The 144,179-nt window shown below is 34.4% G+C and overlaps 7 protein-coding genes and 1 pseudogene across 10 annotated transcripts; 5 read left to right on the top strand and 3 right to left on the bottom strand.

The window, feature by feature from the left end:
* The first annotated feature begins 19,418 nt into the window (after positions 1–19,418).
* LOC117908843 (purple acid phosphatase-like) lies at positions 19,419–23,524 on the top strand. Its single transcript, XM_034822641.1, has 8 exons — positions 19,419–19,757; positions 20,005–20,205; positions 20,330–20,441; positions 20,875–21,104; positions 21,717–21,855; positions 22,359–22,579; positions 22,894–23,015; positions 23,113–23,524. Exons 1-8 carry the CDS (start codon positions 19,563–19,565, stop codon positions 23,309–23,311), a joined length of 1,419 nt encoding a protein of 472 aa, XP_034678532.1. The 5' UTR covers positions 19,419–19,562; the 3' UTR covers positions 23,312–23,524.
* A 24,784-nt stretch (positions 23,525–48,308) lies between these two features.
* Positions 48,309–52,528, top strand: LOC117909005 (purple acid phosphatase-like). Its single transcript, XM_034822908.1, has 8 exons — positions 48,309–48,649; positions 48,897–49,097; positions 49,222–49,333; positions 49,766–49,995; positions 50,606–50,744; positions 51,248–51,468; positions 51,784–51,905; positions 52,003–52,528. The coding sequence occupies exons 1-8, from the start codon at positions 48,455–48,457 to the stop codon at positions 52,199–52,201; spliced, it is 1,419 nt and encodes a 472-aa protein (XP_034678799.1). The 5' UTR covers positions 48,309–48,454; the 3' UTR covers positions 52,202–52,528.
* Positions 52,529–65,571: 13,043 nt separating this feature from the next.
* LOC117910816 (purple acid phosphatase-like) lies at positions 65,572–68,825 on the top strand. Of its 2 annotated transcripts, XM_034824971.1 has the most exons (8): positions 65,573–66,110; positions 66,315–66,515; positions 66,611–66,722; positions 66,996–67,225; positions 67,366–67,504; positions 67,686–67,906; positions 68,270–68,391; positions 68,510–68,825. In XM_034824971.1, the coding sequence occupies exons 1-8, from the start codon at positions 65,913–65,915 to the stop codon at positions 68,700–68,702; spliced, it is 1,416 nt and encodes a 471-aa protein (XP_034680862.1). In that variant the 5' UTR covers positions 65,573–65,912; the 3' UTR covers positions 68,703–68,825. The 2 variants fall into 2 exon arrangements, with proteins under 2 accessions (XP_034680863.1, XP_034680862.1); XM_034824972.1 differs by lacking the exon at positions 68,510–68,825 and having other exon boundaries at positions 65,572–66,110; positions 68,243–68,308.
* A 667-nt stretch (positions 68,826–69,492) lies between these two features.
* On the top strand, positions 69,493–80,752 carry LOC117911363 (WD repeat-containing protein 13). Its single transcript, XM_034825709.1, has 12 exons — positions 69,493–69,901; positions 70,722–70,831; positions 71,599–71,668; positions 73,521–73,665; positions 73,749–73,886; positions 77,014–77,153; positions 78,637–78,684; positions 78,836–78,946; positions 79,028–79,209; positions 79,290–79,411; positions 80,137–80,213; positions 80,310–80,752. The coding sequence occupies exons 1-12, from the start codon at positions 69,722–69,724 to the stop codon at positions 80,418–80,420; spliced, it is 1,434 nt and encodes a 477-aa protein (XP_034681600.1). The 5' UTR covers positions 69,493–69,721; the 3' UTR covers positions 80,421–80,752.
* Positions 80,753–81,742: 990 nt separating this feature from the next.
* LOC117911705 (chromatin remodeling protein EBS-like) lies at positions 81,743–86,782 on the bottom strand. Of its 2 annotated transcripts, XM_034826103.1 has the most exons (5): positions 86,652–86,779; positions 86,179–86,521; positions 85,471–85,539; positions 84,335–84,470; positions 81,743–82,140 (listed from the first exon to the last, which is right to left on the bottom strand). In XM_034826103.1, exons 1-5 carry the CDS (start codon positions 86,749–86,751, stop codon positions 82,114–82,116), a joined length of 675 nt encoding a protein of 224 aa, XP_034681994.1. In that variant the 5' UTR covers positions 86,752–86,779; the 3' UTR covers positions 81,743–82,113. The 2 variants fall into 2 exon arrangements, with proteins under 2 accessions (XP_034681994.1, XP_034681995.1); XM_034826104.1 differs by lacking the exon at positions 81,743–82,140 and having other exon boundaries at positions 84,367–84,450; positions 86,652–86,782.
* A 2,967-nt stretch (positions 86,783–89,749) lies between these two features.
* LOC117911830 (beta-galactosidase 3-like) lies at positions 89,750–96,168 on the bottom strand. The gene is made up of 19 exons (XM_034826252.1): positions 95,733–96,168; positions 95,560–95,655; positions 95,315–95,427; positions 95,129–95,195; positions 94,926–95,018; positions 94,569–94,712; positions 94,146–94,234; positions 93,965–94,070; positions 93,500–93,587; positions 93,270–93,388; positions 92,812–92,976; positions 92,339–92,517; positions 92,153–92,262; positions 91,941–92,050; positions 91,468–91,578; positions 91,282–91,395; positions 90,750–90,952; positions 90,332–90,668; positions 89,750–90,175 (listed from the first exon to the last, which is right to left on the bottom strand). Exons 1-19 carry the CDS (start codon positions 95,898–95,900, stop codon positions 90,047–90,049), a joined length of 2,541 nt encoding a protein of 846 aa, XP_034682143.1. The 5' UTR covers positions 95,901–96,168; the 3' UTR covers positions 89,750–90,046.
* Positions 96,169–111,472: 15,304 nt separating this feature from the next.
* On the bottom strand, positions 111,473–127,368 carry LOC117911208 (RNA-binding protein 28). Of its 2 annotated transcripts, none has more exons than XM_034825469.1 (18): positions 127,230–127,368; positions 126,858–126,918; positions 126,070–126,106; positions 123,820–123,950; positions 123,617–123,712; positions 123,435–123,513; positions 122,879–123,012; positions 121,346–121,485; positions 118,314–118,364; positions 118,143–118,225; positions 118,007–118,061; positions 117,786–117,900; positions 115,609–116,125; positions 115,311–115,524; positions 115,120–115,190; positions 112,848–113,016; positions 112,553–112,682; positions 111,473–112,333 (listed from the first exon to the last, which is right to left on the bottom strand). In XM_034825469.1, the coding sequence occupies exons 1-18, from the start codon at positions 127,329–127,331 to the stop codon at positions 111,654–111,656; spliced, it is 2,865 nt and encodes a 954-aa protein (XP_034681360.1). In that variant the 5' UTR covers positions 127,332–127,368; the 3' UTR covers positions 111,473–111,653. The 2 variants fall into 2 exon arrangements, with proteins under 2 accessions (XP_034681360.1, XP_034681361.1); XM_034825470.1 differs by having other exon boundaries at positions 123,617–123,700.
* A 1,957-nt stretch (positions 127,369–129,325) lies between these two features.
* On the top strand, positions 129,326–139,485 carry LOC117911535 (annotated as a pseudogene).
* Positions 139,486–144,179: the final 4,694 nt, after the last annotated feature.

The raw sequence follows: 144,179 nt of genomic DNA, 5'->3' as shown, positions 1-144,179 counted from the left end.
TTTTATGACTTTCAATTGTTTCCAAGTTTGTAATTTGATGTGACTCAAACTATATAAAGATGTTTGATTTCATTAAAAACTAATTGAGATAAAAAAATCATTATGCATAACAAATTATACCGAAATAAAAAAAAATAATGATAGGAGAAGTATGACTCAAGATTATCTATGTTTGGGATTTGGTATTGAATCGAGAAATTTATCTAATATTGTATTGGCTCAAGATTTAGTATTGTTTAAATAGTAAACCTAAAATTACACGTATTTGAGATTTAGTGCTAGTTTAGGAAATATGTATAAAATTGTTGCCTTGGGATTTGGTGTGACTCAAATGATATAAAGAGAGTTTGCTTGACCTTATTAAAAAGCAATTGGTTTTCAGATGGGATGATTAAATTCTTATGTATAACAAGTGTTGATGGAGTTATACTTCATGTTAATAAATTATTTGTTTTGAACTCTATACAACTCGTTGAAGATCAATGTAGATTTTGTAGGATTGACCTTTATTAAAATGCAATTCCCTCCTATTGAGGCCTCGCGTCATTGGGGCTACTGCAGATGCTAGATGGACGCGTCTCCTCAATTGAAGATGGTACCCGCTTCAATCAATCTGCAAAAGATGTCCGAACAGGGGGTCCGGACACATCCTTCGATGATTTTGTTAGCTTTTACCTCTAACATTTTTCTATTCTCTCTTGGGTCCTCTCTTGGGCAAGAATGATTACCTTCTTTTACTGTGTGATGGTCTTTTATAGTGCCAGAAGCTTTGTCCTCTTTAATGGTGGGAAGACTTTTTGGCTTGTCATGATGGTGCTAAGATGGTGGTAGAACCATCATTGTCCTGCAGGCGACTGTTAGAAATTATGGGAGAGATGACTTGCCGTCATCTCTGTCTTTTCGCTCTATAGGCGATGGGGTGCAGGTCGTGACAGGTTGCCTGAAGTGACTCAGGAGGGTCCCGTCGAACATGCTTTTAGTAGTATAAATAATGATGGCCCGCGAAACACGGCCAAGACTTTTGTCTAAGACGCTAGCACTGGGTTCGGACAAGATGTTCGGACAAGAGAGTGGGGGTCATCCAGATGAAGAGTTTGAGAGTGTCACGTGCCTCCCTGAGGGAATCCGGACAGAAAGTTGGACGTACCATGTGCCCAATGGAGGAGTGCTCTGTGAGGCTGTCACGTGTGCGTTTAGAGGTGGTCCCTGCACCTCCTATTTAATTCATATGGTGTCAATAGTGATTCATAATATTCACCATCCTCTCCAACTTCTTCCTCATTCTAATAAAAATTGAATTACGAAATTATTTATGCCTCATTGGAAGTACAATTATTTGCTAATAAAGTAATGGAATCGTGAGAATAATAGTGATGTATTGCAATCTAATTTGTGATTTAGATCATCAAATTTATCATAAATATTAACAAATCCATATTACAAACAATTAACTTATTAATTTCTATTAAAATGGGTAACTAATTAGGCTTTACTCAAAATAATGTAGCATACATTTTTTTTTGAGTCAATGTGGAGTATGCAGGTGAAAAGAAAGCTGTGTCTTTTAAGCAAGCTTCCAAAATTAAGTCATATTGAAGAGTTATTGTCGGGTTTACTTCATGTTAACTCAAATTTTCCATCAACTTAAAGCATTTGTTAAGGTTTCCAATAAATATTGTAAAAAGAAATTAATATTGAAAAATTATAAAAATAAACATAAAGAAAATGATTCAAAGTTATGATAAGAGTATCAAATGTTTTAAAAATGGAAATAACGATGTTAGAAAAACACTACTACAATCAAAGTCATGAGTTGAAAATGAATTTTATTAATAAATATGATACCACAACTTTCAAAAGAAGTTACATTATTTATATTGTTATAAATCTTTTTTGTCTTTTGTAAGACTTTTGATCAAATAATTATTTGGAAAAATAAGGTGGACATGGTTATCTTATTATTTGTAAATTATTATAAATACTAAAAATTAAGTTTTTGTAGCAAAAATGTAACCAATAAATGATGAAAACGAAAATAATTCATGATTTTTTATCCAGCCTTATCTTTGATTAGGACAAAAAATAAAATCTTTAGAAGGGGAATCGGAATCAACTGACTCGAGTTAGGGAGCTTGGGTCTTGGTCAATCCTCTCAGATTTGGCACAGAAAAAGGTACCTCCGCCCCTTCTATTAGTAGGGCTGCATATCCGGGTTTGTTATTGGTCGAACATAGAACAATTTTATAAAATTTAAAGTTAGTTAAGGGGGATAATTTGAAAAACAATTACAAAATGTCATAAATAAAATACAATAACACATTCAAACTAACTTGTAGAGATTTTAGGAGAGCTCAGTCTAGATGTTATAATGAGAGCTTACCAAAGAAGATGAAAAGGGAAAACACCCATTACAATTTTATAAAGAAGGAATCCAATTCATGTACATTTTTTTTCATTTTCTTGATATATCAGTACTTGCATTTTATTGGATATATCATAAATATTAGAGAAGTATTAATGGATATTTTGACAAAAATATTGATGAGAATGCTTGAAAAAACTCTAAAAAAAATGATAAAATAAGAATATATATATATATATATATATATATATATATATTAAAGTTATTTTATAAGTATAATCGATATAAATACAATTAAAGATAAAATTTTATAAAAAATTAGCTTAAATTCCTTTAATATATTTATATTCATTTACTTTAAAATTTTAAAAATACTTTTATTAAAACATGTTTTATTACACTTGAAATAAAAAATTAAATTAATTTACATAAAATATTTTATTTATGATTTAATTTCTAAAAATTTATTACAAATATATGGTGACAATTTTTCTATTAACATTAATTTATTTAAATAATTAAAATTATCAATAATTTATCTTATCAAATCAATTTTAATTTATAAAATATTAGGATTCCATTATTTTTTTTTATATTATAGCAATTTTTGAGTGAAATAATATTTTTAATATTTTAAAATAAAAATATTTAAAATTAAATAAAATTAAACGGATAAAAAAGAATTAAGAATGAAGTGATAATAATTTTTAAAAATAACATTAATGAGATAAATATAAAAAATAAAATGATAATATAGATTTAAGATAAAAATAAATAAATTAAAAATGAATAATTAAAAAAAAACATAAATATTTTTTTTTAAAAAAACTTTCAAAAAAATCTCCCATTTTTCTTGAAATATTCCCTATTTTTCTCAAAAAATGGCCGATACACCACCAATATTTGATATATTGACGATATTTCACCAAAAAATTTTAATCCTTGGTTACACTTGATGAGAAAATGAAAGAACTTACATGACCATGTCTTTCTTGTTTATTTCAACTAATGAATTGTTTTTGAGAGACTAAAAATGCTACATAGTTATATAACAATGCAAGGTACCATGCAGAGAAGAAGCCTTCATCAATCTAACTTGTAGCTTGAGTTGCTCATGAGGAAGAAGGAAAATCTCAACAGTACCAGCCTCAAGGATATACCAAATCTCTAACACCATTGACCACAAAAAACCAATGCCAGCAATTTTGGATTATGAGAAGCGTGTTTTCTTTTGTAGTGAAACCAATGTAAATTTCTTTTATTTTTCTGTAAAGCAAATTGACGGCCTTATCTCATCATCTCAATTGAGTAGCTCTACTTTTGCCCTAAGTTTTTTCCTCCTCTTGCAACCATTTAGTGAAGGTTATTGCCTTGGATTTTCAAAATGCATTTGCAGCAGATCAAGCCAGCCAAATCTAAAGGGTTACTCCATTAGCCTTCCAAAATCTACTCTGGCCTGTAGAATATTTCAGATTCAATCATTCAGGTAAAATATTTCATAAACCCACTGAATAAAAGTTCTAAAAAAATATATTCTTATGTTTGGTTAGGGGAAAGTACCAAATAAAGAAAAAAACTGTTAAAAAAATGATTTTTTTTTCTCATGTTTGATTTCATTATGAAAAGATATGAAAGAAAATAAAGTGTAATTAAATTTAGAGTGCATTTTTTTAAGTATTAGAAATGCTAAAAACGCTTCTCATAACCACTGCCAAATGCACTTTTAATCTTTATATAATTGAGCAAAATAAATTAAATGAATTTAAAGAAACATATAAAAATAATTTATCAACTTTAAATATATATTTTATTTTTTTTACTTTTTCTTTTCTTTCACTTTTCCTCTATTAAAAAAGGTGAAGGGTTAAATTTATAAATAAATAACTATTTCATTTTTTTAATCAAATAACCCAAATTAAAATGTGTTTTTCCACCCTAATATCAAAAGTTGAAATTATAAAAAATCAACAAACACCCATCAAAATTAAACAAATATGAAAAAAAAAAAAAAAACCTCACTGAAAAAATAAAAATAAATATACAAGATGAAATTAGATATGAAGTGTTCAAGACTTAGCCACTGTCATGGCAATAGCGGAATCTTTGACGAATTATAAGAAGAAAAACTCCTCCAAGATGAGTCAAGACAAGGATAGCTACGCTAATGGTGGGGGAGACAAGGTTTCAAGAGACCATGGTGCTTCTAGAATGGGATCAAGTAAGACACCTAACGTGTGAGAAGGAAAAGGTAGGGCATAAATGAGTTTATGTCCAAGACCAAGTGCTAATTGTATGATAGTCCACATTGGGCATGAGATTGTCCAAAAAAGAAGATGCTCAATGCCATGATCGATGAAAGAAAACAAGAGGTTGAGGCACATGTGGGCTTGATGCAACTGCTAAATGCCTTCCAAGTCGACCCTATGCCTAGTATGCCTAAGGTGGAACATTGTGGAGAAACTTAGAGATATCCACACATCTCTACATTAAGATGGAAGATAAGGAAAGAGTATGAAGCTATCTAGAGAGTTCCAAAGGTTTCTTGGAAATACTTGTAAATATCCTTTGTATAGAGAATAAAATTTTAGGACAGTGGGGAACCTTTGTGGTTTCCAAAGAGTTCCTAAGGTGCTTATAAAAAAGTGAGGGTCTCATTTGGCCAAAACACTAAGCAAGTAAGTTTCCAAAGCATTATATACATTTTTTGAGCAATAAAACTTCCTTTCCTTGAAGTGTTGCATACGTGTGCCTTCTAGGCTTCCAAGTCATGTGCATGTTTAGCTTAATGTGATCCCACATTTTCACATGTGTTTTTACTTGATGGAAAAACTCGTTTTTTGTTTGTGAAAAACCATTTTTTTAAAATCATAGATCGTCACTTACTTTCATTTTATTTTTTAAAAGGGAAAAAAAATAAGAAAGAAAAACCTTATATGTGACTCTTGAAATAAAAGATAGGTCTTTGAAAACCAATTTGAGTTTGTGGGTCAAGTTACTTATCTGGAAGGTATAGTGAAAAATTTTATCACCCCTTTAAGTCCTAAAAACTAGCTCTCTACTAAGTAAGTTGAGATACTTGTGAGGACTAACTAATTAATTCATGGACACTATGAACTAAATAAAAACATCAACACAATTCATTAATTTAATAAAGAAAGGCATACTTGATTTGCATTCCTAGCGCTTCCAGAAAATACAAAAGTTAAATAACAAGCAATAACATTACATTACATTCTAAGCAATCACATATTCCATAACAAGTCAAATTTAATGTCATATAATCTCAACACAACAAGTAAACACTAATTGACAATATTCAATCACAAGCTTTAATTTAAATAAATGGTGAAGAAAAGGTTTGCATACCTGGTTTAGCATCTTAAAGCGTTCTCATAGAAATGAGATTAATTCATAAATAATAGTAATGAATTCAAGAAGGAATAAAAAACTAAACTTATATATGAGGATAATGGACTGCTAGTGCAAGGTGTCTTTGGCATGGCTAGTTGCATGGGTTAAAGTATGTTTTGGACAATTGGGATATGAGCTATAGTAAGGGAGAATGGTTGATGGGTGAGAAAATGGGGAAAGTAGGCTAATGACCTATGGAGAGTTGATACATGGGTTAGTTTAAGGTATGTTTGGCATGTTTTAAATTATATGAAAGTTAAGTATAAATATTTTATAAAAACATACACGTTGCATATTTGTTTTTTATTTGGAAAATTAATTTATTTCGTGTTTTAAAGTGTGACTTTTAATAACATATAAACTTTATTTATGATTCATGATATACTAGAAATAATAATTATTTTGGCTTGTTCGTTACTTAAAAGGAACAACTTATTTCATCTCATATTTTTAAGACATGGTTTGAATATTTTAAAGAATTCTAAGTTTCGCTTCAATTTACGGTTGATAATAATTTTAAACAATCAAAGAATCCTAAACTACAAAATTATAAGTTCATGTGATCACATCAAATTCTATAATTTATCCTCCAATAAGCTCCAAATGAAGAATTGAAGACTACAAGTCAATAAATTACGATAACTTACTTGGATAGTAACTTATATGTGTTAAGGGCAAAATGAGGGGTCTACACTTAACTAATTAAGTGGGTAAGACTAACTTAGCAACATCAAGTATGTTGGCATGTCTAAGCGTCGTTCATGAGCTTAGGAAAAGTGTAAGTTTGCGACACTTCTCTGGAATATATGTAATAATAAGGGTGGTCACTCAAGTACACACCATCGAACATGTAGAGAAAATTTCCACACTTCAATAAATCCATCTCTAATGGCAATCCACTCTCCACAAAATCGAGAATTCGCTTCAATAGTGACGGTTTTGGTGATGTTCCTCCTTTATAATTCTCATCGTACAACATTACGTCCATATTCATGATGAAGACATGACAATAGCGGAAGATATACAACACATCTACCATCTTTCTTTTTAGGTTAGGATTAGGCTTTTGTGTGTTAAATAATAAATAAGAATAATTAATTGATTCTAAGGAAGATCCAAATTTCTAAATCTAATCTTTCTCATCATTGAATTTAAAGAGTAACCTTCAACATTTTAATTATTTGTAACTAAACAAAAAAATGGGTTATTTTTATAATAAAGAAATGATAATATTTTTATTAAATATATATTATTTTATGTTAAAAAAAAGTGAAGGGTTAGATTAATAAATAGGAGATTATTTCATCATTTTTAATCAAATATCTAAATTAGAATGTGTTTTTCTAGCCCGATTTCAAAAGTTGAAATTATAAGAAAAAACAACCAACGCCCATCAATATGAAACAAAGATCGAATAAATCCTCGAATGGAAGGTAAAAATAAAGAAACAAGATCAAATTATGGATTCAAATACAAAAGATCCACGAATTAAGCAAGTAGTCTTAATCTTCAAATACAAAAGATCCATGAGGTTGGGATTGGACACACTCCACGCAAGTTTTGGTTTGGAACTCCTCCTAAAGTTGGCCCAGATGTTCCATACACTTTGGGTCTTATAGGTCACCGTTCAATATCAAACCTGTGTAATTGAGATTGTTTGAAGGTTAATAACAGTTAATTATTCAGATTTGATTTAGCTGTTGGAGTTGTGGATCAGGGCACCTTGCGTTTCCTTACTATTAGGGAGGCTGTAGGTTCCAATGCCACGGGCTTTTTCACCTAGCGTAGTAGTGATTTGTGGGGATGCTGGTTGGGTTGCTAGGGATAAATTTTCAAACTAAACTTAATTAGGATTGGGCTTGGACAGAGATTGGGAGGACATGAACCCAATTTCGTATTTTTTTTAATATTATTTATAATTTATATCATCATGTATAATAATACTTATTTCATTTTATTTTATTTTTCAATATTAAACTATAATTATATATTTTTTTCAATATATTAGAAAGTTACATAAATTTATTTTTACTTTTTTTTAGATCCTAAAGTATTAACTTATTTATTATTTAAATTTTGATATAAATATATTTCTTGGAAATTGGTAAAACAATGTAATTTGCCCTTTTCATTCCTTGGAAAGTGGTTGGCATTTCAAGGAAAAAGGTTGAATGATGGAAATCTAGTCTTCATTTTTTTTGTTTTGGACCTTTCCACTTTTCGTATCTCCCCGCTAGTGGAACGAGATGGACCAAACCACTTTGCCTTTTCGTATCTTCTAACTTTCACACTATTTTATTTGTTTCGCCCATCTCTTTATAAAGAAAAATAATATTATATCAATGAATTATATATAATTTGTTTGATAAAAAATAAAATAAAATAAAGTAACGCATTTTAACCAAATTCCATACTAACGGTTTGGTTTTACCATAAATAAATATATTTGTTATTTATTTTTAAAATTTTAACTATAAAATATAGAATACTTATTTTAAGATAAATTTCATATCAAATATATGGATAATTGTGATATTAAAAAAAAATTAATTAAATAAAATTCCATTTCTTCTATTGAAAAAAAAAATGAATTTTCTTATTTTCAATGGGATATGAAAATTTTAGGGACAATTTGTCTTTTGGATTCAGTTGGGTCCAAAAATTAAGTTTTGACCCATAAAAGTTACATAATTAATGAAAATGATATAATATATGAAGATACCAATATACCCTTCAAAACTATTTTCTACCATAATGTTTTAGAAACTTTTTTATCTTAATTTTTTTAATAATTATTCTAAAAATTTATTATTTTTAAAAAACTAATTTTTTTTTAAATACTTAAAAAATACATCATTTAAAAAGAAATTTGATATATTTTCAATTATTTTTATATACACAATTTTAAATATATATATTTTCCAAAATGTTTGTTTTTTCAATAATAATAATAATAATTTATTATTATTATTTTTAAATGATGTATTTTTTTTTTCCAAATCACTAAATTATATTAAATTTTATTGAGGTTTACAAAAGAAATAAAATTTAAATTAATATTTTTCTACTTTTTTTTTCATAGTAAATAAAGATTTAAAAAGATAAAAATTTCATATCATTTTTCTCAATTTTCATATTTTCTCTAAATTTTAGGCTTAAATAGTGAACTTATATAGACCAAATCTTAATTTTTGGACATAACTAGATCCAAAACATAATTTTTCCAAAATTTTATGTAATTACTTTTATAAAGACACTTCTAATTTACAAATTACAACTTTTATAGATTGAAAAGCTCTTCCAAACAAGGTTTTTATTTTATCAAAGGACATTTCATTAGGGTTGGCAGGACGATAGTTATCCAATCTCTAGATATTTTTCAACAAATGTTGTCGTTTAGGGATATGGAGGATAAGACTGAGGGTGGCAAACCACTCCTCTCCTTATCTGCCCATGTGAAACTTACGGAACTGTTTACAACTCATTCCATCCACGCTCTCACGTCCCTCCACCCCCTTTCCCTCTCATCCACACCTTTTTCTCTTTTTTTTTTTTTTTTTTTGGGAGAATTACCCAAAAAGGTAGGTGGGACAGAACAATTACTATAAAGGATGATATCTTTTAATAATTATTGGGAAGGACTTTAATAGGCTTAATATACCAAAATTGCCTGTAGACCCCCACGTAGGGTCATTTTTTATGATACTTATTTGGCCAGGTGGAGCAGCTTCAGGAGGCCATGTGTTGCCTCTTCATTGGCTGCTGAAGAATCAGGTTAGTGGGATTAGGAAGCCAATGAGAAGATGACACGTGTCCAAGAAATCTGCAAAAGCTGCAGACCGTTTTGCCAGCTGCAGGGATCCTTCTTCTGGTCGTTGAGGAGATATTTTGAGGTGAGGTGCTTTTAGAGAGGGGGCCAGCTGCAGGAGGGAGGGGAGAGGAAGGAAACTAAGAAAAAAGATGAGGGTTTCTAGAGAGAAAAACAATATTGTGAGTATTAGTAGAGGGTTCTGGGGAGAGGGGATTTCTTGGAGCTTGAAGGTCAGCAAACTGTGAGAGGTAGTGGTGCTATTGGCTGCCGTTTGGAGGGATTTTTGAGATAGCTAGCTTTGAGCAGAGAAGGTTGGCTTGAAGCCAGTCAAACTTCTATTTGAGGGGAGCACGGCTAGGTAAGATTTTGTGGGTTCATAGGCTATTAATAATCATCATGCTTCTCTATTTTCTGGTTCATGTGATCATCTTGCATTGTTTGTGAGGTTGTTTTGATCTGGTTATTGTGGTTCCATTCTTTATTTCTCGGGTTTCATTCAAGAATAACCTGACTGTGCTTGGTTTGGTGGTTAGATATTTGAAAACTTTCTTGTATCTTGGATTTATTTTTTCTCTTAAGATGTTTTCCTAGTTTAATACATCGACCTTCAAACCCACGGATAAAGAAAAATGAAATGGGTTTTTTCATATGTGTTGGGTGTTTGGTTTTAGTTTATCTTCTTTAAAAGCTTCATTCCATTGTATTCTCTGCTTCCTTCTCCCTATTATGTGCGTGGGTGTTTCCGTCTGAATCTCTGTTTCTGGCTCCCACGCTTGAGGTTCCCTTCTACGAGTGAAGGTCCCAGAAATGGAGTTTGGCTTCTTGTAATTGATAAAATAGCTGGAGCCATGCATTGGTTCAAATGAAGCAAGGTTTGTTAACCGGACTGTGTTCATGGATGCTCTATTTTGGACCTCAATGAGAATGAAACTGGTTTGGTTCTATCCTTGTGGATCTAAAGGCGATTAAAAGGATCCAAGGAGGAGGATGCAGGTGGTGAGTAGGATTTAAGATGAAAGACATGGGGTGAGGTGCCTTGTAAGACCCAGATTTGTTCCTACTGGCTTCCTTTACGATCAGGTTTGTTCCTATTGTCGATGCCGGTCTAAGCGAGCCAGAGATCAAAGTTACAGGCTGAAAAAGGCCTGATGTTGAAGGCATTCAAATAAAACATAGTTCAAAGCACATATGGATTGATCGTTACAGCCTCCGTGATTTTATTGATGAACTGATTGATATCACTCGGGCAAGCATGGATATTACCATTTCCAGATGTCACTTCTCACAGCATGATAGGAAGATGCTCATTGGAGGATGACCCTATCTGTGGCCCGATCATTGATGACGTCGTCTTCCACCCAGGTTGTATTGATTTCACTGCCGAACTCAGCTGTTAGACCATAAATATCCGAAGTTTAAGGTTGCAAGCACAAGTAGCTGGAGTTCCTCATTCACATCCACTAAGTAATGTTATGAGTCGGATGGCATATTTTGGACCAAATGCGTCGTTTGCTGATTTGAGGTGTTCGCCATCATGCCCCCGTGAAGGATTTGCATGGCTATGGGGAGGCATAAATGCAGGTCTAGCACTGGTTGTGACAACGGTGGGAATCTACCTACCTTGCTCTGACATTTTCCGCAACTGGCTAAAGGAATTCATGGCTCAAAATGCTCCCAGCTTGACAGTATATGTTCCATTAGTTGCGGGTTCACTGGCTCGCTCATTAGCCTATGCTACTTGTTATCCTATTGAACTTGGAAGAACTCGGGTGCAGGGCGGTTCCTTAAGGAGAAAGACCCCGAGATTAAGGCTTATGGTGCAGAACCAGCTAAGAGTGCAATTCTTAATGGAGGAAGGCCCGGTTCACATCAGATCCAAGGAATTGGTGCAGAGGAACGCGAAGAATCCAAGAGCAATGTTTGCTTTTTCTTCAGAGTTGTAAATCACATACTCACAACTTCTTCTCTCGTTTTCTCCATGCATTTCGGTTCAGTGATCTTGTTCCAAGTTAAAAAAACATCTAGAGAGAAAGTAGAAGAGAAATGGAGACTAGCTCAGTCTCCAAGCTGTTCATCTTCTTCTTCATGCCATTGATGTTTCTGCGTTCTCAGCTGATTCAATGTAGCGTTACCTACGATAAGAAGGTCGTTGTTATCAAGGGGCAAAGGAGAATCCTCATCTCCGGCCCTGTCAGCTTCTAATTATCATGCTGTCGTTGTATACGGTCCGATAGGATCATTGAAGACTAGCAAAGATCCGATCAGCACGTTTGCAACTAGCGGCGCAGGGAAGTAAGATCTGACGGGAGCCATGTGATGGCATGTGGACCACCGTTTTTCCCACTCGCATTCAGTGGCAGCAGCGGAAGCAACCTTCTCCGAGTCTACACCGATGACGCTCCGGGCTTGAAGATTACACTAGATGAATTTTGTGGCAGTGAGGAAAGAACTTCTGAAAGTTATTCAGTTGCTCATTCTGAAAACCAGCAACCCAGCCTGCTAAATCTCCACCCGAAATTCTTGGGAGACTCTTAGAATGGATTGAAATCTCTAGAGGCACGTGTTCATGGCTCAGAACTCGCATTGGACGAGATCTCATTCGACTCGGCTGTGTCAAACAAAAGGATTTCCAGCGCAGACTCTGTGGGAGCCACGTGTTGCATGTTCACCTAGTGCTGATTTTCTGAGCTCCATGTTTTGAAGGAAAACAACAGGTCAAGGGTCAACATCGAGGTTTCCTCCTTCGCACGCCACTCAATCAGACATTACCATGTGCCACATAGCTGGAAATAATGACAACGCTGGAGCATTCAAGTCGGAGAGTCAAAGGTTTCAGCTTCAGAGTGGTGACAGATTTGTTGTAAACCCATTGGTCGAGATTCCCAATGATTCAAGGAGGATTTCAGAAGTCTCCTCAGATAAAATCCCAAGGGAATGGCAGCTGTTATTACTCACCTCACAGGGTTGTATGAGTAGCATATCAAGTCTACGTGCAGAGCTTCATTATGCATGGCCATCTTGGGCATGTAATTGATGTCCACTTGTCGTTGCTCATTTCCTTCTTAGATTTCAAAAGTGATCTCCTCAAAAATCCAATTTTCAAGCAGTTTTCCAAATTTTGGTTTTCAAATACTTTCGAATCTCTACAGTTTTCCATCTTTAGATTTATTAGGTACCAACATCTCATTTTTAATAAAATTTAGTCGCCATTTTCTTTTTGGCGAGCCACTTTCGAATTTTCTTTGATTTTCAAAATGTTTTAAAATAAGTGTGAATTTATTTTTCGTAATTCTTGGTGATAGAATTTACGAAATTAATTCATACAAAAATAAACGGGCTTTGGTGGGAGCCCCACATTAAATAAATTTTCATCAAAATAAAAGTGAATTTGAATGAAGTGTTATGCGAGCCTTTGATGATTTTGTACTCGATTTAGTAACATGTGAGCTATGTTTATGCTCTTTATTTTGCACTAACCCTCTCTCTTGATAGCGCATAGTGGTTCGCTGCTCAGGTACACACTCATTCCTACTCTGTTTAGTCTATGTGCATTTTCTGACTCTCGCATGTGCATGTTTCGCTCTGAGTATTCATTGATTTATTCATCCATTGTCATGTCAGCTTCATTTTATTAGTAGAGACCCGACTTTAGGGACTTAGAAGGGTGCTACGGTCTTTACCATACCTTCCTGATAAGTTACTTGACCCCCGAACCCGATCCGTTTTTTCACAGACCACCTTTTCCAAAACAAGGAGTCACACTTAGAGTTTTTCTTTCTTATTTTGTTTACCCTTTTAAAAATAAAACAAAAATAAGTGGCGACTCCAAGTCATTTTCAAATAATAAATAAAATCAATTTTTCAAATAAAAATCGAGCTCGCCATCGAGTGGGAAACACATGAGCCGAAATGCGGGGTCCACATTGCCATTTAATTAAAACTTTTAAAATTCAAAACATTTAAAGCAATTCACTTGATTTGTCAATATATTTATGGTACATGGGTTCCACATTTATTGTAATTATTGATATTTAAATTGGAAATCAAAATTTTGGGTTTAACCCTTACAATTATATATAAATTGTTATTTAAATTTACTATTTAAAACAAAAATACTTAAAAAAAATATTTTCAAAATATTATTTGTTGCTTTTTTACCTTTTCATTTTTATTCTAATTTTTAATTTTATGAAGAAAAAAAAATAAGTTTTATAATTATACAATAAAAATGATGATTTTTTCATATATATATATATATATATATATATATATATATATATATATATATATATATATATATATATATATATTATAATTTTAAATTGATAAATTATGTTTTTGTATTAAATTTAAGGAAGATAAAATGTTTAATTTTTCATTCAGATTATCTAAAAAGAATAAGAAAATGATAGAGAATGTTTAATCATTTTTTATTTTTATAATAAAATAATTTTAAAAAATTTATATGATTTTTTTTCCTTTGCATAGTGTTTTTTTTTTCATATAATTTTTTTTTTCTCAATGCATCGATTGGATGATGTTAATATATTTGATATGTTGAATATTAATAAGGTATAAAATGTGATCCTCAAGATTATTACTTTTATTATAAAATACAGGTATAACAAAAATATGTTATAATTACAATATAAATACACTTACATTACAATACATTACAATAAAACCTAATTAAGAAATATATATATATACACACACAAAAATTATTAAATAATTTCAAAATACTAAATAAATGTTGTTAACATATTAATACAACGTGTTAATACCGATATAGTATGAATAAACATTTTTAGAATTATTACTTTTGTAATGAAATATAGGTACGACATAAATGTATTATATTTACAATATAAATACACTATCATTACAATATATTACAACATAATTTAATTTATTTTTATTTAATTTTTTCACGTGCTATGTTACCCAATGAATAATTGTGAGTTATTTCATTTAATAGGTGTGTGTTAGTCAATTAAATATTTATATATTATTCAATTGATGAGTGCTCGTAAAAAATAATTATTCATTATATTATGATAACAAAGTTTTTAATTGTATGTTTTATATATAAAACGATATAATAACTTTAGGATATAGTTTTTATTTATGAGATATTAAAAATTATTTTTTTTACAAGGTTCTTTAAAAAGTCTCAATTCAAAAAAAAAAAAAAAAAATAGCAAATTTTTAAACAGTGAATTGTTCAAAAGTGATAACAATTTTTTTAAGTTGAGAAATATACTTTGATTGCCTATCAACTTGTACTTATCATCATGTATGAGCCCCACATCATTTATCAACCTATATTTATCATTATGTATAGACCTCATATCATTGACAATCTCAATTTATTTATAAATAATATAGAAAACATATTAAAGGGTAAAATTGTCCTCCAAAAGAGTGAGCCTTCATAGTCATTATTTTTTTCAGCCCACCCTTTTGGGTAATTCTCCCTTTTTTTTCCCCCTCTTCTAACGAGGATTTTCTCTCTACATTGTGCTCTATTTTAATTTCTAGACATGAAAATAAGTTTTGAAAATTTTAGATTTCTATTGCCAAAGAAGTCCCATAAGTCATGTATAATTTTTGTGCTTTCTTTCCATCTCTATTAATTCTAATATTTTTAAATTGGTATAATATTATTGTATAATTTATTCAAACTTTATACATGTCAATGTAAACATCGAATCAAGTTCGGGTTGAAGTCGCCAGACTTTATTTTTTAAGATAAGTATGGAGATCAAAAGGCAACAAAGGAATTACATTTTATGTCAAAGATGGAAGTGGATTGATCACAAGGCTCCAAAAGGTTCAAATCAACATGAAGGTAGGCAAAACATGGATTTTTCTGAATAGTACGGTAAATTAAAAAAGTTATGCTTAAATTACTGTAGTAGAAGAAGTTATTACAAATATACGGTAGTTTTTGCCACATAGGAGAGAGGATTTGCCACTTAGGAGAGAGGAGAGAGGAGAGAGGAGAGAAGGTTAATGGATAAATTTTTTTTAAAACCAAAATCATCTTTTCAAAAGTCAAAAGGGAAATCGTCTCTTCAAAAGACGAGTTCCATGAAAAAAAAAATTTAGTATTTAAAAAAATTCCCCATTTACAAGGGAACTCGTCTCTTCAAGAGACGAGTTCCATGAAAAAAAAAAATATATTTTTTTAAAAAAATTCTCAAATTATTATTTAAAAAAAAAAAAAAATTCCTCAAGAGAACTCGTCTCTTGAAGAAACGAGTTCCCTTGGGAAAAAAAAAAATATTTTTTTAAAAATATTTAAAAAAAAATTCCCAAATTACAAAAAAAAAAAAAAAAAAAAAAAAAAAACAATTCCTCAATGGGAACTCCCATGGGAAAAATTTTTTTTTTTTTTTAAATATTTTTTTTAATAAAAAATTCCCAAAAAAAAAAAAAAAAAAAAAAATTATTCCACAAGGGAACTCGTCTCTTGAAGAGACGAGTTCCCATGGGAATTTTTTTTTTTTTTTTTAATTTTTAATTTTTTTAAATACCCAAATATAAAAAAAAAAAAAAAAAATTCCTTAAGGGAACTCGTCTCTTGAAAAGACGAGTTCCCATGGGAAATTTTTTTTTTAAATATTTTTTTATAAAAAATTCCCGAATATAAAAAAAAAAAAAAAAAAAAAAAAAAAAAAAAAAAAAAAACAAATTCCACAAGGGAACTCGTCTCTTAAAGAGACGAGTTCCTATGGGAAATTTCTTTTTTTTTTTTTTTAATTTTTTTTTTTATAAAAAAATACTCAAATAAAAAAAAAAAAAAAAAAAAAAAAAAAAAAAAAACAATTCCTGAAGAAACGAGTTCCCATGGGAAATTTTTATTTTTATTTTTTTTAATATTTTTTTATAAAAAATTTCCAAATTAAAAAAAAAAAAAAAATTCCACAAGGGAACTCGTGAGACGAGTTCCCATGGGAAATTTTTTTTTTAAAAAAATACCCAAATTAAAAAAAAAAAAAAAAAAAAAAAAAAAAACAATTCCTCAAGGGAACTCGTCTCTTGAAGAGATGAGTTCCCATGGGAAAATTTTTTTAAAAAAATATATATATATATTTTTTTATAAAAAATTCCCAAATTAAAAAAAAAAAAAACAATTCCTTAAGGGAACTCGTCTCTTCAAGAGACGAGTTCCCATGGGAAAATTTTTTTTTTAAATATTTTTTTTATAAAAAATTCCCAAATTAAAAAAAAAAAAAAAAACAATTCCTCAAAAGAACTCGTCTCTTCAAGAGACGAGTTCCCATGGGAATTTTTTTTTTCTTTTAAATATTTTTTTTTATAAAAAATTCCCAAATTATAAAAAAAAAAAAAAAAAAAAAAAACAATTCCTCAAGGGAACTCGTCTCTTCAAGAGACGAGTTCCCATGGGAAAATATTTTTTTTATAAAAAAATTCCCAAATTAAAAAAAAAAAAAAAAACAATTCTTCAAGGGAACTCGTCTCTTCAAGAGACGAGTTCCCATGGGAAATTTTTTTTTTTTTTTAAATATTTTTTTTTATAAAAAATTCCCAAATTAAAAAAAAAAAAACAATTCCTCAAAGGAACTCGTCTCTTCAAGAGACGAGTTCCCATGGGAAATTTTTTTTTTTTTTTTTTATAAAAAATTCCCAAATTTAAAAAAAACAAACAATTCCACAAGGGAACTCGTCTCTTGAAGAGACTTCAAGAGAAGAGTTCCCTTGAGGAATTTTTTTTTTTTTTTTTTTTTTAATTTGGGTATTTAAAAAAAAAAAAAAAAATTTCCCCTGGGAACTCGTCTCTTCTTCAGGAATTATTTATTTATTTAATTTGGGTATTTAAAAAAAAAAAAAAAATTCCTATAGGAACTCGTCTCCTCAAGAGATGAGTTCCCTTGTGGAATTGTTTTTTTTTTTTTTTTTTTTTTAATTTGGGAATTTTTTTATAAAAAAAAAATTTTCCCATGGGAACTCGTCTCTTCAAGAGACGAGTTCCCTTAAGGAATTGTTTTTTTTTTTTTTTTTTTTTTTTTTTTTTTTTTTTTTTAAATTTGAGTATTTAAAAAAAAAAAAATTTATTTTTTTTTCCCATGGGAACTCGTCTCTTGAAGAGAGGAGTTCCCTTGTGGAATAATTTTTTTTTTTTTTGGGAATTTTTTAATAAAAAAAAATATTTAAAAAAAAAAATTTTTCCCATGGCATTGAGGAATTGTTTTTTTTTTTTTTTTTTTTTTTTTTGGGTAAATTTTTTTTTCCATGGGAACTCGTCTCTTCAAGAGACGAGTTCCGTTGGGGAATTGTTTTTTTTTTTTTTTTTTGTAATTTGGGAATTTTTTTTTTCCCAAGGGAACTCGTCTCTTCCCTTGAGAAATTGTTTTTTTTTTTCTTTTTTTAAATAATAATTTGGGAATTTTTTTAAAAAAATATATATTTTTTTTTCATAGAACTCGTCTCTTCAAGAGACGAGTTCCCTTGTAAATGGGGAATTTTTTTAAATACTAAATTTTTTTTTTCATGGAACTCGTCTTTTGAAGAGACGATTTCCCTTTTGACTTTTGAAAAGATGATTTTGGTTTTAAAAAAAATTTATCCGTTAACCCTCTCTCCTCTCTCCTCTCTCCTCTCTCCTAAGTGGCAAATCCTCTCTCCTATGTGGCAAAAACTACCGTATATTTGTAATAACTTCTTCTACTACAGTAATTTAAGCATAACTTTTTTAATTTACCGTACTATTGAGAAAAATCCGGCAAAACATGTGCACACTAAAAAAGACCATCTTCTATTCACAATAGTTTGATTCCAAGTTCACATCTAGGATCCTTGATTGATGCTTTGAGTCTTGTGGTCAAAACAAGTGGGCTGATGTTCCTGTCCCTCGTAAATGCATGTTCCAATTAGTCATTCTCAAACCTAACTCAGCCTTTGAATCATAGGCTAGCTAGACAACCCAAAAGGTAGGTTGGTAGGGGGGCATATCTTTGAATTTGGATCTTTCTTCCAATATCCACTTGGTTAATATCTCATTGATATTAGGTTGTATTTGTTTTTTAATGTCAAAGTTTAATCATTTAAACATGTGTGAATTTTTTAGTCACTTAAATTTGGCGGTGACAGCACATATTGTTTGGTTTTAGCATAAATAAATATATTTATTTATTTATTTTTAAAATTTTAACTATAACATATAGAATATGCTCAAATAATTCATATCAAATATATGGATAATTGTAATATTTAAAAAAATTAATTAAATAAAATTCCATTTTTTCTACTTAAAAAAAAAGGAATTTTCTTATTTTCAGTGGGACGTGAAAATTTTATGTAACTACTCTTATAAAGACACTTCTAATCTATAAAATACAACTTTTATGGATTTAAAAGCTCTTCCAAACAAGGTTTTTATTTTATCAAAGGACTTTTCATTAGGATGGGCAGGACGATACTTATCCAATCTCTAGATATTTTTCCCGGAAAAATAGTTGTAACAATCTCTGTATCTTGATCAATGTCTAGTTCATCACTAGTATAACGAAGGGAAAGAACACAGGATATTGATTCTTACGGTACCGTAATCAAATTTCTGATATCATGAATCTCAGTGGAAAGTGTAGTTTCATCGTATTTTAACCAAAAGTAGAACTGGGTATTCCCACTCTTCTTCCAATTATCCCTGTTAAATATTCCAGCTTTTCAGCTCAAACCAAAAATTAAACTAAATGTCAACCTCCGAGTCAACTCCGAATTTTTTTATTATTTTTTTCCAAAAGGGAATTTCTCGGTTACCCTCATCGTTGAACGTGGCTTCCCTAGGCTTCCTCAGTCCCGTTGACTTCACGATGCATATCTGCATTACATTTCTGAACATTCCCCGGGTTTTTCTCAGAAAATGCTATAAATGGGGATGGGTGAGAGAGGTGGATGAAGAAGATCGGCTTGAGAGAGTAGGTTGAGTGGTTTGTGGAGGTGTGGGATAAGATGGGGGTGATGGGGCTATCTTCTCCTTCTGCAGTTGCAACTGTGGTTATTGTTTTGGGTTTGGTGTTGAATGCGGCAGTGGTGTGTCATGGAGGAATCACAAGTAGTTTTGTGAGGAAGGTTGAAAAAACCATTGATATGCCTCTTGACAGTGATGTATTTCGTGTGCCTCTTGGTTATAATGCCCCTCAGCAGGTGTGTGGCTTTTTCTTCCTCCATTTGCTTTGCTTTTCACTGGGATTTGTTAATTGATTTAGATTCATATGCTTTTTCGTTTAGGTGGGGTTTAAGAATTTCAAAACCCATTTAAAAAAAAGGGGTTTTATTTTTTATTTATTTTAAATTACTTCATAATTTTGGTTTTATTTTGGAGCAGATTTAGTGGGTTTGATCTCAATTTTTATTGTTGTTCTTGTTTGACTTGTGGGTGGTCCGTGTTAAGGTTCATATAACACAAGGAGATCATGAGGGGAGAGGAGTGATTGTCTCATGGGTCACTGTGGATGAACCAGGCTCAAACACAGTGCTCTACTGGAGTGAAAAGTCCAAGCGCAAGAACAGAGCTGAGGGAATCATGGTTACCTATAAATTCTACAATTACACTTCTGGTTACATTCATCATTGCACTATCAAGAATTTGGAGGTGGGATGTCACCCAATTCATTCATCATTTCTTTGTTTTGGGATTTCTTCTGGATACAGAGCTTGAAGCTTTTCTACACTGTAATTCAAGGTTTTTAAGGTCTGCTTCGTTTATTTATTTGCAGTTCAACACCAAGTATTACTATGTGGTCGGGATTGAACACACTCCACGCAAGTTTTGGTTTGTAACTCCTCCTAAAGTTGGCCCAGATGTTCCATACACTTTTGGTCTTATAGGTAACCGTTCAATATCAAACCTGTGTAATTGAGATTGTTTGAAGGTTAATAACAGTTAATTATTCAGATTTGGTTTAGCTGTTGGAGTTGTGGATCAGGGCACCTTGCGTTTCCTTACTATTAGGGAGGCTGTAGGTTCCAGTGCCACGGGAGCGTAGTAGTGATTTTGTGGGGATGCTGGTTGGGTTGCTAGGAATTGTTACTGGAAGTTAGTTTACTGAAAAGTTATCTAGATAAGTTGATTCCAAATAGATCTTAGATTTGATGAAATTTATTGTTTAACTTACCAGTGCATCATTAAGGCACACATGTATTCTGGAAGATGCTCACATGCATTATGCATTTAGTGTGTCCATATGTTTTCATAAATGCTTGTTTAGCGTTGGTTTTTGATTCCTTTGGGTCGATTCACTCTACTGAGCATTGCTTGCAGGGGATCTTGGGCAGAGTTATGATTCAAATATGACACTTACGCACTATGAATTGAACCCTGCGAAGGGAAAAACCGTGTTGTTTGTTGGAGACCTTTCATATGCTGATAGGTACCCGAACTCTGATAACGTTAGGTGGGATACATGGGGAAGGTTCACTGAGAGAAGTACTGCTTATCAACCTTGGATATGGACTGCAGGAAACCATGAGATTGATTTTGCTCCTGAAATTGTAAGCATTTCTAACATATTTTCAATGATGGAAAGTAGTATCTTTATGTTTATTTTTTATTGATGTAATGTTTTGACATGGTAATTTGTTCCATCAATCTGCTTAGCTGAAAATTTTTCAATTACAACTTTTGATCAATCCTTTTATTCTTCCAAAGGCACTATAGCTTTTCTGCTATGGTTCTACAATCATATCGTTTTCCTTGTTTGTTTTTGGCACATGATAACCCATTTTTCCTTCTATTATTTGCCGTACAAGGGGGCTTTAGCCCATAGGCTAGGCCCTTGCATGAGGTAGAATTCTGGACCTTCCCTTATGAGGAGCTAGGAGATACTACTACAGTACAGTAACCGGTGGCTTTGTTTTCCTTATAGAACAGTAATCTTAGTTTTCAAATTTGATAAAATTCTTTTCTCTGATATATTTTCTGGGTATAATTCTATATTGATACTTCTTTTGGCTGGTGAGATCAATATATCAACTCCTAATCATAAGAATGATCAGATTTCCATAGGAAGAGTGTGAGAAAGAAAAAGATCTTAACCCATTTCTAGACCTCCCAATATTACCATACAAAGTGAAATTATAATGGAAGTCTGGTGTTTTTTGCAGGGTGAGTTTATACCCTTTAAGCCTTATAGTCATCGATATCATGTCCCCTACAGAGCATCAGATAGTACCGCTCCCTTCTGGTACTCTATCAAGAGGGCTTCAGCATATATCATTGTCTTATCATCATACTCAGCATATGGTAAGCACACTCATACTGTGGTGCACTAAACATATGTGCCCATATGCAGCAGAATGTCAGTTATGAATTACCACATACAAATATAAAAAGTATGAAGCATTTGTAATCCATATCAGAGGATGGGGATTTGGATAATTGTGCTTTTCCTTACTGTGAAAAGAAAGTAAACCCTGGAGTAGGGGGGAATATCCGATGGATTTAGATGGCAGCTGGGATGGTTCCATCATCCTCTAGATTTTTCTATGATATATTGAATTAGTAAAATTCTGAACTTGTGCTGCATTTCACATGAATAGTTTCCGTCCTCTGTAGGATCATGTTTTGTCATTTTAGTCATGATCCAACTCTATCCTGTTACTTGAACTTTTATTTGATAATGCTTACATTCTAAGTCAATTCAAACACTATTATATGCAGGAAGGAACGAGTTCATTTCAGCTTGTCCTCCAAATGCTTATATTGGTAATTAAAATGAATGTTTTTATATGTCTTATGCTTTTCAGGAAAATATACTCCTCAGTTTATGTGGCTTGAAAAGGAGCTACCAAAAGTTAACAGGAGTGAGACACCATGGCTAATTGTTCTTATGCATTCCCCATGGTATAACAGTTACAACTATCATTATATGGAAGGGGAAACCATGAGAGTAATGTACGAGCCATGGTTTGTGCAGTACAAAGTTGATGTTGTGTTTGCTGGTCATGTTCATGCCTACGAACGATCTGTAAGTTCACTTTATCCTCTGCACTGTAAGGCTCCAAAGTAGGAGTTTTTGCTGTTTTCCTGAAACCCCTTTTTGTAGGTTTAAGATCTTAAGCGTTGCTTTTTATTTGGCCTTTAATTTTTTCTGAATGAAATCAAAGAATGCCCGAAAATTGTTAGCATGTTTATAATTGTTTTTCTGACCCTGGAATTATAAAAAATAAAATATTATTTCACTGAAGAAAACTACCAAAAAGAGCATTATTTCAAGAATTCTCTGTTTTTTACCTTCTCTTCCAACCTGACAGCTAATGCTAGTAACTTAATTTATCACAGGAACGTGTGTCCAACATTGCTTATAACGTCATAAACGGCATTTGCACTCCTGTAAATGACCAGTCTGCACCAGTATACATCACCATTGGAGATGGGGGAAATCTCGAAGGCCTGGCAACCAAGTAAGATTAGCACATATCTTGTATAATTCTGTCTTCTATGTTGTAAATGTCTCCTATTTGAAACGACACTGGAGCTAAATTATGTTCTACAATTCAGCATGACAGAGCCACAGCCGAAGTACTCTGCTTATCGTGAAGCCAGTTTTGGACACGCCATTTTTGACATCAAGAACCGAACCCATGCTCAGTATAGTTGGCACCGCAACCAAGATGGATATGCCGTGAAAGCTGATTCCATATGGTTTTTCAACAGGTTCTGGCATCCAGAAGACGATTCCACAAGCACCCAGTCATGATGTTATCAACCTTATTTTGTTCTACTCTGTTTCAATGAGCAGCTCAACTGCAGGAATATTTAGCTTGTTTTTCCTTCTTTCCTCTATTGGTCTGCATCTTCCCTTCCACTTCTTCTGCATGCCCGCTTATGTTCTCTGAATCTGAAAGGCATTCTCCTCTTTCAAGTGCTTGTTTCACTTAATTGCAACTTTAAAGCCGATTTTTTCTTTAAATCACACACTATATTGATCCTACATAAAAAATGAAAGGAGATGTTAAGAGTTTTATATAAAAGCCTCTTCCATTCATCTAAAAGTAGATGCTTATTAGGCATGAGGCTTGGTGCATGAGCCATGTGTCACGAACTTAAGTTTTTCCTAAGCTCACATGTGACACTTAGACATAAACATGTTTGATGTTGCTAAGTTAGCCTTCCCCTTGCATTTTATTAGTTAGATTTAGTTAGACACACAACTTAGAAGCTAAGAGAACAGTAGGTAACATGTGTAGACATCTCTAAGTCTCTTACTAGTATAGATGACTCCAAGAGTTTCTAAAAGCTTCCTACTCCCCTATATAATCCAAGTGAGGGAACTCGATGAGAAAAAGTGGAAATGTTGTTCATGATGACTCATATACAAAAGCTTTTCTATAGTTGTGAGGACTTCCGTAGGCAACTGTGGAAGAAAGCTTACGGATATGGCGCCTATTGTAACTCCTCTATAAAATGATTGTAGGTGTGTTGTAACAATGATAAGTCAAACCGTAAAGCATTTTGGAAGGGTAAATGAGGTACAATGCGTATAGATGGAGTACCACGAATATGCCTTTAATCAACAACTACTCATAAAAAGATTTCTTAGAAAGATTAGAATGTTTAGGAAAAAAGAAATATGAAAATTAAAGCTTTGGATTAAGTTTAGGCTAGGCCAGGCACAGGCTTAGTATAAAAAAAATTATTAAAACAATTTTCTGTTGTAAAACCAAGATTAATTGTTTTGTTGAGTAAGCAACTTCCCACTTAAAGTTTTGCCCTTTAAAGGGATTGTAAGCATCGGTCACCGAGGTTGAGAATTAAGAGCTTTTTAAATCCAAGAAAAACAAAGAATTCGATTAGCTACACAAAAAGGAGAAAAAATAAGGGAAAAAGAAGACTAGGTTAAAAGGTACATGTATCTTTTTTGTTGTAAGAATGCATACATGGATTAAGGCATATTTTTTTCATTTATAAAGAAGGAATCCAATCCCATGTACAATTTTTTTTTCATTTTCTTGATATATCAATACTTGGATTTTATTGGATATATCATAAATATCGGAGAAATATTAATGGATATTTTGACAAAAATATTGATGAGGAAAATGATTCAAAATTGATGAGAATGCTTGAAAAAACTCTAAAAAAAAATGATAAAATAAGAATATATATATTAAAGTTATTTTATAAGTATAATTGATATAAATACAATTAAAGATAAAATTGTATAAAAAATTAGCTTAAATTCCTTTAATATATTTATATTCATTTACTTTAAAATTTTAAAAATACTTTTATTAAAACATGTTTTATTACATTTGAAATAAAAAATTAAATTGATTTACATAAAATATTTTATTTACGATTTAATTTCTAAAAATTTATTACAAATATATGGTGACAATTTTTCTATTAACATTAATTTATTTAAATAATTAAAATTATTAATAATTTATCTTATCAAATCAATTTTAATTTATAAATATTAGGACTCCATTATTTTTTTTATATTATAGCAATTTTTGAGTGAAATAATCTTTTTAATATTTTAAAATAAAAATATTTAAAATTAAATAAAATTAAACGGATAAAAAATTAATAATGAAGTGATAGTAATTTTTAAAAATAACATTAATGAGATAAATATAAAAAATAAAATGATAATATAGATTTAAGATAAAAATAAATAAATTAAAAATGAATAATTAAAAAAAAACTTAAATATTTTTTTAAAAAAAACTTTCAAAAAAATCTCCCATTTTTCTCGAAATATTCCCAATTTTTCTCAAAAAATGGCCGATGCATTGCTCCACCTCCAAGATTGCTCCACCTCCAAGATATTTTAAGATATTTTGGCCAAAATTCTCGCGATACCACCAATATTTGATATATCGACGATATTTTACCAAAATTTTTTAATCCTTGGTTACACTTCATGAGAAAATGAAAGAACTTACATGACCATGTCTTTCTTGTTTATTTCAACTAATGAATTGTTTTTGAGAGACTAAAAATGCTACATAGTTATATAACAATGCAAGGTACCATGCAGAGAAGAAGCCTTCATCAATCTAACTTGTAGCTTGAGTTGCTCATGAGGAAGAAGGAAAAGCTCAACAGTACCAGCCTCAAGGATATACCAAATCTCTAACACCATTGACCACAAAAAACCAATGCCAGCAATTTTGGATTATGAGAAGCGTGTTTTCTTTTGTAGCGAGAACAATGTAAATTACTTTTATTTTTCTGTAAAGCAAATTGACAGCCATATCTCATCATCTCAATTGAGTAGCTCCACTTTTGCCCTAAGTTTTTCCTCCTTTTGCAACCATTTAGTGAAGGCTATTGCCTTGGATTTTCAAAATGCATTTGCAGCAGATCATGCCAGCCAAATCTAAAGGGTTACTCCATTAGCCTTCCAAAATCTACTCTGGCCTGTAGAATATTTCAGATTCAATCATTCAGGTAAAATATTTCATAAACCAACTGAATAAAAGTTATAAAAAAATATATTCTTATGTTTGATTTGGGGAAAGTACCAAGAAAGAAAAAAACTGTTAAAAAAAATGTTTTTTTTTTTCTCATGTTTGGTTTCATTATAAAAAGATATGAAAGAAAATAAAGTGTAATTAAATTTAGAGTGTATTTGACAGTGATTCTAAAAAGTGTTTTTAACATTTCTAATATTTAAAATTTTTTTATTTTTTAAGTATTAAAAATACTAGAAACACTTCTCATATCCACTGCCAAATGCATTTTTAATCTTTATATAATGGAACAAAATAAGTTAAATGAATTTAAAGAAACGTAGATGAAAAATGGTAGCAGTTTAGCTACAAGAGATACTTAGTTTTAGTACAACTGTTCATGGCAGCTTAGTGTTAGTGTGCAGTGAATTGATTTCAGCTGGTTGAAAAAAAAATAAAAAATAAAAACACTCACACGACAGCTTTGGAGAAGACATCCGCAGTGAATTCTTCATTTCTGCATTGTCATAAACTTGACGCCTCAAATATCTAACTGATAATGGTGCTTGTGATAGGGGTCCCTTCCCTGATTCAAGTTTTTCTACTTGAAAAACAAAGACAGAGAGAAGGAAACCTTTGTTGCCTAGACACGGCGTCAACCCACACATATAGTCCCTCTGCTCACTAGTTGCATCATCCCCTCGAATACAGCCTGGAAGATGCGGTCGAGTTTTGACAGAGTCAAGTAGCGGTCCTCAGGCCCATCGATCATAGCCCACAAATTATCATCGGATCTATCCCATGCAACTTCTCTACACCATCCAAAGTAGACATCGTCATATCGCACGTCAAAGCTCCATTCCATAGCCTTCTCCTCGCGATGATAATTCTTCTATGGACTCCCAAATACAAATACAAATACACTAAACAATCATTGATTTTAAACACACCATCTTTCATATCAATTAAATTTTATAAATTTTTTTTTAAATGATCAACACCCTATTATTCATCCCTCTTCAATGAATTATTTTATCTTTATTTTAATAATTAAGCATATGTAAATATATTTTATATTTTTTTGTTTTTAAAAATAAAGAAAATATCAGTAATTTGTATATAAGATGTATAACTCTTACATAAGAACATGGATACTCTCTTTTCTCAATTTTTTTTTTTAAAAAGTAAAAGAAAAAGTTATGAACTTTTGTTTTTGTATTATAATTATGGATGCAAGCACGGATAACTTTTTCTCTTTTTTTTTTTTTTTATGGAAAAAACAAAAAAAAAAAAATTATATAAGAAATACATCAATAAAGTTATAACTCACATAATTATTATTTTTATTTAATCAAAAACTTCAAAATAAACCCCACCCGTGATTTGTTTTCTAAAAACAACGTGTGTTTGCCACGCGATGCAGGAGAGAGTCGAAGTCAGCATTTACAGTGCCAAAAATATTGAGGGATGGATGATAGGGACATTTGCTTTGGAGGTCAGTCCTGGACTTCTCACGTAACCCCCTATTCTACGGCTCTATGTGGTACTCCCCCTCCTCCCACCGTACTTCCTTGCATCCGCACAATCCACACCATTAGATCCTCAAACATTTGAATCTTAACCAATCAAATATTTCAGATCATGGATACAGATTGAATTGCATTTTAAGTAAATTAGAACTGGGAGCACACTATAACCTCTACCAAACACAAAAATCAGTTCATTCTTACTCCAAAAACAATTTAAAACTTAAATACAAAAAACAATTCTTTTTAAAAATTTGTTTAATATAAAGGTATTATATATTTATGTGTAATATAAATTATTTAATATATCTTTATATTTTAAATTATTATTCAAAATATTTTAAATTTATTTTAAAATAAGCAAAATAAATTCTCAAAAAAAATTTACTTATCTAAGTTTAAAATTTGTTGTAAAAAGTGGTTAGAAGTTTGTGGGCCATTCTTAATTTCATATATTAAATCTTAAATAAAGGATTCAAATTCTACTAACAACACAAAGGAATTATTTCCAATTTTTTTGTGAATTTCAATTGTTTCCCGTTTGTAATTTGATGTGAGTCAAATTATTAGCTTGGTTTCAATAAAAACTAATTGACATAAAAGAAATCATTATGTATAATAAATGGTATTGAAATAAATAATAATAATGATTTGAGAAGTATAATTCAAGATTGTCCACGTTTAGGATTTGGTGTTGACTCAAGAAATTTACCTAATATTACATTAGCTCAAGATATAACATTGTTTAAATAGTAAACCAAAAATCACATGTGCTTCGGATTTGGTACTAGCTTAAAAAGTATGTACAAGACTGTTAGCTTGGAATTTGGTGTGACTCGAATAATTAAAAGAGAGTGAGCTTGACATTATAAAAAATCAATTGGTTTTTAGATGAAATGATTAAATTCTTATGTATAATAAGTGTTGGTTGAGTTATAGTTTGTATTGCAATAATTTAATTTGCAATTTAGATAATCAAATTTACTATAAATATCAACAAATCCATATCAAGAAACAATTAACTTATTAATTTTAATTTAGATAGGTAGCTAATTAGGTTTACTCACATAAAATTATGTAGCATACATGTTTTTTAAAAGTCAACGTGGAGTGTGCAAGTGAAAAGAAAGCCATGTCTTTCAAGCACGCTTCCAAAATTAAGTCATATTGAAGAATTATTGTTGGGTCTACTTCATTTTAACTCAATTTTTCCATCAATCTGAATCATTTATTAAGGTTTTCGATCAATATTGTAAAAAGAAATTAACATAAAAAATTACAAAAATAGACATAAAGAAAATGATTCAAAGTTATGATAAGTATCAAATGTTTTGAAAATGGAAGTCACAAGTGTTAGAAAAACACTACTAAAATAAAGTCATAAGTTGAAAATGACATTTATTAAAAAAAAATTAATAAATGACATATTTTTAATAAACAACTTTCAAAAGACTCTACACTATTTATGTTATTATAATTTTTTTTTATCAAGACTTTTGATAAAAAAAAAAAAAAAAAAAAAGGTGGGCATGGTTATCTTATTGGTTGAAAATTATTATAAATACTAAAAATAAAATTGTTGTAGCAAAAATGTAACCAATAAATGATGAAAATGAAAAAAATTCATGATTTTTTTATCCAACCTTATCTTTGATCAGGAATAACAATAATAATAATAATAATAACTGTCATATTTTTAATACACAACTTTCAAAAGATGCTACACTATTTATGTTATTATAATTTTTTTTTATCAAGACTTTTTATCAAATAATTATGTTGAAAAAAAAAGTGGATATAGTTATCTTATTAGTTGAAAATTATTATAAATACTAAAAATAAAACTGTTGTAGGAAAAATGTAACCAATAAATGATGAAAATGAAAAAAATTCATGATTTTTTCATCCAACCTTATCTTTGATTAAGAATAATAATAATAATAATAATAATAATAATAATAATAATAATAATAATAATAATAATTATAAATGTCAAAATTTTAATACACAACTTCATTAAAATAAAAGTCATAAGTTTATAATGACATTTATTAAAAAAATTTAATAAATGTCATATTTTTAATACACAACTTTCAAAAGGCGCTATACTATTTATGTTATTATAAAATTTTTTTTATCAAGACTTTTGATTAAAAAAAAAAAGAAAAAGTGGGCATGGTTATCTTATTAGTTGAAAATTATTATAATACTAAAAATAAAATTGTTGTAGCAAAAATGTAACTGTGGACCCCGCATTTTCGGCTCAATGCGTTTCCCACTCGATGGCGAGCTCGACTTTAATTTGAAAAATGATTTTTATTTATTAGAAAATGACTTGGAGTCGCCACTTATTTTTGTTTTATTTTAAAAGGGTAAACAAAATAAGAAAGAAAACCCTAAGTGCGACTCCTTATTTTGGAAAAGGTGATCTACGAAAAAACCGGATCGGGTTCGGGGGTTAGGTTACTTATTGGGAAGGTACGGTAATGACTGTAGCACCCCTCTAAGTCCCTAAAGTCGGGTCTCTACTAATAAAATGAAGCTGACATGACAATCAATGAGAAAATCAATGAATACTCGAAGCGATCATGCACATATGAGAATCAAAACACCCAATAAAGAACGATCAAAGTGGGAGTGGGGCGTACCTGGGCATCAAACGATCAATGCGCTATCAAGAGAGCGGGTTAGTACACAATTAAGAAACAATCTCATGCATGTCAGAGAGCAAGATGTATGATAATCCAATCAAACTATCAACCAATCAATTGTAAAGTCACCCAAGTGGGGCCCCTACCAAAGCCCGTTTATTTAGCATGACTTAATGTCACAGATCCCATTGTTCTGGAATTATGGAAAATTCGTTCACGCTTATTAAAATCAAGAGGAGCAAAGAATCATTTGAAAACCAGAGCGGAATTAAAGCTATTTGAGAGAAAATTAGATTTTAGAAATTTAATTTTAAAATTGGAATCTCGAAGATCACTAGAAAATTGGAGTTTTAGAGTTTATTTGAATATCAGACTTTCAGAGGTTGAATGTGAGAATGAGATTTTTAGAAATTGAATTTGAAAGAGGTTGGAATTTTGAAAACGATTTGAGGGTTCGGGATCTTAAAGAAAGATTAAGTTGAGAAAAGTGGGACTTTGGGAGTTAAATTTTGAAAGAAAACAGAATTGTAAGTTATTTGAGAAGTAGAGATTATGAAAGTCGATTTATAAAAAAGTTGGCAATCTTGGAAATCATTCGAAGGCAGAATTTATAGAAATAATGCATAAAATAATAGTGATAACGATAACAATAAGTAGCGGGATAAATACGGGGATTGGGGCATGGGAAATTGAAAATTAAGTTCAGAGATAGGACAATTGGAATTTCAGATAGCTAAATTTAGAAATCGGAATTTTGAAGAGTTAGACTTTAATGATTGAGATTTTTAGGAGAAATAAATAGGTAAGTATGAAATAATGCTACTAATTAATCGAAACGATATTGGAACGGATGAAAGCGAATAGTGAGATTTGTGAGACTAAAAATTAAATTTGAAATATTGAGATTTTTAAAAGAAACAAATAGATAAATATAGAATAATGTTACTAATTAATCACAATGACATTTGGGCGGATGAAAATGAACAGTGAGGTTTGTGAGATTAAAAATTAAATTAGGAAGTCAGGTTTTTGAAGAATTGGACTTTGAATAAGTAAATAAATATAGGATGACAATTCTGCTCAAGGAAAATAACATTTAAACGAATAAAGAAGAATAGTGGAATTTTTAGGGTTGAAAATTAAGTTAGGACATCGGATTTTTGAAGGTTTAGACTTTAAACAACTAGATAAAAACGGGATTTATAATTCTAATTAATGAAAATAAGATTTAAGCGAATTATTGAAAAATTAAATTTAGGTATGGGATTTTCGGAGGAGTAGATTTTAAATAAATAGATAAATAAGAGAGGATAATTTTAATTGATGAAGATAAGATTTAAACGAATTGTGGAATTTTTAGAACTGAAAAATTAAATTACGATATGGAATTTTTGAAAGATTGGACTTTAAATAACTAGATGAAAACGGGATTATAATTCTAATTGATGAAAATAAGATTTGAACAAATAGTAGTATTTTTTTGGGATTGAAAAATTAAATTATGACATTGGATTTTTGAAGAAAGGAAATTTTAATGATTGGAGTTTTTAAATGAGATAAATAAAGATATATGAGATAAAAATAATAATTGAAAAACATAATATCTAAACGTATGAAATTGAATAGTCGAATATTTGAGATTGAAAATTAATTTGTGAAGATGTTTGAGTTCCGAAAATTAGATTAAAATCTTGAATCTTGAAAATTGACCCTGGAAATGGGGAGCTAAAAAAAAGAACATTCTAAAATAGAAACTCTTAAAAATTAGAAAAGGATTTTGGGAAATGAAACTTTGAAAATGAAGATTTTGACAATTAAATTTGAAAGTTAAAAGGGTGAGGATTGAAGCTTGATATTGAGAATGAAGAGGTTGTACGAATAAACAAATATATATGCATGAGTGACACTCTCTACTGCATGCATGCATGAAAGTAAGTGGAGCAAGTGGGCTTTGGAAGTGGGCTTAGGATGGTGGTCATGCGAAATGAGGCCATGCGGTTGGATGTACGCATGAGTGGGCCTAGGGTGGAATGGCGCTGATAGGAACAAAAAACGGAACTGATTGGAACGCTCTTTATGACCCTCGAGCATGCATGTCGAGCTAAATTATTGGGCCAATGCGGACTTGGGCTGATATGGCATGCTCGGATTAACTAATGAATGATTTCTCGAGGATCCATGTAATCCAGGTTGTGGCCCAGACCCGGACCCGGACCCGGACCCGGACCCAGCCATTCCCCCTTACATATAATGAGAAGCTGACCCAAGCATCGCCATAATATCTCCTTGACCCATGCATTTTTTTGGAATAAATTATGCTTAAATCTTCCTCTGAAGCTCTGACCCGAGCCCTCAATTCATTCAAAAACGCCAATTCCATAAGCAAAAGCCGAACTCTCTCACTCTGACTTTTGTTGTTCTTTGTTATTCCAAACCCAACAACAAGTATTTTGAACACTCAAATCAATACCGTTTGTCGCCGCCACCCCAAAGAACACCACTTGCATCACCACACCAGGAGCAGTAGCATTGACAAAAAAAAAAAAAAAAAAAGAACCTCTCTCCGAGAACAAAAGGGCATGCGGGGTAGTTTGATGAGTGTATGTATGAGAAGGAAGGCTAAGCGAGGTGGTTGGGTAATGGGTGTGAGGATGAGTGTGAGAAAACGGGCAGTGGGTGTTGAGAGTGTAGAGAGAGAAAAGGTGGTGGCATGCATGGGTATCCTGCTATTGTGAGAGGTGGACATGGATGGATAGAGAAAGGAGGGTGGCTGTGACGTAGGTATTCATGCATGTCGGGATGAAGCTAAATGGGTAAGGACCGAAGGATTGATGAGGGGTATGGGCGTGAAAGGCTGGATGGGTGTAAAAGGATGTGATCGAAGGGAAATAGGTTCAGTGGGTGGTTTAAGGGAGATAAAAAGTTGAGTATGATCACGGGTATGGGTTGAGGCGTGTCATGTAGCAGAGCTCAGAAGAGTGGTGACGGTGAAAAATTCTGGATAGTGGCACCCCATTCTGGTCTTCATGGCTGTACTGGTCCGGGTCCGTTGGATTAGAGGGCATGTCGGGTTCCCTGCTTTTAGCCATTTCTGAATGATATTCTGTGGTCTCCTTCAGCAAACGTTCTTTTAGTGCATCTAGGTCATGGCATTTGCCTGAGAGAACGCCGTTGTTATCCATAGATAGGCAAGAGGATGGCCTCATTTTTCTGATCAATCTGGGTTCAAATTTGAGGAAGGAGGCCCAGGAGTGGCAATGGCAACAGAGAGTTGAGATTGTAGAGGATTATAAAAAAAACTAAATTATCAAAGCTATCCTTGGTGACACCAAACAGTTGGGTCAGACCAAGAGCTGAGCCAAAAAAAAAAAAAAAAAATTATAGTTACAAAAAAAAATCTTCCGCAATGGAACATCTTTTAAAAAAAAAAAAAAACTCATTATACAGTCCAACACCAATTAGTGATGCCACCGAAGTAACAAGCTTGACACGTCCTAAAAATTCTGGGGTGAAACCAAGTCTATTTGCGGTAAAGTAAAACGTGGCAAAGTCTGAGTGTGGTGTTGCCTGCCGGAGGAAAATGAATAAGGTGGGAAGAAATATATTACGCTACCTAACAGCATCCCACGATGTTTTATTGATTTGGAAAATGAAGAAAATAGTTTCTCGCGATTTAGAGATACTTGTATTGTCGGTCGCCACAGGACTACTTGAAAACTTGCTCGCAGTTAGCGCCATTGGAAGGGTCAATACAAGAAGGAAATAATACTAGCCAGCATTTCCTTTACAACACAAAGCTTGATAGTGAAAGAGCCAAAATGGCAGAGTCCAGTGAATACTTAGAAATCAGCAAAAGTAGCCACATGATATTCACACACAAATAGCTAAATAATACCCAACACTAAACTGAGGAGAGCAAAATAGCAAGAGAATAATAGAGATAGATAAGAAACATACCTGGAAATACTCCACTCTAGCAAAATAAAGTTGAGCTGCTAAACCACTCGAAATAATTCTCTCCAACTAGGTGGGCAAGAAATCAGACAGCTCTCCTTCCACTTCTTCTCTCCCTGGCTGTGACCCGTCTCTGAAGCTCCCTCGACCCCCTCCAAATCTCTCGCTTTTCTTTCTTATCCCCCTATTTGTGTCTTCCTCAGCAAGCCATTACCGGCTCTCCTATTCACCCGTCAGCGAGCACGTCGTCTGCCAACCACCAGCATGGCCCCCTGCCATCTCCATGCAGCTCCTCTCATGTGTCGGGAAGGGGTCCCCCCACTTGCCTAGGGTGTTGCCAGCTCCTCCGGGTGGTGAAATAGCATTCCTCCAATGCTATAAAAATTTTAAAAAAACTAAAATCCTTTGGTTTCCTGAGAGGGGGTCTACAGTAACCAATAAATGATGAAAATAAAAAAAAATCATGATTTTTTTATCCAACCTTATCTTTGATTAGGAATAATAATAATAATAATAATAAATAAATGTCATATTTTTAATACACAACTTTATTAAAATAAAAGTCACAAGTTGAAAATGACATTTATTAAAAAAACTTAATAAATGTCATATTTTTAATACACAACTTTCAAAAGACGCTACACTATTTATATTATTATAATTTTTTTTATCAAGACTTTTGATCAAATAATTATGTTGAAAAAAAAAGTGGTCATGGTTATCTTATTAGTTGAAAATGATTATAAATACTAAAAATAAAATTGTTGTAGCAAAAATGTAACCAATAAATGATGAAAATGAAAAAAAATCATGATTTTTTTATTCAACCTTATCTTTGATTAGGAATAACAATAATAATAATAATAATAATAATAATAAATGTCATATTTTTAATACACAACTTTTGTTGAGATATTAGGAATGCTTTCCTTATATCATTCTTTCCTTATATCATTTAGTGTTGAGATATTATGAATGTTTAGATATTAGGAATATTGAGATATTAGGAAAGTTGAGATATTAGGATATTAGTTGTTATTTCCTTGTATCATTCCTTCCCATTCTTAGAATGGTGATTACCTTCTATATATACTTTGTACATGAACGAATGAAAATATGAATGAAAAAAACTACCATTTATCAATTTTAAGATGGTATCAGAGCCATGGAACTGAAATCCTGGATATTTTGTCGCTATGGTAGTTCGACAGCAATCATCCATCCTAAGACAAGCCCTAATATTGATAAGTCAACCTTCAAATGCACTCACTGCAATAAGATTGATCCCACCAATTTGGATATCCCACAATTTCAAAGTAACGACTCTTGGTATGACCAGGAAAACAATGAGGAACTGAGGGTTTGAACCATGGACCTTTAGATCATGTTTAGGTTATCAACACTTTGTTATTAATGATAATAATCGTGATCAACGGAAGAAGGATTCCAAGAAAACCTCGATTGCAACTGTTGCCGAAATAAAAATAGAAGCTAATGTTGCTGAAAAAGCCTCTGCATTGGTAACCGCTACAGATCATGATGGTAAGTTTTTAAATACTTTTACACCTGTTATTAATAGTGCATGGATAATTGATTCTGGTGCTACAGATCATATGACTTTTGATTCTAGACAGGTTTCACCCCTTAGACTTTCCTCACAAAAAATTGTTTCCACAGCCAATGGTAACACAACCCCAATCATTGGGGAATGATCCTTAACTCTTACTGATACTTTGAATTTGGATTCTGTTTTAGTTGTTCCATCTTTATATTACAATCTTTTGTCAGTTTCTCAAATCACCGTAGCCTTATCTTGTATTGTCATTTTTTGGCCTGAATTTTGTGTGATTAAAGACATCCAAACAAGACAGACGATTGGTTGTGGTATTAAGCGAGGAAAACTCTATTACTTGGACTTGCAGTCAAAGGATTCAAATAAGTTGCAACAAGCCTTGATGGCAGATGGATCTGAGGGGGAGAAGAAAAAGTCTGAAATTTGGTTGTGGCATCGACGTTTGGGACATGCTTCCTTTGGTTATTTAAAAAAATTGTTTCCTAGTTTATTTTCAAAGAGTGATATTTTTGGTTTCCATTGTGATATTTGTGAATTGGCTAAAAGCCATCGTGTTTCGTTTCCGTTAATTTTGAACAAAAGTCTGTTTCCTTTTATGGTTATACATTCTGATGTTTGGGGCCCATCCAAAGTCCCAACTTTGAGTGGCTCACGTTGGTTTGTTACTTTTATTGATGATTGTACCAGAATGACATGGTTATGCTTGATGAAGACCAAAGATGAAGTGAACTTGTTGTTTCAAAATTTTCATAAAATGATTGAAACTCAATACAATGCAAAGGTTCGGGTTCTGCGTAGTGATAATGGTGGAGAATATCAAAGTTCTGATCTTCAAAAGTATTTGGAAGGACATGGCATCATTCATCAAACTACTTGTTCCAATACACCCCAACAAAATGGAGTCGCTGAACGGAAAAATCGGCACTTGTTAGAGGTTGTTCGTGCTTCCTTGATAGCAGCAAAAACACCAATATCTTATTGGGGAGAAGCAATCACATCTACCGCATACTTGATCAATCGGGTACCTTCCAGCTCAATTAACTTCCAAACACCTCTCCAAGCTCTTACTAATGTCATAGTTGCCCCAACTGTCCCAAATCTACCTTCTCGTGTTTTTGGTTGTGTGGCATTTGTGCATCTACACAAACACCAACGCACCAAGTTAACTTCTCATGCATTGCAATGTGTGTTTGTTGGATATGCATTACACAAAAAGGGATATTGATGTTACCATCCTCCAACTCGACAAATGTATATTACAATGGATGTGGTGTTTCATGAAGATTCGATGTATTTTTCATTTGAGTCTGAACTTCAGGAGGAGTATCATAAGGAAATTCAGACTCTCGATTATGATTATCATATCTCTGAGGAAAATGAATTTGGACAATCTGAACTAGTGAACCAAGAAGCGGGTGAGTTGGATATGAGTGGTCAACAATTTGGGTCCGAAGATGTCTTCACTGAAATACCAAACCAATCGTCGTCTGTTGAAGGTGTTTTTAATTTGGAACCTGATCCATTCATGAAACGGTTACCACACCGTCATAATAGAGGTATTCCTAAACCCACATATGAACCTGAATTGTCTACCAAAGTCAAATATCCCATGAGCAACTATGTGTCTAACCATCGTTTGTCTGAATCAAATAAGTCATTTGTAAATCAATTATCTACTGTAGCTATTCCTAACAGTGTGCAGGAAGCCTTAGCTGATCCAAGGTGGAAAGCAGCCATGAATGAAGAGATGAAATCATTGTAGAAGAATGAAACATGGGAACTCGTAGAATGTCCACCAGGAAAGAAGCCAGTTGGGTGTCGTTGGATCTATATTGTGAAGCACAAGGCAGATGGTAGTATTGAACGATTTAAAGCAAGACTGGTAGCAAAAGGGTACACTCAAACGTATGGAATTGACTACACAGAGACATTTGCACTTGTAACTAAGATCAACACAGTTCGAGTATTACTGTCTTTAGCTGCAAACCTAGATTGGCCATTACAACAATTCGATGTGAAAAATGCCTTTCTGCATGGCGAGTTATCTGAAGAAGTATATATGGATCTTCCACCAGGATGCATGGTGTCAGAAAAACAATGTCAGAAGGTGTGCAAATTGAAGAAGTCATTGTATGGGTTGAAGCAATCCCCAAGAGCATGGTTTGGAAGGTTCACAAAGTCAATGAGAGCTTTTGGCTATCGTCAAAGTAATTTAGATCATACTTTGTTCGTGAAAAAGCAACATGGTAAGATTACCGCACTCATTGTATATGTGGATGACATGGTAGTTACAGGAAATGATCCTGAAGAAAGAAAAGCTTTGCAAAATTATCTATCTAGAGAATTCGAAATGAAAGATCTAGGTTCTCTGAAATACTTTCTTGGGATTGAAGTTTCTCGATCAAGTGAAGGAATTTTTCTGTCTCAAAGAAAGTATGCCTTAGATCTTTTACAGGAGAATGGAATGTCGGGATGTCAACCTGTTAATACACCAATAGAAGAAGGTCTGAAATTGTGTGTTGAGCCTAATCAAGTATCAACCGATAAGGGAAGATACCAGAGACTTGTGGGGAGATTAATGTACTTAGCTCATACAAGACCAGATCTTGCTTATGCATTGAGTGTAGTGAGTCAATACATGCATAATCCTAGAGAGCAACATATGAATGCAGTTATGCGTATTTTGAGGTATTTGAAGAATGCTCCTGGGAAGGGAATTTTGTTTGCTAAAAATGTTAATCATCAGAGTATAGAAGTATATACTGATGCTGATTGGGCCGGTGCAGTGGATGACAGGCGATCTACATCTGGTTACTTTACCTTTGTAGGTGGTAATCTTGTGACATGGAAAAGTAAGAAGCAGAATGTTGTCGCTCGTTCAAGTGCAGAAGTAGAATTTAGAGATATGACTCTAGGATTTTGTGAGGCATTATGGCGAAGACTTCTCTTACAGGATTTAGGTTACCTATCTAGGCAACCAATCCGATTGTTTTGTGACAATAAAGCCGCATGTGACATTGCTCATAATCCAGTACAACATGATCGTACAAAGCATGTCGAGGTGGATAGATTCTTCATTAAGGAAAAGTTGGATGATAAGATTGTGGAATTGCCTAAGATTCTATCAGAAGATCAATTGGCTGATATCCTCACCAAAGCTGTCTCAAGTCAAGTGTTCTCAAAATTTTTAGACAAGTTGGGCATGTGTGACATCTATGCACCAACTTGAGGGGGAGTGTTGAGATATTAGGAATGCTTTCCTTATATCATTCTTTCCTTATATCATTTAGTGTTGAGATATTAGGAATGTTTAGATATTAGGAAAGTTGAAATATTAGGAATATTGAGATATTATGAATATTGAGATATTATGAAAGTTGAGATATTAGGATATTAGTTGTTATTTCCTTATATCATTCTTTCCTTGTATCATTCCTTCCCATTCTTAGAATGGTAATTACCCTCTATATATACTTTGTACATGAACGAATGAAAATATGAATGAAAAAAACTACCATTTATCCATTTGAAGAACTTTATTAAAATAAAAGTCACAAGTTGAAAACGACATATATTAAATTTTTTTAATAAATGTCATATTTTTAATACACAACTTTCAAAGACGCTACACTATTATGTTATTATAAATTTTTTTTATCAAGACTTTTGATAAAAAAGAAAAAAAAGGTGGGCATGGTTATCTTATTAGTTGAAAATTATTATAAATACTAAAAATAAAATCGTTGTAGCAAAAATGTAACCAATAAATGATGAAAATGAAAAAAATTCATGATTTTTTTATCCAACCTTATCTTTGATTAGGAATAATAATAATAATAATAATAATAATAATAATAAATGTCATATTTTTAATACACAACTTGATTAAAATAAAAGTCACAAGTTGAAAATGACATTTATTAAAAAAATTTAATAAATGTCATATTTTTAATACACAACTTTCAAAAGACGCTACACTATTTATGTTATTATAAAAAAAATTTATCAAGACTTTTGATCAAATAATTATGTTGAAAAAAAAAGTGGTCATTGTTATCTTATTAGTTGAAAATTATTATAAATACTAAAAGAAAAATTGTTGTAGCAAAAATGTAACCAATAAATGATGACAATGAAAAAAATTCATGATTTTTTTATCCAACCTTATGTTTGATTAAGTATAATAATAATAATATTAATAATAATAATAATAATAAATGTCATATTTTTAATACACAACTTCATTAAAATAAAAGTCATAAGTTTAAAAATGACATTTATTAAAAAAAATTTAATAAATATCATATTTTTAATACACAACTTTCAAAAGTCGCTACACTATTATGTTATTATAATTTTTTTTTTTATCAAGACTTTTGATAAAAAAAAAAAAAGAAAAGAAAAAAAAGGTGGGCATGGTTATCTTATTAGTTGAAAATTATTAAAAATAAAATTGTTGTAGCAAAAATGTAACCAATAAATGATGAAAATGAAAAAAATTCAGGATTTTTTTATCCAACCTTATCTTTGATTAGGAAGAATAATAATAATAATAATAATAATAAATGTCATATTTTTAATACACAACTTTCAAAAGATGCTACACTATTTATGTTATTATAATTTTTTTTTTATCAAGACTTTTGATCAAATAATTATGTTGAAAAAAAAAAAGTGGGCATGGTTATCTTATTAGTTGAAAATTATTATAAATACTAAAAATAAAACTATTGTAGCAAAAATGTAACCAATAAATGATGAAAATGAAAAAAATTCATGATTTTTTTATCCAACCTTATCTTTGATTAATAATAATAATAATAATAATAATAATAATAAATGTCAAATTTTTAGTACACAACTTCATTAAAATAAAAGTCATAAGTTTATAATGACATTTATTAAAATTTTTTAATAAATGTCATATTTTTAATACACAACTTTCAAAAGGCGTTATACTATTTATGTTATTATAAATTTTTTTTATCAAGACTTTTGATAAAAAAAAAAAAAATAAAATAAAATAAAAAAGTGGGCATGGTTATCTTATTAGTTGAAAATTATTATAATACTAAAAATAAAATTGTTGTAGCAAAAATGTAACCAATAAATGATGAAAATGAAAAAAAATTCATTATTTTTTTATCCAACCTTATCTTTGATTAGGAATAATAATAATAATAATAATAATAATAATAATAATAATAATAATAATAAATGTCATATTTTTAATACACAACTTTATTAAAATAAAAGTCACAAGTTGAAAATGACATTTATTAAAAAAAACTTAATAAATGTCATATTTTTAATACGCATCTTTCAAAATACGCTACACTATTTATATTAGTATAAATTTTTTTTTATCAAGACTTTTGATCAAATAATTATGTTGAAAAAAAAAGTGGTCATGGTTATCTTATTAGTTGAAAATGATTATAAATACTAAAAATAAAATTGTTGTAGCAAAAATGTAACCAATAAATGATGAAAATGAAAAAAAATCATGATTTTTTTATTCAACCTTATCTTTGATTAGGAATAACAATAATAATAATAATAATAATAAATGTCATATTTTTAATACACAACTTTATTAAAATAAAAGTCACAAGTTGAAAACGACATATATTAAAATTTTGAATAAATGTCATATTTTTAATACACAACTTTCAAAGACGATACACTATTATGTTATTATAAATTTTTTTTATCAAGACTTTTGATAAAAAAGAAAAAAAAAAAAAGGTGGGCATGGTTATCTTATTAGTTGAAAATTATTATAAATACTAAAAATAAAATCGTTGTAGCAAAAATGTAACCAATAAATGATGAAAATGAAAAAAATTCATGATTTTTTTATCCAACCTTATCTTTGATTAGGAATAATAATAATAATAATAATAATAATAATAATAAATGTCATATTTTTAATACACAACTTTATTAAAATAAAAGTCACAAGTTGAAAATGACATTTATTAAAAAAATTTAATAAATGTCATATTTTTAATACACAACTTTCAAAAGACGCTACACTATTTATGTTATTATAATTTTTTTATCAAGACTTTTGATTAAATAATTATGTTGAAAAAAAAAAGTGGGCATGGTTATCTTATTAGTTGAAAATTATTATAAATACTAAAAATAAAACTGTTGTAGCAAAAATGTAACCAATAAATGATGAAAATGAAAAAAATTCATGATTTTTTTATTCAACCTTATCTTTGATTAAGAATAATAATAAATGTCATATTTTTAATACACAACTTTATTAAAATAAAAGTCATAAGTTAAAATGACATTTATTAAAAAAATTTAATAAATATGAACTTTCAAAAGACGCTACACTATTTATGTTATTATAATTTTTTTTATCAAGACTTTTGATCAAATAATTATGTTGAAAAAAAAAAGTGGGCATGGTTATCTTATTAGTTGAAAATTATTATAAATACTAAAAATAAAATTGTTGTAGCAAAAATGTAACCAATAAATGATGAAAATGAAAAAAATTCATGATTTTTTTATCCAACCTTATCTTTGATTAAGAATAATAATAATAATAATAATAATAAATAATAATAATACTAATCTTTAGAAGGAGAATTAGAATAGCTGACCCAAGCTTGGGAGCTTCGATCTTGGTCAATCCTCTTGGACTTGACACTTTATAAAATTTAAAGTTAGTTAAGAACTTATATGATCACGTCTTTCTTGTTTATTTCACCCGATGAATGGTCTTTGAGAGACCAAGGGTGGAGGTGCCAAAACCACACATGTTCGGTGGCAAGAGAGATGTTAAGGAGTTGGATAACTTTTTGTGGCACATGGAGCGATATTTTGAGGCTATTAGGCCAATGGATGAGGCGGCTAAGGTGAGGACTACAACTCTCTACCTTACTGACACGACTACTCTATGGTGGCGCCTGATGTTCGCCGATATAGAGAAAGACATTTGCACCATAGAGATAAGGGAGGACTTTAAGAAAGAAATCAAGAGGCAGTTCTACCCCCAATGACGTGGCTTATCTAATTAGGAAGAACATGAGGAGTCTCGAACACACGAGCTCAATTCGCGACTATGTTAAAGGGTTTGCTTCGCTCATGCTTGATATTCTAAACATGACTGAGGAGAAATTACTATTTAACTCCATGGATAAACTGCAAGGGTTGACCAAGCAGGAAATAAGACGCCTAAGTGTTCAAGACTTAGCCACTGCCATGGCAATAGTGGAATCTTTGACGAATTATAAGAGGAAAAACTCCTCTAAGATGAGTCAGAAGAGGATAGCTACGCTAATGGTAGGGGAGACAAGGTTTCGAGAGACCATGGTGCTTCTAAAATGGGATCAAGTAAGACACCTAACATCCGAGAAGGAAAAGGTAGGGCAGAAATGAGTTTATGCCTAAGACCAAATGCTAATTGTATGATAGTCCACATTGGGCATGAGATTTTCCAAAAAAGAAGACGCTCAATGCCATGATCGATGAAAGAAAACAAGAGGTTGAGGCACATATAGGCTTGATGCAGCTGCTAAATGCCTTCCAAGTCGACCCTATGCCTAGTATGCCTAAGGTGGGACATTGTGGAGAAACCTAGAGATATCCACACATCTCTACATTAAGATGGAAGATAAGGAAAGAGTATGAAGCTATCTAGAGAGTTCCAGAGGTCTCTTGGAAATACTAGTAAATATCATTTGTATAGAGAATAAAGTTTTAGGACAGTGGGGAACCTTTGTGGGTTCCAAAGAGTTCCTAAGGCGCCTATAACAAAGTGAGGGTCTCATTTGGCTAAGACACTAAGCAAGTAAGTTTCCAAAGCATTATATGCATTTTTTGAGAAATAAAGCTTCCTTTCCTTGAAGTGTTGCTTACGTGTGCCTTCTAGGCTTCCAAGTCATGTGCATGTTTAGCTTAATGTGATCCCACATTTTCACATGTGTTTTTACTCGATGGAAAAACTCGCTTTTTGTTTGTGAAAAACCATTTTTTTTATATCATAGATCATCACTTACTTTTGTTTTATTTTTTAAAAGGGAAAACAAAATAAGAAAGAAAAACCTTAAAAATGTGACTCTTGAAAGAAAAGGCAGGTCTGTGAAAACCAATTTGGGCATGTGGGTTAGGTTACTTATCTGGAAGGTATAGTGAAAAATCGTATCACCCCTTTAACTCCTAAAAACTAGGTCTCTACTAAGTAAGTTGAGATAATTGTGAGGACTAACTAATTAATTCATGGATACTATGAACTAAATAAACACATCAACACAATTCATCCATTTAATAAAGAAAGGCATACCTAATTTGCATTCCTAGCTCTTCCAGAAAATACAAAAGTTAAATAACAAGCAATAACATTACATTACATTCTAAGCAATCACATATTCCATAACAAGTCAAATTTAATGTCATACAATCTCAACACAACAAGCAAACACTAATAGACAATATTCAATCACAAGCTTTAATTTAAATAAATGGTGAAGAAAAGGTTTGCGTACCTAGTTTAGCGTCTTAAAGTGCTCTCATAGAAATGAGATTAATTCATAAATAATAGTAATGAATTCAAAAAGGAATCAAAAACTAAACTTATATACGAGGATAATGGACGGCTAGTGCAAGGTGTCTTTGGCATGGCTAGTTGCATGGGTTAAAGTATGTTTTGGACAACTGGGATATGAGCTGTAGTAAGGGAGAATGGTTGATGGGTGAGAAGAATGGGGAAACTAGGCTAACAACCTACGGAGAGTTGATACATGGGTTAGTTTAAGGTGTGTTTGGCATGTTTTAAATTATATGAAAGCTAAGTATAAATATTTTATAAAAACATACACGTTGCATATTTGTTTTTTATTTGGAAAATTAATTTATTTCTTGTTTTGAAGTGTGACTTTTAATAACATATAAACTTTATTTATGATTCATGATATATTAGAAATAATAATTATTTTTGGCGTGTTCATTACTTAAAAGGAACAACTTATTTCATCTCATATTTTTAAGACATGGATTTAATATTTTAAAGAATTCTAAGTTTCGCTTCAATTTACGATTGATAATAATTTTAAACAATCAAAGAATCCTAAACTACAAAATTATAAATTCATGTGATCACATCAAATTCTATAATTTATCCTCCAATAACCTCCTGATGAAGAATTAAAGACTACAAGTCGATAAATTATGATAACTTACTTGGATAGGAACTTATATGTGTCAAGGGCAAAACGAGGGGTCTACACTTAGCTAGTTAAGTGGGAAAGACTGGCTTAGCAACATCAAGTATCTTGGCTTGTCTAAGTATCGTTCATGAGCTTAGGAAAAGTGTAAGTTTGCGACACTTCTCTGGAGTATATGTAATAATAAGGGTGGTCACTCGGGTACAGACCATCGAACATGTAGAGAACATTTCCACACTTCAATAAATCCATCCCTAATGGCAATCCACTCCCCACAAAATCGAGAATTCGCTTCAACAGTGACGGTTTTGGTGATGTTCCTCCTTTATAATCCTCATCACACAACATTACGTCCATATTCATGATGAAGACACAACAATAGCAGAAGATGTACAACATATCTACCATCTTTCTTTCTAGGTTAGGATTAGGCTTTTGTGTGTTAAATAATAAATAAGAATAATTAATTGATTCTAAGGAAGATCCAAATTTCTAAATCTAATCTTTCTCATCATTGAATTTAAAGAGTAACCTTCAACATTTTAATTATTTGTAACTAAACAAAAAAAATGGGTTATTTTTATAATAAAGAAATGATAATATTTTTATTAAATATATATTATTTTATGTTAAAAAAAAAAGTGAAGGGTTAGATTAATAAATAGGAGATTATTTCATCATTTTTAATCAAATAATCTAAACCAATTTCAAAAGTTGAAATTATAAGAAAAAACAACCAACACCCATCAATATGAAACAAAGATCGAATAAATCCTCGAATGGAAGGTAAAAATAAAGAAACAAGATCAAATTATGGATTCAAATACAAAAGATCCACGAATTAAGCAAGTAGTCTTAATCTTCAAATACAAAAGATCCATGAGGTTGGGATTGGACACACTCACGCAAGTTTTGGTTTGTAACTCCTTCGGAAGTTGGCCCAGATGTTCCATACACTTTGGGTCACCGTTCAATATCAAACCTGTGTAATTGAGATTGTTTGAAGGTTAATAACAGTTAATTATTCAGATTTGATTTAGCTGTTGGAGTTGTGGATCAGAGCACCTTGCGTTTCCTTACTATTAGGGAGGCTGTAGGTTCCAATGCCACGGGCTTTTTCACCTAGCGTAGTAATGATTTTGTGGGGATGCTGGTTGGGTTGCTAGGGATAAATTTTCAATCTAAACTTAATTAGGATTGGGCTTGGACAGAGGTTGGGAGGACATGAACCCACTTTAGTATTTTTTTTTTAATATTATTTATAATTTATATCATCATGTATAATAATACTTATTTCATTTTTTTTTCAATATTAAATTATAATTATATATTTTTTTCAATATATTAGAAAGTTACATAAATTTATTTTTACTTTTTTTTATTATCCTAAAGTATTAACTTATTTATTATTTAAATTTTGGTATAAATATATTTTAAAAAATATTATAAGAGAATTTTGAATCATACAATTTGAGTCAAATCTAATTAACCAAAATTCAACGAAGTTTAAAAAATAAAATTGAATCGCTATTAGATTGAATACCTCGAATTGATATTGAATTAAATTGCACTTATATTAAACATCAACCCACTGCAATGAGTTGATTTTTTAATTTGAATTAGACTTGATATTAATGATCAAACCGACCTAATTCAGGAACCAGTATGGGATAGAAATTATAATTATTTTTATTTTAAAAAATAAAAGTTAATTTTGGTAAAACAATGTAATTTGCCCTTTTCATTCCTTGGAAAGTGGTTGACATTTCAAGGAAAAAGGTTGAATGATTGAAAGAAGACATGCATGATTGAAATCTAGTCTTCATTTTTTTGTTTTGGACCTTTCCACTTTTCGTATCTCCCCCCGCTAGTGGAACGGGATGGACCAAACCACTTTGCCTTTTCGTATCTTCTAACTTTCACACTATTTTATTTGTTTCGCCCATCTCTTTATAAAGAAAAATAATATTATATCAATGAATTATATATAATTTGTTTGATAAAAAATAAAATAAAATAAAGTAACACATTTTAACCAAATTTCATACTAACGGTTTGGTTTTACCATAAATAAATATATTTGTTATTTATTTTTAAAATTTTAACTATAAAATATAGAATACGCCCGAATAATTTGACGGAAAATTATTTTAAGATAAATTTCATATCAAATATATGGATAATTGTGATATTTAAAAAAAATTAATTAAATAAAATTCCATTTCTTCTATTGAAAAAAAATGAATTTTCTTATTTTCAATGGGATATGAAAATTTTAGGGACAATTTGTCTTTTGGATCCAGTTGGGTCAAAAATTAAGATTTGACCCATAAAAGTTGCATAATTGATGAAAATTATATAAAATATAAAAATACCAATATACCTTTCAAAATTATTTTCTACCATAATATTTGAGAAACTTTTTTATCTTAATTTTTTTTTAATAATTATTCTAAAAATTTATTATTTTCAGAAAACTATTTTTTTTTTAAAAAAATATACTTTAAAAATACATCATTTAAAAAAAAATTGACATATTTTCAGTTATTTTTATATACACAATTTTAAATATATATATTTTCCAAGATGTTTGATTTTTAAATAATAATAATTTATTTTTATTTTTTTGGAAAATGATGTATTTTTTTCCAAATCACTAAATTATATTAAATTTTATTGAGGTTTGCAAAAGAAATAAAATTTAAATTAATGTTTTTCTACTATTTTTTTTTTTTTATAGTCAATAAAGATTGGGAAAGATAAAAATTTCATATCATTCTTCTCAATTTTCACATTTCCTCTAGGTTTTAGGCTTAAATAGTGAACTTATATAGACCAAGTCTTAATTGTTGGATCCAACTAGATCCAAAACACAATTTTCCCGAAATCTTATGTAACTACACTTATAAAGACACTTTTAATTTATAAATTACAACTTTTATGGATTGAAAAGCTCTTCCAAACAAGGTTTTTATTTAACAAAGGACTTTTCATTAGGGTTGGCAGGACGATACTTATCCAATCTCTAGATATTTTTCCCGGAAAAATAGTTGTAACAATCTCTATATTTTGATCAATGTCTAGCTCATCACTAGTATAACGAAGGGAAAGAACACAGGATACTGATTCTTACGGTACCGTAACCAAATTTCTGAGATCATGAATCTCAGTGGAAAGTGTAGTTTCATCGTATGTTAACCAAAAGTAGAACAGGGTATTCCCACTCTTCTTCCAATTATCCCTGTAAAAAATTCCAGCTTTTCAGCTCAAACCAAAAATTAAACTAAATGTCAACCTCCGAGTCAACTCCGAATTTTTTTTTATTATTATTTTCCAAAAGGGAATTTCTCGGTTTCTCTCATCGTTGAACGTGGCTTCCCTAGGCTTCCTCAGTCCGTTGACTTCACGATGCATATCCGCATTACATTTCTGAATATTCCCCGGGTTTTTCTCAGAAAATGCTATAAATGGGGATGGGTGAGAGAGGTGGATGAAGAAGATCGGCTTGAGAGCGTAGGTTGAGTGGTTTGTGAAGGTGTGGGATAAGATGGGGGTGATGGGGCTATCTTCTCCTTCTGCAGTTGCTACTGTGGTTATTGTTTTGGGTTTGGTGTTGAATGCAGCAGTGGTGTGTCATGGAGGAATCACAAGTAGTTTTGTGAGGAAGGTTGAAAAAACCATTGATATGCCTCTTGACAGTGATGTCTTTCGTGTGCCTCTTGGTTATAATGCCCCTCAGCAGGTGTGTGGCTTTTTCTTCCTCCATTTGCTTTGCTTTTCACTGGGATTTGTTAATTGATTTAGATTCATATCCTTTTTCGTTTAGGTGGGGTTTAAGAATTTCAAAACCCATTTAAAAAAAAGGGGTTTTATTTTTTATTTATTTTAAATTGCTTCATAATTTTGGTTTTATTTTGGAGCAGATTTAGTGGGTTTGATCTCAATTTTTATTGTTGTTCTTGTTTGACTTGTGGGTGGTCCGTGTTAAGGTTCATATAACACAAGGAGATCATGAGGGGAGAGGAGTGATTGTCTCATGGGTCACTGTGGATGAACCAGGCTCAAACACAGTGCTCTACTGGAGTGAAAAGTCCAAGCGCAAGAACAGAGCTGAGGGAATCATGGTTACCTATAAATTCTACAATTACACTTCTGGTTACATTCATCATTGCACTATCAAGAATTTGGAGGTGGGATGTCACCCAATTCATTCATCATTTCTTTGTTTTGGGATTTCTTCTGGATACAGAGCTTGAAGCTTTTCTACACTGTAATTCAAGGTTTTTAAGGTCTGCTTCGTTTATTTATTTGCAGTTCAACACCAAGTATTACTATGTGGTCGGGATTGAACACACTCCACGCAAGTTTTGGTTTGTAACTCCTCCTAAAGTTGGCCCCGATGTTCCATACACTTTTGGTCTTATAGGTAACCGTTCAATATCAAACATGTGTAATTGAGATTGTTTGAAGGTTAATAACAGTTAATTATTCAGATTTGGTGTAGCTGTTGGAGTTGTGGATCAGGGCACCTTGCGTTTCCTTACTATTAGGGAGGCTGTAGGTTCCAGTGCCACGGGCTTTTTCACCTAGCGTAGTAGTGATTTTGTGGGGATGCTGGTTGGGTTGCTAGGAATTGTTACTGGAAGTTAGTTTACTGAAAAGTTATCTAGATAAGTTGATTCCAAATAGATCTTAGATTTGATGAAATTTATTGTTTAACTTACCAGTGCATCATGTATTCTGGAAGATGCTCACATGCATTATGCATTTAGTGTGTCCATATGTTTTCATAAATGCTTGTTTAGCGTTGGTTTTTGATTCCTTTGGGTCGATTCACTCTACTGAGCATTGCTTGCAGGGGATCTTGGGCAGAGTTATGATTCAAATATGACACTTACGCACTATGAATTGAACCCTGCAAAGGGAAAAACCGTGTTGTTTGTTGGAGACCTTTCATATGCTGACAACTACCCGAACCATGATAACGTTAGGTGGGATACATGGGGAAGGTTCACTGAGAGAAGTACTGCTTATCAACCTTGGATATGGACTGCAGGAAACCATGAGATTGATTTTGTTCCTGAAATTGTAAGCATTTCTAACATATTTTCAATGATGGAAACTAGTATCTTTATGCTTTTTTTATTGATATAATGTTTTGACATGGTAATTTGTTCCATCAATCTGTTTAGCTGAAAATTTTTCAATTACAACTTTTGACCAATCCTTTTATTCTTCCAAAGGCACTATAGCTTTTCTGCTATGGTTCTACAATCATATCGTTTTCCTTGTTTGTTTTTGGCACATGATAACCCATTTTTCCTTCTATTATTTGCCGTACAAGGGGGCTTTAGCCCATAGGCTAGGCCCTCGCATGAGGTAGAATTCTGGACCTTCCCTTATGAGGAGCTAGGAGATACTACTATAGTACAGTAACCGGTGGCTTTATTTTCCTTATAGAACAGTAATCTTAGTTTTCAAATTTGATAAAATTCTTTTCTCTGATATATTTTCCAGGTATAATTCTATATTGATACTTCTTTTGGCTGGTGAGATCAATATATCAACTCCTAATCATAAGAATGATCGGATTTCCATAGGAAGAGTGTGAGAAAGAAAAAGATCTTAACCCATTTCTAGACCTCCCAATATTACCATACAAAGTGAAATTATAATGGAAGTCTGGTGTTTTTTGCAGGGTGAGTTTATACCCTTTAAGCCTTATAGTCATCGATATCATGTTCCCTACAGAGCATCAGATAGTACCGCTCCCTTCTGGTACTCTATCAAGAGGGCTTCTGCATATATCATTGTCTTGGCATCATACTCAGCATATGGTAAGCATACGCATACTGTGGTGCACTAAACATATGTGCCCATATGCAGCAGAATGTCAATTACGAATTACCACATAAAAATATAAAAAGTATGAAGCATTTGTAATCCATATCAGAGGATGGGGATTTGGATAATTGTGCTTTTCCTTACTGTGAAAAGAAAGTCAACCCTGGAGTAGGGGGGAATATCAGATGGATTTAGATGGCAGCTGGGATGGTTCCATCACCCTCTAGATTTTTCTATGATATTTTGAATTAGTAAAATTCTGAACTTGTACTGCATTTGACATGAATAGTTTCCATCCTCTTTAGGATCATGTTTTGTCATTTTAGTCATGATCCAACTCTATCCTGTTACTTGAACTTTTATTTGATAATGCTTACATTCTAAGTCAATTCAAACACTATTATATGCAGGAAGGAACGAGTTCATTTCAGCTTGTCCTCCAAATGCTTATATTGGTAAAAAAATTGAATGTTTTTATACGTCTTATGCTTTTCAGGAAAATATACTCCTCAGTTTATGTGGCTTGAAAAGGAGCTACCAAAAGTTAACAGGAGTGAGACACCATGGCTAATTGTTCTTATGCATTCCCCATGGTATAACAGTTACAACTATCATTATATGGAAGGGGAAACCATGAGAGTAATGTACGAGCCATGGTTTGTGCAGTACAAAGTTGATGTTGTGTTTGCTGGTCATGTTCATGCCTACGAACGATCTGTAAGTTCACTTTATCCTCTGCACTGTAAGGCTCCAAAGTAGGAGTTTTTGCTGTTTTCCTGAAACCCCTTTTTGTAGGTATAAGATCTTAAGCGTTGCTTTTTATTTGGCCTTTAATTTTTTTCTGAATGAAATCAAAGAATGCCCGAAAATTGTTAGAATGTTTATAATTGTTTTTCTGACCCTGGAATTATAAAAAATGAAATATTATTTCACTGAAGAAAACTACCAAAAAGAGCATTATTTCAAGAATTCTCTGTTTTTTGCCTTCTCTTCCAACCCGACAGCTAATGCTAATAACTTAATTTATCACAGGAACGTGTGTCCAACATTGCTTATAACGTCATAAATGGCATTTGCACTCCTGTAAATGACCAGTCTGCACCAGTATACATCACCATTGGAGATGGGGGAAATCTCGAAGGCCTGGCAACCAAGTAAGATTAGCACATATCTTGTATAATTCTGTCTTCTATGTTGTAAATGTCTCCTATTTGAAACGACACTCGAGCTAAATTATGTTCTACAATTCAGCATGACAGAGCCACAGCCGAAGTACTCTGCTTATCGTGAAGCCAGTTTTGGACACGCCATTTTTGACATCAAGAACCGAACCCATGCTCACTATAGTTGGCACCGCAACCAAGATGGATATGCCGTGAAAGCTGATTCCATATGGTTTTTCAACAGGTTCTGGCATCCAGAAGACGATTCCACAAGCACCCAGTCATGATGTTATCAACCTTATTTTGTTCTACTCTGTTTCAATAAGCAGCTCAACTGCAGGAATATTTAGCTTGTTTTTCCTTCTTTCCTCTATTGGTCTGCATCTTCCCTTCCACTTCTTCTGCATGGCTGCTGATGTTCTCTGTATCTGGAAGGCATTCTCCTCTTTCAAGTGCTTGTTTCACTTAATTGTAACTTTAAGTTCCTGGAATCTGCAAGCATTTGGGAGGAGGAATTTGGAAACTAATCATCTTCCAAGCCCTTTAAAACTAGACAGTTAAGTATTATAAGACAAAATGTGAAATAAGGAGAATAAGGAAAATGATTTAAGATATATTATATTTTTTTGGATATTGTTTGGAACCCTAATAAAGAGGATGGAAATGATTTAAGATATATTATTTTTTAATAAAGAGGATGGAAATTAACTAGGGTTTTCTACCGTATTAATCATAAATATTCATTTTATGGTATTGGTTAATATCATTCTCAGAAGCAGTTGGTGGAAATGACACTACTTCAAAATATAAGATTTTGGACATCATGATGACACAGATTCAATGTGTGGAATATGAGAGAGAAAATGTATGTGTGGTAGATGATGGAGAATATGATTATGATGCAGATTCTGTTAGTGGTGGAAATGAGATAAAAAAATGATTGTTTAGTAGATGACATGCACAGATTCAATCTGCTGATTATGAGACAAAACTCAATTTATTCTGTATAAAAAACTTGATGAAGATTACAATAAATTAAGAAGACAAATGTTAATAACCATCATAATGAAGTTCTACTTTGATTGAACAACTTCATTCAATAGTATGACTTTAAGCCAAATTGTTGCTAAAAGTATTGCATCACATAAATGAAAATATTGATAAAGAGTCTAGGAGAAATTATCAATGTTTTTAAAATCCAACTAGCCGTTGAATTGAAAAAATTACTGATTTACAATTTAATGGTTGAACCAATGGTTGAATCGTAGTCAAATCGATGGGTTCATAAATATATAATTTATATTTTACTAAAATTAAAAATAAATTTTAAAATTTTAAAATATTTATAATTAAAAATTAATAATATTTATAATATTATTTATTCCTTTTTATATAAATTTATTATTATTTTAAATTTTATTAAACAAACTATGTATAATATCTAAATATGAAAAGATATTGAATATGGAAGAAAAATGTAATTTTTTTTAATAACATACACATCATAATTAACTTTTAATACAAACAAAGGAGTAGTAGAGAGTGCAACTATTTTACTATGAACTTTCCTCCTCTTGCAACTTTAAAGCCAATTTTTTCTTTAAATCACACACTATATTGATCCTACATAAAAAATGAAAGGAGACGTTAAGAGTTTTATAAGCCTCTTCCATTCATCTAAAAGTAGATGCTTATTAGGTCATGAGGCTTGGTGCATGAGCCATGTGTCACAAACTTAAGTTTTTCCTAAGCTCACATGCGACACTTAGACAACTCAACATGTTTGATGTTGCTAAGTTAGCCTTTCCCTCGTATTTAGTTAGTTAGATTTAGTTAGACACACAACTTAGAAGCTAAGAGAACAATAGGTAACATGTGTTGACATCTCTAAGTCTCTTACTAGTATAGATGACTCCAAGAGTTTTCAAAAGCTTCATGCTCCCCTATTTAATCCAAGTGAAGGAACTCGATGAGAAAAAGTGGAAATGTTGTTCATGATGACTCATGTACAAAAGCTTTTCTATAGTTGTGATGACTTTCGTAGGCAATTGTAGAAGAAAGCTTACGGATATGACGCCTATTGTAACTCTATAAAATGATTGTAGGTGTGTTGTAACGATGATAAGTCAAATTGTAAAGCATTTTGGAAGGGTAAATGAGGTACAATGCGTATAGATGGAGTACCACAAATATGCCTTTAATCATCTACTCATAGAAAGATTAGAATGTTTAGAAAAAAAGAAATATGAAAATTAAAGCTTTGGATTAAGTTTAGGCCAGGGCCAATCACAGGCTTGGTATAAAAAAAATTATTAAAACAATTTTCTGTTGTAAAATCAAGATTAATTGTTTCGTTGAGTAAGCAACTTCCCACTTAAAGTTTTGCCCTTTATAAAGGGATTGTAAGCATCGGTCACCGAGGTTGAGACTTGAGAGCTTTTTCAATCCAAGAAAAACAAAGAATTCGATTAGCTGCACAAAAAGGGGAAAAAATAAGAGAAAAAGAAGACTAGGTTAAAAGGAACATATATTTTTTTTTTGTTGCAAGAATGCATACATGGATTAAGGCTAGCTTTAACTTTACGTTACAGGAGGACTATTGTCCTCACTTCATTTTTCTTTTATTATGATATGATCCACTGTCACTGTGAACATCAAGATGTTGTTTGCAATTAACACACACCCACAATCATCATTAGTTTGGATATTGATCTTTGATGGTTTTAGGCGACCTAGCCAGTTGCTCTTTAAACTCATTTCTTGTTGAAATTATAATCTAACTTAAAGTCAAATAAGAAGAATTTGGGGAATTTGATAAATATTAGGAATTGTTATTTATTTAGATTTCCTATGTTAATTAGAACTTTTAGTTTAATAGGAATTGAAACAGGTATGATTAGTTTATTATAAATAGGTTTGTTATTATGTTGAAAAATAAAATACAATAAATTTTTATTTTAACAAAAATATTATGAATACCCAATTGTGTGGGTTCCAACAATTGGTATCAAAGCCAAAAAATCAAGAAAAGTGAAATGTCAGGTCAGAACTAGAATACCAAGGAATGTGCAAAATCACAAGCAAGTTGCAATCTTATTGATGAAATTATGGCTGCAAACAATAACTTAAAAGAATTTTGATAACTAGTGTATTCAAATGCGTGTCTTGTTTAGATCTCAAGATTTGTGGGATCTAGTGAATATTGGTTACAATGAAGTGACTAATTTGAAAAAAGTTGAGGCACTATCAAAGGAGGAGAAAGATTCATTGAAAAATTCTTGAAAGAAAGATATATATAAACACTCTATGCAATATTCCAAGCAATGGATGAATCCATATATGAGAAAATCTCAGAGGCGAAAACAAAAAAAGAGGCTTGGGTTACTGTACAAATGTTATACAAAGATGATTAATGTGTCAAACAAATGAAGCTGCAAACATTAAAAGGTGAATTTGAGTTTCTTCACATGAATGACTTCGAATCTATCTCAGATTATTTTGATCAGGTACAAACTATTCTTAACTAGATGTGGGTTAATGGTGAGAAACTTGATGATCAACGAATAGTAGAGAAAATTATGTGCTATTTAAGTGCAAGATTCGACTATGTTGTTGCAATAATTGAAAAAAAAAAAAGAGGAAATTTTCACTCTTACAGTTGAAGAGTTAATAAGTTCGTTGTGTTCGCATGAACAACGAATGAATCAGATAATCAATTCTACAAATTTGGAGCAAGCCCTACAGAGTAGAGCATCTACTGGAGGTCATAGTGGCTAATAAGGTGGTAGAGGTTGTGGTTGTGGCAAAGATAAAGGAGGACACAACAACTTCAATAACAAATGTGGAAATAGTAACACAAATTCTTCTAAAAGAAGGGACGACACTTCTAGACCTAAAGATAAGTCACATATACAATGTTTCAGATGAAAAAAAAATATGAACATTATAAGTCAGAATGTCGAACAAAATTGCAGAATGAATAAGATGAGCAGACAAACATTGTTGAGGTATAACATAATTTGATATTGGCATGTAATGTAGCAACATCAAATGTAGATCACCAAGATATTTGGTATATTGATACAAGATGCAATAATCATATGTGTGGTAAGAAAGAATTGTTTTCACAATTAGATGAATAAGTCTAAGACCAAGTTAATTTTGGAAACAAATCCATTTTGATCATAGGCAAAATTAATGTTAAAATACGTTTTAAAAATGGTACTGATGTTACTATAACAAATGTATTTTTTGTTTCTGATCTTTTTTGGAATTTGTTGAGTATGAGACAATTAACAGGAAAAAAAAACCTCACTAATATCTCTAATGGAGTTTGCACCATTGATGATAAAAATAAGATAATGATTGCAAAAGTGTAGATGACAAAAAATAGGGTATTTCCTATATTTCTTCAAGTAGAAACTTTATTTAGTTTGAAGGCAATAGTAGAAAATAACAATTGGTTTTGACATCTTTGGTTTAGTCATCTCAATTTTCGTAGGTTGAAGTTGTTAGTGCAGAAGCTCATGGTAACAGGATTACCTATGATTGATATTTCAGATCGTGCATGTGAAGGATACCTCATAGGGAAACAACATAGGAATTCTTTTCCAATCAAAAGATCCAAAAAAGTTAAACAAACTTTGGAGTTAGTACATACATATATATGTGATCCCGGTGAGATAGGATCTTTTGGTCATAACAATATGTTTTGACCTTCATAAATGATTTTACAAGAAAAAACTTAGATTGGCTTGTTAAAAGAAAAAACTGAAGCTTTTAACAAGTTTAAAGAATTCAAAGTTCTTGTTGAAAGACAAAGTGGTTGCAATATTAAGATATTGAGATCTTATAGATAAGGAGAATTTACTTCCAATGAATTTTATAATTATTGCAAAAGTCATGGTATTCGACAACAATTGACAACTAGTTATACCCCTTAACAAAATGGTATAATTGAAAAGAAGAACAAAACTATTGTTGAAATGACAAGAAGCATGTTGAAGGCTAAGTCTCTTCCAAAAACTTTTTGGGCAAAAACCATTACATGTGCATTGTTCTTATTGAATAGGTGTCCTACTGAAGCAGTCTTTGGAAGAACACATGAGGAAGCTTGGAGTGGTCATAAGCCGAAAGTTTCATTTTTGCGAATTTTTAGGTGTATTGCATATTCTCATATACCAAAGGAGCATAGAAAAAAGTTTGATGATAAAAGTGAGAAATGTATTTTCACTGGTCATAGTGATATAACTAAAGATTACAAACTACATAATCCAAAAACAGGGAAGTTGATTATGAGTAAAGATGTTCAATTCTTGGAGAATGAGAGTTGGACATGGACTCAAACACAAAGTGAGGAAAAAAGAGTTGTCCTTGAAAAGACTTTGAGAACAAAAAGAATTCTACAACATATATTTCTACTTCAAAAACACCTTCTCTTATTAGAAGTTCTCCTATGCAAACAAAAACAATATAGGAGTCTGAATCACAAGATCGCCCAAAACGTTCTCATATTATGCCTGCACATGTAAAGGATTATGAAGTCATGAAAGATACTGAAATTACAGATGAAGGTTTAGTTAACTTTTCTATATTTGCAAATTGTGATCCTATTTCATATGAAGAAGCAACAAGTGATGAGAAGTGGATTCAAGCAATGAATGAAGAAATTCAATCCATAGAGAAGAACAATACATGAAAGCTAACTACTCTTCCAGTTGAAAAAAAAGCCTATAGGTGTAAAATGGGTTTATAAGATAAAATATAAATCTGGTGGTAATGTTGATCAGATTAAGGCAAGATTGGTTGCAAAAGACTATAAATAGAAGTCGAGTATTGATTATTTTGAAGTTTTTACACCAATAGCTAGATTAGATACTGTTCATGTGATAATTGCACTTGCAACTCAGAAAAGGTGGAAAATTCACCAAATTGATGAGAAGTCAACTTTTCTTAATGGTGTACTTGAAGAAGAAGTTTTTGTTGAACAACCATTAGGGTATATTAAGAAAGAGAAAGATAAACAGATTTACAAACTCAATAAGACATTATATGGGTTAAAGCAGACACCACGTGCTTGCTACACGTAGATTGATACTTATCTATTATGACATAGATTTCAAAAGAGTCATTTTGAGCATACACAAATCAAATTCTAATAGTGATCTAATTGTTGTATGTCTTTATTTGAATGATTTAATCTTTATAGGAAACATCAATAGATGTTTAAAGATTTCAGAGAGGCAATGAAACAACAATTTGAAATGACAAATTTAGGATTAATATCCTATTTTCTTGAATTGAAGTCCTACAAACAAATGATGGTATCTTTATCACAAAAAAATATGCTTTAAACATTCAAAAGCAATTCATACTTTTATTACAGATAGACTAGAGTGAAAAAGGAAGGCACTAGAGAATTAGTAAATCCCACATATTTCAAGAGCATAGTAGGAAGTCTTCGTTATTTAACTTCTACTAGACCAAATATTGTTTATGGAGTGAGAATTATTAGTCGATTTATGGAAAACCCATATCAATCACACTTGCAAGAAGCAAAGCGAATTTTGAGGTATGTAAGAGGTACTCGTGATCATGGAATTTTCTACTTCTACTTAAACAACTTCACTTTAGTGGGTTACACAAATAGTAACTCGAGAGGTGATGTAGAGACTAAAAAAAGTATTGTTGGGTATGCTTTTTTATCTTGGAATAGGAACATTCTCATGGTCATCAAAGAAGCAATAAGTTGTAATATTATCAACTACAAAAGTTGAATACATGATAGTTGTTTCTGCAGCATGTCAAGTAATTTGGCTTCATAGGATGCTTAGTGAATTGAAGTATGAACAAAAAGATCCTACAAAGATTTTGTATGATAATAAGTTTGTTATTGCATTAACAAAGAATCCGATATTTTATGGTAGAAGCAAATATATAAGCATCAAATTTCATTATATTAAGGAACTCGTGAAAAATAAAGAAATTGAACTTAAGTATTGTAGATCAAAAGATCAAGTTGCAGATATTTTTACAAAGCCACTAAAAATAGACGTGTTTGAGAAGTTGAAGATAATGCTTGGTGTATTTAACTTTAGAACTCAGATTAAGGAAAGTTGTTGAAATTATAATCCAACTTTAAGTCATATTAAAAGAATTTTAAGAATTTGATAAATATTAGGAATTTTATTTATTAATGTTTCCTATGTTAATGAGGACTTTTGGTCTAATAGGAATTGGAAGCCTAATACAAGTATAATTAATTTATTATAAATAAGTTTCTTATTATGTTGAAAAATAGAATGTAATATATTTTCTGAGGCGGGTTTCTTGGTGATCTTCTCGAGGCAAGAAACGTTTTGGAAGTAATGCAATATTGGCTTATGTTGTTCCAAGTTTTATATGTTCTTTCTCGCGTTTGTGTTTTCTGCTGTATGAAGTTCTACTTTCTTATTGGAATATTTGACCGAAAAAACCAGAGCCACTAGTTTCTGTTTATTTTCTTGCCTCTAGTTTGTAAGTGGGGCTTTAGAATTTTGAATATGCCGGGGAGTTGTGTTTGAATCATTTGTTTTTTTTTTCTTTTTTCTTTTGTTGTCAGCATTTTCTACGCTCTGTTTGGTTCTCAATCTTACCGAGAACTATGCAAAATCTGGAGAGAAAGAGATAACACAAAAAATACCGGGCAAGAAATTAAATAGTGTTGTCTACTGGAGTAATTATTATATTAAGTGGCCACGCAATCATAAATATTCATTAATTTTATGGTATTGGTTATATCATTCTCAGAATCAGTTAGTGGAAATGACACTACTTCAGAATATGGTATGGGTGAAATTGAGACATAATAAGATTTTGGACATGATGACAAAGAGAAAATGTATGTGTGGTAGATGATGGAGAATATGATTATGATGCAGATTCTTTTAGTGGTGGAAATAGATAAAAAAAAAAAAAAATTGATTGTTTAGTAGATATCATGCATAGATTCAATCTACTGATTATGAGACAAAACTCAACTTATTCTGTACAAAAGACTTGATGAAGATTATTAATAACCATCATAATGAAGTTCTGAGTATGTTAAACAATAGTAAATCAAATATTAACTATTAGGAAAGTCTGAAAAATAGTAGTCTTAGGACTGATAGTGTGTTGTATTCTTTACAAATGGATATTGAAAATATTTCTTACTATGAAATTTGATGAGAGTAGTGTTTTTAAAAGTTGTATGGAATTGTTCAATATATTAATTCATCCCAAATTGATTACATTTAATGATTATCTAAAGATGATTCTTATTTTTTGGATCTGAATGTGTTTGGATAGTATACATTTGAGACTATAATTATTCAACAATGTAAAGGATTTACTTGCTATTAGGGCATATCGAGCAACTTCATTCAACTGTATAACTTTAAGTCAGATTGTTGCTAAAAGTATTATTAAATATAAATGAAAGTATTAATAAAGAGTTTAGTAGAAATTATCAATGTTTTCATAATCAGGTTGGTCATTAAACTAGAAAAGTTATCAATTAACTGTTTAATAATCAGATTAATGGTTGAACTATGATCAAACCGATAACGTCATAAATATATAATTTATATTTTGCTAAAATTAAAAATAAAATTTAAAATTAATAATATTTATAATATAATTTATTCATTTTTATATAAAATGTATTAATATTTTAAATTTTATTAAACAAAATATATATAATATTTCAATATGAAAAGATATTGAAAATGGAAGAAAATGTATTTTTAAAAAAAATAAGATATATATCTTAATTAACTTTTAATACAAACAAAGGAATAGTAGAGTGGTACAACTATTTTACAGTGAACTTTGCTTCTCTTACAACTTTAAAGTCGATTTTTTCTTTAAATCACGCATTATATTAATTCCACATGAAACTCTATAGAATATCTCACATATTTCCCTTGTCTTCCACTCTTGTAAAGAGATGTATGGACATATTTAAGCCTCTCCAAAATCTCCCAGACTCCTTTACTAGTGTATATGACTCCAAGATTTTTCAAAAACTTCCTACTCCCCTACTTCCAAGTAAGAGAACTAGATGAGAAAAATTGAAAATATTGTTCATGACTACTCATACACAAAGTGTAAATGATGGTTTTCATTGTCTTATTCTTAAGAATTACTAAATTTTGTGTTTTGACAAGGATGCTTTTTGGGAATGAATTATCTATTCTCTTCATATAGATACCACGATAATTTTGAGCTATCATTTATAGTTATGGTAACTTCCATAGGCAATTGCAGAGGAAAACTTATGGATATATGGCGTCTACTATAGCTTCATAAAATGATCGTAGGAGTGTTGGAATGATGATAAGTCAAATTGTAAAGCATTTTGGAAGGGTAAATGAGATACAATGCATAGAGATGAAGTGCCTCGAATGTGCCTTTAATCACGTTGTAACAACTTTTACTACCATCAATAGACTAGGCCTTTTGGTCTATTATAGGCCATTATCCCATGTTCTTGGATGGCAATATGAGAAATATAACAAGGATGACACTAGACTTGACTATTTCTTGGACAAGACACTTCAATGCTCCCATATGTTTTTCATCGAATATAAAAATACAAAGAACTGAATTTCATTAAAGATGGATAGTGATTTCAAGCTCGTATTGAATAATAATCCATAATATCAAAATCCTATATGTTTTTCATCAAATATAAAGATACAAAGAACTGGATTTCATTAAAGATGGATAGTAATTTCAAGCTCCTATTGAATAATAATCCATAATATCAAAATCCTTATGATTTTATTAGGTTTTGACATTTTTATTTTAATTTATTAGTTATATATATACATTTTTTTGTAACTAATTAAAAAATTTTGTAATGTTGCCAAAAAAAAATCCATAATATCAAAATCCTTATGATTTTATTAGGTTTTGTCATTTTTATCTTAATTTATTAGTTATATATATATATATATATACACTTTTTGTAACTAATTAAAAAATTTTGTAATGTTGCAAAAAAAAAAAAAAAAAAACAAAGATCAAGAGCATAGATAAAGTTCTTAACAACTTTTGACCAGGTTTTGTCGTAGTACTATTCAACGATATGATTTGTCCAGTATAAAAAATATTAATTAATTAAATTTATTTTAAGATAAATTACATATCATATATAAAGATAATTATGATATTTTAAAATTTTTAATTAAATAAAATTCCATTTCTCCTACTTAAAAAAATGAATTTCCTTATTTTTCAAAATAATAAAATATATATAGTGGGATATGAAAATTTAATGTAAATACTCTTAAAAAGATACGTTGAGGCAATAAAATAAAACTTTTATGGATCAAGAAACTCTTCCAAACAAGGCTTTTACTTTATCAAAGGACTTTTCATTAGGCATGGCAAATCCTTATCCCCTCTAGATATTTTCGCCCTAATAATAAGGAAAAACAGTGTAGCAATCTCTATATCTCGATCTATGATCAGTTCATCAGGGAAAGACCCAATTAACAATAATGCAGATCAGTTGAAGTCTAATTTTTAAGCAAATCTATGAGTGTAAAATACAAATTGAAGAAGAACAAAAAAAAAGACAGAGGGTTTATCCTAATCACCTCAATGTGACTTCTTAACCACCGAAAGAACCTTGACAGCAACAACAAATATGAGGAGGAGCTTTAAAACCTGTGAGTAAAGTTAAGTGTTGAATGAAATTGATCTAAAAAAACAATCACCGACTCTTGCCAACCCAATTCGCACATTCAGTGGTGCAAATCCGGTCTTCCGCCAATCAATCAGTCACAAAAAAGGCTACAAAAGAATGGACGGATACAATGCGATATTAAATAATTTTTATATATTATTTCAAAATATACATTTTTTTAATTAATTTTACTGTTTTTATTTTATAGTAAAACAAGGAAAATTATTTTTCCTAATATTATTTTTCTTTTAATATTTTACTGGAATCAAATAGTGGGAATATTGTAAAAATGTTCTCTTGTTGGGATGGTAATTCATCGATATAAACTCTCTTTGCATTTGTTTCATTTTAGAATATTTTAAAAATGCAAAAAACCAAAAAAATATTTGGATGGTTTGATTTCAGGAATATATTGATATTATATCAATAAAAATTGCAACGTTTGTATAATGATGAGATAATACCTAGATTTGAAAAAATAGACCTCATTTTGGCATTTTTATTTTTGAAATTTTATCTAACAAATGACAGGAATTAAATAATTATTAATAGGTTGTATTTTATATTTTCAAAATAGAGAGGTTAGGTGGTGTTTTTTTTTTAACTTAATTTTAAATAGAACCTTAATTTTTAATAGTATTAAATATTAAGTTGTTTGTTTTTATAGTATTTTATTTCTATTAAATATTAGAAAGTACAAAAGACCAATATATTATTTTTTCTATTTAGAAAAAACTACATATTTCGGTTTTTTCTATTTAGTACAAAATTTATAATAAGTCATGAAAAAGTAAAAAAACAAACAACCTAAATTCTGAAAACAAATTACTTTTAGCAAAAAGTAAAAAATAAAATAAAATAACAAACACCACCTTATTATTTGAAATTTAGAGTTTAACTTTGATAAAATAACCCATAAAATCTATGTAAAAAATAAAATACAATCACGAAAATTTGCAAGAAACTTTGATAAATGAAAATGCAATAATACCATGAGGATTAAAAAAATGTTTGACACTAATTTTGTGAAGTGTTTTTAATCTTTCTAATATTTGAAAATTTTTATTTTTTAAGTATTAAAAATACTATAAACACTTTGTAGACATAAAAAAAATTAGTGAATTAAATTACCATTAATTTGGTCTTCTAAAAAAAAAGGATAAGCCTCTCATCTTATGGATAAGTCTCTCTCATTTCCAACTATAAAAAAGATAATAATAAGAAAATTGTTATTATTATTATTATTATTATCTTGTTGGTAAAACCTCCCGGAAAGGAAAATTTGCTAAAATTAAGAAACTAAATCCCTTGAATTAAGAAATCCTAAGGAGAAATCCAAAAGCAACTTCGTACATACTTATCAAAATTATTGCCAAACACACTCTAAATTATGTTTTTTTTTTTAAATTAATATCGGTATGTTATTAAACAATGAAGCATCGAGAGAAATAACTTAATTTGATTTAATAACTTAATTTAAGTAATTAAATATATTAAATATATTTGATAAAATAATTTAACATTACAACTTAAAGTTAAAAAATAATTTAAATTATTATATCAAAATAATTAACTTATTCTTACTCTTAATTTTAAATCATTTTTACCTCATTTACTTATGAGAATATATTTAAAAGTTATGATTCTACTTCCATGACTTATTTTTTTATAATAAATATTTTATTGTTATCTTATATATTTAAAAATTTATTGTTTAAAATTAATGAAAATAAAAATAATTGAGTAAAATTAGGAGTTATTTGATTAAAAGGGTAATTGAAAACTCAATTTTTGAAATTTAACCCTTTATTATTTTTTTTGACAATATATTGATAAAAATGTTCTCATTCTGGTTTTTTTTTTTTTTTTAATAATATTTTCTTTTAAAATTTGGATGTAAATACTTGAAATAATTAAGGGCATTTATGTAAAAAAAAAGGTTACTCTTCAAATGAAAACATGAAAGAGATTAAATTCACAAATATAAAGATTATATTTAACCCATTTAACCAATTAATTCTAAAATTAGTAAGGATAAATGTATTAATTTGATGATTTATAATGAATTTTAAGTTAATATAAATATTTAGTTAAATTATAATATTTTAAATTAGCATAAAGATTAGATTTTACGTTTATATGTTATATAATTTTTTTTTAAAATTATGATATTTAAAATAGTCCACATTATATCACATTATATTTAAGTATTTTGATTTTTTTAATTGTGAATTAGATTTTTTAATTTATTTTATTATATTGAAAATAATATATGTCATTTTGTGGAGAATTGATGGTTATATCAATGGGCTCTTTCCAGATCAGGGGCTGCACATTGATTCATGTGGTCTTTTTTTTTTTTTTTTTTTTCAGTTTTTCAATCATTTTTCTTTTTGTTTCCTCCCCATTCCTTCCTTGAATCCAGTTTTTAATTAAAATTTTTAATAAATTTTTTTTTTTTTAAAAAAAAAAAGAGTAGGGGGAAGGAAAATCTAAGTTTACTACATAAAGAAAAGAAAGAAAGAGAAACATGGTTAGAAAGTATCATACGGCTTCTCAACAAACACCTTTTTCAATATTTTTATACCATACTAAAATTAATTTAAAAAAAATTTAATTTAGAGAATATTTTGTATTGAGGCATTGTACATTATACAACATATAAATTCATTTTATATCATTTTTATGTCCTTTGGACATTTTTAACATTACCATAAAATTACATTCTTCAACTCAATTACAAATATTTATTAATATTTGAACTGAATTTTACACCATTTGGTGTTAATATATTATCTGCTTTAACCAGCCCAAAAGCATAATTTTCTCCGACTAAAATACAAAGTGTTCTGGCAACTACCGATTTTTCCCATCATAGCATTGACCAGTCTCACCATTTATCTCAAAGCCCGCTTCCCAAAGAGTCCACTTTTCGGCTCCTAAAAGGAATCATCCACTCGTGACTTGCGAGGCGGATTCTCATTCAATATTATTTTTCAAAAACTCTCCTCTTCCGTCCAGCCAAGTTTCAATTCCAGCCAAACTCAATCCTCTCAGGCCTTCAAAATTGAAACTTTATTTATTTTTTTCTTTCTAAATTTGTATATTCTTATTCCTAAAAGGAATTTTGTTTCTTTCTTCAACTCATATTCCCCGAATTTTTCTCACCAAAAAAAAGAAATTCTATATCAAGATGATGAGCCAGAGGGACTGGTGAAGAAGAGAAGAGCCGAGTCAGACCGCGGGTTAGTGGGTTTCTGACGTTGTAGGATCAGATTGCAGTGATGATGAGGCCGTCTTCTTCTTCTTCCTCCTCTTCTGTTGGGATTGTTTTTGCTGTTTTGGGTTTGGCGTTGAATGCCGCAGTGTTATGTAATGGAGGAATCACTAGTAGTTTTGTGAGGAAGGCGGAGAAAAGCGTTGATATGCCTCTTGACAGCGATGTCTTTGCTGAGCCTCCCGGCTATAATGCCCCTCAACAGGTGACTTTCTCTGTTTTTTTCAGTCTCTAATTTGTTTATCAGTTCATTGATTTGGTGGGGTTTGTGGATTATACTTGTAATCGATTGAACCCCTCTGATACCCTTCTCTTCACAATTTTGCCTTTCTTTTGAGTAGAATTTAGTGGGTCTGATCTCAGTTTTTGTTGTTACTGTTATTTAATTTTTGGGTTATCTTTGTTCAAGGTTCATATAACACAAGGAGACCATTCGGGGAAGGCAGTGATTGTGTCATGGGTCACCATGGCTGAACCAGGTTCAAATACAGTGCTCTACTGGAGTGAAAAATCCAAGGTCAAAATGCAAGCAGAGGCATCCGTAGTAACCTATAAATATTACAATTACGCTTCTGGTTACATTCATCACTGCACCATCCGGAATTTGGAGGTGGGTTTTCGACCAATTTGATCTATTTTGTTTGCTTGCCCCATTAACAATTTCCCCTGTTTTTCTATACTGTAATGCTCTGTATTTGTTGGCAGTTCGACACTAAATATTACTATGAGGTTGGATCTGGACACGTTAGGAGGAAATTTTGGTTTGTGACTCCCCCTGAAGTTGGCCCGGATGTTCCATATACTTTTGGTCTTATAGGTAAACTATTCTTCATCAATGAATTCAATGGAGATTGCTAATGATGGGTAAAAGTTTTATACCATTCGGATTTGATTCAACTATTGGGTATGTGAATCAGGGAGATTGCAGGGTCCATTACTTCAAGCTGTTTAATACATTATAATTGTTTTGCTACTCGAATTGATTGATTTTGAATACTGGGTAGCTTTAGAACATATTCATGTGGTTATGTGTTTGGCATATTTTCAAAGGAACTTAAGGTTGATTCAATGTATTGGGCATTGTTTTCAGGTGATCTTGGTCAGACTTATGATTCAAATATGACGCTTACCCATTATGAATTAAACCCAGCAAAAGGAAAAACAGTGCTGTATGTTGGGGACCTCTCTTACGCTGACAACTACCCAAACCACGATAATGTTAGGTGGGATACATGGGGAAGGTTTGTTGAAAGAAGCGCTGCTTATCAACCTTGGATATGGACGACAGGAAACCACGAGATTGATTTTGCCCCTGAGATTGTAAGCATCCTCAACATATTCCATTTTTTTTAATGCAAAGTTATCATTTGATCGACAACTGAACTCTGACGTATGCGTGCTAGACATCAAAACATTACCACTAAGTGAGATTATAATGAAAGAGGAATTCTTTTTTGCAGGGTGAATTTGAACCCTTTAAGCCTTTTACTCACCGGTATCCAGTCCCTTTCAGAGCATCAGATAGCACCTCTCCCTCTTGGTACTCCGTTAAGAGGGCTTCAGCATATATCATTGTATTGGCTTCTTACTCAGCATACGGTAAGTGTATTCACGTCTTTCTTGTTTAATTTTATTTTATTTTTTCCATATATTTCACTACTGTGGTGCACTAAACATTTGAGCATACGGTGAGGTTTGACACGAACCGTTGAATTGACCAAAAATGCTACCGGTCAATGTGAAGGATTTTTGATATCTCGTAGCTGATTAATTGTTTCAGGGAAGTACACTCCTCAATATGAATGGCTCCAACAGGAGCTACCCAAAGTTAACAGGACAGAGACACCATGGTTGATTGTTCTTGTGCATTCCCCATGGTATAACAGTTACAACTATCATTATATGGAAGGGGAAACCATGAGAGTCATGTTTGAGTCATGGTTTGTAGAGTACAAAGTTGATGTTGTGTTTGCTGGTCATGTTCACGCATACGAAAGATCTGTAAGTGCACTTCATCCTATCTATTGTAAGGTTTCATCGGTTCTCTGTTTAGCAAGGTTTTTGAAAACATTTCTTAAAAATCACCTTCTCGATTGTTTTTAGAAACAAAATTCTGTTTGGGACTCAAAAATGAAAAACGGTTTTCTCAACTGCTTCGCCGTACTATACTTGTATATAATATAAAAGCTCCCAAAATATTCTTCATATTTTTAATTGTTTTTCAACAAATTATTGAAAAAACAGTTTTAATTCAGTTAGAAAGCTTATAATGGAATGGAATGAAATGAAATGAAGAAGAATCCTTGATTTCTTAAATTTTGTCCATTATTCTTGTAGTGTTCCTTGACAACTACTAACTAACAGGAACGTGTATCCAACATTGCATACAATATCATCAATGGCATGTGCACTCCTGTAAAGGACCAGTCTGCACCCGTATACATAACCATTGGTGATGGAGGAAACATCGAAGGCTTGGCAAACAAGTAAAGCTTACTCTTTTATATCTTACCGACATTGGTCTTTTATGATATCATTCAGTTCCTACCAATTGGAAAAACAACATCCTAAGTTAATTAAAACCGTTACTGGATATTAATGCAGCATGACAGAGCCACAGCCAAACTACTCTGCATACCGAGAAGCCAGTTTTGGACACGCTAGTTTTGATATCAAGAACCGAACCCATGCTTATTACAGTTGGCACCGGAATGAAGATGGATATGCTGTGGAAGCTGATTCTATGTGGTTTTTCAACAGATACTGGCACCCGGTTGATGAATCCTCAAGCTCATGAGCCTTTTTTATTTATTTATTTTTCTTCCTTTTTTGTCATCTGAATGGAATAAACAGGTGTGAGTCCGTACTCTGTAGTACATTATTCCCTCTTAATCCTTCCATAATCTGCATTTTCCCGTTATATTCTGATTTCAAGGCATGTGGCTTTTATGACAGTGAAAGAAAAAAAGGTCCCACTGTCAAATTTGAACCAAGGAAAAGGACAAATAATATAAATGGTAGAAGCATTTATTTTTCTACCCAATTTTATTAATCTAATTATTTATATTTACTCATGAACCCTTTAAATTTAATGAAATTGAAGAGATTTGTGAATATATCATATAAATTTTATATGACATGGTAAATGATATTACCATATTAAAATAAATAAATAAATTTTAAAATTTGAAATATTTGATATAATTTTTATGTTCACTACTATTATTATAAACAAAATATAAATCCGTATCATTTCATTTACTTGTATATTAAAAGACTAAAAAGATCACCCTTCAAATTCAAATTCCATTACAACAAATTGGAGAGAAAACTAAAAAAAAAGTAAATAGAGAAAATAAATTTAAAAATTATATATTATTTTAAACTTATTTTAAATAAAACTTTTTATATTTCACTTAATTTTTATTATTTTATGATAAATAATAAACATAAAAATATTATTTTTCTTAATATATTCTTGAAAAATGAAATTCATTCTGCGAAATTAAAAAGGATAAAACAGTAACCGAAAGAACTGTAAAGGACTGAACTGCACGTCATTCAAATCTACCGAGTCACCGAACAACGCTATAACGCATGTCCAGACACAAAACTGAATCTCACCGAAATTCACCAGTAGCACGAAACTTCTGTGCACCCAAATCCCCATATCCAGAACGCACGTCGAATCCGGTGGTGCCGCCGATCATATCTCTAGGCCGGTGCCATCGTCCACCTCACGCGTTCACCGTCGGATTCGCCGGCACTGACTGAATCAACGATTTCTGATGAAAGATTCGCCGGAAGCTTCGTAGCATGGCGGAGGAGACGATCGAGAAGAGCAGTTCATCAGAAGAGGAGAAGAACAAGGCAGTGGATCCAACGTTTTTCAGCTGTTTGCTTCAGCCTTCGAGTGCTGATTTGGATCCACAGTACATTGGAATTCGTCGTCTTCTTCTCTGCCGGAAGGCCGAGTCCGGTGTTCATCGCCGGAAGGTATGCTTCGGATTCGTCATATTGTTATATTTTTGAGAGATCTGCTTTGAAAGGGAAAGTTGGAAAGTTAAGAGTGACTTGAGCAAATTTTGGGAGAGAATTGGTTATTATGATCAAATACGAAGTTTTTCTTATGCTGAATTTATTTGGATTCTTGCATTTTGATGGAGATGTTTAGGGATCATAAACAAGCTGTAATGCATCTGATGTGAAGTGCCTCTAGTTGTAACTTTGAAAATACGTTTTCTGTTTTTGAAAGCCAAAAACCAGAACCGCAGAATAGATGTTTTAATGCGTTCGGCAGTTTGGACTTTGGAGAAAAGAATGAAGTTAAGGCCAAAAAGAATTGAATTTTTAAACAGAAAGAAAAGTGGCTTTTTAGGAATAGGGACCGAAAACAGGAAATGCAATCAAATAAGTGTTATTTTCTAAATGAATGTGATTTTAAAAACAGTTATTGAGATAATTGTCCTAATTTTATATGATTTGTTTACACACTGATCAAAATTTAGAATTTAGGTTACTTTTTTGTAAACCATTTGGATTCATAGTGGGGCAAAAGTTGTACTTCAATTTCTTGGCAAAAGTTGTACTTCAATTTCTTATAATTAAGAATTTTGTATGACAAATTTTTGAATGGTTGGTTCACTCTGTGAATTGTTGTTCTTTTATTTTATTTTTTTATAGGCAAAATAGAAGTACACTTTAATAGGCACCTATAGAAAGATGGGATGCTGGAAGTATACAAAGATTTTTTGGACTTTGATGTTTGTAATTTTACTTTTCACAAACAATGGCTTATAGCACTGGTTTATTGAAGGATTGGAGATGCAATGGAAAAGGCTATGTCGCATACCGGAATTACATTCGCAGGCCGAGGAATTGGGAAAGTTTGCATGCACCAAGCCACTCAAGCACTCCTGGTCAAAGGTTATTGAAATTTTACTTGATGAGTTCTGTGAAATGCTTGTTGTTGACTTTTCTCAAATTCATAATGCAAAGTGAATTTGTTTTTGTTCTCATTTTCACAATGAAGATCGTAGTTACAGTATGATTATGTTGACCTCAAATACATGAATAATGGGGATGTCATCGCACCTAGCTATGTAAAAGGATCTCTACTGATTAGGATTTTTGTATAATGAGCACTTTTCCCAATCTAATTAACGCTATTGGCATGGGTACCAGTATGAAGATTTAATTACAACAGGTGCCTAAGGTTAAATGCGACATACCCTGTTTCTGTTGGCTGACTTGTGTGAAACTTAGGATGAGGTCATCCAATAAGAAAGCCAAGCTCTTGCTTATATGTTTGATAATTTCTTCTTTGGAAGTTATACGGCTTCCATTGAAAGAAGGAACCAATTTAATGACTGGATAGGGGCTCATACTGAAATGAAAGTTCCAATTTAATTTTCTTTGTTTGGAATTTAGTGCCATTGAAGAAATTTTCTTTTCTTTGTGGAATTTTTCTATTTCTCTAAATGTGTTACGAGATCTACTAATTCAGCATTTGTTTCTTTGATTTTCTGTATTCTTTTACCAAGTTCGTAATCTTTAACATAATATTTTTTGCCTTTTATTTTAAAATAGCAAAGAAATTTTCTGACTATGCAACTTCCTGATTTAGAGTGCTATTTAAATTCGTGTTTCCATACAATTCTGACATCAGGGTAATTTACTGGTTGATGCATCAGTGGGCGATGGATTCCGTCTCCAGCTCCACTCTCCCTTTTGTTTGAGGTGGACAGCTGGAGTTCCAGCAGGGTATGTGGAACATTTTATGAAGTTTTTGTTTTAATCTTTCAGAGATATATGTCTTCACCTTGAATGCATCATATATTGCTAAGAAATCATCACACCCCCTTTGAATTAATTATGTTTTATGGATCACATTCTGTTGAAATGACATCTAAATACGGCACTTAAAAGGAAATGCATAGCATGGGAACAAAATGTATATTATTATATATTCTGTAGTGCAAGTAATTTTTGGAAGGGCTGATTCTGCTGTAGTGTTGCTCTATACTATTAAAAAAATTATTTTTGAGGTACCAAATATCTCTTGTGTGAATGATTTGGGTGTCATTTCTTGGTATGTGGTTCCCAAATATTGTATCCTCGTAACAACCTTAATTTTAACCTATGAACCATTTCTTAATGGTCCAAAAGAAAGTGGTACTTGGTTAACACCTTAATCAAACTGGAGTCATTGAGACATTTTGGACCTTGGTCTTAATCATGTTGCAACTCACAGAATTGGTTGTGGCCTTGAATTGTGATGTAGAATTCAGGATAATAAATCTCATGTATTAGAAATTGCAAATTGCAGTTAACTATTTTGTAGTAACAAACCTTCAGTAGTCAGATCCTTGTTCTGACCTGAAGCTTCCACATATAAGCATTGTTTTAATTATTTTTTTAATGAATTATATTTGATATACATATTCAAATGTGTATTGTTGAATTTTGACTGCTTTGTCAGCTATGAAAGTACAAATGCAATCTAAAGTGAGAAAAATATAATAAAGAAAATCAATTATTGTGATATAATGAAAACTAATTAAATATCTGAAATTTTCTTCACTCTAAATCAAAGCCTACTCAAAGGTCATTCCTCAGCAAGTTTTCCACTTTTCTGGGTTCTGGGAGGAGTGGATCAATAAGAAACTTAATATTCAGCATTGTTGCGTGAAGTGGCAATAAACAGATTTCTGCTTCATTTTCATGTATGACAAACCAAGAAGTTTCCAATGTATGAATCCTGCTTTTTTTGGCATTCAAGGTAGGAGCTAATCAAATTAAAGGATTAAAAAAATATTAAATAAAGCTAAAAACTACTAAAATTATTCTAGCATATTAAGACAACCCATGACAAAAAGTGCACAACATGACTGCATCAATGTTTTGTCTCAATTTTAAATATCTGAGAGTTGGAATTGAAGACTTCACCCGCAAATCTTGTGTTTAGCCTTCAAAAATTGTGGTTTTTGTCTCAGACTCTTCCTTCTTCAGATCTTTCAACAAGGCTCTCTCTTCTTTCTTTGGTCATCTGTCCGCAAATTTGTTGGAAAGGCTCTTGCTCTTTGCTGTCTAAATCGGTCTGCGAGTACCCTTTTTTGCTTACTTGTTTACAAATAAAATCAAGATTTTCTAAAGTTTTTGAAATTAAGTTTTTAACCTTCATCAAACAAAAAATGGAAAAAGAACCATAAAAAAGGTGTACAAATTTTAGCCCTAACTAAAAAATTAGATTGTCTTAGTGCTGAAATTACAATACATAATTATAATCTTAATTTTATTTGTTTAGACTCAAAATTTGTAGATCTGCCTTAGAAAATAATGTTGCCCACCCTAAAGAACGAAAGCTAGAGGGTTAGGAGGGTTGTTAATGCTATGAGTATAGTAACCACATTGTATCTGTTTGTAGTGGTTAGTATGGTCATTATTCTAAAAAAGTCAAGCTATTATGTTGGGAATCATAATTTCAGTACCTGTACCATAGTCTTGACCTAGTATATGTGGGACAATTCATAGCCATATTAACCAACAATTGATCTTTTTTCATATAATTTTGATTGTTTCTTCAGTATAAGTTTGATAAAACACTTACTTGCAGGACCTACGAAGTGGCTATCAAGCTTCAAGTCACAGGACCAGTTTCAGCTCAAGTGCAAGTGACAACGATCCCCCAGTTCGAAAGGTTGAACCTGCATATTCCTTTGTAGGAATGCATTGCATCTTTGACCAATGCAAAGCTTCAGGTAATATTTAGAGTAGTCTCAACCTTTTTTTGCAATAAATGGTGAACTTTGTTTTCAAGAGGATTCCTTTGTGTTGTTTCCAGTTACAGTTTTGAAGTTTGGGAACAAGAGTTCTGATCTACTAGCATATGGAGCAGCAGATGGAACCTTGACAGTCTGCACTGTCTCTCAGCCTCCTTCAATCATCAAAGAATTGAGAGGGCATTCTAAAGATGTGACAGGTTGGACTAAATGGTATTGGTTCTGTAGTCTTTCATGCTTAATCCTATAGTCATACTTCTCTACTAACTAAGTTTTAAAGCTTGCCTAAACCATCTAAATATGATGGCGATGATGGTCAAAGACCTCTAACCAGACATGCTATTGAAATGTTGATGAAACACATTCTGCCATTCTGGATAGGGGTGCTCAGATAAGCACTGTTCTGAAAATCATACTCTAATAGTCTAGTGCTAGGAATGACCAACAATTTTGGAAGACTAAACAGGAACTTTTTAAGGCAATAGAGTTTTTTGATTGGTTTCTTTAAGAAATGAACTTTCATCTCTACATGTCGTTATGCGTATGCGTAGATCGGTTAGATTGAGACTTGAGCAAATTCAAAGGGATTTCCTTTAGGGGGGTGGGGGGGGCTTTGGAGCAGAAGACTCATCTTGTCAAGTGGGTGGTTGTATGCTCAGATAAAAGTAAGGGTGGATTCGGTTTTAGATACCTTTCTACACTTAATAGAGCCCTTTTGTGTAAATGGAGTTGACGTTTCATGGAAGAAAGGGAAACTCTTTGGAAACAAGTTATAAGTAGGAAGTATGGAGCAGAAGAAGGGGGGTAGTATACCCGTGAGGGAAGAGAGGGATTTGGAGTGGGGTTGTGGAAGGAGATTAGGAAGGAAGGATCATTGTTGAGGAACAACATTGTGTTTTCCGTGGGAAATGGTAGAAAAGTTAGATTTTGGAAGGATATATGGTGTGGTGATGAGGCTTTATGTGACTCTTTCCCCTCTTTGTTTGATTTGGTTGTTTCAAAAGAGGAGTGGGTGGTGGAGGTTTGGGACCCTTCAGTTGAGGAGGGGGGGGTGGGAATCCTCATTGTTCTTGGGCTTTCAATGATTGGGAAGTGGTCTTGGTGGAACAGTTTCTCATGACAATTCTAGGAAAGAGGGGAGCGCATATTTGGAGGATAGGGTGTTACGGAAAAAAGACAAAAAATGAGATTTTTTTCAGTTAAGTCCCTTTACAGTGCAGTAGAGTCGGGAAATACAGTCCAGTATCCGAGGAACATCATTTGGAGTCCTTATGTTTCCCCCAAAGTGAGTTTTTTTTGCATGGGAAGCCTCATGGGGGAAAGCTTTAACATTGAATCAGCTAAAGAGGAGGGGTTGGACCCTAGCTAATAGATGTTTCTTTTGTCTCACCGAAGAGGAGTCTACTAATCACTGCATGAAGACTAGGGTTTTGTGAGAGTTAATATTTGCTTTTTTTTGGTGTGACTTGGGTTCTCCTTTGCTCGGTAAGGGAGACTCTCCTTGGTTGGTATGGGTCCTTTGTTGTCAAGAAGCGCAAAAAAACTTGGAAGCTGGCTCCTTTATGCCTTTTCTAGGCAGTGTGAAAGGAAAAAAACAGGATAGCATTCGACAATGAAGAGTTTTCAGTTCATAGGTTGAAGAATTCTTTTGTGTGTAGTTTTTGGTCCTGGACAAAGTTGTATATAGACATTGACCCTTTACCTTTAATCAACTTTTTTTTATTGGTTGGGTTCTAGGTGAGGGTGAGTAAGGTTTTTTGTGTCCCCTCTTTTTTGTTCTTCTTTGCCTTATGGCGCCTATTGTATACTTCCTGTATGCCTTGGGTTATCCACTGGGCTTCATTTTTCTACATTTATATATTTTCTTTTGATTCTACCTATCAAAAAAAAAAAATCTCTACTAAACCAAAAGATTTAAATAAATTATGATATATGAAATGGAAATTGAAAGAGGATTAGAAGTATTCACACAATACATATTAAACTAATGTAGTTAAATCTACTTATGTAGGTTGAGTTAACATAGTGCACAGACCACCTGACTGAATTTCAGACATGAATATTTAGCCCTGTTTTATTTTGTGCTTTTTCTTTTTGGTCTCAACCAAGGAAAAACTATAAATTTCTGGCTGGGGAAGAATAACCTGTTTTCATTGCAATTGTTTCCTATGTCAACAACTTGATCACAGTTGGTTGTATCCTACACAAACTTAAAATTTTTAGGCTGGATGGGCTTCAAGGAATTGCTACCATTAACTGGAATTTAAATTGTTTATGAAAGATATTTAGCTGAATAAGTGGGTCCTTGTATCACACTCCTAATTTTGGGCTAAGATTCTGGAATGATTAGGTTCCAATCCCCAAATTTAAGGATTGGAAGTGGGATCAACATCTGTAGTAGGAACCTGTTAGGCAGCTGTACTCTTAGTTGGACAGACCAGTGTTTTGGAATGTCAAATTTTGGATGCAATGTGGGTTTCTATTGAATGTAAAGGAAACCTAAAACCAGTATAGAATTTTTTTTTTAATTGATTAAAAAGTGAAAATTATTAATCTTTCTAGGAGGGAGGGAAAGACTGCAGTGATGGGCTATATTTTTTCTCTTAAACTTCTATAGAGGGAGGGAGGGAGGGAGACTGTTGACTGGCTACATTTTTACTTCTTAACAGAATTTCTGGTCCCTTCTGTATCTTTAATGATTCTTTTGTTCCTCTCCTTTTAGATGATAAGAGTCTAACAAAGTGCACTGCCCACTGAGCCCTTGACATTGAAACAAGGAAGGAAAAAAAGGATATTGTCATAGCGAGCATTAGGAGACCAAAGGATACTAATATGTCAAAAAAGGACCTGGAAGAAGAATGTCTCAGTAGATTTACTGGCATAGAGATACGAGAAGAGATTGCCCCATACTTCTCCTTGATGTGTGTTGTCAATGTTATCTTTCTGGTTTCTCAGTCTAATGCTTTCATTTGGGGGGCAATCTTATGACTGAATGGCCTGGGTAAAAGGTGGAATTGGAAAATTAGTTTTCTCCTAAATGCATTTTGCATGGACCTAATGTTCCTTGAAGTTTTTGCTTAAGGGGAATAATTTAGGAGCCTTTTTTAGATCACTTTTCACTCTTAGCACTCGTCACACCTTTCCTACAATTCATGGCAAAGGGAAAAAAATAACACAGCACAGTTGGGAGCATTCAGGCAGTTGCATGATCCTTTCTCTGTCGGTAGGAAGGGAACACTCAAGTTGATTCTGTTGCAATTTCTGGAGAATAACAGATACAATACTTCCATTTTATGTAATCTTCTTTCAAATGTTCATAATTTTCAGATTTTGACTTCTCATCCAACAATCAGTACATTGCATCCTCATCAATGGATAAAAGTGTCAGAGTATGGGAGATATCAAAAGGCCTTTGTATTCGAGTAATATATGGAATCTCTTCACAATTGTGTATTCGTTTTCATCCTGTAAGTACAAACTTTTGAAATGCTCATATATGCTATATATGCTATATATACCCTATTTATTTGTCTTTTAGACATTAAATGTATATTCTATTCATATCCTTCTTAGATGAGTGATTTAACTTTGAGATTAAGTTAGCCTAGCCCATGGGCTAGGCTTAAGTTTTCCATTTTTTTGTAGGAAACAAAAATATTTTGTTAAGAAATAATGCCGGACAAGAAATAGAGCATGAGATGTTTGTGAGAATGCCCTAACCATGAAACCAACAACAAAGAGAAGAGAACAAAGAAAACAAAAGACTACAACCTGTAACCCCCATCTAATTCCTCCTGTGAAGTTCAAAGCAAAAATATTGACATTTATGGAGACAATCCTAAACCTGCCCCAAACAAAGAATTAAGAAAAACTGTTTTAGAAATTGATCAGAGCACTCATCCTTTTCAAAGAATCTGTGATCATGCTCAGTCCAAATACATGAAAGCAAGCAAAGAGACCCTGACTGCCAAGCCTTCCTATGCCAACAAAAAATCTGTGATCATCCTTTTCAAAAAAATCATTAAGGAAAAATTGTCTTAGATGAGTGACAATTTTAAAATGACTTGTCTTAAAGCAACTTGCTTTAAGGCTCAAGTAAAAAATAAATAAATAAATAAATAAAAATAAAAAAGAAGAAGAAAAGAAGAAGAAGAAGAAGAAGAAGAAGAAGAAAACAATCAACTTAATGCTTCATACTATTAAATACAATTTAGACTTAAATTAAGACCTATTTAGATTAGAGACCGACCCCCCCCCCAAAAAAAAAAACCCTTAGCGTATACTTTAGGTGCTTTTAATACAATTGCTTTACCTATAAAAAAAAGGACCAAAAAAAAGAAAAGAAAAACACCTTAGTGTCTTAGCCAAATGAGGGTTGCACCTATTTCTAGGTGCCTAAAGAATGATCAAGCCTAAGGATTTTAAAGACTCTCCAGAACCTTCCTACATCTGCTAAGTTATACAGATGTATTTACACTATACATGGAATGGTTTAATATTCCCAACACAGGTCCAGGACTTCTACAAATCTGGATACCTCTGGAATGTCCCGACCTTCTGCATGAATGTTGTGCGGAGCTTGCCACTGAACCTCCTTACCAGGAAGCTGAATGGAACTCCAATACTCAGTTCAGAGTGGTTTTATCTAAATCATATTGACAGTATTGATCCTGGATTAAAGTGCAGAACATAAAATTATCAGTAATAATTGTCATTAATTTTACTTATTGCCATTTGTTGACTCAACTCATTTTTAAAAAGTATTTTACTCTTCAATAACTTTTTATTTTCAATTTTTTTAATTAATTTTAGGTATCTTATTAACTTTTGTACTAAACCATCTTTAATTGTTAATTAATAATTAAAATTTTCTTTGTTCTATATATTTTATATTTTTTACTAAATTGGCCAATGAATTATTTATTTCCTCTTTCACCTTCTTTGATGCAGGTGAATAACAACTTCCTGTCAGCTGGCAATGCAAACAGAGAAATCACTGTAATAATTGAAACTTTTGCTTGCTATATCTTTCAAAAAATGCCACACATAGAATTGAATGATTATGAAGTAACTGAGATGGACTGTGTCATTTTTTCCCCAATATCTGTTGAATCTTATTAATCCCAACTAATCAGTATTAGAATTTCAGGTTTTCAATTTCAGCACTGGAAGAGTTATTAATAAAGCAGTTTTTGATGATGCGGTCACGGCTGTGGACCATGATCACACTGGTCAACTTATTTTTTGTGGGGACGCACAGGTGTGCTCTTGTATATATCTATTCGTCTTCATTATCTGATCAACTAATAATAATAGTTGTCCAATGTGGTGATTTGTGCAGGGATGTATATACACAGTAAATATGAACTCTCACACAGGATCATTATCCCGTTCTCATCGCAATCGGAGTAGCAACAATCGTAAATCTCCGGTCACAACTGTTCAGTACCGAAGTTTCTCTCTGCTGGCTCGGGGCCCTGTATTGCTGACATGTACTCAAGATGGAAGTTTGTCCTTTTTCAGGTCCTGATTGGTAGAATATTCCTCTAGCTTTTAGGTTTTTATTATGAAGTGCTGATAAGGTTTGCTTCTTGTTCTGTCAGTGTTGCTCTGGAAATACAGGGTTATTTGACTCCTCGTTGCTCTCTCAAATTGACACCACGAGTGCACAGCATCCGCGCTTCCTTCTGCCCTCTGCTTTCCCTTGAAAAGGGAGAATACATTGGTTTGTCAATCTCACTGCTATTTTTACTGTGTTTAATCTTAAGGGTAATTGTTAAATGTAGATTTTTCTGGATATACCTAGAACTAGGTCACTGATAAAGAAAAAAATCTTTATTGGTGCCTAGCAAGTGGTAGTTTCATATGTTCTCCTGATTTTTTCATCCTTCTGGTTGTCGAGCTCTTCCCAAGGTGGTTGGAAACATAGAACCTTACCTTCCCACCACCCCCCCTTGATACTAGCTGAGCTACGGCTTGTTGCTTGACTTGATCCCTAAATATACTTGAAAAGCTCTACTTTAGAAACTTAAAGATTTCTGCTTAAAAATTTTGGTAGAAACACTGATCTAAATTGCAAATCAAGTTACAAAATACATATTTACTGAAAAATGCTAATGAGAAAACATCACTTGCATTTTCACTTTCAGACGGATGGTAGGTTTTAGTTTCTGCATGCATTTTTGCATGGCAAATTGAAACAAACATTATAAACTTAGAAATCTCTCAAAAAATTTGTTAAATGAAGATTGAGTATACAAAAGCAGACTATTTTAATAAGTTGAATACTAAAATTCTGAAACTGTTATAATTAAATGTAAAATTAATCAAATTATAAAATTACAAAAATTTTGCCACAATTTGGAAGCCTGCAGTACAACTTCCACAAGAATCAAACTTCCTTTCCTCTTTTGCTTTTCTTGCTGACATGTGGTTGTTGTAAATATGAAGTTGCTGGAAGTGAAGATTCAAATGTCTACTTCTATGATCTGACTCGGCCAAGGCATACATGTGTAAACAAGTTACAGGTCCATCTCATGTGCTTACCATATTATAGTGATTGATTAGAGTCTCCAATTTCCACCCCCTCGGTTTGAAAAAAACAAAAACATTTGCAACTGCAGGGTCATGGTTCTCCGGTCATTGGTGTTGCTTGGAACCATGGAGAGAACTTGCTGGCTTCATCCGATTCTGATGGTACTGTCATTGTATGGAAGAGAGCAAAGACAAGTTGAGACCACCGCCAACGCATTGGGAGGTAAATTTCAGAATACAGACTGAAGGACCATGGCAAGTTATTATTGGCTTTATTTGTGTGAGTCTGCCATTCTTTTATGAGACTGAGTGTGGCTTTTGCTGCATCTCACACACACACACTCCCACATTCAAATGTTTCAGGCAGATGAGAAAACCAAGTCGTCATTCTTGAATTAATTCTTTTGTACCATTCAATTGATTACCATTTCACTCTTATCTAGTGAAAGCTTCAAAGGCGGCCTTTGAGGTGATGATGTACAACATTCTCTTTCTTTCTTTTTTTTTCTTAAAAAGAAAAAGTCATCTCATACATGAGAGCTCTTGAATTTGTTTGGACTACACAACTGAATGCTGGTTGTGAGAGGTGTTTAGAGAAGATTTTGGAAAGAAGCACACCGGTTATTTTTGGTTGAAATTCAGTCCACTATGTCAAATAGATAGGAGCTTATTGGTAAAGATTTGTAAGTGTAGACAGAAACTCGGTCCTGTTATTTGTGGTCTTGTTTTCACGGTGTTCAATACTTGCTTTTGGCTCAGATTTGCTATGATATCATAAAATCTACGAATCAAAAGTCTCACCCTTTTTTAATTGAAGAGAGTCATGGGAAAATTAAGTTCGTATTTAATAATTGATCCTGAAAATAATTTTTTATATTTTAAAATGGATTGCATGTTTGACAATTTTTTTTCGAAAACAGATTGATTTTTAAAGACAATACGAAGAATGCTTTGAATTTTTTTTGTATTGCATGTAGACGTGTACTTTTTCATGGGGAATAAATCAAAATAATTGTTTTTCATCTTTGAACTTGTAGAGAGAATTTTGCACCTGAGTGATTGAGAATGACCTAAAAATTATTTTTAGAATATGATTTTTTAATACCGTTTTTGAAAACATTTTCAAGCAAGCCCTACTTTGTAGATGATGAGCTTGGATGCAAATACAGCCTAGACGATTCATGGACGTAATCCAAATGTCTGTTACAGGCACCTCTATCTAGAGTGATGATTCGAAGGGGGCAACCCTTTTAGCTTGAAGACGATAACCCTTTAAATCAAGACGATCAATGGAGAAATTAGAACAAAGAAAAAAAAAAAAAAGGTGAAAACTCTATAAATTAATCCAATGTTGCGATTCTCCTTGGCAGGCATCAAGGAGTTTTGGAACTTCCTTTCTGAGGTACCACAAAGATGAAGATGATGAAAATTTATCCACCCAAAATGCCAAAAAATGGTGAAATATATGTGATGGGAGGTAGGACGGAGAATCCAGAACAATTCGTAGAAATAGAAAAGAAGATGCATGAAAGAAACCCTTTAATCTATTGCTCTTAAAATAAGTTAAAAGAGAAGAGTTTGGACGACACACAAAACCCCTAAAAGGAAGAAGAAAAAAGAAAAGAACCTATATTTTACATAATTACAGGTGACCAAACACATCCTCGACCTTCAAAACGGAAACAAGGTTTTAGTGTCACTCAAAATCAAAACGATAAAGACAGAAGAGTTTCAAACCAGTTTCCCTTTGCCTATCATCAGCACACAAACACTGTTGCTTGCGATGCAGATACCTTTCGGCTCCGTGTTTGCTTCAACACTACTCTTGAGATTTAATGGGCTCCAACTCCAACATTAACTTCTACCTCACCATTTTGTGTTTGTATGATACAGTTACCTCCGCCGCCGTTTTGTATCCACCTGAAATATCCCCCCATCACACATCACACATCACACATCACACATTGATGTTATATGACAAGAAGGATGACAATAATGATAACATGGAAAGGAAACAGATTTACCTTCCTGAGCATCTAAGTGATCTAATTAGGAAATATGTTAACTTGAAATGATCTCTAGTTATAGTAATAGATGTTGTTTTAGGTCTCAAACAAGATCTTGGATATTGAGAGTGACTGATCCAATTCAGCTATCTGACATTTCTCAAAACAAAATTTTAGCTTTTCTGGTCACATTTGCTATTTTCTGCAAAATAAAAAATAGCATTTCTGTGTGGCGTTGCCACTATCTTGCAATGGCCAATAACTATGATCGTTTGACCAATAAAAAACAATAAAAATTGTAAAGCCCAAAATTTTGATTTTTTTTTTCTCCATCTCATTAGCAAACCAAGCTTTTAAAAAATATTAGCAACATCCAAATCAATTTTCAACATAAAGTGAAGTTACTTAATGCAGGCAGACAAATATGAAAGTATAATTTCCCTCCTGAAAACTTCTACAATGCGCAAAACAATGCCATTTTGCAACTTCAAAAACCTACCAATTGCAAAATTATCAGTCTCCACATCACATGATCATCCTTTTTTTAATTTTAAAAAAAAATACAATAAGCCCCTCTCTAGATCATAGAGAATTGGTGAGAGCAAGCTTCGGTGTATTAGAATTTGAGTTTTCTCTTATTATGAAAACAGAGAAGAGTCGGTTGTAATCTTTAATCGAGAAAAAAATGATTCAAAAACTAGACAGAAAGAGTTGGGAATATAGAATCATTAGAAAGTGGCATCAATTTAGAGAATGAATCTAGACAGAACACAGAATAAATGGAAAGAGTAAGCAACACGGGAGAATAGACGGAAAAAATTAGCAATATGGAGAATGAATGGAACACCATCTCTCTGCGTCAACACCTTCAGGCAGATATGACCAACTGCCTGGATAGAGACAGGGCTCCCTATACACCCTCTTTTGGCCTTTTCTTCTGCTAGCAACCCTCTTGGCAGACTATCACCGATTGCATGGTTAGAGAACAGGGATCCTCATCAAACTTCCTTTTGGCCTTTCTTCCACCAGCAATGAGAATCTCTCAGCACTATTAACATTTTCTCAGTGTCAAGCATGATGTGGGGGGTTGGCATCTACAGCTCGGGCCAAACCAGTTTCCATCTTTTTCTGGGTTTGTATCCAACAGTGCAAATATCCCCTCTTTTAGACAAGGTGGGTTTGGCATCATTAGGGATTATGATAGGGCACTTGGTGGTATTCCCTAATAGAAAACCATCAGGTGCTTCACCCTCTCTTGGCAGACTATTACCAATTGGATGGTTAGAGAACAGAGCTTCCCATCAAACCTTTTTTTAGCCTTTCTTTCAATATCAATTGGATTGTGTTTCGGCAGGCACAAAGACACTACATTTGAGACTAAGGCAAGTTTGGAACTCTCTGAGGTCATTCTAGGAAAGTCAGTGGTATTCAGAGTCAGTTCTAATACTAATTTTTGTCATTTCTTCTAAATCAAAATCAAGATTTAAGAAATTGGTGACTTGGTTAGTACTACTTGTAGAAACAAGGGTTTTCAGATAGCTATTGAAAATTGGAAAGGTTGTCAACTAATTTATTTAAAGAATTAATTTATTGTTGAAGAGATCCACTTGGGTGTAGACCATATAAATGGTTAAAAGTTTTTCTTCGTGGTTGCGTGTTAGACATGGTTTTTTTTCAAAAAAAAATATTTTCTTAAGAATGTTCTTTTTCTCGGGGATAAGAGTCTGAGTTTATTTAAATTCATCCCACCTATCAAAAAAAAAAAAAAGATTACTTAAATTCATCCCATTTTCACACTATTTTCTCATATATTATAAATGATAACTTTCTTTGCAATTTTTGTAAAATGCAGTTCTCTACAACCTTTAACCACTAGCCAGCTTTCTGCTCTGCTTAAGAATTTCCCAGGCCAATGATGATTTAATGGATGACAGGGATTACTACTTCAGTTTATTCTACAGGCAGATTAATAATTGACATATCAGATGAAACCTCATTTTCCAAATGGCATGAATGTCACCTTCAATTTAAAAACAGCTACACTAGATCAAAAAAACCAAAAAAAAAAAAAAAAACAAATTTGTTCATCATTTCAGTGAATGAAGTACCTTTGCGTCAGAGTGTCTTGATGCATTATGAGAATTCAGCAACTTCTTTTGATCTTCAGAAGAACAATTTTGGCAGAAAAAGTGCTCGAGTCTTTTAGCTTCCTCTGGAGTCATGTCTATACAAGCAGGATGAAACCTGAATCAAAAGTAGCATGCTGAAGATTGCTTTGGTCTAAGTGCATAATTCACAATTTACCCCAGAAATGGAAGTTTTTTTTATAGGATACTTGTTGGCTATTGGACCCTTTAAAATTAGACATAAATGCAATCACACTTACAAAAGGCATGTGAATCTTATGCCTTGACACTCATCCCAAAATTTGGCTCAAGGAGAACAGCTTGAGGCTCAACCAAAAAGACTTCTTAAATTTAAGGTATACATGGGCTTAACATCCAAGGCATTGCAAAAGCCCTAATATTAAGACCATACATCTTTTAAATAGACCAAAAAGTAAGGTCATACTAGAGAATTTACACTTAAGCTTATTCTTCTTATCTTTTTTCTTTTATCTTTTATCTTTAAATTTTTTCAAATTAACAGGTTGGTATCTCATGACTAACTACTTTGAAGTAATTGAACTGCTCTTTGAATCTCTAAACTAAAGGTTTAGCAACTTATGGCGAACTATTTAGAAATGAAATCTTTTCTGAAACTCCATTTCACAATAAAAAGGTAATAGCAGTGTATTTAGAAGTCCCAGTGAAAAATTCTCTTTGTAATAGTGTAGTAATAGGCATTTGAATCACTAGTGAACTATTTTTTAGTGCACTAAACTTATAGGCAACCACTTAGTATAAATTGTTAGAACTTAGAAATATGAAGCTAGTTGGTGATTAATATGAACCATCTTCATCTTTTTAATTAATGTTCAATGTCCACTTCAACTAGCAAGTTTCATGACATTGCCACTGAGTGACAAATTGTCACTATCTTGTCAATAAGTTTATGTCCACCAATACAAGTACAAAAATAATCACATACCAGCTTAGCACAATACATATCCTCATTGAAACTCTAATATTCACCCTATTATTCAAAAGTATATTCTGAGGAACAATCCAAATCAAGTTACAAAGAATCTGTCCACCAAACCTGAGACAAAAAATCTTAAACAGGTCCAAAGCAAATAACTCACCAATCAGTGCACCCCTCACACTGCACCATTAGGTCATCGGGGTTGTAAGGCATCTCGCATTTACAATACCTGCCACGGAAAATCGAGTGATAAACCAGAAAAGCTCAAATAAAATGGAATGAAATAAATTCAAAATCACAACCCTCAACTACCCATTGGAACTGAAATCTTAAATATAACCCATTTTCTTCAGTTAAAATATCAAATCACAGAACTAACCCCTCCAGAAAAGGAGAAAAACAGGCTTGAAGTAGGGAGTTCATCCTAATTCATGACAACATGGAAATTAAAGCCCCAGCTTCCTCATTATCTTAAATTCTCAACTTAATTGCATCAAACTCACATAACAAGCCTGATAAAGATACAAATATGGATTCTTAAGGAGAAAATATTAATCATATCCTTGTGATTGAACAAATAGTAACACTAAAAGTACTAAGAACTAATATATTTTCCATATTCACTACATACAGAGAATTCATCATAGATTGCATAGCATCAATACAGAAAAATCAAATTTTCTGGAAACACTGATGAGATCATACAGAATGAATCTGAAATTCCCCCAAACCCAGGCGTAAAAACCAACAAATCTATTGGACACACAAATAATTAGCATGCCTAAATTTGTTATATATATATAAAAGAAACTAGATCATATTAATTGAACCAAAAATTGATCAAAATACCGGAAAATTCGAAACGTACACAGCCACTCTATCGGGATTGAATGCTCCTGTAGACGAATTGTACTCAAAACGACAGAAGAAATCGTCGTTCCCAACAGCATCAAGCTTAGTGTAGCTCTTGAAAGTATGAACCGTACACTTCCCCTCGATCGTATCGGCGCTCTGCACATCGTAGTGATCAGACAGAAACACCTCCTTGGATCCGTGAAATTGCCGCCTGCCGCCGATCGACTCCTCCGGACGGTAGTACCATCGCACGTGCACCTTCACGCTTCCTCTGCCGTCCGATTCGATCTTCTCCACTTTTGCCACGTACGACGGCTTCGACGAGTCCGACGGCCGCATCAGAACGCAGTCGCCGGCTGCAAAACGGGAACGGCGCATGTTAGCAAGAGTCGGCTCCTTGGGCGGCGTAAGATAGAGGAAAATTTCCGAGAAAATAAAACAATTTTCCAGCAAATGAAAAAAATTTCCGAGAAAATTTTGGCTCACCTCGAATTGTTTTATTGATAGATTTGATTGTGTAAGAGTCTAGGGTTCGTCTGGGAGCCCGGGCTTTGGCCATGAACTGTTGAACAATACAAACACACATGCACACGCTCGAAGACAAATCAAGAGAGAGAAAAAATAGAGAGAGATTGGCTTTTTATTTTTATTTTTTATTTTCTATATATTATTTTAGAGGAAATTTATTATCCGCTGCTTCGCGGGACATGGTTGGGGATTCATTCAGCGTTGATAGTGCGTAAAATGGAATTGACTTGGGCCACGTGAGGAGGCATGATCGAAATTAAAGTGAAAGAGAGGGTGGTTTGTTTGGAGGATGGGTGTGGATCCACGTCGACCAGTGATCTGATCAAAGGCTAAGACAGCGTCGTACAACGTTGTTTACACGTTATGGCGGTGGAGTTGGGTTTGGGTTCTACCCAGTTCCAGTCGCTTGGGTTACTTCCAGTAAGCCAGCAAAAGAAATGGACAGAAATAAATATTAATTTTTTTTATATAAAAAGTGTATTTGTTACAAATCAAAGTATTTTGAATTATGTAAAATTATTTTTTCCAATTTTACGTGTGAGGGAAATAAAAAAAATTATACTTATTTAAGAATTATATTCAAGCAATCGAGCTTAAATCCTAGTATTTTGAGAAAAAAAATCACACCTAAGTCTAATTTCCACTTTAAATATAAGAATGTAAAATTAAATATATTTTTTAACAAGCTTGGATGGAAAATATTCTTTTTAAGAAATTGATGTGTCTTAGTTTTTTTGTTTTTATGGAGTATCAAAAGAAATAATTAAAAATATAAAATGCATTTTGAAAACTTTTGTATTATAAAAAATTATATTTAAAAATAATTAAGAATCATTTTGGGAGGAATGAAGAGGTCTCTGATTTGGTAAATGGACGGATAGGATGGCATGTGTCATCCACAAATATCAAGGGCAGCTAATTAAAAGCTACCGTATCTAGTGGGGCTGTATGTTGACTTAAAAAGGGGAAGTAGCATTTGTTGTTGACTAACGAACCATAGAATCTTTATTTCCCTTCTTCTATGCACTTTTTACAACATTCTTTCCTCCAGACCGAGAAAAAGAGGAAGAGATAAAAAAGAATAATTTTTTAAAAAAATGTCAAATTAAAAGGCTTAAAACTATTAGCAGAGAAGTCAATAATATTCATCATGAGGTTTTTAAGGCTTCAACTTAAGCTTAATTGCAACGTTAGAAAAGGAGTGGTAATCAAGTAAAAAAGCACTTGTAATTTTTATCATTAAAACATAGAAATAATCGAATTAAAGTACGGAAAATGAGATCTGATGCAGGGTAATGACCATCTTGTAAATTGGAATCACAACCCCCCTAACCATACATCTAAAACAAAACCTATATACCAGATGACAATATCTGAATGGTTGACAATGCCAACTGGGTCATCACCCAACATAGTGTTGTGGCGATGGCAAGGAAATGGGGCAACGGCCACAATCAACCTAACCTTTCAAACTTCTATGAACTAAGCTCTTTTAGGGCTATGTCTCTTTCTCTCTAACAAGTTAATGTCTGAAATGAAGCATGTGAATGTCTCTTAAAAAAGGCTACTTGACCTTTCAAACGGGCATATGTCTATTTGAGAGATGCCATATGCCGTTTAGGAAGATGACTGGGCAATGGGCATCGCTGTTGAAGCAACAATTTTTCAACATGCTTCTCCATTAATCTTCATGTTATGTAATTTTGATGACTGAGTATAATAGCTCCATCCCCTATCGAGTTTCTTGCAAACAAAGGGAAATACTGGACATGATTAGATGGATGGACAATTAATTCGATGGGAAAAAAAAATGAAGAAGAAAGAGGAAGAAGTTCAGACTGATTCCTCTCTTGCGTTGCGTTAACCTCAAACTAATTATCCATATATATATATATATATATATATATATATATATATATCTGAGGACCAAGTAATAAGTCATTGACTCATGGATTTATTCCCTTTGGAATATGGAAACCATTAGTAGATACCTGTACATGACTTCATGTGATGATAGCATCTCAACTTTTGCAGGCGCCACATAAGATGAGGCAGAGGCAAAATGTGCATTCTTTTTGTACTAGAAAAGGACAAAGGATGGTTTCCAAATCATCCTTCACTCCAAAAAGATGGGCATTGAAGCAATGAGAACTAGGATACCTCCAATCACCATTTGCATCCCTTTTAATGCAATAATTCTTTGGTTGTGTTGTTGGCTTGGATACTTTGTGCTCAAGTAATTTCCCGAACACTACTGCTAACATTTTTTTCTGCACGACATGGAGTTACTAGAAAGGAATTCCATCAGTTATTGTCTTGATATCACTTACTGGGGAAGGATCTACCTTCAGAACTAGATAAATTTTCTTCATTTTCCAGTGTTGTATTATTAGAATAACTGATAGATCTCAATGTTGGTTAGTTTTCAGATGATCAGCTACCAGCCAGTATGTTACTGCAACAAAGAAAGATGAGCTGAAGCAGACCCTTGTGACGTGCAAGGCTACTAATGGAAAATATCCAGATTCCAGTGGTTGGTAATGTGTTCTTTTGGATTTCTCATTTCTATCATCAAATTATTCTACCTCTGAATTGCAGAAACCTGCCAAAACCAAAGTAGAAGATGATCGAGTGGTCCTAATAGCAAAATGTTGTGCTCTAAATGAAGCCTGTGTTGAAAAAATAGGCCTTTCCCACATCTTTCTGTGCTCAAAGGACCATTAATATTGGATTCCTTGGTTGTTTCTGGAGATCCAGGATCAGGGCAACTTGCACCAATGTATTTTCCAAAAACAAGTGGGTCATTGTTAAACTAGTTCTTGCATTCCAACGTCATTTTTTTAGGCAGTGCTTAGGTAGAGAAAATAATGGGGACCCCCCAAAGTGTCCCTTTGCCTCACAAAAAAGGCTAAAACTTTATGCATATTTTATGTGACTTCAGCCCCACCTAAGAATCCGATTCGTTAACCCCATCAGTTACTTCAAATGGGAAGTGTTCTATATGTGAAATTCTTTTATGATAATGATGAAAGGAGAATAAGGCAGGGACCAGGACATTTCCACAAAAACTTGTTAACTGAACCTCACAAACACCACTATTCCATGAAAGCCACCCTCTGAATTAAAGATAAATGCTTACAGCAACAAGTAGCTGTCAAAGTACAATTCTTTGCCTACACAAATGAATGTGACATGCCACAAAACTAACTAAAGTAGCCATTTTTTCCTACACTTGTATTCATTTCACATTGTTTGCTTCTTTAGTTGCTGCTATGCACAGTTAAAACAAATGCAGCAGGCAATGGATATGTGGAGTTTGATTTCCTGACCTTATGTCAAACCCTTGAATTTGGTCAGGCATTAGTCGTAGTGCTAGGGGCACAAACAGCTTCCACAGACAATTTCTTGAACATGTTTGGACATGGGTCTGCAAAGTTACTGCTTGATACTGCTACCGAGCACTTCTGCTGTCCTATGCATTTCTGGCAACAAGGAAAAGAGGGAGGAAATGAGGATCCAATCTATATATGAATTTTAAGATTTAGTTTTTAACTCAGTTCAGAATTTGACATTGAAATGGAAATTTTAGAAGCTTAGTGAAAGTGGACTATAAAAACAGAGAGGAGCATTTTGAGTACCTTCTCTAAGACAGCTTGTGACGTTGAAGCATGACAAGTTCCTTTCTGGAAATTCCCACAAGTCCCAGATGGAGTTCCAAAGCTGGCAAATTTAATAGCAGAAATGGATTGCCCAGATGCACAATGCAGGTGAACCTTGGGCTTGCTCATCTCCTCGGGTCTTTCTTGACTTTCAATATGCCAATTCTTAATGTTTGGGTGATGCTCAGAGACTTCAGCACATACAGTTGTGACAGATCTCTTCATGAAAGAAATCTTTGATGCATCCCCACCAAGTTCCTCAAAAAGTACCAATAGATTTTGGGTTGGCTTCAACCAAGACCGAGGAACATGGTACCTGGAAACACAAGATTCTTTTCCTTTAGGTACTCTTCCATCCTGCTTCATACCTGAATGAAAAGGCTGAGGATGTCCTTACCATCTTTGAGTTGGTTGACCACAACCAAATTGGCATTTTGTAGTTCGGAACGTCCCAGAGTAACTGCACCCACTGCAATTACCTTTGGCATAAGCAGTCCAATATCTTCCAATGCTTTGCCCGTTTATCCATACTTGACCTTTCCCCATGCTACCCATATCTAAAGCCAAAGGTTCGTCTCCATCTGGTGCATCAAAATAAGCCTGCACATTTCTACAATTTAATTTCCTTTTGGAAGATATTTCTACATGCCCAAGCACTATTTCTCACTTTCATTTTTATTGCTTAACAAAGAATCCTAAATTTGGATAGTAGAATCCATTACAGCTGACATTAGAAATCATTTATCATTTTTGTTGAAGCTGCTTTTTAATTTCAACCAGTCTCACAGTTGAAAATTGACTTTGGCAAGAAGATAATACAGGTATACAACCTACCATCAGAGTAAAACAAAAATTGGCTGTTTTGGATGTGATAGATTTTAGTGGTCGTTAGATACAACTCTAATACCATATGTCCATTGTTTCCATACCTTATACCATGTAAGTGGCTGTTGTTTCTGAGCAAATAATGATCCTTTCATCCAATCAATGTTTGAAATTACATTTGGAGAAACCAGATTCATGGCTTCTCCCTTGAGCCCAACCTGGAAAATGACAAGCTTATTTAGCAAAAACCGTCTCCTGATAAACAATGCATCATAAACAAATTCATTCACCTGGTATGACCATTTCTGCCAGGATAAATCCTTCTTTCCCTCATCTAGCCCATGGAGAACAACTGGTCCTAGGACTCCTGTGCTCCATGTTTCAAAATGTGGCCCATTGTTCTTCAACCATGACAAACAGAAACCCTTTTAAGTTTAAATTGGCCAAACAAATGAAAGACAGAAGGGAAGAAATTTTGGTTTTTGACAGAAAGATTGAAAGATGTTGAAGTATCATAGTGTTGAAAATCTGAAAATAGACTTAACTGAATTGCCAAAACTCTATCATTCGTTTCAAAATTATATTTAAATTTCAAACCTTCTTCAGCAGCTCATAATAAACATTGGGTCTACTAAGCCAAGCAGTACTTTCTTGATTTGAGTGCAGTTTTACCATGGTTGCATTCAGGTGTTAGGAAACTAGCTCTAATATAAACTGCGATTTAGATCTATCAAAAAACATAAACTGCGATTTAGATACTAACTGGCAGTCCAACAGCTATACTGAGTACTGAGATTATATTTGACCCAGTCTGCAGGTTGACATCTCCTGTAAAAGTAAATCTCCTGTCTTCCCGAGTCCCAAAGGCAGAGCCTGCAATAGGAGCACAATGATACAAACTATCAAGTAATTGTTTACTATCTCAAAGAGATTATACATCATATTTGAAACTAATTGGTCAGCAAAGCTGTGTACCTGAAAGATGTCCATTGATAAATACGTGCATAGCATGGCCTGTGGACTGGACAATGAGAGTAGGATGCTGGCCTCCATGCAGAAATGACTCAGACGAACTTATATCAATCCTGGATGGATGTGAATAGAAAGGTAAAATTGCAATATTTATATATTCAACATACTAGAAAATTTGATTCATCGCACCTGGTTGAATACCAGAGATAGTCACTGGTATCTCTGGTAACATTTAACTGTTCCAAGAGACCAACAACTGTGATAGTTGAATCATCATCAGCTGAAGATATATCTTCATTGAAAGTCTCCCATGAGAGCAACTCAGAATTTGTTGGCAACATTTGCATTTGGGATGTTTGAACTCCAACCTGCAACAGACAGATGCCTACATAACCTCGGCATGTATAAAAAAAATTAATAGTACACTACAAAGACTCATGCTAATTCATCTAGACTGCATTTGTCCGTACAGAAAATAATTTCTGGATAAAGGCGCAATCAACATTTTGGCAAGGTCTGGTAATGACAATGTCTCTTATAAAGCCTGACATAAGATTAGGTCAAACTTTCTTGAAAATGGCTTGCCACAGAAAATAGATGAAGCCGTTTACTTTATGCATAATCAAAAGCATCCCCTTACTACTATCTTCTGTTTCACTCACTGTGGCAGTGTTAAAGACAACATTTTTGCAGTCAGGAAGGATGCTGATGGACCATGGTGCCAAGTTGTAGTGCATGCTGTTAAATGTCACCCTTGCAGCTGATGTTGGATTGTAGTTTGAGAGGAAAGCTGCACAGCCTCCAGACTCAGAAGAGAATACTTGTGCCTGAAAATGTTAACATTGAGTTAAATCTCAATTCTGAATGATTTTAGGATATTTTCAAAGCCATTTAAGGAAGATAATTTTTTCGATTTCCAACGGCATAGTTCAAGCGTACTGCTTAACAGGGCTGAAAAAGGAATGGTATAGCTTGCCACCAACAGTGTTCTTCTCTTCCTACCTCAAAAATGAGCACTTGGAATATCTCCACTTCTGATTCATGACTTACTAAACTTAAACCATACAAAGACTGAGTCGGAAGCCATTGAAGTTGCTTCAGAATAAAAATGATGACAAACCTTTGCATAAGTTCCTAAGGAAGTCTCAGCAGGATCAGCAGATAACAATGCTCGTTCACATAATTTAATAGCCTTATGGAGCTCCTTCAAATGACCATACTTAGGTTGTCTTATCAACCCTATCAAATCAGAATCAGGCACTAGTGAGTTAGAAGTGCAACAATTATATGTTGTGTCTACAAAACCAAAGGATGGGCCTTTCAGGTACTAAAACAGGCGAGTGTTCTCACCATATTCATCAATTGGAGCATCATAGTCATAGCTAGTGGTAATGAAAGGACCTCCAGCTGTTCTTCCAAAATTGGTTCCTCCATGATACTGTCAGAAACGATACATAAATAAGCTCCATTTAGCAAAATGAAGCTCCCATGTCTATAATGTTGCTATCATTGGAGAGATGAAAAGGCTTGAAGCAAGCATATGCTCCAGAGAGCAATGTCAGTAAAAATGATTTTCGGTTGATTGCTCAAAAGTAAAGAAAGCTTGGAATTGAACAACTGCCATGCCTTCCTTGATATGCCAAGTTTTCATACATGTCCTTCTGTTTTCTAGGCAGCCAACAAGAAGTACGAGGAAGTTTTTTTCTACATTCCACACAATTATCTTCTGAAACTATTCATAGGTCTACTTTTCCATATTACCAAATGCATCAATATCAAATTATCAAAGAACTAAGAAATTGAATTGCAACTGACCATGTAGTAATTAACAAAGGAGCCCCCTTTTTGAATGAACCGGGTGACTGCAAATGACAAATCTTCAACCGGCCGTTGTTGAATTGGGCCAGCAAATTCAGTAAACCTTTAAAAGAGAGAGACAGTAAATTTGCATTTCATGGTGTGTATCTTTGAGAGGGATATAGATGTCAAAATTTACCAGCCAGACCAAGCCTCGGTCCATAGTGTGGGCTTATTTGGTTTGTTTGGAGAGAAATAGTCGCAATAAAAACCATTGCACGTGTTAATCTGTCATCAAGATTTACAGAAAAATGGATTCAAAATTTTGCATCTTTGAAACTGACCGGGAGTTCAAGCCAAAAACCACCAAACTTGCTCCTAACATACTTCTTCATTATTCTTCTTTCTCACAAACTTGTAAAAAGAGCTCACCAGATGACAGGGAGGTAATGCAATAAATATAATACAAAATCCCACAAGTAAAATGGTTATACTAATAGTGATGAAGTTCAAGAAAACAAAAAAATAGGAAGATCGTTAAAGGTAGCTTCTTAATTTGTTCAAGGTTATGTAGCAAACGGGAGCGCTAGGTTTCATGTGCAAAAAGTATGAAATTGCTCACCACTGGATCAGGGGCATCATCTTCCTTGCACATAACCCATGGCACCCCTGTATCCATTGCAACGGCCATCTTTGCAGCCCAAGTCAGGTATGCATACCCAGGAGCTCCAAATGCCCTGCTTTCATGGCCATATTCATTCTCAATCTGCATAAAGAATTGGTTGAAACACTGTTAAGTTTTACCACATAGTGGGACTCTCATCGCCATGACTAAATTAATCCTTGTTCTGCATTTTCTCCCCAAAATCTGAACTCAAAGTTTCTGACATATATAGAAACACCTAAAAAATTTGCAGTATTGAAATGCTTAATGTGCCATGGCAGACAAGAATAGGAAGGCAGAACCCAAAAACCAAACCTGAGAGATGATGATAGGGCCACCTTGGGACTCAAACAACTTCTCATTTTTCATCATTTGGACAATTTTCTGGGTGAACCTTTGCATTGCCATCTACATTATGGAAAACATAAACAACAAATATATCAGTAATTATCTAAAAGACTGATGATTTAAGACACAAAATCAATATATGCTTGTGCAGAATCCATATATAGAAAGACCTTGAAAGGCTCATTATCTGTTCTGAAGCTAACGCCTGGAACAAACTTCAACCAAACAGGAAAACCCCTGGAAAAAAAGCGGGTAAAAAATCAAACACCGAAAGGAAAGAAGAAAAAGGTGAATTTGAAAAGCGTAAACCCATTTCGTATCAAGCTCTATAAATCATCAAGTAATGGTAAAAGTACCCAAAATTCCACTCTGCACAAATGTAAGGCCCAATGCGAAGATGCACATATAACCCAGCTTTCTGGATCAGCTTGATGAACCGAACTAAATCATATCTCCCCTCAAAGTTATACTAAAACCCAGAAATCCGAAAAAAAATTATAAGAAGAGAAAAGAAAGATGAAATATAAACAAGATAATGAAAGAAAATATAGGTAAACAGAGTAGAACTGTAGAGAGAGAAAATGAAGAGAAGACATAGTACCTTCCCAGGAGAAGGTTCATGAAGGTTCCAGAACACATATGTATCTATGGCATCCAAGCCCCCATCCTTGGCCTTCTGTATGAGGCCTTCCCACATCTACATTGTAGAAAAAAGTCAGGAAAATTCCACATTGCAAACACATTTTCTCAGGAAAATGTGGGAAAGTAGTGTACTTGAGGGGTGCTTCTGGGGTAGTGGATAGACCCAGAGAAGAGAATTCTCCTCTGCCCATTGATGATAAGAGCCTTCCTGTCATAGGTTACACTACACTGGGTCAGCTGAATACACAGAAACACCCACATGCACAGAAGAAACCACTTGGAATCTGAGATAGCTCCCATTATCTTAGACAAGAAGAGAGTAGAATGGTTGAAGACAAATGAAAAAGGCAAAAGATATGTGAAATGTGAGCAGTAGTCTCTTGTGGTGTCTCCAGTCTCCGCAACAAAATTACAAACGAGGCTTCATTCAATTTGGATTCTTTCTTCCGTATTTTACTTATTTTTGGAAGCATTTACGCCCATTGAAGAAGGTGGTGGGAAACTTGAGAATAGAGGGTTGTTGAGAAGATTGAGATGTTTAGCATATGAAGATCAAAGAAAAAAAATTGCGAGAATGACAGTTGTTTGTCATTACTGAAGCTTTAAAATAATTTAAGCTATTTCTTTAAATCGATAGGAGTTACAATCACTTCAAATACATGGGTGAATTACGATGAATATTTCTTAAATAACATAAATGAATAAATAAAAGTTTCTTGAGATTGTTTGAAATTGGTCCTTGAACTCCCACACTCTTAATATAAACCATGTACATAAATGCCTGCTTTTCAAGACTTTATTTGAAAACTCTTTATATCTATTTATATAATAATAATAATAATTCAAAACCTTTATCACTAAACAAAGAAATAAAAGGATCCGTTATGATATGCAAAGGCACTTTTAGAGGATCATATTATAAAAATGTTTCATTAATCAAGTAATATTATATATCTAATGTCATCACTTTGCTTTTATATATGATTTCAATCTCATATATTTATACATTCAATCCGTCAATAGGTTCATTGTATATATAAGTAAAAAAACATTAAAAAAAATGAAACTATAAAAAAATAAAATTATTTTAAGTACGATATACTTCCTTTTATACGAGGAGAAAATTTAGAAACTTTTATATTTTGGTAAAGTTAGAGAGGTAAATAATAGATAAAATTGTCAAGGTTAGTGGTGATGAGGTTGAGGGCTATGAGCATTACGGTGTCGGTGAATAATAGAAGCCCGTTTGAAAATTTGACATAGGATGCTTTCTATTGCTACTTTATTATCCACACACGATACGCTTTGCCTTTTTTGACAAAATGGACTCTTGTGTCTCCCACAACACACCCACCCATGAGTGGCCCCACCCTTTCCACACCTCTCTTCACTTTTCTTCCCGTTCGAACAGGCCAATAATCACGTGTAACCAAAGGCTTCAGCGTGAACATTGAATATAAAGTAATAAAACTTAAAATTAAATAAATGATATCACTCTAAAAAAAAACCCTATTTTTATACATTCTTTGAATAGGACTTTTATATAAAAATAATATAATTTTAAATTAGACAATTATTTTTCCAAAAACAATTTTTATGTAATTACATCATATTTGAATAGTCGTTAAAGAAGTGATTTAATATATCTTGCAAACTCTTGGATTTGAATATAGTTTTTAATTATTATCTTTTAAATATATTTTTAAAAAATATTATATTTTGATGAAGAACCTCACTACTATAAAACTTGATTACTAAACATTATTTTCAAGCTGAAATTTTAGCTTTTAATCAAATGAATATTGACATATTTTATTTTGGGATGATGACATCAATTTTATTTGAGACAGACCCATATAAATGCTTTGTTTGGGTAGAATATGATATGGGATCATCACTCATCAGTACATCAACTTTTTCCTCTCACTTTCTCTTTTCCCTGCACTAGTTGCTTATGCAGTGTCATGAGCCTAGCATGTCCTTTTTTATAAAAAAAAATTATAACTTTTATAAGTATTTATCACGCATTCTTTTGGTACAATTGCTGCGCCCTCAAATGGCTTGGTTTTTAGGGGTCTAATTTTGGCTTTCTCCGTGTAAAGGATTCTAAATTTATTTAATTTTCATCACTATCGAGGGAAAAAACATATTTGTCAAATTGGTGTCTTTATCACAATTTCCCTTGAATTTTGTATTTATTTTAAAACAATAGAATTCATAGTTAATGGAGGTATCGGGTTACCAACAGTGGCTTAGTTTGCCAAGCACCGTTCACCCTTTTGGCCTAAGCATCCTAAACACCTTGTTAGGACTGGCATGTTGCATCCAAACCCATCTATGCCCTGCCCTCAACTAAACACCCGTAACATAATTGGAATATCCAATCATCTTATTGTATTGTAAGCTCCCCGAAGGCCAAGCAGTCTAGAATGGGTATATTGGAAGCATAGTCGAGAAAGATCCATAGGACCACTCACGAAACTAACAAGGCGTGAATAACAAAGAGTTACACCAAGAACGAATCCCAAAACAAAATTGTCATGCCCCATCAGCAAAAAACCCTTATGTTGGTCAGTCACACGTCGCCTAACACAAACTTGGCCAACCAATAATAAGCTCGACGCGACCCTCAACATTTGACCCTTTAACTTGTCATTTCTTAAGGAAGAAGTTAAACCATTTGGCCAATCAAGATTCAATAAGGGAAACCTATATAAAGAGGGCTACAAAGGGCGAAAGGGTGTGGGGGCCTTCCCCCACGTGTCAATTTGCGTGTTGGTCCACGTGGTGCTCCTCTTAATACCATTCGGATGGTCACCATAGTACTCGGAGCTTCCCATTCGAGCCATACAGGCTTGCAACCAACAGTACTAAACTCCTCAAGCAGGCAATGTTTTCCGAATAGCTTTCGATTCTCCCTTACTACATGTAATCATTCTTTCCTAACATAGGTATGACCAATGGGACCTTCCCTAATCCTGACATCCAATCCTCATATCCATATCAGAAGATTATCACACACTACCCCATACCTCCAGTAGGCTGAAACGATGCGCAAATACATCATGACACACCATCTGATGACACAAGCTAGTTGTCCTAAACTGTAATGATTGTCCTATCATTTATATGATAGTCATCATTGTAGTAAAAGTCAAAGTGTCAACTCAACACTACAGTGACTCCCTCCTAAGCATTATAAAGGGCCCTCTCAAGCATAACCCAGGTACGCGAAAAGGGCTAGCCCATTCACTCTCTTCTTTAAAGGTTCAAGCCCACCTGTGTCTAACTTAAGCTTCGGAGGGGCTTGCCCAAACAATCCGTCTGGACATCCTTTATGTAGGAAAATAGCTTGCCTAGCCTCCAACTGCTGAGTAAGGACTTCCAGTGGCACAACAAAGGAAAGATCTGACTCCAATTGACCTCGCATCAATATTGGCATCGTCTGTGGGAACAATTAAGGATGTCAACATCCTCGAGAAGCCGATCGTCAACCATGGGTAGCGAAGGCTACTTCGACTGGTGTGAAAACATGGAAAAACACTAGTGTTAGCCCAAGGGTTCTCCTAATCAGGTTTTGATGATAACAAACCATGGTTAAGTGACTAACTGTTTTAAACTGTTAAGAATCTCAGACTTAATCTCAAAAATTCATCAAGGACCAAACGAATACGGGATCGAGATCATTTGAAAGACTTGCGATCATAGGAAATGAATGTAAGATGATAGCATGAGTGCACTTAGGATGTTCATACCTTTTCATGCATCTTAGAAAACTCGGTTTATTCTCTAAAACTTGATTTTCTTTAAAACCCTAGTTTTATCAAATATACCTTAGGCAAACTGATTCAAAATTGGCATATTAACTTACCTAAAGACCTTGCCTAAGTATTGGAAAAGAAAGAAATAAAAAAGGGTAGGTTTTCGGGGCCAAAAGGCTCAACCGGTTGGAGAACCGGTCGACCGGTTACCCTTGTCCGGTCGAGGTCCGGTCGATGGAGCAGAAAAACTTTCTCTCTCTCCCAGTAGCTTGTTCTTCCCGGTCGAGCCTCACCCCTTGTCCGGTCGAGGTCCGGTCGATGTCCGGTCGAGGCAACGGTAACCTGCCATGCATTAAATGCACCAACAGCTAGTGATCCGGTCGACCCTTTGCTCGTCCGGTCGAGGCTACTTTTCTGCTGTTTTTGTCTCCCGAGCTTAGAAACCTATAAATTGAGAGCTCCTCTTCATTTATGACCAAGAGAACAATTGCATTCAAAGCCTACCTACCTGTTCTTGATCAAAAAGCTCTCCTTTTCTTTCTAAGTGCATCAAACCATCAATTGCATATTCTTAGTGCACTCTTGCAATTCATCCTAGCTTTCTCTTGTACTTGAGCCATCCTTAAGCTAGGTTGAGAGTTTCATCCTTGTGTAAACTGAGTGTGAAAGCCTTCAAGTGGTTCAAATCTTGAAGAGATTGTGTAAGAGCCCATTGGAGCCGGAATCCAAGTGTAAGACGATTGAAAGCTTGATTGAAGCTTCAAGTTAGTGGAACTCTCACTCGGTTAGGAGATTGAGGAGAGTGGACGTAGGCAAGGAAGGGCCAAACCACTATAAACCCGAGTTTGAATTCTCTAACTTTATCTCTTTCATTTATTTATTTTGTGCATATATTATTGTGTGGAAAAAGATTTTGAAAAACCCAATTCACCCCCCCCCCCCCCCCCCCCCCCTTCTTTTGGGTATTTTCCTTAATTAATCCATAGCCTTTGTTTTATCAACCAGCAAGAGAGTGAACGACAAGTGCAGGCCCTGCCTCGCGAGGCAAGGAGACTTCGAGAAGAGAACGTTGTGTTGCGTATCCAGGTATCTTCATCAGGCCCATCTCGTAGTCGACAACCCAAAAGCCAGCGAACGAACTCCAAACAAAATGAAGAGGTGTCATTTCCCAAAAATGCGAAGTTTCCCTCTATTAGTCAGGAGGTACAGCATGAAGAGAAGGTTCCACCAACTTGCTCAACGTTGCTAGATGAAAACTTTGACTTCACTAGCATCTTAATAAAAAGGAGACACAACAAGAAGTTGCAGTTATCTGATGCAATGCATGCACGGTTAGGGCCTCAAACACCTGGCGTGGAAGGGAGACCACGTGTAGCAATAGCCTAGGAGATCTATCCTGGTTCCTCGACTACAACGGTGATGCCAGATTGGCCTCCCCATCCACCAGCACAACCACATGTTAGGCTTCTAGCTGAGCGAGGTCTGTTTGGCTCTATTAGCAGGCGGTTGGATGACATGCTCTCCACGCATTTCAGACTTTACATCATCGACTACGAGCCCCCGAGAAGGTTCATAGTGCCGAAATTCACGACATACAATGAAACAAGTGATCTGTTTGATCACATCATGCATTACAGACAGCTCATGACCCTCGACATAAGGAATGAAACGTTCTTCTGTAAAGTCTTTCCAGCCATCATGCACGACCAGACTCTATCATGGTTCCACCACCTCCCAAAGAACTCTGTGAGTAATTTCTGGGACCTGTCGGAAGCCTTCATGGGACATTACCTATGTTCAGATCGACACAAGCAGAACATGAGTACCCTGCAAAACATAAAGATGCAGGAAAATGAATCACTAAGAGAGTTCGTAAAACGATTTGAATAGGTTATGCTCCAAGTAGAATCATGTAATATGGATGTCATCCTGTAAATCTTTAAAAGAAGCATCTGTCCCGGAACACCTTTCTTTGAATTTCTTGCTAAAAAATCACCCGCAACGATGGAAGACCTATTCAAACGAGCAAAAAAAATACTCCATGCTCGAAAACGACGTCCGCGTGACCACACAACAGGTCCTGGTTACCAGTCGACCGGCCAGAAACGACCATGCCGAAAACTCTAAGCCCTCAAACCAGTTAAGGCAAGTCGGCAAGGGGCGGAATGGACAGCAGTAGCTTAACCAAGTTGGCCTAACCTCCCTCAGTATCTCATATGACAAACTTATCCCCATTATTCGAGATCTATCCGATTTTAGATGGCAAAAGCCAATTAAGACAAATCCGAAAAAATGGGATCGGAACAAGAAGTGTGTTTATCATAAAGATCATGGCCACACCGCGAAGCAATGTAGAAGTCTTCACTACTTAGTAGAGAGATTAATCAGGGCTAGAGACTTGAAATAGTACATCCACTCTGACGGAGCACGAAGAGAAACAACCCGGAATTTGGCCACCCAAGTGCCCACAACCTTAGCGGCTCCCAGAGTTGTCATCAACTACATCCATGGGGGCCCCGTTGACAAAAAATACAATTCCAAGCAAAAAAAGCAAAGACTGTTCCGAGTAGCCTCCGTAAAAGAACAAGTCAGCTCCATCTAGCACAACTTGCCAAGTGGGGGTACACGCCTAGTGGATGGGACAATCACCTTCCTTCCAATAAACCCTAATCGGGTACTACAGCCACACAAAGACGCCCTAATCCTGACATTGGGAATAAGTGATTTTGATGTGAGAAGGATTTTAGTCGATCCGGGTAGCTCAATTGACCTTTTACAGATGTCAGCATACAAACATATGGGAGTCCCACTATCTGCCATAGAGAATCCCGAGTGGATACTATCTGGATTCAACAAAGCCTCGACAACTTCCCTAGGAGACATCGTGCTACCTGTCCAAGCTAGTCCAATTATCCATAATATGCAGTTCTCAATGGTGGAAGACTTGTCCCCTTTCCATGCCATCATGGGACACACGTGGCTTCACAGCATGAAGGTCATCCCCTTTATGTATCACCAGATGGTGAGTTATCTCATCGAGGACAGATAGATCGGCCTTTTTAGCAGTCAGCTAGCCGCATGCCAGTGTTATCGAATAGCACGTGAATCTGGATCCACCAGCAGTAGTAAGCCACGCATAAATCCAGCAAATGCAAATAAGCAATAGCAATTACAGAACCCAGTGGACAAAGATCCGTCGACAGCTAATCCACTTCAACACTTGCATTTCTCATATAGCAACGATCATGTTACCTACACCAGCACTCTTCTAACGTCGAAAGAGTTAAAAATACTTGAAGACGTGTTTCATCAAAACAAAGATGTCTTCGCATGGACTCACTCCAATATGCCCGGAATTCATCCATTGGTAACCTCATATCAGCTTAATGTTATACCTTCCTCGAGACCCATCCGCCAGAAGGTCCGAAGTTTTCACCCGGATAGGCAAAAGATCATCCAATCTGAGGTAGACAAGTTGTTGGCAGCCAGATTTATCAAGAAGTGGAATATTTGGATTGGTTGGCGAATGTAGTGGTTGTTCCAAAAAATGGAGGAAAGTGACGAGTCTGTGTTGATTACACCAATCTGAACGACGTTTGCCCAAAGGATAGCTTCTCTTTGCCTCGGATAAATCAAATTGTCGACTTCACTGCCGGACACGAGATGCTTTCTTTCATAGATGCATTTTTCGGATACCATCAAATTCCTATGTTCTAGCCAGATGAAGAGAAAACCGTCTTTGTCACACCGCATGGGTTGTACTGCTACAAAGCCATGTCATTTAGGCTCAAGAACGCTAAAGCCACCCATCAAAGGCTCATGACAAAAATATTCAAACCTCTAATTGGTCAGGTTGTAGAAGTCTACATCGACGATATTGTGGTAAAAACAAAACCAAGAGCGAACACACCCTGCATTTAGAAAAAACGTTTCGCTTGATGAGAGCATACAACATGAAGCTCAATCCGGCTAAATGAGCTTTTGGTGTCAGCACAGGCAAATTTTTGGGATTTAAGAGTTGTCATGGAGACGTCTACCCCTAATAACAAGAAGGAGTTGCAGCGCCTCATGGGTCGTCTAGCAGCACTAGGGCATTTCATAACCCAATTCACAGACAAGCTAAGGCTCTTCTTCCTCACACTAAAGGGGCAAACGCAACCAGATGGATGGATGATTGCAAGCAAACATTCAATTGAATCAAACACCATCTCACCCAACCGCCCATTCTAAGCAACCCAGAACTCGGTGAACAACTCTACATGTATTTAGCAGTGTCTGACTGCGCGGTCAACGTTGTTAATTTCATCACTTGAAAGACAAAGAACAAATGTTCATCTACTACGTAAGCAAAGTAATGGTTGATGTAGAAATTCAATATTCCAAGATGGAACAGACGACCTTAGCCTTGAAAAGCGTCACTCAAAAGTTTCGCTCATACTTTCAAGCACATCAAGTGACTATACTCACGAACCAACCACTCAGAAGCATTTTGGATAAACCAGACTTGTCCAAGAGAATGCTAAGATAGGTCATAGAGTTAAGTGAGTACGAAATCAAATATCAGCCTAGACCGGTGATGAAATGACAGATCATGGCTGACTTTATAGCTGAGGTCCCCCAGCAACCATCCCACCTCACATATTCCCCTGAAGAAGGGTAGTGGGTTCTTCATGTGGACGGAGTGTCCAGGGCCTCAGGTTCTGAGATAGGCCTTATCTTATAGTCACCAACCAGTAAGCAGCTAGAACAGGCTATCCGACTTGGTTTCCCTGTCTCCAACAATGAAGTTAAATATGAAGCAATCCTGGTCGGGTTAGACCTCGTCTTTACTTTAGCAATAGCTAAAATGAGAATATGTAGCATTTTCAACTAGTCATTAAGCAAATTCAGGGGGAATACAAAGCTAATGATGAGCGCATGGCTCGTTACCTCGTACGGGTTCCTGAAGAAAAAAAAACAGGCCCACATATCCGAGTACAGGTTGCCCACTTTACTCTAATCGGGGACAACCTCTACAAGCGATCATTTGGGAGGTTGTACCTCAAGTATTTAAATTATTCGAATGCACAGTACGTTTTGGTCGAGCTCCATGAAGGTGTATGTGACAATCATGCAGGCGGGAGTAGCTTAGCACATCGCACTCACTCATTGGGATACTATTGGCCCACCATGAGACAAGATGCTAAAAGTTATGTCAAAAGATGTGATAGGTGCCATAGGTACACTCTCATACCTCGTATGCCCTCCAAAGTCCTCAATCCGGTCACGAGTCCCTAGTCATTCGCACTGTGGGGGATGGATATAATTGGTCTCCTACCCATCGCAGTCGTGCAGAAAAAATTTCTACTCGTAGCCACTAATTATTTCAGTAAATGGGTAGAAATAGAAGCCTATGCCAACATCAAAGACAAAGATGTCTCTAAGTTCGTATGGAAAAACATCGTTTGCCAATTCGGGATCCCACAAGCGATTGTAGCAAATAATGGGCCACAGTTTGATAGTATTGCCTTCATAACCTTCTACTCAAAGTTAAAGATCAAGAATATGTATTCTACGCCCTGTTATCCCTAAAGCAACGGACAAGTAGAGGCAACAAACAAAACCTTATTCCCTGCATTGAAGAAAATGCTGGAAGAGGCCAAAGGAAAGTGGGTGGACGAATTGCCCGAGGTCCTATGGGCCTACTGGACGATCCCTAAATGACCTACTGGAACCACCCTTTTTGCTCTTGCCTATGGAATGGAGGTAATCATCCCAATCGAAATAGGCATGCCTACAGCCAAGACGATCATCCAAGGTCAAAGAAATGATAATCAAGAGCTTGAAAGACATCTGGACTGGGTAAACAAAAAAAAAGGAAATGTTGTCATCCGGAGAACATCCTACCAACAAAGGGTCATCGCCCACTACAACAGAAAGGCCCAGCCACGTGCATTCAAAGTTGGGACCTTAGTCCTCAAAAAAGTCTTTGAAAACACAGCTAAAAAATGGGCTAAGAAACTCTAAGTGAATTGGGAAGGACCCTATGTTGTGGCTAAGGTTGGAGACTCAGGGGCATACCACTTGCAAACACTGGATGGAGTGTCCATGTTCCACCCCTGGAATGTGTCTAACTTGAAATAATATTACCAATAAGTTGGCTTGAAAAAAGGTAAAGTGTGCACAAAAACAACCAGAGAACAAAACAAGTATTTATTAAAAGCACAATTGTTCATTACAATGTCAAATCTGGTTAGAATAATTAAAGAAAAGAAAATTACAAGCAATATCACTGCCCGACAGAGGGGTCAGCAACAGAATAAACTTGGTCTTCCTGAGTGGAGATGTCAGCTACAGTGTCCTCATCATCAAAAGGATAATTAGGGATATTTTAGGTGATGTCGTTCTTCTTCATACAATATTGATAACCAAAGAAGAACATGTCATCAACCTGTTTTTGGTATTCATCCTCCAACTTCTTTTTCTGAGCAGCGAACCCTGTCCAGAGCTTCTCCAGTTCTTTCTTTTAGTGATCATTCTCTTGTTCGGCATCCTTGCACTTAGTCTCCACAGCATTCTCTTACTTTCTCAACCGACGTGTCTCAGCTTGGGTTGCCTCTCTCTACTCCTCTGCCTTTCTCAGTGCCTCAGCTCCATCCGTGACAACCTTGTAAGCGGCAACGAGATCACCTTCTGCCCATACCAGCTTAGAGCGCAGTTCTTTCCTACCACCCATCTACTGGGTAATGAACGTTTTCATAACCTCGATGACCTCCAGCAGCTTAAAAAGCGAGGCACGCTATCACATCATGTTACGGATTTCGGCCACTATCCAAAAGCAGCATTGAAACAAGTGTCAGAAATCAGAAACTAAGAAAACCCAAACTAAAGAGGGGTAAGGCTTACCACTTCCATCGTCTCATGAGCAAAGTAGTCCTACATCGACTAGATGTGAGAAACGATGAATTCTTGAGTATCGTATGGAAGTCGGGTAGCGACATTAACCGAGGGATTGTCGTCTAGGTCCACTGAAATCGGCTTGGTGAGTAGGAAGAAGTCTGCCATGTTGGTCGAAAGAGGCTCAGCCTCAGTAAAACAGGGAACCTGCTTTAGCAATTCCGTCATCTCCTCCCAGCTTGGAACACGAGAAGAAACTGAGGCGTCCTTTCTATCAAGGTTGTCGCCAACATGGGTTAGACCAATGGAAGTCCCATCTTATGTCGGGCAAACATCTTTCCTAGTAGGGGACTTCGCAATCAGCGCATTGTTGGGCCCTACAGCATTAACTAGGGGCTTGGGCGCCAGAGGTGCGTTCGAAATAGGCTCCACATAGGTGTCCTTCGCACAAGACCTCTTGGCAATGAGCGGAGCGACTGCAATGGATTTGGAGAGACATTTGCGCTGCCTCTCCTTGAACCCCGCTCATAGGTTCGTCACCATGTTTTTCTCATCTTCCTCTAGCTCATGGATGACGCGGGGCACCACAGGCTCAACCCATGTGTCCAACTCAGCTCCCAAGAAATGCAAGTCAGCCTCTAAGTCCTGCTCAGTACTAGTCGCGAGTGAAGAGGCAAAAGTCGAAGCGGACGAAGACACGGGTGCCGGAGCGAGCGCCTTAATAGCAGCCTTAACAACGAACTTTTTTTTGGTTGGGAAGTGGACGGTAGAAGTAGTGGACAGACGATTCTCACTCGAGATTTGCTTTAGCGTCTCCTCTTACCTCTTCTTCTCCCTCTGATCAAGATGGTCCTCACGTGCCTTAGCGTCTACCTCACGCATAACTTCGTAGAAGGGAAGATCCTTCAGCACGTGATGTGCCCCGGGCACCAAAACCTTAGGGAGTAAGTGAGGAATGATGTGGAAGACGTACGACTAAGACTCCCGGACAACTGCCAGCAAATTCTGGTCTGTTATGAGGGTCTGATGATTCCTTTCGCCCATAAAAATTACAAATAGCTTGTTAAGGCGGTCAAAAGAGGCCTTCTCCACCTACTCCACTAGCCGACCTCTCTTTTCCTTGCTTGTGTCACACAAAACAAGAATGTTAGTACCAGAACTACAACCGGTAAACTACAAAGAGCAAGCAAAGGAAAATGGAGCCAATTCTACCCAGAATACTCAATATGTGATGTGAGCGAAAGTCACGATCCGAATGCTCAACTAAACTAGCCCACAAGACCCAAACAAGGATATGTCCCCTAGCACCGCTCTTGTTGGAGTCTAGAAGCCCTGTCACCAATTAAAGAAAATGGATCTGAGCGGATAAGCTGAAGATACTCTTCCCGCTCATCTTGATTGTGTAGACAATGAGGACCTCTAGCAGGGAAATGTCCAAATGAAAAAACATGTCCAAGATGCTGCATCCCATCAGCACCCTAACAACATTCAGATGAATGAAAGTCAGAGGAATTTTGGTATAATAGAGGAACTGTTTGAAAAACGAAGGAAGGGAAAGATGGAGCCTCACATTGAATTGCTCCTTACTAAAAAAAATGGCATTGGGAGACTTCTTCTCAATAGACATAGGAGCACCATCCACCAAGTGTAAGGAGATGTCGTTCGGAATGAGAAAACTCTCTCAAAACTCTCGCTCAGTAAGGAGTTCAATAGGTTTTTCCGAACTAATATGGTCAACACCTGGTCCTATCCGGCCACCTTTCTGGCCCTTGCCAACCACGCTGGTAAAAGCAATATCTCTTTTTGTTGGCATACTAAAGCAGTGGGTTGTGTGAGACCTGCATGGCACAACATTGAATGTTAGAAAACAATCACCTGGCCCTTCCGCCAGCAAGTAGTGTCTTAGATATGTAGCAAGCGGCAATAGCGGATTTTAAGCTCGTACCTAGGCAAGTTACCTAGTCCTGCTTGCTAAGAGAGTCCCAACTAAAGGCTTCCCCACTATGACACTACAATAACCACAGGCCAAAAAGCCTGGGTATAGCCTTCTAAGGATTGGTAGGAAAGAGACATGGAAAAATCAACCCTAGTTCTAACAAGTACTCCCAAGTCCTACCACTAACAGCGATTGCCCTCCCCAAAAAAAATCTAAAACCCCACGCTATGAACTCCGCAGCGTCCATTTCATACTCAAAAATCCCTAAAAATGCATAAACAATCCCAAAGCAACAAGCAAACCGACCAAATAAGCAAAAACTAGAAAAAAAAAAAAAAAAAAAAGCCAATGCAAAAGAAAAACGAGCTTACCAAAACCTAGAAATGAGTCTATTGGCAAAAGATGAAGCTCGCCTGAAATGAGACTGGAAAAGATGGTGGATTTGTCTAGAAGTGAACAACGACCAGAGTTCCAAGTGGGGAAGTACAGAAGGAAAGAGGGAGAAAAAGGGCTTCAAAAGCGAAAATATTCAAAATGTGACCCTAGGGGTCTGGAATCCCCTATTTATAGAGGATAAAAACCTTAGGGATCCCAAAAAACACGCCTTCTAGAAGCATATCCCGAGGCGATGCGTCGCCTGACAGCAACATCAACAAAAACAACCCTCATTAAAACCCCCAAGCGACACGTGTCCCACAAACATCGGGGAAATTTGAAGAGACGTTCTAACCCAACACCTCTGTCCAGACATAGGCGCACATGTTACAAGGGGCATTGTGGGGGCCTTCCCCCACATGTCAATTCGCGTGTTGGTCCATGTGGCGCTCTTCTTAGTACCGTCCGGATGCTCACCATATTACCCGGAGCTTCCCATTCGGGCCATACAAGCTTGCAGCCAGCAATACTAAACTCCCCAAGCAGGCAACATTTTTCGGATAGCTTTCGATTCTCCCTTACTACATGTAATCATTCTTTCTTGGCATAGGTATGGCCAATGGGACCTTCCCCAATCCTCACATCCATGTCAGAAGATTATCACACATTGTCTCATACCTCCAACAGGCTGAAACAACGGGCAAATACATCATGACACACCATCTCACAACACCAGCTAGTCACCCTAAACTACAATGATTGTCCTACCATTTACGAGATAGTCATCATTGCAATAAAAGTCAAAGTGTCAACTCAACACTATAATGACTCCCTCCTAAGCTTTATAAAAGGCCTTCTCAAGCATAACCTAGGTACGCAAGAAGGGCTAGCCCATTCACTCTCATCTTGAAAGGTTCAAGTCCACCTGTGTCTAATTTAAGCTTCGGATGGGTTTGCTCGGACAATCCGTCTTGACATCCTTTGTGCAGGAAAATAGCTTGCCCAGCCTCCGACTGCTGAGCAGGGACTTCCAATGGCACAACAAAGGGAAGATCTGACTCCAGTTGACCTCGCATCAACAAAGGGGATTCAATTCTCTCTCCATGATCTACCTACCTACTAGTCTTAAGCAAAATCATCGATCCGTTGGAGACTCAATAGTCAATGAACCTTGAAAGGGTTGTGCATCAACAATTGGTATTGTCTGTAGGAAGAGAGCAAAAGCCAGAAATTGACTATGAACCATCCACGTTGTTGATGTACACGCTCCCTCAATTGCGGATGAGCAACCCTAAAGGACACAATGAGCACTTGAATCCAAACTAGTAGAATGTAAGAGGCAGTTGAATGAACTAAGGAAGACTGCCAACCTACATAGACAGGAGAATGAGGTCATGGTAGTGCAACTTAGCAATGCGGCCCAAACGCATTCGGCAGATGAGAAAGTATAACGAAGGCTGTTGAAAAACCACTTCTTAGGCCTACTAAATAGCTCGTGCCAACTGGGCACTACAATCCCTAGCCTAGGCAATGAAGCTGCAAAGCCATGGGACCCCAGGGACGCCGCACACTCCTCATGTGAAACATATGAACCAAGCGAAAGCCACCAACCCTGTCCAAGAAAGGACCAAACAATACCACCCAATATATCCTACTCAAACCTAGACAAAACCTACGACATTCTAACACAAAGTTCTCGGGAAAGTGCCACTCAAAACCGCCTCCCAAACGCCCAGGCTAAACCTCTCAGCCTTTGGGTGGCCTTCAGGGAGCTCACAAGGTAATAGGACGCTTGGATATTCCAGTTTCAATGCAAGTGCTTAGCTAAGGCAGGATGGCGAAATATGGGTCTGGATGCAACATGTCTATCCCATTAGGGTGTTTAGGATGCCTATGTTGAAAGGATCACAATGCTTGGCGGCCCAAGCAGGCCTAAACACCTTGTTGGGATCGACACGTCACATCCAGACCCGTATTTCTACACCCTGCCCTTGACTAAACCCTCGTAGTGTAACCGAAATATCCAAGCATCCTACCGCGTTGTGAGCTCCCCAAAGGCCAAGCAATCTAGCCCGAGTATCCAAGAAGCATAGCCAGGAAAGATCCACCAAACTACCCATGAGACTGATAAGGCACGAATACGAAAGAGCTACATCAGGATCTATATGAGAAACAAATCTCAAAACAAAGTTTGTCTAGTCCCATCAACAAAAAGTCCCTCTATAACCATGTGTCGCCTAACACAAACTTACTAGAGACCCAATAGTCAATGGACCGTGAAAGGGTTGTGCAACAACACTTGGAAAGACGGAAGTCTTGTGATGGGGCTTTTTGCAAGATTACAATAACCTTTTTTTTTTAATTTAAAATGTTGTTGAACAAAAAATAATTCTAAAATTATTTAAGGGATTTGACATAGAACTCATCAAGGGATTCAGCTAAAAAGAAAAAAAATCATAAAATAAGAAACCAAAATTTGAAAATTTTAAATTTAATACATTTATTTAAAAGTAATTAGGATTTTTTTTTACAAGTACTTTCAATGTTCATGTGTATTTTTGTATTTATTTTTTAAATAACCTTTTTTTTATAATATTTAAAAAGAAAAAGAATCCTTTAGTGATGGGACTCGCATGCAGAACCTAGAAGGTTCGGTGATTTCGCGCTCTAGGGGATCACAGGAGGGGCCTCCGCCCATTTATGAACCCGAGCCACTGACCAAGTTTTCATATAAGGGTCGACGTATGGGACCCACCCACCAGAAAGAAGGCATCAATTAAGTAGTTTCGGCCAGTGTGCTACTCGAATCTCATACTTTCACTTATGCGTAATCCCAATTAATTTATAACGTACATTTTTAAGTGTTCAAATTTGAATTTCAGTAGAATCACTTCCATGCCTTGGACTTTTACTTGACATAAACCTAGAACAGAAGAGCATGGACAGCAGCATTGAAAGTGGGGTAACAAAATTGCAAGGTTGTAGGGTTACAATCCTCCGGAAATTGTCAAAATTTTAACAGTGCAACAAATTTAAGCATTTAGACATCAGTTCCTTCCATGGAAGAATAAATCACTCACAGCTACAAACCATCTTAAGTACAAATTATGACTGGAACCATCTCTTAAGCTGTCTGGAACCTTGTTTTTGGCCATCAGTTTTGTCATCAGTCTGCTGTGAAAATTTAGCTCTATATTGTTCCACCAGCATGTCCAACTTATCAAGCCCTGATGGATCTTTACTCCTTCGGGTCCTTGTTTTTTGTTTCGGGCTTTTCCCTTCTTGTACTGCTATATGCTCTTGCAGCTTCCTCTTTTTTGGTAGCATATTTGATTCCTCTGAAGACTTTGAATTGCGGGCTTTGCTGATTGTGCTTTCTGCTTTTAAGGGTTTTTCATCATCAGGCTTCCCGATTCCATGGGGATTGTTCAGCTTCTTGCGTTTGTCTTTCTGTTTTTCTTTTGCTGGATTAATCTTATGTTTCTTTCTGGCTCCATGTCGATCAATGACAGCTCCTTTGATTACCTTATCTTCTGATTCATCTCCTTCATTGGGTTCTGAAGTCTTCAATGGTCCATCATTATCCCTGGACTTACGTTTTCTTGAGTTCATCTTCTTGTTTGGGCTGGCTTCTGGTGTGTTGGGGTCATCATTTGGCTGCAAGTCCTCTGGATAGCCATGGTTAATCTGCTGGTAAGCCTCCAGCTTAGCCCTCCTTTGCCTCAATGTTTGGATATTATCAAGAGCAAACTCCACAATTGGGCGATGTTCAGGACCAAAAGTTTCTATAAATAGCATAAGATCACATTCCATCAGAATAGATTGAAAGTTCTGCATCTCAATAAAAAAAAATGTTTCAAACTATTTAAAAAATGCATTTTCAGTGTTGAATCCCCTTTCAAACAAAAAAAATAAATGCTAAAGAAAATTATTTTCTTTTTCCTCGACTTTTTTTTTTCCTTAATAATTTTCTGGAACCAAACATGGCGTAAAAAACACTTTACCAGGATTGTTGTTAAGAACTCTCAGGGCCACAAGTGCATGTTGATGCTCTGTAAACTCAACGAAAGCAACTCCTCGTGAATGGTTCTTTGTGACTACTTTTCCTTTCTTCATATCCTTCAGAAACTTTATCTGCATAAGCATCACTAAAGTGGCTTAGAAACAAAAAATAGAAAACAAATTTGAAACTTAGAAACAAAAAATAGAAAACCAAATTTAAAAGGAAGTATCTTATTACATACAGAATTGGCATAGAGAAGGTAAGCTGATTCTCAAGTATTGAAAAGGATAACAAACCTGTTTAATCATGGGTTTTTGCTTGGTAGCACGTGAGGTAACTGCATCAATACAAAGCTTTTTAACTTCTTTTTCTGTCATTGACTTAGGCAAATTGTATATGATAAGTCTAGTCCTTGAAACATGAAAATTTGGAGATTCTAATTTTGTATCTTTTTGTCTTGCCAACCTGCACAGAGATTAGGCAGTGAAACTTTGCAAGGAGCATGAAACAAAAGCAGGCCAACAACCAGAGTTAGAATGTTGAGAAGCAGAAAAATTTTAGAGAGACAGCATGAGAGATTTTTCCAAGAAGGATAAGAATCAATCAAACTACAAAATCAAGAGGAGAAGATGAAGAAGAAGCATGATGCAGAGTTGCTGCAGCAACACACTGCAGATTGTAGCCACAGTAATAGTGATGGGAGCATCTGTGGTGGATCTACAGCTCTTCCTCTATCCTCCATAAAGGAATCAAAGAGATGCATACCTCATATATACACACAAACTAAAAGAAGTAAAAGATGGGAAGGAAAAAAAAAAAAGGGAGATGTTAATTATGGGTCATATCTATGTTAGAACCTGTACCAGCTTTATCTTTTTCATGCCTAGCAAACCAAGTGAGTAAAAATTCACCGCAAACCTTGTTACATGCATGAGTGTTTGAGACATATTTACACCCAAATCTATGGCAGGCCACATACATATGGACCATTTTACTTCTTATTGGCCCGAAAGATATAATTACCATTAGATAAATGGACAAGTCTTAACTTCCATGCCTTAAAGGCAAGTGTAGGCCCATTTCCATGTTACTCCAGTCATGAGGTCCCACCAGAGTGTCTTCTACTTATTATAGGCTGTGAATTAGATCAGAATCATTTTCAACAAGTCCATAAGAAGTGATCCCATTTTTTTCATCGGTCCGGGTAGAGACCAAAAGTCTTGAGCAATTGATCCAGCAAAACAACTCAAAAGATAAAGAAGTAACGTTAAGTTCTTCATTCCAAGTTCAACGTACCATTTGTACAATTAACAATCCCCTTCGTTACATGATTTCTTCTTCATATAGATAGATATAGGATCTATGGGGCAATTACTTAGAAGTACATTTTGCGCAACAGCCCTTCCTATCTGATAGAAAAGGATCCCATGATCCTGAACCGATCTTACCTGGGATCGCAAATCCCAAGTTTGTCTATGAAGAGTGGATCTAATTACATGCAGGTTTTTTTCACAAGTTGAAGAGTGATTTGTTTTTAAATTATTTGTACTTTTTCTTTATAGAAACAACCAAATTTCACAAAGTAGGCACTACGAGTATCCTATTTGCTGCAAATTTATCATCATGAAGAAAAGTGTTGAAAATGTGGTGAGGGGTAGTTCTGCACCAGGGGAGTTGCAGTTTGTGCATCATCATATTTTTCATCTTTAAGTTAAATTAAAATAACTAAACTAGGATAGGGTTTAAGGGAGTTGCAGCTTAACATGGGCAGATGCACTCTATAGATAATGTCTTTTATGTGGCCAATTGACTAACTGAAGTTAGATTATGCTCTCTCTCTCTCTCTCTCTCTCTCCTGCCAATCAATCTAAACCCTCTTCAGGTTCCTTGCATTGAACCCTCCAGGACAACTAATTTCCAATAAACATCCCTCCAGAATTGCAGCTTGTATTTCTTTCCAAGTTAGGTTTCATCAAACCACACTTCATCAATGAGTAACATACACAGAAATCTCATCTATAATATAAGTATTTAACTCTTATATCTGATACAAAATATACAAGATTTAATCTCAAAAACTGGCGTGGTTAGGAAATTTTAAAGCAGCAAAATGTTAAGATTAGCAAGCAGAACTAGCAGGATTCAAATCAAGATATGGCATACTCCCAAGTATTTTTCTGTGTCTTTGTTCAAATAATAACATAAACATGGAGCACACCTGAAAATTTAACATGTTCATAACTAAATAATTAAAGTATATTCAGATAAAGAAGGCAACATGGGAGAAAGATATTCTCCCTATCTGCTTCAAATTCCCATTCAATTTATCACTGGTCAATCTTCTGTTGCATAAACTACAGGTTGACTCTTCATCTAATTTAGCAATAAATAAAAAGTCTAGATGGTTAGAAGAACGAAATCAGTTGTTCTGACAAAAGGGACTTCCAAAGTGAAACCCATTATCAGTCTCAATTATCTCACTGCACATTATGCATGTGCAAATATCAAGGGGAAAAATTGCTTCTCATCCTACATTTCTACCTTAAGAGTGTTTCTTGAGAAACTTACATATGGCGCTTTGACATGTCACTAGCTGAAACACCTTCAGCAGCTGGAGTCCCTTCAACAATGAGACCTTCCTATGAGATTGAAGTAAAAAAATGGTAAATCATGTTGGAGATCATCTATAACTAATACAAATCTGCAATAACAATACAGCTTCAACCCCTAGGGGAATGAAGTTTTGCTTTAGAACCAACCTTAGCCAGGTAAAGATTGCGGTGATCACGTTCCTCAGGTTTGCTCTTCTTCAATTCCTTATCATGAGCTGATTTCTTGTCCAAAGCCTTCAAAGCTGTCAATTGCCTGCCCTTCAGGAAAATCCCCAAAGAAGATGTGGGGTTTGCTGCTGATACTGCAGCATCAGCTGCAGCTACTGTATTGAACTTAAGAAACCCTGTTCCTTTTGGTCGCCTGCCAACGAACACAATAAAATCACATGGAATTACAACAAAGGACAAGAAGTATAGAAGGACATCAAATTAAATACACTCATACTTGGTTACTTGATGGAGAACAGGGACAAACGATTGCACTTCACCAAATTTGGCAAATTGTTGCTTAACTTCTTCCTTGTCAATATCAAAAGGCAGGTTGCTTATGAAAATTGTTCTCTGCAAATCATCTTCTGACTCTATTGGTCTAAGTTTTAATAATTTGCTTTTGCTAGAGTTTTCAGGTTCAGTTACATCTGATGCTTTTTCAGATTCATTGGATGTTTTTTTCAGTACGTCAATGGTTTCATCAAAATTTAGGTCCGTGGGTCCACCACTGGAAGAAGGAAGTGTTCCTTTAGCAGAGGATGTGATCAAGTTCTTTAAAACCTTCCTTGCAATGTCTGCTTCTTCATTAAAATCAAATTCAGTAGGCATTACTTCTTTCTCTGTTGTATTGGAGTCATCTGGAGCACTACCAACCCCTTGAGGGTGTGGTACTTTATTATCAATATCTGTAGTGTCATCCTCCAAATCATCACTATCAGTATCACCCTCCCCATCCCTCCCATTCAGTTGTCCTGTAAAATTAACAAACCTAAGCCTACATGAAGAAATGACTCAACAAAAACAAAGGATTTCAATACAAAGTGCAGAAACAAAAGCAATCATAGAAAAACAGTCATGTGAACCGTATGTCACAGTTCACAGTTTCTAGATGTTATTGCATATTTTGGAAATTATTTATTTAGAAATTTTGTTGAAACCAGAAAACAGGTGTCTATCAGATAAGGATATAGACAAAAAGATAAATACCATGGATAAACCACTAGCCTTTGTTTTCCATCAAGCCATTTAACAATGCAAATGAAAGCAAACTGCAGCCTGAAGAAAAGAAGTACAATCCACCAATACAGTCTTCAAATCTCATTGTGAATCAGCACATGTTCATGTTTAGTAGAGGTAACTAGAAAACCAGCAAAAGCACTTATAAATCAGATTGACCTTTTTAAAAAAAAAAAACTATCTAAATTTCAGCCCAGGAAACAACAAATAGGGAGAGGGGTTTAGAGGTGTTGGTTTGCACATAACCAAACTGGACTGCAACTCTCAAACTAATAAAAATCTGATATTCAAGATTATGAATAGGGATCTCTACCCCCTCAATAGTTTTTCTACTCCTTTCCTTCCAAGTGTCCACAATAAGCATGATGTGAAGCTATGCATGTCTCCTGTGTGCCCAAAAACTTCCCTATGCCAACCATCTAATAGTCCTTCAACCGTCATGGGAAGTGACCACAAATCAGAAGCAACCAAGTAATGAAAGAGCAAAACTTCAGTGTTTCTTGCCATTCTCACAAACAGAACACCAGTTAAGAAAAACTTTTCGTTATTTATAAGAATGCTATCTACTGTGACAAATGATTCGAAGAAGGATACCTATGAAGAGAAATCTTTGCACCAAACTTCTCTCCAAGGAAAAAACCCTTCTTTGACTCCCTCAAAACCTTGAACATGAGCTTGACCAAGAACGTACCTTCTCCAATTTCAGCCCATACAACTCTATGCTCTACCTCCCCTCCCCTCCTCCCACCCCTATTTATCCAACTGTAGCCTCACAGATCAATCAGATCGCTCTGTATCACCCCCAACATTTTGTCTTTCAAGGATAACAATGAGAGAAGCAGTAACTAAAAATTCAGTCTAAAAGGAAGAGAAAAGAAAAGCCTAAAAGGTAAAGGAAGCAAATGTCCCAACATGATAGAAAAATAGTTAATCTAGCAGCTATGTCCTTGTAAGCATCATCGTAACATTTGAAAAGTTTCTACATCTTTAAGAACATCCTTTAAGCCATATTTGAATCTTACCCAAAACAAAAGTCATAAGGTAAAAGAAAGATCTCATCAGTTAGAGGCCACTCTCCAAACAACAGGTTACATAAAATTGAACCCCAATATCCTGACTTTCGTCCTTTCTTCATCCAGTTAAAACATGGAAAAAATTCAATCTGATTATCAAATGTTTGCCCAATAAGTAAAGAACAATGGCATTAACCAATACAAGAGACGGAAACATGGAGAATCCTAAACAAGAAGAATATCCTTATCTTCTTCCTTTCTTGAGAAGTAAATAGCACACAATTGCATCAAACAATACAGACAAGGAAGAAAAGGTAACAAAAATACATTATGTGTCCTTAGAAGAGAATAGAATTAGAATACAGTAAAGGGTCACAATTACCATCTTCTGATGCAACAACAGGATTAGCACCAGTGATATAAATTTTCTTTGGAACAGCCCAGTCAACAGCTATGGGTCTTTTACCAATTTTTTCCCCATTGAACTTCTGGATTGCCTGGAAAGGAAAAAAAAATAAACAAGAAAAGAAAATGAAAAAGTGACCCCACAAAACCCGAAAACTTCACTTACTTTTAACATAATGAGTAGATTACAAACCGCACATTTTCTGCATCTTGCTTGCTTGTGAACTTAACAAATGCAAAACCTCTAGATAACCTGCTTAAGACAACCAGTAAAAAAGGGAAATATGAAATTCCATTCACAAAAAATGTAATTCTGGATAATGAGAATATATACCCTGTCTCAGAATTCTGTGGAATAAATGCATCCCATACAAACCCAGCAGATGAAAAAATATCTTTTATCTCGGTCACTTTAGCCTGCATAGATATAAGTAGTTTAGAAGAATTGAAGATCTACTCCTACAGGAAAATAAGGTGAATTGGTGATAATGTTGGCATAGTCAACCTTGAAAGGAAGATTTCTAACTATGAGTTTCCATTTTTGAGTCTTGGAGCCCTGGTCCACCAAAAAATTAAAAAAGAAAAAGGCTGTTATGTCTTCATCAAGTATAAAACTGTTAACCAAAAAAAGACAAAAAAAAAAAAAAAAAAAAAAAAAAACTATTTGTCCTGACTAAGAAAAAAAGATGAAGAAAACCCCAGATATCATATCTGATGGAACCATAAGAGACTGAAAACCACAAGAGTTAATTATCACAAAGCAGATGTTTTAACAGCTTGGATGAGAATATTCAGCACAACCACAATAGCGCTTTGTCCATGGTTGATGAGCAATTGGGGAGAGGGTAGCCAAAATAAAATCCATAAACGCTTCTTTGAGACTTTTCAGAGTCTAAGAAACATATTAAAAAACAAATTCAACATTTTTGGAAAATAAAAACAAGCGCAAGTTTTGGTACTTGACCAAACTATCAATTCAATTTCATCCAAATTCTCTAGCCCATCAAATGAAACCTAAATTTTATTTATGATCATCAATATTTGACTGTTTTTCAAAATGTTAAACAATTGTAAAACCATGTATCACATTTCAAACTTGCGGCCATTCCTTTCAAACTAGATTTTGACATTTATACATTAACTCAATTCTCCAAAAATTTATTCTATTGTAAAAGGTAAACAAAATTATGAAGAAAAAGCATTCACACAAAGTTCATCAACCTAGGTTTCTAAGTTTATGTGCGGAAATCATGACCAACACATTATCAAACTTGAGCACCCCCATGGCTTCAAAATACTGAAGGGCTTATTAGATTTAGAAATTATTACACATTGGCAGATAACATTATGAGCCCACAAGTTAAAACCATGTCCAGATGCAAATACAACAATATTGAAGTGTTGGAGCCAAAAACTTATGTGGCCCAAACATCAATATCTCTATTTGTTTTTTGTTTGCAAAACAGGAAAAAGAAAAAAAAAGTATCAAAGATATTTGATACATCCCTCGGCAATGGGTGGTGGCTTTCCTTAGTAAATTGCCAGACAAGGAAAGTGGGTGAGTTAGAGGATAGTAACTGGTTGTTATAATTTTGAACTGGTAATCATCTTACAATATAACAATTGATATAATCTCAAAAAAATGTCAATCTATAATAATTGCTACATCTCATAACAAAAGTATTGATATTATCTCATAACAGATAATTATTGATATTATTGGATTAGAGTAGAGGATACTACCCTTAGCCTCCAAGTTCTTTTTATTGATGTGGGTACCCGTCAAAAGAAATGTGAAGATTGGTAAAAACCCAAAAAAAATTATATCATTATAACCTTTCAAGTTCTTAGAAAATTTATGATATTTTTTTCCTTAACTAAATATGTTTTATGATATAACTACTTTTTACTATGAAAAAACATTATCTACAATGCTTTCCTCATATGACTAATAACCAATATACATACATACACACACACATACATATATACAACTCACTCCTCTAAAGGCAAATTGAAAGCAAAGACCACCCCTTTGACAATGGCCTCAAAGCAAGCCTCATATAGGCACTGAGCCCCATTAGGCAAGCCTCATTCTGGCACCAACCCCAGTGGACAAGCCTCAAATTGGCAGCACCTTCATGACAAGTCTCATGACACTAGTATCATTGTAAGCATGGCACCAAACTCTTCATGCAAAGCTTCTTAATCAAAGCAGCTACACTTAGCATAAGTTTTTCCACTTTTTAATTTTCTCACTTTCTGAAATTAAAAATACTCCAGAAAGTGTGAAAATGGGAGAGGAGCATCATCTGTATGATAATATCTATAATTATATTTTGAGACAATATTTGTAACCTTTTTTTTTATTGGAAACGCCACAAAGATATATTAATATAAAAAGAAGTACAAGAAGAAGGATGAGAAATCCTCCCACCAAAGACAACTAAAAAACAGGAAAATACACAAAAACAAAAGAACTCCCACTAAGGGCCAATCCCTATGGAGAACACACCGCTATCCAATCCAACTGAATCACATTAAGGGGAGTCCCCTTAAATGCCTTGGAACAGAAAGCCCAAGGGAAGCAAGGAAAACAATAGAGTCCCAAAGGACAATATTTGTAACCTTATGCTTTACTTTTTCATTTTATTTTGGCTTCGTCTTTGTTATATTTGCTTTTCTTGCAGATGAATCTAAAAACTTCAAGTATATTTCACAGGTTTGCTTTGAATATTTTTCTATTTACTTTTATCTCAAAATATAACTAATTTCATGAAAAAAAAATGTCAGACTTAAAGAGTTGAACAACATCATACCACATGAAAACATTGAATGCTAAAATTTTGAATAGTTCGATTTAACAAAATATGGCTTTAATGGATAGGTTCATCATAAAATCCACAAAAATAAACTTTTTAAATTTTTAGAAGTGATTTTTAATTCCAAATTCTAGTTAGGCATATGTACTTGTACTTTGTGTTGATATAAATGTCTTTATGTGTTATCTTTAAAGTTCCAACTTTTTATGTTCGTCATCATCCCTTTTCAGAAAAAAAAAAAAAAAAAAAAAAAAAAACAAGTACATATATATATAAAGATAAAGATATCCTAGTAAAACTTTTTCAATGTAGGATATCTTACCTTTCTCTCCTCTTTTATGATCAATTTCTAACTGTTGTGTACATTTTAAACAATTAATATAACAATTTTTTTAAGGAAAAAAATTTTGAATTTGCTTTTCTCAATAATTATGAAAAATAGTTTAAGGTATATGCATTGTTGTTTCACATAACGTATCATATCATGTATCATATATGTATCATAAGATACACTTAAGATAAGATATGACTGTAATATGTATTCATAAAAAAAGTATCAGTATCGTAAGTTTTTAACAATTATGCAACCATCTTACTAATCTTATAAACACCTTGTTGAAAAATTAGAACCCCTTAGGCATTCAAATAAACCATTTGTAATTTAGAACATATAGAAATTTTCCGAAAGAAATAAGCTTTCCTATATATACTTTACCTCCCCACCCAGTTGACGTGCCCAAACAATTCCTCCCTTTATCTCTTTTTGATGTAACATCGCAACAGAAGCATGTGCCTCTTTGACACTTGAATAAAGCACAGCTGAGGCATTGATTTTGCATCCATCTTGAGAGAGACCTGGAAAAATGTCACACTTTGTTGGCCTTTTTACCATTCAAATTGAATGAATTAAATTTGTACGTGAAATGATTCCAGTTTCTTTGGTGAGATCCCAACTGAAAACCCATTTACTTTTGACATCTCAGACTAAAGACCCATGTATTCAAGTGTGAATGTAAGGGATTGTGAGTACTAACAAGAAAAGAGACTTTCAGCTTAGGAGATTTTAAGCAAAGGAAGAAGCATAGAGCAAGTGAACATCAGAGCATATAAATTGCAAACTGCATTAGAAAATATCTGAGGACTTTATACTATGCACAAGAAAACATGTAAGGTGAGCTTCCAGTTCTCTTGGCTCTATGAAATGTTTAACTCCTGGTAATGAATTAATGTTCATGCACTTTGATTAGCAAAAGAAGAAGCTATTTTCTGTATATTTTTGGGAGACTGACTAATAAGAAAAATTGTACACATTAAATAGTACAAAATTGTCTAATAATTTGAAAAACCATACAAGTAGACATAAAAACTTGATTCTTGAAAGGGTGGGTTAGAAATCTCAAAGAAATGCTATTGAGGTTCAGCTACATGTTGACTATCACATTCAGAGCATTATCTGCTATACTGACAGAACAATGCATTCTGTTTAATCACAAGAAACTATATGAAACTGAAAGATGGCTTCAACCAAAAAGAAAACAAAATAAAATCTTAAAAACAAGATAGGATTATTATAGACTAAAAGCGGAGGCACTGTACTTCACAGGAAGGTTGTGACTCAGGGAAAAAATAGATCCTCCCAAGTTATATTTGACACCAACCATCTCAACTATCCAAATGTTTGGCTGTAGTATGTTCAGTTAGAGATTTGAATCCTCCTTCATCTCTTCTCAATTTACAGAATGCAAACATGTTGGCTCATGAGATCGAAAGAGTCATGATTGCAGAAGGTTAAAGCAGAAGATAAACAAAAGGTTTTGACAAGGCCCAGTAGGAAACATATTCTGTTACAAGGAAAACTATGAAAGGTTGCAATGAAATTAAATGACTTTTAAGAAAAACAAAAGATTCATGAAGAGCTTTTGAATTAGGAGAATTGTTTTGTTACCTCCCTAAATTAATCTACTCATTAAAAGATAAAAGACCACTCTGTCAGTAAACAAGTTAATGGGTAGCCTCTTGCATAAGAATAACCTCATACGTGAGAAAAAACATACATGTAAACAGTAAATCCAGAGAAATGATCAGTATATCCAATTGTATCATAACTAAGTCATTTTCGCTGGTTTAGTAAAAGCAACCCAATCAAAACAAGATGACATTATGCTAATGCATATGCAACATGAAACAAAATATAATCACGGAAATCAAATGTCCAATATCCAAGGGAAAAGGACCAAAATACTCTTACCATGGTGTTCAAGCTCTTCTTTTGGAAGAGGATAAGTTACAGAACAGACAGTGCCAACCTCTCTGGCTCGGAGGTGAACAACCTCTGCCATATCAGCATTAAGAAGTCCACCAAATATGACAGTCCGAGCAACCCTTTTAACACGAACAAATGCATATCAAGACTCAATTGTTTGAAGGATTAGACCAATTAATCATATTAAAGGAAGAGCAACAAAATCATATCATACAACAGTGAATTTATAATTGAGCAACAAAGAATAGGCATGATTAACAATGCAATTCAGGTAAATTTAGCAACTCAAAATTCAAATCTGGACCCAACAAATTAAAAGCACACAGTAAACTTAACCAAACTAACAAGATATTATTTGAAATTTCAGGGGTTGGCTAATGTTTTACCTAAAGCCATTTCTTCTATTCAATTTGGCACTAGATAGAGCAAAAAATTAACTAATATAATGAACTGGGTACTGAAGGGAGGTCATAGAATCCAGAAATGTGAAATCATGCTCAACCGATTTTCTAATCAGGAGATTAGAGACCAAACAACATACCTCTGCTTTTCTGAAAAGCTCCCTTTATCAGCTTGATCAGTGCAAGGTTTCAGTGCTTTTCTGAGTTCCACATGTTTCTCTGTGTTTTCTTAGAACATCAGTCAAAAAATAAAAAAAGATACACAAGAAAGGAAAACAAAACAAACTGAACGTGATTGATGAGAATATTAGCGACATTGAACCTATTTCCTGTAAGTTTGAAGCATGTCCCTGGTTGACCACCTCAGAAGAACTATCCTTTTCCGTTCTTGTCTTAATGATATCATCTGAATGAACCGCTAATAACAAGATAAAAATGAGAGAAAATCTTAGAAACAGGGTGGAAGCCATGAAACAGAAAGAGTTGTGTAAAATTACGTCCAAAACTAAATTAAGCCATACTAACCTTGATTTTCCTTGGATCGACGCTGTTCAAGGGGAGTACGGTGCATGGCAAGCTTAACTCCGATTTTCCGACCACCAATAGATGAACCATTTTTCAGTTCAATAGCCCGGTTAGCATCTTCTTTAACAGCACTATAAATGGATGCAAACACGCAAGAAAGGTAAACATGAAATCCTTAACTTTGATTTGGTGGTGGAAATGAAATGCTAAAAACAAAATGCACATGATAACAGTAGTAAGAAATGGTAGCACAAAACCATCAATAACAAATATAAGCACCATGCAATACTCACAAATAACACTCCTAAAAACAATTACAGAGATGCAACATATTCAAAGCCCAGCGTTCCAAGAATCATCCAATAGGTCCAAAACCAGAATCTCAATGCTAGAGTCTCGATGAAGAACTGGTGTAGCCTCTTTTACTCAGCCAATATGTATCATTGTCTCTAAGGTTTTTGAATTCCTCCACATAAGTTTGTCTAGCACAGCAACTATAAAAACTATATTACAATAATAATAAAGCAACTTATAGAATTTCTCATCCAAACATATACATTGTTCTTTTTTGTTGATACACCCTTTCACTTAGATCTTGTTATATAAGTATGCACATAGAAAGATGAGAGAATCCTCACAAAAGTTAAAATAGAAAAACAAAACAAGGCTCAAAATAAATAAACAACAGGATCATTTGGAATAGAATCACCAACAGAATAGACAGGAATCTAGCTTTCCTCTTTGCCCACATATCTGCCTCCTTGGTTGCGAGCTTACGTCTCCACAGCAAAGGAACCCCCATATCTTTATATATGTAAAATATCCTCCTCAATTTAATAAGCAGATCACCAAGTATCTCAACTGCCTTTAGAACCCATGAAATAAGATGACGACTGCCATATTCCCTTCCATCATCAAGTTCTAGGTCCCTGAGCAAAGAAAGTCTTTGAGGCCTTCAAGCAAGACAAGGATGTCAACTCCAAAGTTCCAATAGCCATCACTATCCTGACTGGTTTGCAAAAGACTTGAATAACATTCCCCACCTGTGCTCTCTGAAAATCCTTCCAGTCCCCATTTGCCTTTGGAGTCCCAATGCACAACTACCATTATTCATCTCCATACTTACCCGAGGAGGAGGAATACAGTATCTGGTAATAGGATCACACAAATAGCTTCAATATCCATGCATATAAAACTCAAAGTTGCACATCTAAACTCCTCATTCGTGGAGGCCTAAAGGAGCATATCTCATCCCCTCGCCCCAAGCCCACATTTGTTCTAAAGAAGCTAGTGTTCCTTTCCATTCAATTACCTAGCCCATAGTTGAAAGGGCATGCTTCCATAGACGCTGCACATCTTTGGGGTGGCCTAAAGGAGAAGCTAAAGAAACAACCTCTTTCATTGCGCAAGGAAACAAAGCAATGGAGGAACAAGCAGTCCCCTACCAGACCACTAGACAGACATAGTGAGCATCAATTTGTGCCAATAGATTTACAAGGTCCCTTGATTTGAAGCATTTCATTGGTATTTGCCTTCTCATGGGCCATAATTAATGCAAGAGCTCAGACCATCTATGCGATTGTTCCAAGACGTATTTCATTAATCACCATCTTCTCATATGTGTTTGGACTTTTAACATATCCTTTTTTGCACATTGCAGCGTTTTCATCCAGTTCTAAATCTTATATCAATACAGGGAGTGATACCGGTACTTAAAACCTTAAACTGCACCCCCTTAATAGCATAAAACCAAAAATTTATAAACATCTTGATACGCATACATTTACTAGTTCTAGAGATAGACTAATTATAACTAGCAAAACATTTCCATGCTTCAAGAAGTTTGAAACATAATGCATCACAAACTACAAGAGAAATCTTATTGAGCTGACATGCTATCTGTGACAACAAAATCCATTGAAGTGCTAAAATAGACATGCATATTAGCAATCCATAAATCTCCATACCCATACACTGCAAATTCAGAAAACATTTATCAAGAAGATGATGTATGCATCTAGAAACCAGTCTAACATCCAGAACGAAATCGAACTAGTTTCCATGTGATTTCACACATTTTCTACTGACAATCTCGTTGTCACCCATTTCTAAGAAAGATTTGAAAACAAAGGAGCATGAAATTTAACCATTGATTGATCCTTGTGAATTACAGGATATCTCCAAAAGTAAGCAGTTAGTGGGAAAAGATGAAGTCAACTTGAATGGTGAAAACCCACAGGGCTAACTTACAATTGAACAAAACCAAATCCCCGGTGTTCGGTTGACCCTGTGAACAAAAAAAAAGGAACAAATTAGAACACTGTAAATGGTTGGCACTTAGTAGCATTATAGATGCAGACAATGATTTCAATTTTCAACTAAGAGTGAAGAAGGAGAATTGAAGGATTTTAGCATGATTTATTTCAACTCAATCAAGCAGGTCTACAGATTTTCTAGGTCTCTTCTTTACGTTTGATGGCTTCAAAGCCTTCCTCTTCGTTAGTGACTTACCAGACACATAAGCTTTACTGTCTAAATAAAAATCCAAAGCAATTCTAAGTATGCACGCACACTGGCTTAGTATTGCTTTGGCATGACCATCTCTTGCTGGCATGAAAACTATCCCCACTGTTACCATGAATGCTTCATTGGGGTTGGAAGTAGATACAAAATTTGAAGACAGGTATGTTCATGCAAGCAAGAAAGCTCCCACGTATGAGACAACTACATCCACTACTCTTTCCATGAAAGCTAAAAATTGGCAGCTGAGAATAATGCATAACAATTTAACTTCAATCAATGTAGAACAAACTAAAATCATGAAAATTACCCAAACAAGTTAAAGAACTTATTTTCTAAACGCTAATGCAGATTTAAATTGAACAAAAACAATAATTAAATGTCATATCGATGACTAAGCAAATAACAGGACATAGAAGCTCAAAGCAGCCATTATCAATCACATTAACACACTCAATTCCCTAAGAAAAATAAAAATAAAAATCATGTAGATTTTCTTCGGGTGCATTTCTTCTTACCCTTCTGTGTGACCATGAAACAGCGCCTAATCGGTCCAACATCACTGAATGTTTCTTCGAGCTGAGTTATAGGGCCAAAAAAAAAAATGCACGAATTTAGTCCACGAAACAGTGCAGGACTAAATGAATGAATCTCTGATCCTCCCTTTGGTTGCCAAATTTTTTAAAATAAAATAAAGGAAAATAAAATTTGAATTCTGGAATTTTCCAGGGATGAAGCAAAAAACTCCACTCGACTGGGGGAATACAAATATTATCTCTTTAGTTTAGGTAGAAAAGGAAAGGGAAAAAAAGGTCCAAAATTTCCCCTCATGCTCTGCGGTTCTCTCAGAAACCAAACGGAGGATGAAAGGCGAGATTAATCGATAATACCTGAGAGTTGGTGAATGAGTAAGGAAAGTTGGAGACGAACACAGTCGAAGGGCAGTGTTGATCTCTTGCTCCGCCACCCTCCGTTTTGTTCTTCTTCCCCATCCCGGTTTGGCAGGCGATGAAGTGGAGGAACGATGTACCTAAGGCGATTTACACAGTAGAGACGCTGTGTTTAGAGAGTTTATATACTGGGGGTTCGAACTTGGGCCGCTCTGGGCCCAAACTGGATGGTCCGAATCCGTTATATTGGATTGCGCTTGTAAGAATTAACTTTTAGCAGCTAAAATTTTAAATAATCACATGAAAAAATTCATTATTAAAATGGTATAATCCCAGAAACTTTGATTTAAAGAGAGCTCTTAACCCATTTATAATGACATAATCTTGGTATATCTTTTAATATGTGAATAGTTTTTATAGAAGCTTTGCGATTTATTTTCTTGTAATGAAAGTAATTTAAAGTAACTTTTTCATTTTTGACTTGTATAATTGAAATTGAAACCAAATTCATTATATTAAATATAAAATCACCCAAACGAGTGGCAACACTATGGCAATGCAATCCATGTCATTTTGCCTGATTAGGACCATTGATTACATGTCCCAAGATGAATACAAGCAATTCAAAAAATGAGGTAAGCCAACATTTTCTAAGAGAAAACTTTGACCTTTTTCTCTCTTAATTTTACTAACTTATTTATCCGAGATTGTCGAAGAATTCATGTGGGAAATGGTAACACAAGCTTTAAAGGCACTCTTTTAAATACATATTTCATATATTATCAAAGGAATCGATTTAACTTTCATTATATCTCCCAATAATTTTTATTATTTTTTTTTTTTTATAATCGTGGATGTCTGGGACAGCTTATGCGCACTTCGACTAATCCCACGGGACCCTAAAGTTAACAACCGGGTAAACCTCCAATGGCCTAAAGGGACTCAAACTAGTGACCATTAAGGAGCAAACCCAAAGTCGAACCAACTGAGCTACCCCTCAGGGTTATATCTCCCAATAATTTTGTGAACGCTTTAATTGAATTCATGATTATGATTATGATTTTGATTCCTTCCCTCCAGATAGATTAAAACAAACTCTAAATAGGTCTAATTAACAACCTTTGGCTTCAAGCTAGTCCCAACGAGCCGAAGCACTCCTCATCAATTGAGTTGATGATGATCAATGTTAAACCCAACCCATTAGAGAAGAGACATTTGCGCCCATGAAAACCCATAAGGGCTTGGGTCTAGAAATTGGGTTGCACAAAACCTTTATCTCAAGTAAAGGTCTTCTGAATTTTCCAAGCCGCCAATGTTGAAAACATGGATTGAAAAATCAGATTTTATTAGAGACGTTTGCACCCACGAAATTCAACACCGATTATCAATTGAGAGGAATATTGGCAAAAAAAAGGGCAAAATCGGCTATATATCGATGAAATATCGGTTTATAACCGATAAATCGGCAATTATTTATTTGACATAATACAAATAAATTAATATCTTAAAAAACAACAAATTGAATATCTTAAATTAATAAATTATACAATTTTATATATTATTTATATGTTATATAAATTTATTATTTTAATATTATTAATTTATTAATAAATAAAATATTCATTTATAAGATCTTCTAGCTATCAATTTATATTTGTTGAAGTAATACTAGATTCTTAAGCTTAAATATAAATAATTTAATATTAAAATATATATTTCTAATTTCAACAATAAACTATAATTTAATAATTTTTAATTAAATTTTAAAGTTAAAAAAAAAATTAATTGAAGTCTCAGTTAGCAATTGAGGCTTTAGTTCAAAATGAAGTCTCAATTGACAACTGCGACTTCAATTCAAAAACTGAAAACTCAATTGGCAACTGCGGCTTTAATTCAAAAATGAAGTTTCAGTTGCCAATTGAGGCTTTAATTAAAATTTTGAAAAAAAATATATATTTTTATAACATGGTCCATGCGTGGCATCAAAGAGGCTAGTTTGAACATAAGTTTCATAAAGTGGTTAGATATAATATTTTTTTTAATGCATGGACCATTTTGACCCAAAACTCGGAAAAAAAAAATATCAAACCATGAGTATGGAGGGTATAACCCATCGGAGAATCCGTACATATGGGATATGGATGCATGTAGCTGAGTTGGGAAAACTACCTCTTGTTCTCCTCATTCATGGCTTCCCTAAGCTATGGTCTTCATGGATTTACCAGATGACCCACTTGGCCAAGCATGGCTACCGCATCGTCGCACCCGATATGCGAGGCTATGGAGACTTTGATTCTCCCCCTGATCTAGCTTCATACACCATACTCCACCTTGTTGGAGACCTAATTGGCCTTTTGGACCAGCTCGGAGAAGAAAAGGTACTTCACCTCCTATATTGGAAAAACTTTTTCTATCATCTTCTTAGAAGCTCAAGCACATGGTAAAACTTGATTAGTATTGCTTTGGTATTTCTGCAACATTTTAAAAAAATCGTTTTTACTTCTCACGAATAAAGAAAAACGATGATTTTAAAAATGTCGTGAATTGAAAAATAAGATAAATTATAGGGTTAATTGATTATAATAAGATTAAGATATTTTGGAAATCGTAAACATATAAATAATACTGGAGAAATTTTATATATTATATAAGTATATGGTAACTTCACAAATGAAGAAATTATTTTTATTTTTTTTCTGAAAATTATTTTTTTAACTAAGAATTAGTCTCAATTTGTCTTTTTGATAATCATCTCGAGGACATCCCTAAGCAGGGCTTACACTTATACATCAAATTCCCTCAACTTTTAAGGGTTCCACCAGCCCACCCGCTCACATGCATGCATTCTTCTTTTAAATTCCAACAAGAAATAAAAGTAGTTCATTTTTGTAGTGAAACATGGTGTTGAATACTAGTGTTGGTGAGCATGCATTTGTAGTGGGGCATGACTGGGGCACAAAAGTGGCCTGGCACGTTTGTCTCTTGAGGCCAGATAGGGTCAAGGCACTGGTTAACCTCAACGTTTCCTTCAAGCCATGCTCACCGGAGCTTAAACCACTCAAATTCATGAACCAAGTATTTGGTCACTGTGAGGGGTTCCCCTCCACATGTCTCTTTCAAGCCCAAGACCTCTTGGTTGTCTAGGACAAACATGATACCCGTCTGGGATCATTCTGTCCAAACAAAGATGAGTTTCTTCTAGCACCAAAAGTGAAAGGGTTTCTTTCTCCCACAAGGCCAAACGGAATCGACAGTCTAGGCTTGTTGAACTCTCAGACGGGAAAATCAATCCAATCAAGTCCTCAAGATTTTTGACATGCGTTATCAATCGCACCTGACATCTGAGCGTCGGCCCAAACACCTGACACCTAAGTGGCAGACGGGACCCCATTTACACCTAAAAGTCAATGTTCATTAATTTTTGCACACAATTCCAAACATTGACATGCTAAATTGACAGTCAGCTGCACGGTCCGAGATTTTGGCAAGTCGGTAAATGGCACCTGCTAGTCGCCCTTATCTGAGATAATTGCCTAGTTGGCCTAAGGCCAATCATTATTACAAGAAAGGTTAGAGTGCATAGTTAGCACTATAGTGGCCGCGACATCAGCTCTATATAAACCCCTCAAAAAACACGAACAAGGTACACATGCACATATACACTCACTATCTCCCACAAAATAGTTAAAGTTACTCTTGTATGACTTAAGCTTCAGAGGGGCGTGCCCAGACCACCTGTCTGGACATCCTTTTGTGTAGGAATGAAGTTTGTTTGACTCCAGTGCAGCTAGACGAACTCCTCAAGAAGCATGAAGAATGGAAGAAGTTTGTCTAACTTCAACGAAACTAGACGGACTTGACTCCAGTTGACCTGACACTAACATTGGCGCCATCTGTGGGAATCTTCCGGGCAGTAGTGGCTTCACTCTTCAATGCCTCTAAGCTGGTGAGGAGGTCCTCACTCACATCCATGTTATGGGCCAGGTATGCCATCATGGTTTCGGCTGCTTCCAACCAGAAGAAAATCTAAGCTCACTGATGCATGAGGTTTCAGACTTTGGCTATCACTTGAGGAAACAGTAGGAAAATAGTTGTGAAACAAGAGGCTAAGGAAAAATGAGCAAAAAATGGGAAACAACTTACCATTTCTACTGTTTCGAAAGTCGTGTAGTCTTGCATGGGCATAATGCGAGAAATGGCAGAGTCCGAGGTGCCATACGAAAATCGTGCTGTAAAAAATCCATTGAAATCGTTGTTTATCTCGATCTGGATCCATTGAGTAGCCAAAAATAGCACTCTCACGTTTTGTATTGGAGTTTCTCTGTTGGTGAATGAAGGGATTCGCCTCAGCAGTGTCATAAGCAGAAGACAACTTCTCATCTAGCTTAGGAATGATCTCCACAGCAATAGTCGAAAGCACTAGCACCGGTGGAGGAACTGAAACAAGTTTTGAACATGCAGGTTTCAGACAGGCTTTCTTGAAGGGGATAAGATTGACATCAATGGATTTGAACAGGTGTTTGCACTGTCTCTCACGAAATTTAACCCTCAAGTTTGAAGTCATACATTTTTCTTCTTCCTCCTCTTCACAAATAATGGGGGGGCACTACTCAGTCAACCCCTGTTTCTAGCTTGCTACTAGAAGTCGAAGATGATGAGGATGATGAAGCTGATGGAGAAAATGAAAATGTGGGAGGCGGAGTCCTTACTCTCCAGACAGCCCGAGCAGCATGTTCATTCCTCATTTCAATAGGAAGCCGGAGAGTGGAACTGGAGGTCGAACAGTAGAATTGGAAACCGAACGACCATCAATCGAAGCTTACCTCAGTGTCCCTTCCTGACGTTTTCTCTCCAACTCCTCTAAACAAGCCTAGCGTGCCTTAGAATATGTCAAATGGGCAACCTCGTAGAAGGAAAAATCTTTCAGCACAAAGTGTTCTCCAGGCACCAAAGGTGGAGGAGCCACACGAGATAATACAGGAATGATGAACGAATTGGGATCATCGATTAGCGCTAGTAAGTTTTTGTTTGACATAAGAACTTTGTGATTTCGTTCAGATGCGTCAATTTCGAATAGCTTGTTGAGTCGGGTGAATGAAGTCTTTTCCACCCACTTTACAAGGCGTCCCCACCTTTCCTTACTTGTATCACACAAACAGAATGACCAACATTAAATCCACAACAAGGAAGAAATAATTGCAAGATTCGAAGAAAGTGATGAAAGCATATCCTACTCGGAATCTCCAACGAACATTGTGGAGAAAATACTATGTCTGGTCCCTCGGACGAACCACTCCAAGGACCGGAGACTAGGACATGCCCCTTTGCCCGACCTTTGCCTGAATCTAGAAGACTGGTCACCAATTGGAGAGAAGGAATATGGGAAAACAAACTAAACCTTTCTTTCTGACTCATTTTGATAGGATAAACGAACAAGATTTTCAGCAAGGAAATATCCAACTAGAAGAGCATGTCTAAAATACTATATCCCATCAGCACCCGGACAATAATTGGATGGAGAAATGTTGGAGGGATTTGTGTAAAATGAAGGAACTGCTTGAAGAAAGAGGGAAGGGATAGACGGAGCCTCGTAGCGAATTGTTTCTTAGTAAAATACATCACGTTGTTGGGCTGATCAGTGGAGGATAAAGCATCATCGTCTATTAGATGAATAGGGATATTGTCTAGTATGTGGAAACTTTCCCAAAATTCCCGTTCGGATAGGAGACTAACTGGATGCTCTGATTTGAGGCTCTTGGCTTAAGTGTCTTTTCAGCCACTTTTCTGAGGCCTACCGCTTCCGCAGGTGGAAGCAACACCTCATTTTGTCGTCATGCTAAGTAGTTCTAGGCTATGTGGAAACCTGCGCGAGACAACGCAGTTATCAGGATCGATTACTCGGCCCATTCCCCGTTCAGCGGTGCTTCAGCAGTACAACAAGAAACCTAGACGGACCAAAAGTCCAAGTCTAAACGAATCGTCTAAACGAAACTTGTAGAGCAAGTCTCTTAACCTATGAACGGAGGAAGGGTCGTCCCCATCGTGCCAGCGCGACGATAGCAGGATGAAACACCTAAACCAATGGTTGGATGCACTAACAACGTGGGAGCAGCAAGGGGAACCTAAAAAGCCTTAAATCTGACCCTCTGTTCAACCATCCTCTCCAAAGCAAAAACACAAAAAAAAACCCTAGGATCTGGACGCCAAGGCGTCCATTTCTTGTCTAACCCAACAACCGCCGGTGCGTTTCAAAGAAAAATAACAAACAAAAAGAATGGTGAATGGTGGAAGGCTTACCGGAGTCAAGAATGAGCATTCTCTAACAAGAATGGAACTCGCTAGAAACAAGCTAATGGACGACAACGGCGAAGGCGAAGAGCTACCGGTGACAGATGCAACGAGAACGAAGGTACAGAGCAAGAAGAAGAACTCCAAAGCGAAAAAAATGCCAAAAAAGTAACCTAAAAGGTGTAGAGCCCCTCTATTTATAGATATCCAAAAACCTAGGTACCCCAAGAGACAAGTCGCCTGGAAACGCTTCCCGAAGAGGCGCGACGTCTGACGGCCAGCCTTGATGGATGCTACCCATCATTGCCACTCCAAGTAACACGTGTTCCAAAGCACTCAAATAAACCTGAAGAGCAGATAATCCGTTCTGCCTCAACCCGTCAGCTACTTGGTTGAATAAAGGTAGACGGATTAAGGGGGCATTGTGGGGGGTTCCCCTCCACATGTCTCTTTCAAGCCCAAGACCTCTTGGTCGTCTAAGACAAACATGATACCCGTCTGGGATCATTCCGTCCAGACAAAGATGAGTTCCGTCTGGCACCAGAAATGAAAGGGTTCTCTTCTCCCACAAGGCCAAACGGAATCGATGGCCTGGGCTCATTGAATTCTCAAATGGGAAAATCAGTCCAGTCAAGTCTTCAAGATTTTTAGCATGCGTGATCAATCGCACTTGACGTTTGAGCGCCGGCCCAAACACCTAACACCTAAGCGGCGGACGGGACCCCATTTACACCCAAAAGTCAATGTTCATTAATTATTGCACACAATCCCATTGTAAACCCCCATTTAGGGGCTCATGTTTTTATCACATTTGCTGTAAGTTTTTCTTTGCAGGTGGAAGGCTCTCAAGGAGCCACGTGTCTCTTCCAGATTGACTAGTAAAGAATCAAGTTAGTGGTTTTGATGGCCAATGGAAGCTTGACATGTGGAGATATATTCAGCAGAAAAGCTGAAAACCGTTAAGCTGCAGGAGAGTGGAGAGGGGCAGCAAGGGTGAGGTGTTTTTAGTGTTGCCGTTAGAGATATTTTGGTAGTGGGATTGGCGGTAGAGAGAGGGAGAGGAAAAAGAAAACAGAGAGGGACTGGAGAGGAGATTTTTTGAGCCAGATGAGAGGATTCTGTTAGAGGGAGATTTCTTTTGGCTAAAAGAAAACAACAGGGAGATATTTTGAGGGGGGGGAGAGGAGATTCCTGGGGCGGCAGTTAGAGATTTTTGGGGGGGACATCCAGATCAGTGAGAGTGAGGGTTTTTTTCCAGAGAGGAGCGGAGGAGATTCCTAGAGCTTAGGAGAAGGCTGCAAAGTGAGAGAGTTTTCCTTCTGAGAGTGAGGGTGGTATTCGATTGCTAGAAAGAGAGGTTGAAGAAGGTTGCCCGTGGAATTCCCAGACAGCCCTCAAGCTAGGTACGTTCTTGTTTCTCAATATGTTGTCTCATTCTTTACTGATTTATGAGCATAGCTTTGATTGTTTGCCGTGGACGTCAAGGGCCACAGGGTTGTTTCGACTTAGTATGCTTATTCATATATGATGCTCTGTTTTGTCTCTCTCATGCGTTTGATTTTCTTTTCTTCTGAAAGTGGTTGGATCCTCTTAGAACATGGTTTGGTTTTAACTTGTTATATTGAAGATTTCCAAATCGTCCCCACCTGTATTAGTTCTAGCTATCACATGAAACGTGAGGCTATAGTTGCTCTGTTATGTTTTCCCTCACCTATACTCTGTTTTCATACATTCTTCATTGTCGAGGCCGCTTCTATTCTTAGATCTTGTTCATTATGTGGGCTTTGGGAAGAGAAGTTTAGTTTGAGGGAGGAATTTTGTTGGAGGGAAGAATCAAGTTTGAGAACAGAGAGGGAAACAAGCTGAGAGACATTCTTCAAGGGGAAGTTTCTGTTAGAGAGAGAAGTAAGGTGGCTTGGATAATGGGGATTGTTTGGGAGGTTACAGAAGGGGATCGGATTTTTTTAGATATAGAGGAAGTAAGCTGGCTATGAGAGGGTAAGAATAGTGTTTTGTTTCCTGAAGTTTTACAAGAAGAAGCAGTGGTAAGACTCTCTGAATTTGGAAAGGTAAGCGATGCTGAAGGCTATCTTGAGCGGACCTTTTTGGGTCCAGCGTCTATAAGGGCAGGAAATCTTATTCGAGAAAGGATGGAGGATGCCGGTTCGAGAGCGTGGACGGACCTAATGGCCTTGCAGCCGAACCATGGCTATGGCTGCTGGGACTGTAGCCTCAACTGGAGCCAGTCCGATGCAGTTCCCACGTGCTCTACCGTACATCAGTCTTCTTCTTGGTGTGCGTCCTCTTCCGTCTCATCTGTCACCTCCGGATCATGCATCTAGATTTCGCTCGAGTGTTCCAGGCGGAATCAGACGTGGAGTCGGTGTTGGAGGAGCACCTGCACATCAGAAGCACCACTCGCTCTCGCGCCGACATCAACATGTTCACCGTCGGTGATCTCGCTCTGTGCTCCATCACGGTTGTGACAGGACTGTTGGAGTTGTTCTGGGGTGCAACGAAAATCAACAAGACGCAGGCCATCACGTGCCTTGCTGCTAAGTGGCACATATGCGCCATAATAGACTCATTCGAATCCAACGAACCCGAGAGCCCAAGGACCCGGATTTCCTACCCACGTGTCTCGTTCCTCTATTCCCATGCATACTTTCAAAATGAATTTCATAAAAATCTCATTCTTATTGGATTTTAATTCTTTATCTCTCATCATTTCTTGATTTTAAATAAGTCTAATTTCAATAAATCAACTCTTGCTATTCCCCTCAAGGCGTGCCTTTTTCATTTTGCTTATTTATTTATTTCCTATTATTATTACTATGTTTATTTTCATCTCTTTTATTTTACTTTATTTCATTTATTTTATCTTTTATTATCATTATTATTTTATCCTTGTTGATTTTAAAATAATCCATCAAATTCTAGCTCTCAAGTAGTTTTTTTCAAATTCCATTTCTATCAAATAATTTTATTTTTATTTTTATTTATTTATTTATTTATTTATTCTTCAAATTTTCATCTTTAGAATTTTTAGGATCACTTAAAATCTCTTTTCCAATAAAATTTTGTTGCCATCTTTCCTTTTGGCAAACAATTTTCACACCTCCTTCGTTTTAAAACGTTTTTTAAATAAGCAAGAATTCGTCTCGTGATTTCGAATAATGGAATTTATGGAATTAATTCATGCTAAAATAAAACGGGCTTTGGTGGGGTCCCACATAAGTGATTTTTATAAATTGATTGATTGATTGATTGATTGATTTAATTGTCATGCATGATTGATTTTATTATGCTCTATGACATGCTTGAAATTATTCTTTAATTGTGCACTAACCACCTCTCTTGATAGCGCATTGATCGTTTGACGCCAAGGTATGCCCCACTCTCACTTCGATCGTTCTTTGTTGAGTGTTTTGATTCTCATATGTGCATGATAGTTTTGGGTATTCATCGTTTTCCTTATTAGATACCATGATTGCTTCATTTTATTAGTAGAGACCCGACTTTAAGGACTTAGAGGGGTGCTACAGTCTGTACTGTACCTTCCCGATAAGTAACCTGACCCCTGAACCCGATCCGGTTTTTCGCAGACCATCTTTTCCGAAATAAGGAGTCACACTTAGGGTTTTTCTTTCTTATTTTGTTTACCCTTTTAAAAATAAAACAAAAATAAGTGGCGACTCCAAGTCATTTTCAAACAATAAATAAAAATCAATTTTTCAAAATGAAAATCGAGCTCGCCATCGAGTGGGAAACGCATCGAGCAATCGAAATGCGGGGTCCACACCCATACATTGATAGGTTAAATGGATAGTCAGCTACATGGCCCGAGATTTTGGCAAGTCAGCAAATGGCACCTATCAGTCGCCCTTATCTGAGATGATTGCCCAGTTGCCCTAAGGACAATCATCATTATAAGAAAGGCTGGAGTGCATAGTTAGCACTATAGTGGCGGCGCCATCAACTTTATATAAACCCCTCAAAAAACACGAACAAGGTACATGGGCACATATACACTCACTATCTCCCACAAAATAGTTAAAACTACTCTTGTCTGACTTAAGCTTCGGAGAGGCGTGCCCGGACCACCTGTTCGGACATCCTTTTGTGTAGGAAAGAACTCTGTTTGACTCCAGTGCAGCTAGACAAACTCCTCAAAAAGCACAAATAAAGGAAAAAGTTTGTCTGACTTTAGCGAAACTAGACGAACCTGACTCCAGTTGGCTTGATGCTAACAGTGATATTTTCTACATAACTCAGTTTCAAGTACATTTATATCAGCAGTTGTTGTTGGTATGTTCATAACTTCATATTGAAACAGTAATATCTTGATATCATCTTTAATTAGTAGTGCATTAATTCAGGAGCCAGGAAGAGCATAAAAGTCATTTTCTAGGTATGATTGTTTGACGATATTGAAAAAGTTTTTACTAGTGAATGTGTCTGATCTTCTGGTGCTCCTCTTGGTGTTGAGATCATTGATTTTCTCAACACCCCATCAGAATTACCTCCATGGATTATTGAGAAGGAGCTTCAGTTTAGTGCCAGTAAGTTTCAACAATCTGGATTTACTAGGGCTTTGAACTACTACCGTGCCATGGACATGTAAGTTCTTGCATTTACGTTGTTTTTAGACCATGTACTTTAATAAAATAAATTAAAGGAAACTAGTGGTCTATCTTTGGTTTTAGGGACCATTAATTGTTTTTTAGACGAAATGCTCAAAGTTGATATAAGAATTGATATCAAAATCAGGATTATGGGTTCGAGTTAGGTCACTCAAATAATGATTCTTAGAACATGTTGGTGTGATGTACATTAGGATTGGTGGGAGTTGATCAAGGTTTGTACAACCTTTAGAAATCCAAACTTACATATTATTTATTTGATATATGATATGATGTTTCATTAAAATATTAAAAAATGGAAAAGATAAACAAACACTCTGACTTAGTTTTTCATTATATTAGATTAATGAGTTTATTAATTTTTCAAAATTATTAAAGTGTCTTGAATAGTCAAGTGTCTAGATGCACTTTTTATTTTATGTTTTTAGAAAATAATAGTGAATTTTGTTTTTGAGATATATTTTTATAGATTCTAAAATAATTATTTTGTTTAATAACCCATAGAAACATATGGGAATTTGAATTGCCCACAAACTTGACATAGGTTAGGAATTCACAAATCGACCTTGGGTTGGATTTGTTGTGAATTGGGCATACCATATTCATGTTATATACATTTGTTATGGATTGTGTATACCAGATTCATATTATATACATGGATTACATGATTTGTATTGTACTTTTTTCAAAATATTCTCTATGATATAGGAAAATGGGAGAAAAATTAAAGTAATATTACATTGATAAATTGTTTTGGTTTAAAAGAAAAAAAAAGTTCATGAAAATAATTGAAGGAAAACGTGAAAAAAAAATGTAGAGAAAAAATAGAATAAATAAAAAATTAATTTAAAATTAATAACTTATCTTCAAATTAAATAATTTAAAAATAAATAAAATTCTAATTAATTTGAACTCTATCTTATTTTGTCTTTATATCTTCTATAATAAAACCAAATACAAAATATTTATATATATAAATATATTTTTTCTTTGATGTTGCCTGAGCCAAATACGGCGGAAGCTTTCTTTTTGTTTTTCTTTCTCCTCTTTTTCCCATGCTTCCTAACTTTTGGGATTGTTATAGGAATTGGGAGCTTCTAGGGGCATGGCAGGGAGTAAAAATTACTACACCAACGAAATTTATTGTTGGGGACGAGGACGTGGGATTTGAAGCATTTGGGAGAGGGGACTAAATAAAGGGAAAAGCATTCAAGGGACTGGTACCTAACATGGAGGTTGTTGTGATTGGTGGCCATCATCACATCCAAATTGAGAAAGCTGAACGAGTTACTAGTGAAATTCTATCCTTCTTTGGTGAATGGTGATCCATCACTGTTTTGGATTTGTTAAACCATTCAAAACCTTAAATTAACTATTCATACATTATTTGTCTTGTGTCACTTTTCAATGTTTTTTTTTAACAAATTTCAATGACAGCTTTCTTTGTCTTTCCTGTCAATTCATGTTTGTTGAATTGCATTAGGTTGTGTGGGCATCGGCCTCATGTAATCTTTCAACCGTTTGAATTTTAGAACTTATTTTTTAATTTTAAATCCATGGTTTTTTTTTCATGATTTGATTTGTGCGTGTTTTCAAGTTGTGTTTTCCTTATTCTAAGTAAAGATTAAAATCATTTTTTTTATATATATTTATAGTAAATTAGACATTTAAATTTTTATTTTTTTTACATTTTTTTTAATACCAACATCCCGACCTGTTTTTATCTATTTTAATTAAAATACATGATTATAACTTTTTTTAGGCCGAAGGATTCACCAAATCTATGGAAAATCCAACTCGATAACATTGTCAATAAATTGTCAAGAGCATGAATCAAAAAATGATGTCTTTGAATGATTTCTAGAAAATTCTAAAGGAAGAAAAAATTTAAAAATATATATGTATATTTGATTATATTCGATTTATTATTAAAAAAATGAAAAAATTAAATACAATTTAAATTTATTACAAACTTAGGGATTTTAACTTATTTAATATTTATGAATAAATATGAAAAATAAGGGACCTATAAAAATATCAAATTTTCCCAAAGACGGAGGAGTCTATGAATGAAGGTCGGTATAGTTGATTGTGGCTTTTAGGCAAAAAACACATAAATTGAAAATATTCAAGGTGCTGACAATGGCATAGTTTGTGGGCATGACACAAAAGATTTGGGACCCGACTATTGGAAATCTATCATCGTCATCACTGTCATAGGGAATGGGCCTACATTTACCAAAAAAAGCTATCTCTTGTGTATGATTCTTATCCATCAATGTGATTTGTCCTCGTTCCCAATGCCATTCACGTTTTAGATAACAAATAAATAGATGAAATTCTAGTTAAAAAAAAATTATAAAAACGTGCATTATAGAACATATTTGAAAAAAACAAAACTCCCTATTATATAAAATCCATGTGAATTTTTAAGCTTAATTACATCTGGCTATTAAATTGAATGGAATTAAATCACATGTCAAAGACAAGCTTTCATATCAAAATTTAATATAAATACCAAGTTTTTGTTTTGAAGGTATGATTTTCATGTAATATAGATTATTATAATTTTAAAATTTATTTAAGCAATACTTATTTTTTAAAATTGTTTATAAAATTTATTATTTTTATTAAAAGAGTTTTTTTTAATGTGAAAAAAGTTACATGATCTAATGTTTTTTAGATAATGAATTAAAAAAAAAACACTCTAAATATTTAAAATAATGTCGTTGTGCATTTAATACGTGGCAAGTGATCGACGAGGGTTAGATTGAACCTCGACCAAGAATAGGTGTTACTCGATTAGAAAAAGATTTCCTTATATCGAAAAAACGGTTCCTTCTACTAAGAGAGCAATTCCTTTTATTGAAAGAGCAGCCCTTTTGGAATAGATAATATATTTTACACCCTTCAATTGGAAAAGAGCAATCAATCAATCGATTCCCTTAATTGGTTAAGCCAATTCAACCCATCTTCGATTGATTATCCGTTTTTAACTTTAAAATCTATCTCTTTCAATTCCAATTTTTGCTAACACTTATACAACATCTTTAAGTTCTTTTATTAACCAATTTTAAGTAGTTTTGCCTAAGGTTTTTAAAACAACAATCGATCTTCAAGACTTAAAAATAAGTATGAAAGAAATGTATGTTTAAGTAAAAGTCCTATATATACCAAAGTATTCATCTTATGTTGAGTTCCGAGATTTTCATGCATCCTTAATCTTGTTTTATAAATCCATTTTATTGATTTCTTATCTGATTTTGTTTATTAAAACTCGAAACTTAACTTGATTTTACATCATTAACAAATTAATTATAATTTGTTATAATCAAAACATATTTAGAGAACTATTTGGGCTAACAATTTGATTTTACATATCATGATCTATATTTGAGTCATTTATACTTGAAGTTATATGTTTACAATAATAATAAAAAATATATATCCATGTCAATGTCTTCCCGTGTCAAACAAGACCAAAGATTAAAGTTCAACTTGTTTCTTTTCAAATACCATTAATTAAATTCATTTATTTTGTAATTTAATTCCAAACATACAAGGGGTTATTTGGTAATATTTTTAAAAATAGCTTTCAAAAATTGTCATTGATTTTTTAAAATAAAATTCCGTTTGGAAACTTAATTATAAAAAACCTGTTTTCTTAATTTAATAATATAAAAAGTTTCTAAAATATTCACCATTTTTTCAATTCTAACATAAGACACTATTAAGAAAAAAAAATTAAAAACGCTTAAATTTTGTTTTTATTCATAATAATTAAAAGAGATTATTTTCTATTACAAATAAATCAAATATATTTTTTGAAGGTAAAAAATTATTTTTTGTTTTTTTAAAAAACTATATTTTGCTTTCAATAACAAAAAAATTATTCTCCGAAATAGTTACAGACCTAATTTTCCCTCAATGCATCTAAAATTCGAAGGAAAAAAAAATGTACCATGCCATCCTATCATAATAACAAACAAAAAGTTGATAGCAAGACAAGAGGGAGCTTAGACTTTGAGGGAAAGGTAAACCCACGGCAATTATCCATGGGACCCATCCCCGTCACTACTGATCTCATCAATTCCATGTAACTCATCCTGCATTTTTTATTTTTTTTATTTAAAAGAAACAAATATAAAGCATAGCTGCATGGGATGGATATACAGTCGGTTTTAATCTGGACCATTCAAGATATATATTAATATTTTAACCGTTCAGTAAAAATACAACCGATGAAAATAAGATAAAAATATAAAATAATAAAATTATATAAAAGTTATAAAATAATTATACTTATATTAAAATAACAAGGCCCGAATTATACAAGTGAGACCATTGATTTATAATAGTTTGTGTTAGGTCCCGTTCCGAAGCTAAAATATCGTAGACCCCGATTCCACCACCATTCAATAATTGTATACATCTCCTTCTAGAAGCAACTGCCACTAATCAAGTGATAATTGTAGGGACCCATCCCTGTTGGCACGTGGCACACGTCCCCTGACGACACGTGGCACGTGTTCCTACCCGGAATATCCACATCCGGATTTACCTAAGAGTACACGTGGCGCGCTTTCCTATCCGGACCACCGCCATCACTCATCCGGCGACCTTTCATATCCCACCTGGATATGTCCATCCCGGACCACCGCCATTACTCATGCGGCGACCTTTCATATCCCACCCGGATATGTCCATCCCGGACCACCGCCATTACTCATGCGGCGACCTTTTATATTCCACCCGGATATGTTCATCCGGATCACTGGCCAAACTAAGCGTGCCTCACTACGTCATTCTGACATCCTGTCACAAATCATATTCCGATACCTACAGAGCGAAAAGACAGAAGTGACAGCTAGTCACTTCCCACGACCTCTGACAGCCGTTCGTAGGATGAGGATGTCCCTGCCACCACCTAGTGGCAATCATGGTAAACCAGAAAGCCTTCCATCATTTATGGAGGAGAGAGAGTTTCTAAATGGTATATATATGAGCCTTCGCACAAAGGAAAAAAAGCTTCTCAATACCTAGTAAAAGGCCAACTATGCCATCTGCTTTTATCTCTCTTTCAATGGCTGACAAATCCATCGGAGGGTGTGTCCGGACCCCCCGTCCGGACGCCTTTTGCAGGGACAGCTGAATCAGGAATTCGTATTCGTTGGGATCGTACATCTATCCATTGAGCAATTACGTGGATCGCTGAGAATACGAGGCCTCAACATTGGCGCCGTCTGTGGGAACGTTTTTTCGCTGATTCAGTAAATAGCAAAAATGGCTACGCCTTCCCAAAGCCATTCATCTGGTAGAAGAGAGGAAGATAATTCTGAATGGCGCCAAGCCATCGAAAGAAGGCAGTTAGCGAGCGAGCGACAACTACAAACTCTCCTCCAAGAGACGACGAGGTTAAGAAAAGAAAATGCAATACTACGAATCCAGGCATCGTCGACAGGAGTTCCCCGTCGTCAGCACTCCCGGGGCCAAGTGGCCAATTCAAGGGCTCACCAGGAGTCGATTTACCCTGGAACAGCGGAAGCAATCCCTGAAACACGCAGCGCTAGGCCGCATGAGCCACATACGCCTATGCCTCGAGCTCCCCGTGAAGAGAGCTCAGATTCCACCCACTTCTCGTCAAAAAGACGACGTGACAGAAGATCCCAGTTGTCGGGCGCCATGCGCGCGAGACTGGGTCCCCAGCAAAATGGCAGGCCCAAGCCACCGATGACCACCACAGGGGAGTGCACCATGACCCTACGGTCACCCCCATACCACAGAATGTTCTCTCGCACCGTGACCCCTTGGTCATCCCCATGATGCAGAACGTTCCACCGCACCAAGCGGTACGAACCATTGGGAAAAATCTCCTGAGCGAGCCACCCATGGGCTCCATTAGCAAAAGGCTGGATGACATGCTCTCCACACCTTTCTGCTCTCATATCATTCATTACGAACCCCCAAGGGGGTTTCTCGTACCAAAGTTCTCCACATACGATGGGTGCAGTGACCCCTT

Source organism: Vitis riparia, chromosome 3, assembly GCF_004353265.1.
Source record: "Vitis riparia cultivar Riparia Gloire de Montpellier isolate 1030 chromosome 3, EGFV_Vit.rip_1.0, whole genome shotgun sequence".
Classification (NCBI taxonomy): domain Eukaryota; kingdom Viridiplantae; phylum Streptophyta; class Magnoliopsida; order Vitales; family Vitaceae; genus Vitis; species Vitis riparia.
This window is presented reverse-complemented; position numbering and strand designations above follow the sequence as displayed.

Excerpts from the sequence above, each read along its gene's own strand:
- LOC117908843 (XM_034822641.1), top strand. The coding sequence starts at position 19,563 with ATGGGGGTGATGGGGCTATCTTCTCCTTCTGCAGTTGCAACTGTGGTT. Across the intron at positions 20,206-20,329 it reads GCACTATCAAGAATTTGGAG|TTCAACACCAAGTATTACTA; the intron begins GTGGGATGTCAC and ends ATTTATTTGCAG. Across the intron at positions 21,856-22,358 it reads ATCATCATACTCAGCATATG|GAAAATATACTCCTCAGTTT; the intron begins GTAAGCACACTC and ends TATGCTTTTCAG.
- LOC117909005 (XM_034822908.1), top strand. The coding sequence starts at position 48,455 with ATGGGGGTGATGGGGCTATCTTCTCCTTCTGCAGTTGCTACTGTGGTT. Across the intron at positions 48,650-48,896 it reads GTTATAATGCCCCTCAGCAG|GTTCATATAACACAAGGAGA; the intron begins GTGTGTGGCTTT and ends GTCCGTGTTAAG. Across the intron at positions 49,334-49,765 it reads ATACACTTTTGGTCTTATAG|GGGATCTTGGGCAGAGTTAT; the intron begins GTAACCGTTCAA and ends CATTGCTTGCAG.
- LOC117910816 (XM_034824971.1), top strand. The coding sequence starts at position 65,913 with ATGATGAGGCCGTCTTCTTCTTCTTCCTCCTCTTCTGTTGGGATTGTT. Across the intron at positions 66,516-66,610 it reads GCACCATCCGGAATTTGGAG|TTCGACACTAAATATTACTA; the intron begins GTGGGTTTTCGA and ends ATTTGTTGGCAG. Across the intron at positions 67,226-67,365 it reads TTGATTTTGCCCCTGAGATT|GGTGAATTTGAACCCTTTAA; the intron begins GTAAGCATCCTC and ends TCTTTTTTGCAG.
- LOC117911363 (XM_034825709.1), top strand. The coding sequence starts at position 69,722 with ATGGCGGAGGAGACGATCGAGAAGAGCAGTTCATCAGAAGAGGAGAAG. Across the intron at positions 69,902-70,721 it reads CCGGTGTTCATCGCCGGAAG|GATTGGAGATGCAATGGAAA; the intron begins GTATGCTTCGGA and ends GGTTTATTGAAG. Across the intron at positions 78,685-78,835 it reads ATGCAAACAGAGAAATCACT|GTTTTCAATTTCAGCACTGG; the intron begins GTAATAATTGAA and ends TTAGAATTTCAG.
- LOC117911705 (XM_034826103.1), bottom strand. The coding sequence starts at position 86,751 with ATGTGTGTTTGTATTGTTCAACAGTTCATGGCCAAAGCCCGGGCTCCC. Across the intron at positions 85,540-86,178 it reads AATCCCGATAGAGTGGCTGT|GTATTGTAAATGCGAGATGC; the intron begins GTACGTTTCGAA and ends TTTCCGTGGCAG. Across the intron at positions 84,471-85,470 it reads TGTGAGGGGTGCACTGATTG|GTTTCATCCTGCTTGTATAG; the intron begins GTGAGTTATTTG and ends CTTTTGATTCAG.
- LOC117911830 (XM_034826252.1), bottom strand. The coding sequence starts at position 95,900 with ATGGGAGCTATCTCAGATTCCAAGTGGTTTCTTCTGTGCATGTGGGTG. Across the intron at positions 95,428-95,559 it reads ATGAACCTTCTCCTGGGAAG|TATAACTTTGAGGGGAGATA; the intron begins GTACTATGTCTT and ends TCTGGGTTTTAG. Across the intron at positions 91,579-91,940 it reads GTATAGCTGTTGGACTGCCA|AACAATGGGCCACATTTTGA; the intron begins GTTAGTATCTAA and ends TCATGGTTGAAG.
- LOC117911208 (XM_034825469.1), bottom strand. The coding sequence starts at position 127,331 with ATGGGGAAGAAGAACAAAACGGAGGGTGGCGGAGCAAGAGATCAACAC. Across the intron at positions 123,514-123,616 it reads TTCAAACTTACAGGAAATAG|AGAAACATGTGGAACTCAGA; the intron begins GTTCAATGTCGC and ends AAGAAAACACAG. Across the intron at positions 115,191-115,310 it reads GCAATCTTTACCTGGCTAAG|GAAGGTCTCATTGTTGAAGG; the intron begins GTTGGTTCTAAA and ends TCAATCTCATAG.